This window comes from Lates calcarifer, linkage group LG10 (genome assembly GCF_001640805.2).
Source record: "Lates calcarifer isolate ASB-BC8 linkage group LG10, TLL_Latcal_v3, whole genome shotgun sequence".
Lineage (NCBI taxonomy): Eukaryota > Metazoa > Chordata > Actinopteri > Centropomidae > Lates > Lates calcarifer.
In genome coordinates this window covers 16846616-16990794 of record NC_066842.1, presented here as the reverse complement: position 1 = coordinate 16990794, position 144179 = coordinate 16846616, and the positions used below count along the sequence as shown (strand labels likewise).

At 38.5% G+C, this 144179-nt stretch overlaps 1 protein-coding gene across 1 annotated transcript; it reads left to right on the top strand.

Moving 5' to 3' along the window:
* The first annotated feature begins 56740 nt into the window (after positions 1-56740).
* On the top strand, positions 56741-107430 carry lrrc4ca (leucine rich repeat containing 4C, genome duplicate a). Its single transcript, XM_018664280.2, has 3 exons — positions 56741-58504; positions 87826-87899; positions 101824-107430. Exon 3 carries the CDS (start codon positions 101875-101877, stop codon positions 103819-103821), a length of 1947 nt encoding a protein of 648 aa, XP_018519796.1. The 5' UTR covers positions 56741-58504; positions 87826-87899; positions 101824-101874; the 3' UTR covers positions 103822-107430.
* Positions 107431-144179: the final 36749 nt, after the last annotated feature.

Here is a 144179-nt window from a genome sequence, read left to right as displayed (position 1 = left end):
GGCAAAGTGTGCTTGCTTCCAAATGGTCTCACAAACAAACTAATTTGTAATAGTTTTTTTTTTTTTTTTTTGGGGGGGGGGGGGGGGGGTGGTTCATTCCAAAAGTGACATTTTCTTTGCTGTAATTCTTAGAATTTCAGAGGCAAAACAAGTAAATGCCTGCCATTTCACATAAGCCCAATGTCTTTGCAAACACCTGGAAATGAAGCAACTCATTGCAACTATTAAGTCTAACATCCAAGTCATCTTATGCAGAGCACGTCCTTCACAGATCAGGTTGTATTTTCAAGAGCGTCCAGCTTGTGCATTGCACTTACGCTGGGCCTCGGGAGATTCACCAGAGGCAAACTGCACACAATACCTCAGTGAGGCACAGCACAGCACAGGAGTGAGAGCCATGCAATGCGATGACTTTCATTTGCATCGACATACGACTGCGGCTTTTGTTTGCCAACCCTGCTCTGTGAATTGCGATAAGCGCACATAGCTAAAAACAGCAGGATTAGATGTGTCTCTCTTCCACATGGTTATGAGGCTCCTCACCTGTTTCTGTGTTTGCTTGTTTATGCATCTTTGTCAGGGAAACGTTTTAAAACAAAGAGCAGAAAGCAGATGGGAGCCATTTTCTGTTTGAAATATTTCATGAACCACAAAAGCTCATAGCACCAAGTGTAAAACCATTTGTCCTTGAGAAGCATTGGATCATGTCTTGTATTTTTTAAGAGTTGGTAAGCTTTATTTAATTTTGTGAAAATAAGCATAAAAATCCACGATGTTTCAACAATGACCATGAATGTCACTGATAACAATTATACCTGGAGAGCCTTGCAATCCAGAGTTTCTCCCTATATCTCCAATTAAAAAGAATTATTAAGTATTAGTGATAAATAAGTGACCTGATTGATTCTGAGCTACCAGAGGGGTTTTTTTGGACATCCATCTTGGCAGTCCTCCAGTATTGATTGGCAGAGCAGGGAACAAACAACAGGCTTATACAGTCCAGTTTCACCGTAAGTGTTCAGAAAAGTCTCTGATGCATTAAACATATTAACTAATCCTTTTATTTACCTGCATCCAGTTGCAAAATAAAGACAGAGACACTCAGGCGACCCAAGAGGGAGTTCTTGAAGTGGAAAGTCCATTCAGATGTATTTGTGTAGTCCCTTAAGTTATAACTTAAGATTTCTTAACTTACCATGTTTTTTTGTTTGTTTGTTTGGTTGGTTTTTTGTTATATTTGCACAGTCAACATATAGCATTGTAAGGTCATGGGGAAGTACAGTAAGTCTTTAAGTTGAGTCGCTGAGTGATTTTTGATGCATATTTTGTTAACGATTGACAAGATTATCTGTAAACCTCATATGCAGCAGGCTATTGCAGACTTTTTTTTTTTTTTTTTTAAATGACCAGTAAAATAAATCTTTATTTTGAGATAATTAAAATGTTTGAGAGAGTTTGTGGCAGTATGAGAAAGTTATTTCCTGTAATTCCTGGTAGTTCTGGTTCACCTCTGTCTTTGAAGAATACTGAAGTGTTTTGTAGTGCTGATTTATCGTACCCTCTATGCATATGGACAAAGAGTAGAATGGACCGTGTTTTGCTATGTTGGTCTCAGTCTGTGCAGCATTATGCTATTACTAACCTCATTCATCCTTTTGCATAACTGCTCATCATAACAAATTTTGTACTATTCTCGTAGGATGTCAGGTTATGAATATGAATATGGAGTTTTTTTTTAAAAAAAGGATGGTGATAATAGGTTCCTCTGATTTTTATATATTGCATGAAGCATCCCTGATATTTCCATCACACACATTTTTTGGGTAATTGCATTCTCCTCATAACTTTTCCGCCTTCAACAAATCTGTTCTAGCCTAACATCCTTATTCTTAGAGCAAGAAAGATGTGACAGTGAAAATGTTTGCATTCATAACACCCAGTTATTAATCCTTATTCTCCTTAGCCATTTGTCTTTCAGTCAATTACTTCATTTTCTATTTTTCTTCCAGCTATTTGCATTACTCCCATTTGTGTCACTGATAATTTGTTCTTCCCTTTTCTCGTTCTCAGTCTCATCAGTGCTTTTTAGTCATCTGTTTTCTAATTACAATCTGCCTATTTTTTCAACCATTAGAGAAGAACAAGAGTAATGTGCAGAAATGAAGGCTGCATTTTCCTCCCAACAGTTACTGAAAAAAAACACAAAAAACAAAACAGATTCAGATCTGTCCTATGAGGTTGTACTTTTGAAGAAAAGAGGAAACAATCCTGTCAAACATCTTTCTTTTTTTTTTCATTTTGTTTTGTCTAAATTCTACCTTTGGTTAGGAAGACAAAGATGTTGGCAGCTAAATAGCAGTGCTTTAATTGGGCATTTCATTGTGCACCTAACAACACTACAGGGGACTCAATAAGTGAAATCTCAAGCGGAATTAGGGATCAGGCAGTACAGCATGTTTATGTTGCTCTTTCTTTGTGGTTCTCTCCTAATCTGCTTAGTGCTGCTGCTGTACACAAACACAACACAGGAAGCTTTGGAAACTGAATTTAATAGATATGCAGGCCAATGTATCTTTTCAGAAAAGCAAAGTGTTAATAATTTCCTTTCTGTTGTATGTCGTCTTGATGTAATGAACTTCTCTTGTCATTGAGAGTGAGATTTGCAAGAATAAGAACAGAGTGAAAACATTGTAAAGAAAGGAGAAACCCTTGCTTGTTCATGTCAGATTGTTTATGTTTTGTTAGAGGCAATAATCCCAGAGATTCCAACCGTCCATCACTTTTCTGCACTTAATCGTTCCTTTGTTCCTTGGGGGCTGGTGTCTATCCCAGCATGCACTGAGTGAAAGGAATGGGGGTTCACCTGGTTGCTACTCTGCCACAGAGTTCATACGCGGACAAACACATTAACACTTCTACCCGCGGCTAAATTCACACTCACACCTACCCGCAGTTCACCTGACATACAAAGACAACCTTGCTGCAAAGAAACGGATTTGGCTCAAGCTGAATCATAGTGGAATGTTGTAATTAGTCAAATTTAAAAAGCAGCATTAAAATTCAAGCACTCAGTTTCATCTGACATTTAAGGTGTTTTGTTCTCAGTGATATAGAGGGAAAATATTATTGTTTTAGCCTACTGTGACTATAATGGTTACTCTCTTTGACACCTCAGCACTCCTATGAGAGTCTCCAGTTTATCTGACCTTGCTGTAACAGAGGGCATTACACATTTACTACAGCATGTTCAGTCAGTGTCTGCCAACATCACTGAGGAATGATGATGGTCAGTCATCTAGTATATCTCAAAACTGACACACCTACAGTGTCATGGATATTTGAGCATTTGATATGTAAAATGTGTACAAAAAAACAAAAAACAAAACAACAACAACAACAACAAAAACTTTGTTTCAAAGAAGGGAATAGTTATATTTAGTCTTACAGGAAATTCCAAGCTTAATGATCTACACAAATAGGTACAAGCTTCAAAAGACAATTCAAATCTTTAAGCAACTTTACAAGTCAGGGCATTAAAAATACCTAATGAACAATGTCTGATCCCATGCTGCATACTAAAAATGAACCTTATTTGCTGCCTAGGTGATCGTGGCAATCTGCTCATACCTCAAAAAACACTGGATTTTCTTGCTTGAAAAAAGAAATGCAGTGCATGGTAAATTGTCTGGGTTATGCCCAAAAATAAATAAACGCATCACAACCTAGTCCTCCAGTACGGTGTTGAGGCCAATTCAATTACAGGCAAGCTTATCCATTGGAGCCGAGTGTAGCTCTTACCCTCTTGTCTGGAGGTGAAGTCTAGGGAGAGTTGAGCTCATTTTGGTAGGTACCCTCAGGAGAACAGGTACTGAAAAGCCTAACCCACACTGTCTATTAAAAGAAGCCCAAAAAACTTTTGCAAATAAACACTTTTCCTCCCCATAGCACTATAGTTTATTGAAGCTTTGATTTCTTCCAGACGACATACAGCCTCCAATAAAGATTTCAGAAAACACAAAATATACATGGACTGCAGTGGTTGTATTCTCTATATTGTGTTGGGTTATATTTATTGTTGAACAAGTCTGATGAACTTCAAATAACACAGATGGACAGATCAGAGGAGATAGCTTTGAAGGACTGACAATCAGAATGAGAAACAGTATTGATGTAAGAGCTGTAGAAACATGAGGGCAAATATAAAATCCTAGGGCTCTAAATCACTGCTATAGTGCCTGGACCCTCAGCAGACACTGTATGAAAGCAAAAGGTCAGGAATATGATATAAACATGCCCTCTCAATAACCTTAGACTCATTTGATTAATGCTTACTTTCAATTCAATAATTCAATAATTCCTGAGTCTGAGTCTGAGATAAATGTGGATTCTTCACAGTAGATGGTTTCTACACACTTAACTAAATGATACGTAACCTTGTTTTTCATTCCAGCCTTTGTACTGGACTGTAGGTCTTTATACAGGGTTTAATGCTGAGATTCTTGAACACAATCATCTTAGAGGCCCATATGAATGAAGAAAATTAAATTAAATTAATTAATTAATTAATTAGATTGTCATGTTTGTGTGAATGATGAGTTAAAATAGAGTATAAAATAGAACATCTAAATAAGAGTAAACTGTCAATTACAAGTAGTAAATGAGTTCTTGGTATTAGAAAGTTCTATTACTTGCTCTAACCTCATTTAAAAATGTTATTGCATTTTTATTTTATTTTATTCATTTAATTTTTTAACATTTAGAGTATTTTTAAGGAGAGGGCAATTTTGACCATTGAAAGAAAATTACACTGCATTAGAATTTTAAAACTTTATAACTAAATATGACAAAACCATTCAGATTACACATTGAGCCACATAATTACAGTCACATACTGCACCAACATCTGAACTGAACTGCATAGAAGCAAGGCTGCAGTGTTGAATTGTCTGGTATTACATAAAACTCTCATGTTTGTTGTAGATAACACATATTGTGTATGCAGTTGTGTGGCTTATTGGTAAATGTATTACATTAACAGGTATTAAAAATAAAATGTTATTTTTCATACAGCCAACAAGCAAAGTAGCAAATACAATATAGACTCAGAAGCACAAAGGTGGTTCATGGTGACACTTACGTACAACTTGACGATGTGATATACTTGAGTTGCTGTTCAAGATGTACTGTATGTATGAAAGATGCATATTTAAATCATCCCAACATATGTATTACCACCATTAGCTTGATTTCATGTTTGTATGTCGGGTCAGAGGGTGCCAAAACCACAGTAGGAACATAGAACAATAAAAACTGAGCTGTCTAATTGTGACAGTTGGAATAATCAGCATTACCATCATTAAGTCTGAGATCCTGTAATGGAGTGGCATTTTATATTTAGAATTTTTCACATTGTGATATTTGAGCATTTTTATGTTATATCATATCTCATGTTTGTAATGTCACTGTCACTTGCAGCAGTTGGAACACAGTATGTCTCTGACTTCTTACATATGTGTTTCGTTAATGTCAACTGGATACCAGCGGTGGTAAGAGAAAAAGTAGAGTTGAGCTGTTGAGCTGCGTTAAGGGTTCAGCGATGCCACATGTACAATAATTATTACATTTATCTGATAATTTTCAGTGTACATCTGTGTGTCACGGCTGTCATTATTAATCACATTCTCTTTACAAATCAGAAATTTTAGGTATTTTATGTTTAATGCAGTAACGTAAAGGCCAGTAATATTCATTATTATAGAAAAAAGTGGGAAAGCCACCCCAATCTTGTGCATATAACAATTTTCCTGAAAATATGCTAATTTTAAGCCTCTAGCATGATACTTTAACATTTCCCATCAGGCAATCCTGAACACATTGCTTCCTCCTCTCAGTTACTTTCAGTCACACATGAGCTGAGGAAAGTTTATGTCTTTATATCTTCCATACAAATTGTCCTCTTTTCAGGGCTTTTACATAAGCAGCTAAACACAATAAAAAACTGTTCAAAACAAGTCTTATTGCCAACAATAAAATGACAAAATACGATACACTCAACCATCCACAGTTACCTCTTGCCTTTTGTAGTGAAATAATAATGTCACACTGCCTTTACTACTTAGACAAAATGGCCATTATTTACACAACTGCAAGGGGCTGCATGTCAGATGTGAATGAAAGTGATTTTGCCCATTCAGAACAACCAGTGCTGCTGTTATTCTGATGAGAACAGCCTAATTTAAAATGAAACATTCAATGGTACCCTTTAACATTGAAAGCTAGTGTTGAAAGCAACATGAAATGGTGTCATAGTAAAAGGGAAATGCAGTCTTATTAACATCTGTGTTTGTGAAGCGGTGTTAAGTTTGGAAGCTCCGCTGTTTGTGTGCCTGTCCTCCTGCTGTCCAAAGACATGTCACGTGAAATTGAGACTCCAAGTAGCCCGTAGATGTGAAATGAGAGTAAATGTGTTTGTCTGTCAATATGTCAGTCCTGCAATAAACTACTAATCTGTCCATGATGATTCCCTGCCTTTTACCCAGTTTATGCTTGGGTAGTCAGTCCTCCAATGACCCTGAGTAGAAAAAGCAGTTAAAGCAGTTATAAAGCAGTAATAAATGATGGATGAATATATGCGTCTGACTCTAGGACCTTATGTCTACTGTTGTTTTAGCTGCAGTCAGTCAGTCAGACAGCAGTCTAGGAATGAGGAAAAACTGCTTATTCCATTCTTTCCAGAGGTTTTACACCTGGTCCATATTTTTACCATAATAATCCTATGTGTCATGTCCTGTAATGTGTTCAAGTGTTGACAAATCAATGGCCTCTAGCCTTTAATTACTTTCCAATCTATAAACAAATCTCTTATTGTTGATTGCAGCAATGGAATATTGGCATTTGCCTGTGTGACCCAACTGATCGCAGGGTTGCAAAATTTTGCAAAAGCTCCAATAAACCATCACACAAACATAGGTTTTATTGGAAAGATGTGACCTCTTAGTTTGATTAATGACTTCATTATGATTTGGGGCTTTGGGGATGACAATCCTGATTACAGCATCCTCTACATCATCATTTTCATAATTTGTTTTAAAGTGACTGCCATTTTATTTCTGGGGAAAGCAGTTTTACAGGGATATTTTAACTAAAGTTTGATGTATGCCACTGGCATTCTGCCAAGTGTTGTGTTTACGTGTTGTTTCAGTGATGATTTAGTGATTTACGACACCCATGCTGTTCCATAGATGCAACTAGATTAACTTCTTCCTGAGGTTTATTTAAGCGTTTCATGAAAATCTGTTTGCTGTCATTCATTTAATGCGAGCTTTAGATTAAGGAAATATACCTTTGTTGTAAAAATGTAATGTCATATATTTATGTATATCTGTCACGTCACAACTTCAGGCCGTAATTTCTGCCTATCTGTAGAATCTGTTACTGTATTTCCTTAACCTACTGTAGCGCTTGTTACACCTCAACCTGACACAGGTGCACAGAGGTGACTTTGACAGAGATATCTCAGAGGTTGGGGAGGAATTGAGGCTGCAGAGAATGAGATGCCAGCTGCAGATTTACACGCCTCCACTGGCTCACTGCACATCATTAAAGCCAGAGGCCGCTTGCAGTGGCTTCATCTCTGTCCCGGCCCACACAGGCTACATCAGGGCCCCACACGTTGATTTATCTCAGCTGTCTTTCTGAACGGCTTTTCCCGCCAAGAGAGAGATGGGGGCTGACGAGATTTACGCATGTATATGAGATGAAATTCATTTTGGGTAGAGCACATGCTTCCTCTGACAGAGAAGAGCCCTTTTTTGCTCTCCGTCTCCGTTCGCCCCACTACTGTGTTTCCCGCCATACACACCACCACCATTCCCACAGTGAGAGTTAGTGATGGATGTTCATGTGCACAATGTCTCTAAAAATACCTCACTGACACCAGCATTAACTCCCTCTTCTTTCTATTTTACCATGTTTTCTTAGCTTGTTCGTAGCATAACATATGGTATGCTTTTGGAACTAACATTATCTGCTCCAAAACTGAGTAAATGTGACAGCAAACAAACTTGCACTTGTATTTCAACATACACGCTGTAACACTAGTTCTATGAGAAAATGTGTAGCCCTCTTACAGGGTGTACAGGCTTTACCACTCCTCTAAGGTGCAGCCCACTTAATTTTGCATGTACTAACTGGGCCAGTGGTATGAGTGGTATGAGCCAACCAGGTAGCAGAGATATATACAGCCATCAGGACCCAAGTCAGCACTCGCTGGTTGAAAACTGCCAGGCTAAGATCCTGTGGGACCTGCTGATCTAGACAGATAAACAGGTAGTGGCCAACCAAGCAGACATTGCGGTAATGGAGAAGGAACAGAAAAGAATGATGATGGAAGTGGAAGTCCCAAGTGGCTTGGCAACATCAACATAAAGGATTATGAGAATATCACAGCTTGAAGGAGGAAGCCATGTACAAGTGCTCCCAGTGGTGGCAGGAGTCCTCGAAGCTGGAAACTCCAACCTCAGTTCTTTAGAACACTGTCTTTCCTCTGCATACCATTGTTTACGATAAGAAGAGTTTGAATTTTGCTTTTAATTGTCTTCAGTTCTGTGCAGATTAGGCCTATAATTACTACAGTCTTTGAGTCACAGGGCTATGGTAAGGCCTAATTTAGCCAGGAAGAATTTGTGTTGCAATGACCCTTTAAAGTCACTTTCATGAGCCCACCAGCACCCTACTAAATCAATAACACATTTGGTAGCAATTGAAAGGCAGCTACACAGGCTTCCCTAACGATAAATTATTTATTATAAATTGAATGTTTAAATAAACATTATAACAGTTTAAACTATTCAAAATATACAATAATTTATTTTTAAATCAGTGGCTTTGAGGTGGGAGTGGGAAAATTACGATGTGAGGCCATTAGATCAGGTGAATTAACAGTTGTCACAGTGTTTGCAGCAACAAGGGGACAGAGAGGAGAGCAGTGTACCATATGTTCACCCAAGTTGCTTATATGTTCTAACAAAAATAATAATAATAGAGAAGTGGAAGTTGCTATGAACTGTCTAACTCTATGATGGCTCAGGAGGGACATACGGCAGTTCAGGACGGGCATTTTCACAACTGGCTATGATGACAGGCTGAAACACACCCCAAGGCTTTTATCTCAATATAAATTACCACCATGCTGTGATGACAGCCTTCATGAGGCATTGGAACGTTTATACATGGTTTCAATATTCCCTTCCACATTTAAAAACCCAAAACCCAGTTGTTTCAGACATCTACCTCTATATATACAGCTGCTTCTGCAAAAGTACCTTAACAGGGTTCCCTGTCTCAGCACCAAATAAAACATTTTCAAGAAAAGAATTTCACAAAATGAACAACTTGGTTCATGCATCCAAATTATTTGAGTACAAAGCAAGAAGGCCTCATTTCAAAAAGGACATTGGCTCGGTTCATTTTGAGGGTCCTGCAGCACTGTTTGGCCTTTCTCAAGTACCATAGTCCAATTAGGACTTGAGGGCCAACAAACTTAATAATGTTGTGGTTAAAAAAGAAAAAAAGAAGGTTCACTGGTTCTTTTATTATGGAAATTAGGCTAAAACAGTAAATCACTTTACAAATTAATTACTTTTCACTCACATGCTCCCCTTAGGTAATGTGAGAGAACTTGCAGATCTATGGTGACGACACGCAACTACAGTATATTGCCATTGAATCTAATGACATAAATGTATAAAGCTCCCTGACCATCTGTTATCATGAACTGGCCAGACAAACTAAACCACACAATTGTTCCACATAGACTGACATGACATAGATAAAATAAAACAGCTACACTACACTTCTAAATTCTGCTGCAGCACTAATATACACAGCCAAGATTGGCGGGTTAATAATTGCGATTAAGGTTTGGTATGTAGTGATTCTGGCTCGGGTTGAGTAAGTCTCCAGAGAACGACTGAAAGTCCATATTATGTCCTGATTAGTGATAGAAACAAATTTTCGTCTATGAGTGAGTGAAATGGGAATGTGTCCGTAACTACAGTTACAGTACGATGCTGCTGATGAACTTTTGAACAGCCATCTTATTGGTATACTGACCTTATACTCTAGTTGCTTTATTTCAAGGTTAAGAAGATGAGAACTCTTAAATCAAGGTGTAATTCCAACATATCTAGCAAGTAAATCCTGTTTTCTATTGTGTGTCTACAACATTTCTGCAAGACAGCTTCTATCATTATCCACTTAATAGTAGTCATGTCAAATATTTCATCCTCTAACTGGTCTAATTGAAATTGCTATTACCAAATTTCAACTTACTGTGCTCATTTAGTGTCTGGGATGAAATGACAATAAGTAGCAGGCACTAACCAGCTGTTACTGCTTTTATAGCAAGGCTTGAACGAAAGACAGTCAAATGAGACAAACACAAGCAGTAATACCTCTGACCTTTTCATAACCTAGGAATGAATAGCATTTTTATGTAAATGTATATTAAATACGACAAAAAACATCTGTCCTTGAGGTGCAGAGTTGGGTAGCTTTATGCTCAATCTAACTTACCGAAAGAAAAACCTCTCAAGATGAATGATGCTCAGGTTCATTCTTCATCTATCAAATTGATTTTGAAGACAGTTCTATTGAGGCATAGGGTTGAGTACTGCACATCCAGATTTAGATGAATGTCTTATTCCTCCTATTTCTTATTCCTCTCCAGAAGGTAAGAACATGCTTAACATTACCCTTTCCAACATAACCACTTTGAAATGGTACATGCAGTGTCTAGTATGAGATATAGATGCTTTTACAATCTTTATGCAATAAAGATGCCAGAATCTTTGGACCATTGGTCATCAAGATCACCAGATCACCTTAGTTAAGAGGCCTCACATCTTAACACAGATTTACTCAATATCTCAATAAACCTAATTTCCTTAGTGTTAAAGCAATGCGTCGTGGTTATTTAGTGAAAAATGGGTTTCATAAGAATATATACCCTGTGGCCTGCTGCAGCTCAACATTTGTCTGTGTCTTTGGATAAGTGAAGTCAAATAATTACATTAAAATGTGACCAACTGTGAACTTGGATTCATTTACATACTATTATGTAAAGCAAATGAAATTATGATGACCTATCAGATTGTCATCTCTAACACTTACAGATGCATATTTTGTTTCCCAAGCTGCTGTGAATGTTTTAATGTTTAATCAGCACAGACTTGGACACCTCCTATCTTGCACTTGTTCAGCACGGCTAATGCAGTACTGCTGTTTCTACATTAATTACTCTCAGAGTCTTGATACAGCTGACAAATGACTTTTTTCCCTTACTGCTAGTGACATTCTGTATTCATGGTGGATAACACTACTCACAAGGAAGTGTCCCATGCAGTCTCTTCTCTCAACCCAGCCACTTTTTTCTCATCCCTCAATTTCACTTTATCAGCTCAAAGTACAAATTGGGGCTTAGTGGCTTGATGGTAAATTGAAATTCATTGAAGCATTTACATGACATTTAGCAATGGTTGTATAATGCAGGAATAATAAAACATGTGTCAAACTGAACAGATTCGCTCTCTGCCTTGTGCTATCTCATCATTAAGCCTACGCATGCACTAGCAAGAAAATATTTTTGCATACAGCGTGTTTGTGTGTGTGTTTACTTGTGCGCCTATGTTTTTGAATGCACGAGTACACTATGTGTGGGTGGAGATGTTCTGTGGAAAATGTTAGTGCTACTGCGATGCACATACATGATGATTTCAATGCAGGAATGGTTGACATTTGAGAAAGTTCAAGTTACTCTGTCATTGCACACAGCTGGTTTCTCCATGATAACTATCACTGCAGAGTCCAGTTCATTTGTATTCTATGGTGCCCATAAAGACTAGACAGCCTTAATAATGATGGCAGATCAGCAACCAGAGCTGGTAATCCCTTGGCTGGTCTCAAAGGCCTGGGACATCAATAGTCTCAACTGCATGTCTTTAAACATCCTTATTACTGCCAGTTTCCAGCCACACCAACAATAAAACTATCACTGCCTTGATTGCATCAAGGCCTAATATGGCCACAATGTGCCTAATGTCCATCAGATTTCAATTGTACGAAACCAATTTGGCTATAAGTAGTTTTTGTTGTGTTGTGCCATGTCATCTCTGTAAATGAGGTAGACATGAATGTGTGATGATGAATCAGTGCTCCACATGAAAGGATTTCATCTCACAATTGGCAACTAAAATTCAGACATAATTACAAGACTCTATACCATACAAGTATACATCAATTATCATATTCAAATTTCTATAATATTATTCTCATGTAAACTGTTGTCATTTTATTCTGTTTTGCTCAAAATTTCTATATGTGAAACCTTTGCTATTGGCTTTTAACTTATCTTTAATTAAATTTTAGATACTTACTCCATCATACATCAGTGGGTTACACATATCCCATAGGTGGTGCGTCATTACATCCGAATTTTTTTAATGTCTATATGTCACGTATGCTAATACAAGACTTTTCTTCTCCCTGTTTTTGTAGGTCCTTGAAGTGGAGGGAACTTTTAAAGGAATAGATCCCAAATGATTTGGACTATCAGTAACAACCACCATCATCTAAAATGTACTTTTTTGCACTTTGTTCAGCATCACTTATTTCTGTTCTTCTGAATTCAGTGGATCTAATTTTGTGACAGCACATTCTGATAAAGATAACTAAGTGTTTTCAAGAGGAAGATCTGCCAAATTACCAAGAATTATCAATACACACAATTGAGGTTGATCAGACAGTAAACTCAACCTACACATCATCAGGAGCAGCTTCAGTCTACATACTGTAGAGCAGCACCTTTTGATAATTTTTGCATTACAAACAATGTACAGCTTACAGTTTTTTTTCCTCATCTGCTTGCTTCAGTTTGGTATTTTGGTGAGTTGTTGCGAGTATATATGCCTGAAATACTGTAAACCACTGAATAACAAATACAGGAGTGTGAGTCAATGTGACTGTTACCAACCCCTGACAACCCTACAAAGAATCGTAATAACTCTTTCTTTATTCCACCCTGTTACAAAATGCACCCCTTGTGTAACATGTGCCCGTAGCTACTAAAAGTGCACATGGCTGTATTTTGTGCCTGCATTCACTGATTCAGTTCCCTCAGTGTTGAATAATTAAAGGGAAGGAAAACTGTTGATTTGATCAGTCATGCCTGATTCAGCCCCTAATCTCAACTCTAGTTGCTTTTCTCATGTTTGGCTACAAAATAGGCAAAATTTGCTGCCGACCATTATCTGTCTGTAGTATTTTCCCTTGAGTATATGCCACAAAATTAAAGCCAACATGTGCGATCTTTGTTTAAAGTGTGAAATTATAAAAAGACTACAAAAGAGTTGCATGTCTTACATTTTCTAGCAGCTCAACAGACATCCACAGCATTGATTGACATTTATTTTGGGAGCAGTTCTGTATGCATCATTCATGAGAGTCATTTCACCTCCCCTTCAAATGGCCTTCAGAGAATACTGAGAATTGAGTATTTGCACCTCATGAATTGTGAATTTCTCTGTTGTGGTGGTTAACCTACAGAGCCAAACAGAACAGTAGTTAGTCCCATTTCAGAAGTCAGCCATGTACGAGCACAGAGAGACAGACACACAGACACAGACAGAGAGACAGACAGACAGACACACACACACACACACACATGCACACATTCATTCAAAGACCCAAAAAGTGTATGACAAATAGAAAAATGAAAGGACAAAAGGACACATGAAAAATACACAAATTCAATGCAATTTTCACAGAGTGTTTGCAAAGCTTTTTATAGTCCTTTGTACTACAATTTACGGAAAATTACAACGCATCAGTGTGAGGGAAAAAAGACATGGAGAGGATTTGGAAAGACAGGTGAAAAACAGAGAGATTAAACCTTATATTTCAGCAGAGCAATCCAAAGCCTATATAAAGGGCTCTCTCCAAGCAGCACGCCTGCAGAGCAAGCAGGTGTTTGTGCTCTTATCAGGCTGGAGTCATGCCATATCAACCACAGCCTTTGAAATATGAGATAACATTGCACGATAAAGAACATTTGATGTTGAAATAAACTGATAGATGCATGCCGAGCGAGGCAAAGGAAGAGCCTTCAAATTTGCATGTCGCATCCTGGAGATTACGTTTAAGGCCTTCAACCATCTGTGATAATTCTGTGTTGAAGATGCTGAGGATTATTATCTCTGGAATCAGATGCTGCGACTAGATTGCTTTATAAATTATTTGGATTGGTATACTTCAATTATACATTACAGTATGTCTGCTTGACAAGTCTCCAGTGGAGTGTCAGTTTCGGATTTTCCTGTTTCCTGAATTGTATAGTTAAGACAGTAAAAGCGACGTAACCACTTGTATAATTATATTTAAGTATATGAATGAATCATACTGCTTTGAATTGTCATATGAGGACTGCAGTGTAACACTTAAAAACAGATTCTGCTTTTGATTTTTCATTTCAAATTCCATTTTTGAAAATGACATTAAAAACTACCTTTAGTTAAGCTTCTGGCTCTGGGGTTATTGGTGGAATAGGGTACTTGTGCAACACAAGTTGTACACCTTTGTTGTTTTGCTGATGACACGCACATTTTAAGCATCTTGTGAAACAGGAAGTCACAGAACGTGCTGTTGATTCGAATGTAGAAGGGCTCTCTAACTCTATTTAGCTCAGTTCTGCGCTTGTCATTCCACATCTGTTAAACTCTTTCACTCAGTGTACCTCCTCCACTCGGTCTCTGTCTCTCTTGCTGTGTGCATGTTGTGTGAGTGTGTGCTGAGTACACAGAGCTCTCAGATAGCCTGACTTGGATGAAAGATGGGGAAATTTGAGACCAATACGTAACAGAATCAACAGAATATTCTATATATATATATATAATAGTCTGCATGTATGGAACAGACTTTTGCATATATTTTAATTCTCCTGCCCCATATGTATCAGAGTCACAAAACTTTCCAAATAAAGCTTCATATTGTGTGCAACATATGCGCACACAAGAGGATCCAGGTGTTTGGTGTGTGTGCTTGCCTGTGTGCATGCCTGTGAGTGTGTGCTCTGTTCGCTGCAGCTGGCTTACTGCTGTATGCTCCTCTACACTGAGGCACTCGGACAGACCCCTTCAGCATTAATTACTGCGGCCATTAATCAGACCAGCACAGATAGCTGTGTAATCCCTCTATAATGCAGTTTTCTGGAGGGGGCCACCAGTGTTAATTGGATTTGATTGGATACTGGTATGATGCTGCACACAGAACATCTTAAGGTAATAATTAGAAGATAGATCAATTGGTCCTTTGTGGCATTGATCCTATAGTGCGGGCTGCACTGCAGTTCTAAGGGCTGTTTAAATGAAGAGCATAATTTTGCCCTCAAGTAGTACTGACTAAAATGCCACCTCTATTATACTAAAATGTAATATATTTATGTCCAATGGTCTCTATGTTATCTCACACAAATAAATCACTGAAGAGAAATATGTACTGACAGCTATGATTTTGGAGATAACACTGATGACCCATAGGAGCTCAGGGTCTTTCAGGTTAAGAAATAGAAAAATAATAGCACATCTTTAGGAATGTAGTACATCTGTTATAGGGGAATTATTAGAGTGTCTTTTTTTCTGTTGTTCCTCAATGTCCTATTCTATCCCTTTTACAGACCTGAATTTAGGGCAGACGTGACAAGCATTCCACCCACAGATAGTATGTTACCAGTGTCTGTGTTATTTGAGTCAAGCCAACCAAAAAATGTTAAGCTTCCTGCACTCACCTAGCTCTCTGCATGATGTACAGTGCAAACACATAATGTGGGGTTTTAGATTGTGATGCAAAAAAAACTAAAATAAACAATGTAGATGTAATTTTGTGAAACGTAATTTATACATTCATAAATGCCACAATTTAACACTTTGGGCACTGTAATTTATTCTTCCTTCTTATTCTTTCTGTGTTTTATCCCTCACCTCTCATCCCTGAACCAATTTTCAAATTAAGCATCAATCAGATGTCACACTCTAAAAGCCTCAAAAGCCATTTTCAAAAAAGGTGTTATGAATAAATCCACTTTAAATGCAAAAGGAAATGTACTGAACATTTTCAACCACAACCACAGACAGTCAACAGACACAACAGTTTTCTAGCTGATTTATATGAAGAGACTTCCAGACTCTTGTCTTTATCTTGCAGTGTTCTTCATCTCTCAGAAAAGACTGTCAACAAAACACAAACTTTCACAGCATCATCAACATACATAAGTTTAACCTCCTTTATGCAATGGTGACTATTTTTTTAAGTAAGCCACTGTACTAAATGGTGCACTCCTTGTGCCATATTTCTGTATGTTAGGTTTGGTATTTCTTGGGCTAAACTCCACTGAGTTTGGTCACTTCACTGGTTCTCTTGGCTGTCAAGTCAGAGCTCATATTCCCACCACACATCTCTCTCTGCCTTCTGGCAGAAAGAACAAACCAAATAAATGGCTGAGTTTTCTTTCAAGAAACCACTGCCTATACAGTAGTTTTTTGTTTGTTTGTTGGTTTTTTTCTTTAATTCTTTTTTTTATACCTTGTCGAAATGTCCTTTCAGTCAGTTTCACTTAGCAGCTGAAGCAACATGGAGAGATTGGCTAATTGTTGCTTCACCTCTGCTGGAGCCACTGCAGGTTTCCTGCAGAGGAAAAAAAGCCAAAAGACTGAGTGAGGCCAGGGAAAGGACTGGCCATCTGGACTGGGATTTGTATAAAGGCCCATGTAGTGTAGTTGTGTTGCAGACTGGCTCCATACAATATTTGTGTGAAGGGTCATAAGTTCATCACATCTCATGGGTCCCATATCTTTTTTTCTATGACTTCTACGTGCTGAGCTGACAATGATAAATTGATGAACAACTTAAGTCACCACAATAATGTAATGTTGCTTTCAATGTGCTGTCGGAAATACCAGAATTATGATATAATCATAAAAATATATCATAATTAAATCATCGTGTTTTTGACATTACTCTCACTGCCTGGGTTGCAAAGCCATTAGCAAGATTAACCAAATGTTTGAGTTGCACAATATAAACCATACAGCAGCTGCCATGTGTGAATAGTGAATTCATTTTCAGTTGATAAATGTTGGCAGAGAATATTGTTCAAGTACTCTGTCTCATAATACAAAAGTACAGATTGGGGCGTGTCTAAATCTTTGGAGGAACTTGATTTGGAGAAACCCCAAATCTAAGGCAAAACACATGAATTAAATCTTCTATAGTTAAGTTTAGCATGTTCCAAATTTTCATAAAATGCCAGCATTTATTTTTTAATTTAATGGTACAGATTGTGAATCACTTTAAGATTCAGTGTTGGTAATGAGTTTCGATTGTTTGTGTTGCAGTGCTACTAAGCTTTGTATAGCTGGAGGGAAATATACCATGATTGTTTCATTGTGCTCTACACACACACACAAACACACACACACACACACACACACACACACACACACACACTCACGTTAAGCTTCAAAGTAGCACTAAACTACTTTTCACTTGGTTGCAGTCAGACCTTACATTTTTACATTTTATTTTTAAAAACTAATATGGAAAAATCCAACATTACTATCACCAGACAGCATCTGTGGTACTCTAACAGTCACCCTCACCAGACAACTGAGAACTAAAATTGTCTTGTTTGTTGCCGCCTGAACAGCTGCCCTATAGAGCTACTCCACAAAATGTCTGCTCCATTCTACCAATGAGACGGATCCAATTTCAAAAAATGTGGATGCATTAATTTGCAAGGCCATGTACAGTCATACATTGTCCTTCAGTCCATTTTCATTGTGAATCCACATGTGTAATTTCTGCTCATTTCCACCTATACATTTGAAAATCATTGTTATTTTGGACCAGGAAAGGGATCACTGGTGGCAGAATATGCCATGCCTCTTCCACTGCCACTAAATCCCTACCAGCATCAATCAATGTGGAACGCTTTCTCCAACAAACACACTCTCATTAATGTGTATATAACCCAGTGAGTGTACTGCGTACTGAAACGGCACCAGACACAGAGCACATTAACCTGCATTTGTCTCTATCGTCCTCTCTTGCCCAAATTGATTAGTTTTGCCTGTTTCTTTTTCAATGTCATGCAAGAATGTTTGAAACATGTAAAACATGGAAACAATACTCAGAAACATGTACAACAAAGAGCACATTCTGCAGGGGGCTGGGGTGAAACTTTTTTTTTAAATTAAACTCTTGTCTTTTAAATGGAATAATATGTTTATTTACTTTTCTCACTTTTGAGAATAGTCAGAAACATAAATTACAATGTAAAGCACATTGAGTTGGCCAAAGGTGCTTTAGTCCTGCATCAGTTTTGCAGAGCTAGAGATGTGCCACCTACATTTGGGTACAACTTGCCACTTTATCTTCACCTCTGCTCCTTCTTTTCAGTCCCTTTCACTCGTTTTTCCTGCCACCTCCCCACACCAGCACACAAACACAAAGAGCAGTGCACTTGCCACAGCAGATTGATTGAACAAGTAGAGGAGTGTGTTGCATACTCTGAAGGACATGAGCCTCCTACCCCGCTGCACTATCTTTGTGTCCTCTCTCTGGAAGGTGATTGGTGTCAGTGACTGCCAGCTTTGTTGGGAAACTTCTACAAGATCTTTTATCTTACTAATGCTGAGCACAGATTGGTTTTTTTGATGTCCCACCACACATTTCCCTCACTGCTGTCTGTGTGTGCCACAATAGGCAGAGAGAACTCATCTGGGAACTTTTAAAGTTGGTGGGATCCAGGCTTAAATCAGAAGTCAGAGGAATAATGAATGAATCATCAAGGGTGTACCATTCCTATAGGTCAACGGGGTGCAACTGTTAGTGAGTTTTACCAGTCTAGTTTTACAGCCCAGAATATATTCAGTATTGTTTTTTTTTTTTTTCTTTATTGTTAGAAAAACAATAAAGGGAGCCGATAACACCAATTAGTCTTCATGTTATTCACCAGCCCACTGTGTTCTTTTTCCAATAAGTTGTGATTATGATTATGGGCTATGGCCCTTTGAAAAGGCGAGTCGTATTTAAACATACATTAAAGAGTTGAACTAAACTTTTAACATTTTTGTTTTCATTACATCACAACAATAAGATCAAATAAATCATTTTATTCCTCTTTTCTTTTTTTCTTTTTTTTAAAGCCAGCGTCTATGGAGTTGGATGACTTTGCCAGAGCACAAAATTTGGAGTCTCTTCTTTTTCCTTTAGAAAATGGTAAAGACCATGGACCTACACTTTCAGTATCTTGACTGTATCATTTGTGAGTAAAAATCCAAATTGCCAGGTGGAATGTATGGAAAGGTTACTTGTTAGCCCCATGAATGAGAAGTTAAGTAAATAACTTCTGCAACATCTGAAGGAAAAGCAATGAAAGCATTAAGAGGGGTTGCAGGCTTTATATTGCTGTTTCTTTAACACAGGGGAAACAAATGACAAGGGTAAGATCCTCTTTTATTTAAAAAGGTTTTGATGGGTTCATACCACAAACAGTGTGCTTGTATGAAATACAAAGTGTTTGCATATTTACTTCTCAAGAGCATACTGTATTTCTTATAGTGGCTCTATTAATTTGAGACTGTAAACATAAACAGGCTTACTGTGGATGCTGTGACTTCTTGAGCTCCAAAAAAATCAGAGAACTGACTTTAAAGTATGCTGTTTTTATGATGCCATGGGTTTAACTTCATGTAGGAAATAGCTAGTTGCAGTTTACAGGTATATGAAAGTTTCATCTAATATGTAATTTTACAAGTAAAATATTCTCTGTACAACAGAAGCAGTGTGTGAATAGCAGTGCTGTCAGTGGTTATGCATGACACAGAAATTCAGTAAAATAAAAACGTAAATCCACTGAAAGTCTGATGATAATCACATTTCTTAATTCCACTCTTCATCCCATCATCTAAAGTGCAGTGTTCAAAAACCTGTAAAGATATATGGAGGCTCTTTGTGCTGCTGCTCTGTCTTAGGTATGATTTACAGTCAAGCTCTGATGGGTTCTTATCTGAGCATGAAAACCTTAAATTCTTCTATGTCCTTATCCTGTGTGCAATTTATTACAATTTATTAGTATCGTATAATTTACATAATTTGATTCTGAAAACTATTCATAGCTGTACACATGGTCATCCCACACATAAACTGATCCAGTAAGTGACATCTTTTTCCTCTAGTGTATTAGTACAAGTGTCATATTAAGTCATCATTATACAATCCTGTGAACACGCTAAAACAAACAGTTACAAAATGAATATTTGTTGGTCTTACTGTAAAACCAAGATTTTCCTCACATGTGATGCTATTTATTAGGATTTTGGGGAAACCAGAGCATACTGTGCATATCAGAGCAGTGCATACACACAGTGTTAGCGATGTTGGTGATGTCAAGGGAGAAATTGCTTTTCTGGGACCCCTGCTGCACTTCAAGGGTCTTGCTCAGGGCTTATGTGATGTCTGTTTTGAGAGGATTGCCTCCTGTTTGCCTGGAATTCGGGGAAATCTTTCTATTTGTAAGAGAATTTTACTTTATGTAACTTATTTACTAAAAAACAAAAATGTGCTGCGGGCCTTTACTGTTGCCTCATGTAGGTCATATGATAAACACACCAATGCCGCTTTTAGTCTTTGAATGGACTGATTATAGCTGATTTTTTTCTGTAGTTGACAATGAGGGATAGCTCATGTGCATGTCCACTCGCCAGTTTCAAACAGTAGTGTCTCTGCTGCCCCTGGGGGAATGAGAATAAAGCAGTTTGAGAGAAGGACTGTCTTGACATTGTGACTCACCACTTCGGCATAAATGGATAACATGTCCTCTCTTCAAGTTGTCACCCTGTTTTTACAATTTGTGCCATCATGTCAGTTACATGATTATTTTAGCAACTTTTTCTGTTTGTCTGTCTCTCTCTTTCCTCTACACTCACCATGTATAACATATTTAGCTATCTAAATGTCTTCCTCTGTTCATTTTGATGCTAATCCATAATTCTGCAGAAAAAGAAAGGCTCTCTTGAGCCTGGATCAAAGGCTCGGCTGTGCTCAGCAGGGCCCAGGTGTTTAGAAGACACTGCAAAGGCAGGAAGAACACCCACATTTTTCCCCCATTAAAAAGAGCAATTATGAAAGCTCCTGCCTAGCTTATCATAGGATGAAACAGCAGTCCTTGTTGTGGTTAAACAAATGAATAATGGAGTGCTGATGTTGAACAAGAAAGACAGTTTATCAAGATTTTTCTAGGTGAATACAGGCCTTGTTGTGTTAGTCAGGCTCATGCTGTAGCTTTCTATTAGTTGCCCTTTGCAGCAGTGTTTGCATTTCAAAAAGCTGGCAGAAGAGCTATTTCAGAGTTGTCCTCATCATTCAAGTTATGCACTTTAATCCTGTTCACTTACACTAATGCATGTAGGAGCATGGTGTTTTCTTCATGTACACCCATTTATACTGCATGTCTATGACAAGTTTTGTAATAGCACAGGGTGTAGTTGTTGAGTATAGAGGTTAAAAAAAAAACACATGCAAGACGAATATTTTTTTTCCCTTATTCACACTGCTGTAATAGAATTTAAAGTTTATTGGGCTGACACATCCCCAACCCCAACTACTTAAGCTAACTCTGGAACTCCTCAGAGAATGAATTATAAATCCTAGACAAGATTTGGTTTTATAATGCAACAGAGTTATGGGTTGGGCTGGATTTGTGCCAGGGACATTTAAGCTATATTTAAGTTTCTTGTGACCAAGGTTAATTGTGTTTCTAAATCAGAAGATGAGGTATTGTTCTGATATTAGATTTACTGAATGGGATATCCTCAGTATAACTGATCTACAATGTCAGATTAATAGGCAGACTCTCAGCCCCACCACAGCAGACACACAGCAGTGTGGGAAATGTACTAATCTCTAATGTCATCAGTCACTGTCTAAAATATTCTCCTCTCAGAGGAAAAGGATTAAAATTCACACTTTGGTTATCCAGCTTAATTTTCTCAGTAGTACCAGCAGGGTTTAAATTGTTTTAAATCCACCTAATATGTGTGCAATACAAGATTTTTTATCCTTTCACTAATATCTAAAAATCAATTCTGGGGAACAGACCATCTCTTAAAAAAAAAATAAAAGAAAGAAAACATACATTTGCATATTACAAGTCTTGATTTCTAGATATTGTTTTATGAAATGATGAAATGACAGAAAAAGAGCAGCAGAGATTGTCACCCACAATCTAAGCAGTTTCACACTGTTAAGTTACCAACATCTTTGCTCAAATTGCTTGTTTGCTCAAATTACTATGGTGGCTGCAGTCTCACAGGGGTACTTATCTCTACTGGAACTGCATATCTGCGCATGATTACAGGTTTCAATCACAGTTTACAGATCCACTACCTAACATGAAAAAAGAGAAGACACAAAAAAGCAGAATAGGCAGCACATCATAGGATTGTTTTTGATGTTAACCCCTGACTGATTCTGCCTTTTGTTGTTGATTAGACATTGTTTCTCTATTTAAAACCCCATATACTGTGACTTTCTTATGTTAGCATGATTATGCCAAAAATCCAATGCCTCAGTACTTTGTTTTTTGCTGGACCATGTCTGCAAATGTCCCTGGTTATTTTTAAAAGTCTCCTGAACTGGGTTTGATTTACGGACATGATTTTGCCGTGGAATGATGGGCAAACAGATCTGATTTGAGAGACTTTAATGTTGTGGTGAGGCTAACAGTATAATAAGCAAGTAGAGGTTTGATGTAAGTAACTGCATAGGGACCTGACTGTTGAGAACTGTACAAAGGACCCTTAAAAGACGACAGACTCTATTACCATGATGTTGAGTACAGTCAATTATGCCCTTATTATTTTGCTATGCTTTTAATCATGTAGCATTAATTATCGGCACTGCATCAAAAAAACGTATAGTCAGTTGTTGTACTGATGATACCGAGACATTTATTTCAAGATAGTATAATGCATATATTAACATGCTACAAGATTAGATTAAAAGAACATGAGATGTATGCTTAATGTTGCTGAACACATCTATCATGCATAAGTCATAATGGTTCAGTTCGTTTTTTATTTCAAGCTTGTAGTGCCCTGTATTTATAGTAGTCTGGGCTGTCTGTTGATTAAGACAAACTCAGTTGGTAAGAGCAATGGGCAGTGTGTGTGTACATCCTCATTCGGTGTGATTGACTCTTCCTCTTGGTACAAATCAATAGTGATACAGACATACTCAAGCATTAAATTTTTTAAGTCCAGCTGAAATTCAATTGAAGTTTTTTTTTGTTTTGTTTTGTTTTTTCTACCACACTATAGAGATCTTCTCTGTAAATTCGATATCCTGCCTTTTCTGAGGAAAAAAATCACTATATCCAAAAGGGAGAAAATTGTGTTTTTTTGAATTGTTTGGTGTCACAATGGTGCCCTGTCTGCCCATATGACATTCCATTTATTATTTGTGTTTATATAAATGGAAAACCTGCCTGTGTCCAAAATCTATTTGCTATATAATGCACTGCAATTACTGTCCACTATTTTATTTGAGTGTCTTGTCTATATAGTGCCTCACAAATCAACAATAGAATGAAAAAGTAGTGTCCATGGCATGTACAGTACTTAGTTCTAACAATCCTGCAATGTGGTGCTCTGCATTTTATGAGTGAAAATTCCCATTGTGCATCTCAATTGCAGACATAAAATGACAATGACTGTTAAGTGTCTGAAATCTCAATTTACTGCCCACTACTGACTGCTGAATATCTATTATATAGGGAGGAGAGAATGAGTGAATGAGGGAGTGAAACAGTGACACATCCCTTCTTTGTAAATAGCTTATCAAAACATTTAATTTTAAACTGTATTTGCATAAAACAGCCGTCAACAATGTGAAACAGACTGACAGCCAGACCATCAGCCACAGAAAATATATCTGGTCAAGCTGTTTACTGCAAAAAAATTGAATTCATAGTTGTAATGTCAGCCTATTTATCCTTATTAAATACTAATAGTTATCAGGAACCCACTTGGAATGTAAAATGATCAAATGCAACAGTTGTTGCCAATATGAAACCTGATATACATACATATACATATGTATATATATATATATATATATATATATATATATATATATACATATATAATACAGTTTCTGAAAGGTGTTTATTCAAATACACACTTATATTTAGGACAATATACATATATTATGATACTGATATGCAATATAGTAGTCTACAAGGCATTCATGTTGTTGTGCCCACCCCTTGTGTATTGCAGTTTAGATGCCAAGTTCATAAGAAGGCAGGAATTGTAGCCTCTGATTAAACAGACTGGACATGAGAGTCTGGTGTCTCTTTAGAGACAAAGACTAAAGTTCATATCTGTGCATTGTATGCAGTGTGGCAGTATGTACAGTAAGTCAGTACGCTGTATCCATACTGAAAATAAGTGGCTATGTTGTGTACATTTAGACACTAATATATGTGTGAGCAGGTTAAATTATAATTTAACATATTCATAGTGAGTGATACACACACCAAAGCTGCAGCCATGGAGTACCATTTTGTGTGAAATTAAAGCCTTATGGCGCTCTTTTGCCACTTCATTTAAGAGTTTTAGGGGACATCAGATCTGGTCTACAGCATTGAAATTATCAGTATTGAGTCTAATTTAATTTATCCAATCTCCATCATCTTTCCTAAATTATCCTTCACCTCATTCAAGCTGATTGCATTAATAGATCTGAGCTTAGCCTATTCAGGGGCTGAAATGACTTCTGGTCTCTCTCAGAAGAAGTGATGAAATGTAACAACATTCCCTCTACTTCTCCCTTCACTTACAAGTCTCCTGCGCCCTCATCCTTGAAGTCATTATTAATCATCCTCGCCTCCCGTGACTTAAAGAGCTTGAATGCAGATGATCACGCAGTGCGCATTTGAACAGGGTCTCACTTTTCCATTTATCATGGGACATTTGTTGTGATGACAAATCCTAATGCAACGTAACAGAAAGTATTTGTTTCCTTTACAGCAACTTAAATTTGTATGGTCAGGCTTTCATTATGTTCAGTATGGCGGTTCTTCTTTTTCTCTTTTTTCCTCTTGGTGTATTCCCTCTGAAAGTCACAATACTATTAAGTTTTGCATCAAAAGCAGTGCAAGGGCAACATTTTAATTTGACTAAGAGAAAATGCCTCCAGGGAGATACAGTTAATGATTTTACAAATTATTCATTTGACAATGATTAGAGTAAATCTTTGTATGGTTAACTCTGATATTGGTCATTTAGGCAAGTGATTACAGTGCAGTCATGGAAAAATACTGTTAGCTAAATACACACTCAAAAAAAGACTTATTTATTTTTGGAGCTAGAATAAAATTACTTGAATACATCTGTTTCTCTTCTCCAATATTCTTTTCTGTCTGTGTGATTTTGTAAATTCACTTCAATATCAATTCACAATGTGAGATGTGTTACATGAAACAGGTCGATAAGTGCCAGGATTTGTTAGTTTGACTCGGCTCACTTAAAACATGAATGCCTGAATCCATTAATAGCAATTTACCAGGTAACATGTGTAATTTTCTCAGTTTCACTGTTTGACTCCAAAGTTGGGCTAGTTCAGGACAACATTATTCATTTCACCCTTCCTGATTGTTTGGTTCTTCAAAGTTGCTTTGTATGGGCCCCTGCTAAGTGAAACCCAAATCCAGACAGACAGAAGAGGAAATCAACACTCAGTCTGCCAATCACATGCAATTAAACCAAAATGTCTCCTGTTCCCCGAGGTGATTTCCCACATCCATCGGTGAAAGATCAACAAGGCAAAGAGAAAAACACAATGAGAAATGGTTTGGAATCCAAATACCAGCCTTGGATGGGTGCTGGATAACAAACTGGCTGCCCATTTGTTTAGCTCTGATGTCATTCCTCTATTCTGCTCCTCTGTGAATTTGTGTTGTTCCATAGTGAGGGTTATGTGCCAAGGTAGCTTATATGACATGAAAAGATGAGGGTTTCAGTCTGAAGGCAAAAAGCAAGACTCTGTGTCCTGCTCCACAATACATAGAAAAAAGCTGGAAAGGGTAGAAAAGAAGATAATAATAAACATACTTTTTATCAACTGACATGCATTGTACATGGGCTGTGGTAAGTGGTAAGAGGAAGTAGAGTGGTAATTGGAATCCACTTAAGATGAACCTAGTGAAAAGTTGTACTTGACATACGTAAAATACACGAAATACACAAACTTAACTGTAAAATGTGACTTTAAAGTAAACTAGGGTTGCCAATAAAGCATTGAGGCACATTAAATGTTATAGTATACATGTGAATGTAAGGTATGTTAAATAAAACATTAAGAAATCAGAGTGATTAAAATGAGAGGGCCTTGGAAGATGTTTACTGATATGAAAACTTAAAGTCATCGCTGAAATAAAGTTACAGTTGAGTTACAGGATCTAGAGTTGTTATAAACTCTTTTTTTTTTCTTTTTGGGGTTTGTGATTTTTATTTGATCCAGTGTGGATCTCCTTGTAGAATTCAGTTTTCCCTTTCAATAGAAAGTAAATCAGTGAGCAATGTAGAGAATTACTATTAATATAGAGCAGCTTGCTGGGTGGGTAGCATAGCTTTAATACTACCACGAACTCTAGAATTCAGCAAAAAAGGAAACTAGATATATGATGTATGAACAATGACACTACTGCGTAACTGTATGAGCACATTCTATATCATGTGGCCTTTTCCATATTTTCAGATCAGAATTTCTAACATATGGTCAGATCAAAATAAGGGAATTCTTGATTTTCAAATTTCAGACCCACTTACTGTTCTAAAGAGTGACTGTGCTACCACTACACTGCCTCCTCTGGGATGTTTTTTTTTTTTTTTTTTTTTTTTAGTTAATGTGGGTTTTGACAGTTAATAGTCTCAACCGAACTGTCCACTAACAAGACTGTTACCACCTTGAACAAGAACCAGCAAAACTGGAGGGACAGAAGACCAGAAGTGCAAAATTAAAGTGCTTTTAAGCACAAGGTGCACTTATAAAGCAATTGTAGTTATGGCAAAGTGCTCAGTAGGGACAATGAGGAATACTGCACACAGGCCATGGCTCTGCTACCGCTCACACAGGGAGTAATTATCCATGAAACTCTTCTGGTTACATTATTTCTGGAATAGGTTCACAGCCTCATCATACATCCTCCAGGTGTCCATAACAAACAATATACTTGCTAATTTGCACCTCAGCCAAATAAGCAGATTTTGTTTTCTAAAATATCTGCACATGAGAAACAACTCTTTGTTCTAGCAGATGCAAATTACCTGACAAAAATACTGTAAAAAAAAATCTCATATAGACAAGCTCCACCAAGGTCAGTTGATGCTTTTGGCCATGCTGAGATTCAAAGAGTCCCCTGTTGTGTTGTGTAGATTCACACTGTGAGTAGCTATAAATGCATATCATTACAGCTTGCAAATTAAGAATAACACAGGAGAAATGGAAGCTGAGGCAAGCCAGTTGTTCTGGCCCTGGCAAGCATTTCCGCACAAATACTATCATTTTGTAAGATCTCAACTGCCAAATGCTTTCTTATATACAAAATCACATGCTGTATATTACTGCTTGACAGGGGAAAAAAAGTGCAGCACTAACATATTTGTGTATGACGCTGACACCACCCGATTACATCTGTGCAGTGAAATTGGGCCACTTTATTTGCATTATTGTGCCATATCTATTTAAATTAAACTTGTCGTGCTCCAAATAAGGTGGCTGTCAAAATACCAGAGTGAACTAGCAATGACTTGACAAGGAAATAAATAAATTATAACTTAGCACAGGTTGTGGTCAGCAAAAGCATCAGCTACCACTCCTTCTACACCTTCCTCCAAAAAAAAGTCAAAGCTTGCATAGACTCAGCAGTGCCATGCTTAAGTTTTAGGATTAGTTTGTCAGAAACTTTTTTTTTAATTTTATATTCAGGGACAGTCATGGAAGTAGGTAATCCATGGAGCTGGCATGTAGCTTTATAGAGGTGTCAAGAGAGTACGGTATGATTAGAGCTGAGATGAGCCACTGGTGAACAACCTCTGGCTCTGGACAGCTGCAAAGTTATGGCAGTGCTAATTTCCCCTCCGGAGAGAAGATTGGTATCAGAATTGGCAGAGACTCAGGCCTGAAATACGGGAGCGAGCAAGGAAACAGAAAGCACAGAAAGAAACAAAGCTGCAGGTTTGCCCCTGACTCTCTCTACCCTCAGTGAAGCCATTACATTAAAATCTATTAGCTGTTTCACCCATTTTTTATATTTATAATATGATTGCCTGGGATTAATAAAGGGCTGATTTCTGAATTAGAGCACTTTGGGTAATTCTTACTTAATGGATTTTCAATGCCACATTTTAAATGTTTCTTCAGTTTGAATATGAATTAAACATATTTTCGACTTTCACCCCGGCTGGCGCAATTCTGCTCTCTGCCAGAGGTACAAGATGCAGAGATTTAATGCAACTTTATAATTTATGGTCCTTCTCCTGTCATCCAACACAGGATGCACTGATTGACTCATCTTTTGGAGGGAAAAGCAAGAGAGGCATTTCATAAAGCAACTTGAGGATGAAACTTTCCCATTAAAACAAACCTTTCTCAGAACATTTTATCTCAAGCCATCCACGGAGAGTAGAGATATAAAGGTTGTGAACACAAAGTACACAAACCACAGAAGTGTAGATCAGAGCCATCAAAATTATGCAATTAGGGCGGAAGCGACATCTCTCAGCTTCTCTTGACGAATTTTCTTTTTATCATAGACAAGCTAAAAGGCTGGAGATTTTCAGACATTCATGAAAAGGCAGTGATAGGCATGGTGGTTATGCTACAGCTACATGTTATCAAAGGATCTCTCATGATTCCATTTTCAAAATTTATTGGCTTTATTATTATATCAAATTTTTATTTTTATTTTTATTATGGAAAACATTGGAGGCACACTGTTATTCCCCATGCCTTACTCAGAAAATACCCCAACAGTTCTCACAGGATTAAAGGGTCTATTATAGCCTGCAGTCAGATACAGCTGTTGCCTTAAAAATAATTGCTAGAACATGTAAAATCACTTTCTGAGCTTAAAACCAGTGCAGCAGGGAGGCCAAAAAGAAAAGGAGGTTATGTAATCATATCTCCAAGTCTCCAAGTATTATTGCAGCAGAAAACAGAAAAAGGATGGTCAAAGAAAGGAGTGATTTAAAGATGACTGAATAAAAGTATATCGTACTTAGATGAGGTTCTGTATAATTACCTTCAGAAAGCTTTTTTTTAAATGTTTTTTTAAAGTCTGATCTGCTGACTTGTTTGGCCTAGATTGGTTAATATTCCAATTTAGATGTCGAAAATTATTATACGTCAGGCATTTTTTCTCAGATGCTTCTCTGATCTTTGTGTCTTTTGAGCAGAGATAGACTGTGTAACAACAATAGATACTGTATTGTGTTATGATAATTCGATTAAATGGAAAGGCCAATGCAGTGCACTGCAAGGGATTAGATGATAATGGAGACTTTCTCAGTGTTACTTAGAAAGTTCTGCTCGGTGGATCGGGACATAAACAATTTCAAGCACTCTGCCCGTCCCATCCTCCCGTGTTTTGAGGCAAAATGGCAGAGTTTATTGTATTGATTGCCACACAGGTTTGAAATGATTAAATTATTGTCCAGCAGTTGCTTATCTTAAAAGAAGACATCGGGATCAGTGCTGCCTGCAGGACTGTCTGAGAGACTGTAGAGTTTCTCTAAAATATTGTGCCTGGTCATAAAAGGTATTAGCTTTTTTTGTGATTATTTTCCTCTAAGACCGTGATAGGGAAGGGGATTAGGAGGTAGGCCTGTAGCTACTCCTTGAAATTCAAGGGACAAACACTAGATTTAATAAATGTTTGAAGCAAAAAGGTATGAGGTCAGCAAAAACCAACATAATATTTATAAAACATGCACAAATACCTTTCTTTCATAGATATCTATCTATCTATCTTGACTTGGATGAAATGCTACATGTCACCTTTGGTTGTTTATTTACACCTCAGAGTGGGCTGCTACTGAGAGAAAAAAAAAAAAGCCACTTCTCTTTTCACCTTCATAGTTGGGGGCAGAGATGGTTATGGGGCCTGCTTTTTCTCTTGCAGTCAGCACTGGTGTTTATACTTTGGCCTGCTGGCACCAAGGCTTCTATCTGACTCTTACCTGAGAGAGCCTGAGACGTGTGGCTGTTGTTGTGGCTTGTTAAGTCACAGAATGAGTCAGACTCAACCACATGGGCCATGCAAAGCCATTTACCCACTGGCAGGTCCCGGGGCATAAAGTCACATCACTTCTCTCCAGAGACTGTGGAGTATGGAGGAGAAACAAACACGGGGAACACATGTTTTTTTTTTTTTTTTTGGATGTGAGGGTAGGTGTGGGTGTGATATGGTTGGGGTTATGCTGTATGGATGACACTGTATGTCAGCCTTGGTTGCAAAATACTGAACCACTACTTGAAACCTAATTGCTTTATCACATCATATTAAAATCTGGTTCATTTTACAGCCACAGTTCCAGTTCCAGTTCATGGTGGCAAGAGACATTAATCTTCACAGACTGCAGCCTTTGTGGCCTCAGGGAATTCTCTCAAAGCTGTTGTAACTGAAGTAAGAAGGATAGATTATGATTGTCTTCTGCACACATTCTTGATTCAGAGGCATGAGATTCCTGTAGAGAAAACAAGCTGCAGCCAATCACCTTCCCTGCAGACCATCATATAGTCTGCACTTTTTCTTGGCAGCCAATCCACTGCACTCAGTCATATCTTTCTCAGTGAAGGAGCTGATACTTTCTGGACTGAAGGTCAGACTTGAGGCAAAGAGACCAGTCAGCTAAGGAAACTGTAGCAGCACATAGAGATTGCTAAGGAGCTATAGACACTTGAATGTTGTCAGTTACAGTGCACAGTTCGAATGTGTTTATTCATCCATGTGTTAACAGTGTTGAAGTGACAGTAAACCTAACCAGAAATATTGTACCCTATAGTCACATCCACCACCTACTCATGGGGGAATCCAGAGGCATTTCCAAGCCAGTCTGGCTCTGCTGGAATGCCTCCATTGAGAGTTGCCTGGAAGGCATCCTAATCAATGCCTGATTCACCCCAACTGGCTCTTTTCAATGCAAATGAGCAGAATCCCTCCTCTGCTCTATTTCAGGATGTTTGAGCTCTTCACACTACCGCTAAACATAAACTTATGCAACCTTTGCAGGAAAGAGCTTGTGTCCATTTTCTTCACCTTTCAGTTTCTACTGGAACAAGCTTATACACATTAGTAAGAGGGAAGGCATGCAGTCGATTGTGAGGTAATCATGTGAGCTTTGCCTTTATGCCCAGCTCTTTCTTTGCCTCAGTGGAGCAGCTTACATGGCTGCAGCTGCTGCACTGAACTGCCTGTTGTTGCGCTCAAACTTAACCTTACTTGTGTTACCCAGAGATAACAGTATTCCTTCACTAAGAAAAGAAAGAACGTACCTTTTCGTGACCCTTAAACTCAGAGGTGCTGCCTCTTATCCCAGCTACTTTACACATGACCATATACTGACCCAAGTGCACTACTTCGTTTACAAAAAGCAGTGATGCAAACCCGAGACTGCAAAAAACACAACAATTTCTATTCCTTGACTGATGCTTAAATTTATGTCCATGAAAGTCGCAGAGAGAATAGGTAGCCCTGGCAGTGGAAATCCAACTCCCACTGAAAGTCATGACCTACATGCCAATGATGCAGTCACAGCAAACATTCAACTATTGTAGCTTAATTGTCACTGCGAGAAACACCAGCGTAACCCGCTGTAAGGGATGCAATGAATTTGAAATAGAGGCAGTGATTGGAGCAGACAGCTGTCTTCCCATTTTGACACATCAGTCAAGGTACACAGCATGCCATTTAGCTGGCAGGTAGGGTTAGGCAGACGAAAGGGCACCATGTCCTCCTGGAAAAGCTGCACAGCTCACTCAAACACATATGCACAAATATTAGGGCTAAAAGCTAAATTTCAGGTGCAAACCACTCTTGGAGTACTAGTATAAACTGTTTGTTAAGATCCCGATAATCAGTGAAATTTTACCCCTTTATGTTTCTCAGAGTGAGGGGATACACATTGCAAGCTTTTAATGGTAATGAACTCACTGAGGATATTTTCTTGCTTTTCCAGCGATTTGCTGTTATACAAAGCAGTGCTCTCCTCTATCAACCCCCTAATGCTGTGACACATACACAAACACAAACACAACTCCATAGTTGATTATTGTGGTTGTAGTTACAGTAGAGAATCAACCTTTATATTTGTATGGAGAGTATTGCCGCTTATTGATTTTCTCTCCTAACAAAAGCCCTGTAAAAGGTGAAAGCAACATATCAGTGATTACTGATTAGGCCGACTCAGATCTGGAGCTCTTTGCTATTGAGAGGCTGTCAGTTTTCCTTCTCTGCTCCATCCTTTTATTCCTGCCTGTCGGCCAGCAGACTGGACAGAAGGTCAGAGAGTTGATCTGTGCCAAAACTCTGAGGATTTTACCCCCCTCCCCCTTTTCTCTCGTTTCCCTTTCAGATATGCAGATTCTGGACCTCCTAATGAGAATATGTTACTCCCAGATACCATCTGTTCTGCTTGCACTCTGTATGAGAAAATAAAGAACATGTGACATCATTCCAATGAGACTGATTAATCAAAGTCATGGGGTAGTTGCCCTTTGGAGAAGTGTGTCACAGTCTGTCTTCAATACGTTTCCTGTGTTCAACTGAAAAACGCATGTGGATATAGATCATGAATATGGAAAATTGAAAATCTTAGGTTCTTTTTTGTATCGTTAATAACAAGCATGGTACTGTCAGGCTTGTGTAGGGTGTCCAGACTCTTAGGAACTGTCTTTGGAAATGTCAAAAAAAAAAAACAAAAAAACGTAGAGGCACTCAAGTAACCACACTATTCAACAGAGTTAAAAGGGACTGGGGAAAAAATCTGGAATAATAACTTTATCTTCAAATAGAAGAAAGAATATTCTTTGAATAATGAAAGACTTTTATCAAGGGATCAGACTAATAATGCAGGCAGGGTTCTGTTGCTGGCCTCTGTCTTTTGAACCTGGTCATGCTATAAATATGCAAAACTCTTTCATTTCTTTCCCTCTGTTATCCAGTGATCTCACACCCCCATGCACAAACACAATATTCCCAACCATAGCTGGAACCCCTCTATTGAGGGACTACAAATTAATACAATGGAAACTACTGTAGGTTTCAGTGAAGAAATACATTTTCTAGTCTGTGTCTCAGCATATAGATCTCAGCATATTTGTATTTCTGCATACAGTCTCTTCAACAAATCTAAGTAAAAACCAGCAAACCTTGATTCTCCATGCGGCTGCCTGCTATTTCAGCTGCATCCCGAAAAAACACTCTGCAGTCACTGTCAAGATGGACATTTCTGTGTGCTCGGTGCACACCAGTGTTATTCCAATCAAATCTAGTCCTGTCTGTGGGCATGAACACCCTCTCTTTCCCAAATAAGAAATGACAGCCGAGAGTGCTGCTCTGATAGGCCAATCAAAGAACAGCTCCAGGATATTTTACAGTGATTACTGGGGCAACCTATGCTAGACCAGAAACAGGCCAAGAGCATCAGAAAGAGAAAGGTAACTTAATAACACAGAAACAGCCAACAGTCAAACCTCCTTGTGCACAGCAGATACAATTGGGATACCAATTACTGACTTACAGTTAAGTTGCTACACCCATGGCTGTTAACTGAGGAACCTGTTGAAAAATGTTTTATGGGGAAACATGACATTGCTGGTTTTTATGCCAAGGGGTACAGCAGTGGTGGATTTTGAGAAATACACTTGTTTCTCATTTTATCCACAGTCAGATGAGTAATAGTATTTATGAATTCATTAGGCATTCATTATTTCACGAATGTGCAGTGATCCGCCATTATTTGTTACATTGCTGTTACATATCCAGTCCAGGATAACTGCATGGTTGGAACATGTCACTGTCTTTAGTGAAAATAGAAAGTCATGTATATCTTTCATGAGAAATTTAGCTGTTTTTTGACAACAACAGCCATGGTCTCGTGGTTAATCTATGTATTTCTTATTGCCAACAAATCCCATGCAAAGACTAACACCAACAATAGCTAGGAGTGACAGTCACACAAGCATCTCCACTTCATACAGTGAATGGCCTAACACTGTCTCAAGCCTGTCTACAAGTCATGTTTATATACGTCTAATTTGCAGCTGCAAGCATGTTTTGAAGGAAATGCAAATGATGCCAAATTACATTTTCTATTATAGTAATGAGGAAGTTTTACATATTTACATATTTAGCAAGTTACAAATATGTTGATGGCAAACATTTAATGTAAAATGTGAACAGATTAAGTATTTGCTTTCCATCAAAATGTCCAGTGAAGGAAAAATAATTTAATACTGGTTTAATACAGAAAAAGGTTCACACTGACTTCAGATGCAATGTGTTTATTTTAACCAAAACCACAATCTTTCCCAAACTTAACCAGTGAGTTTTTGTTGCTTATACTTGACAACAGACATGACTGCAGATGCAAACCCTGGTCTCTGGTGTTATAGTCCTCAACTTCATACACTCACCATTCGCCCCAGCCACATTCTGGTGACTCCACTGCCATAGCACTTCATTCATTCAACAAAAAACCTAACCATTTTACCAGTTACCACAATGTAACTGGGAAAGCAGTTAAGTAGTATATGAATGTCATTCCTATGGGAAACAGCATGCAAGAATGAGAAAGGCAGGGTTACTATTTATCTCTTTAGTTTTCTTTTCCTTTCTTCAGACAGCTACCTCTGCATCTGCTTCCCTTGTGTACAAATGAATACAATACTATGAATGCCCAAGGTAAAATTGTACATAAGTGTGCCCCATTATCCTTATTGTTATGATTCACTGTATTTCCTATGCAGAACAGCTATAAATAATTCTGCTCTCAGATGTGGTCCAATGACATGTTGAGCATTCTTCTGCCTCTTACGTCTTTCTGACGTCCCTTCCCTGTATGCAGCACTCATTTCAAAGCCCACACTCTATGTTATGCTGCTTCTGTAACTCTATTAAAATGGCCAGAAATATATAGTTTTATTTAGTTTTTATTCCTTAACTGGAGTTATATATCAGGATTCAAAAAAGAAAATAACAGATTTTCACAAAGCAATGGTGGGACTTTGCTGTCCTAATACTTGGCCAAAGTTACCTGAGGTACTTTCCAGATCAGTTTAAAAGGGTTAAAGTGAATTTAATATGGTGTAAAATGCCAAGAGCAAGTGCTATAAAGGGCTGCAGCCACTGAAATTCATGCCATTCATTTGGACTGTCCCATTTGAATTGCCATTTGGATTTGGACTCTATCCCACATGTGGAGTAAACATCCAACAGTTCCAAACCAGCAGGCAACGTGTGTGGTGTGTTGGATGAAAACAGGCAGAAATATAGACATTCAGAAACAGGCCTGCAAAAAACAACACTGCTGCTTCACAGCACTGACTGCTTACAATTTCTTTCCTTGACTAAGTCTTTGGATCTCCTGTTTGTGGTTTTGGCAACATGTCATGTCATTTCACAAATATGGGTTGAACTTGAGTCTGGTGACACAATATTTGAACTAGAATATCTAAACACTGGTATTTACAACAGCAAACAAAGATAGAGGAAAAAGAACACCCTCCAGCAAACTCCTTCAGTTATTGTTCACTTCATTGTTTGTCTTTCATAGTTCATCTTATTTTACCTTGAAAAATATTTCTCTAATGCTTCCACATTTAAGATTTTAAATTCATTTGTGAATTCAAAGACATCTTGCAGGTATTAAAATTCCAATCTACACTTTTAACCCTTGTTTACTCAACAAGGGTGGCTGATCACAGAGACTTCATCCTCACAGACAGTCATACTTTTAAAGCATATTTCCATGTATGGCTCTCTTCCCTTTTTGTAAAGTTGGATTTCCCAAAAAAGCTGTGTGACTAGCAGAATACCACCACACCATTTTGTTATGCGAGTAAAATTCTTTGAGGAATTTAATAAGTAACACAAAGTGACAAATTGCTAATGAGGTGCTAACTTGGAGCTCAGCACCTTACAGCAAGTGTTTTTTTTTTGTTTGTTTTTTTTTTGCTTTCTTTCTCTTTTATTTGTTAGTTTTTTAAAAATTGAGTCCATCTGACATCACAAAAAAATAGAAAGAATTAAAAACTGGAAATTAAAAACATCCTTGATGCAGTATCTTTTGCAAAGGTGGTCTTTGTGTGGGTCTGCTAATGGAACAGGTTAAATACCTCTTTAGAGAAGTTTTTACTTTGACTTTGTCTTTAATCTCAGTGAGATTGGCTGGTTGAATGAAAAATACATGGCCAGAATAAAATGAATGATATTACATGTACAGGCATTGTCTTGTGAGGACTAGAAATATCTGTAAAGGGACTCAAACATAGTTGCTGCACAGATCTATTATTCCCTATAATATTCACCTGGTATCAATATCTCCTCTGTTGTCACCTTTGAAAACTATATAACATAATGCACTCCTTTCCATTAGAATGTCATACTTAGGTTACTTGTTTAAGAGGTAGTTACATGGATGCATTAAACAGTCCATTCTGTTGTGTAGAAAAAACAGTTGAAACAGTACAATATTTCCAATACAATATTTCTGTATTCAGTATTAGTACATTCTGCTTTTTTTCTACCTTAGTGTCTATCTTTTAACAATAGCTGTCCCAACAAGACTCAGCAGTAAAAGCTGGGGCACATTATAAAAGGTAAATTGTTTGTCTTTTATGCCAGGCCTGCTGCAGCAGGTTCATACTCAAGCAGTTCAAAAGAAAGAAACTGAACCTTCAGTGCACAGTGGAGTTCTGGTGTGAAGCACTTGACTCTGAGCCATGAACATTTGTAATAAAGCCCTTAACAACATGAACATGTGTGTAAGCTTTTACTGGGTTGTATTGTATTGTATTATGGCAACAGCAGTAAGAACAGGCTCTAATCAGAAACCATTCATTCTGAGCAAATCTTTAAGGTATTTTTTAAGAACTATACAGATAAAACAATAAAATTGCAAGGGAATGGGATTCAAAGAAGTGAGCCAGGATTTTTTTTTTAATCCAGTATTTAGGTAGATGTTCTGTAAAGCTAACTCTTTTGATCTAGAATATTCTGTATCTTTGGCAACATTATTCAATGAATGAAAAACCGGAACTCAGAGGAAAATTCAGCCTGTGTCATTATCAAAAAGTATTTGATGTCCATTAATTTCACAAACTAAGGCATGACCCAAACTTTGCACATACAGTCCTTACTGTTATCAAAACGGTGATATAAATCTATCCCACATCGGCTTTCAGTGTCAACCATGCCAGCTTCTTAGTTTACACACAGACTGTCTCCCATTCTTTCAGCCCACACCCATACACAACTTGATCTCACTCACAACTTGAATTTTAAAGTAATCACTGAAACAGATGGCACTACTTGGATGCAATGAGAATGCCAAGAAATTGTTTGAACATGCTGAGTTTAACAGACATCTAGTGCAAGTAGTGTTTTCAAAGATGGGGACCTGATCATCAAGCTGCACTATTTTTTTCTTTCTTTTTATTTATTTTTTCCCCAGTAATGATTTGTGCGGTCAAATCGCACAGCCACAGTCCATCCCCTGTTACTTCAGATAACACCTGGCAAAAAAATGTTTCCAACCCAAGGACATGTGCTGCATCAGATGGGTGATGTTGATCATATATCAGGCCACTCTCTGCCACCACCACAATTTGCTGTTGATCATGTGCATGTTTTTTTATTTTTCTTTTAAAAACTACATTCATGTAATAAATGTGTAGTTTAATTTAAAGTAGTAAAACTAAATATACATTAATACCAACATACTGTATGAAACTTTCATTCATTTTCATACTTCCCTGGATAGTTACAATTTAATTTCACCTTGTCCTATCATTTTTTGACACCCACATGGTGTATGATCAAAGAATAAGGGAACATTTTTGAAATACATTTTCTGTTTGTGTGCTTTTACTGTCTTTTGAAATAGCAAGAGAACTTTAGTTCTCAACAAAAATCAAGAAGTGTCCTCTATGAATGAGAATGCAGGTAATAATGAAAGAGAGAATAATCCATGCATTAGCTGGAAACCTGCTTGTCACATTTGAAACATGAAGGTCATTTACTCGAAAGGGCAATATAATAATGGGAGATGAAAGTGTTATGAATGCAAGCCCAGCTTGCTCCTCTTGTATGCTTTTGTAAAGAGAGATTTATATCCTCTCTCTGAAGCTTCCAGGAGAGTCATATTTGTTTGTTTTTTTTTCCTTTACACTGTCATTTTCATACTTTATTGACCTGTGTTTGTTTTCTGATATGAATCATTCTTCCAATCACATTTTGTCACGTCTGTATGTTCATCTATCCATGTATGTACAGTATATGCTTCAAGAGACTGTTCATTAATGCCTAACAAATAGTCTTATTGAAAACACATTGTTCCAGCTTACACACAGCATGTTATCTTACAATCCTGGAAGGCTCTCACAGGAAATAATGGAATAAAAAATAGACAATGATGCCGAGCTAATACAGGATGAGAGCACCACCAGTGCATGCACTTACGTAGTCATAGTGACGACGGCCAACCACTATTCCAGATATAGGTATATACGTATAATATGCAGCTACAGATATGCAAGATTAAGAAATGTTGTAAAATCAGACAATCTAGATAAAAGAGCATTCTGCTGAATTTAATTTCTGGTGATTGAATAATGAGTTTGTTTCTTTATGACTCATTGACTGCAACATAACTTATTGTTATTTTTATTCCAATTTGCACCAAATCTTTCCACCATTCAAGAAAGCTGGCAACAAAACAACAACCAAATGTCTTTAACAGAAACAACTTATTACAGTTCCAAAGTTATTTAAAATAATTAAGCCAGAAACAGACTGGTGGCATCTGCTCTGTTGTTTGTGGCCCAACAAAGTAACAACATATACAGCAAAAACCAAGAACTAAAGTTTAAACTCAAAGTCCAAAGGGTGATGTTTTGTTTGTTTTTCTAGTCTTTAAGTCCCAGTATGTATTTGGGTAGAATGAAAATAGAGCAAGTCCCTATGAAGGAATGTTAGCACCTCTGTGTCATACACATAAACAGTTTCAAATGTTTTCTCTATTCCCTCCTCTATTTGTCCATATTGGTCAAAGCTGTTTGGCTACTAGTTTTTCATGTTTACCTGGTGATGTGGGAAATTCACACGTGACCTGCTCTGCTCCGAGGGTGGCAGTGAAATGGGCTCACAATGTTGACCAAAAAAAAGGCGCTATTGAAAAACTGACATAAAGTCACCAGATGACATCATATAAGAATCTGAATTTACATATCAGAGCCTTCTCTACAGTCTCTGCTCTCAGTGGAGGCACAGCTACGCAGTGTATGGAAAGCACTGTGATCATCAGAAGCCCAAGATTAGACATGAAACAGAACAAATCTGCATTAGCTGTACGGATTTGTCTCCAAATGCACTTTCATCACAACATAAACCATTTCCCCCCATGGTTAAAGAAAGTCTCTGATTTGTCAATTTGGAGTAATGAAGATGCCAGGGTCTGAACAGCGACTAAATCTAGTGACAAATTTGTTAATATCTCTTGAGACCGAGTAGCATCCAGAAGAAGTCATCAGTTACTAATCAACTAGAATTAAAAGAAAGCAAATAAACCAGGCAACATTGGGAAGTATGTATATTTCACACCTTCCAGTATGTGCTATGTTTGATAATCTACTTAAAAAAAACCAGTGCAGCAAAGAGTAGTTGCATATTTTTAAAAATTTTGGGTGACCTTTTCACTTATCTTTTCAAAATGGCCCCACAAAAATGTATTTATTTGCCAATGGGTTGATGCACATCCCGCAACCAAGTAATAACCCCCAGCTGAAGAAAAGACTAAAAAGAAGCAGCAACAGATGGGAAAGAGAAAGCGTACTAGTTCCTGCTGTCAAGCACATACAATGAAATACCCAGAACACCAGGTATATCATTTTGTTGCCAAGTCATTTGAACAGGAAGGATTTCTCTGTAGTTTCAAAGGCCAGGCACTGGATGGGTAGCTGGACAATCACATAACAGTGATGTACGGGAGAGACATTTGATCACTCAGTGGCTCTCCATTGTTTCATCCATACTCCATTGCACTACAAAAATAAGGATTTAAAGATGTTATTCTTTCTGCTATTGAGTCCCAAATTATTATTTTCTTTGAGTTGGGAAAGGTAACTGCTACCTGGGGGAGATCATTTCGCCTGCTTCCAATACAAATCAACTTGTTTCAAGGATTTACTAGCTTCATGTGTCATTTCCTTTATACCTGTGGTACAATCTGCATCACTCTCTCTCCTTTTAAAGATAAACCACAGTCATTTCTAGCAGATTCTTTAAAATAAAGAATTCTTTATATTAAGAAAATCTTGTGTTAAAGCTTTAATGTTATACCTGATAATGTTGGCAATGAGCTCATTGCACTGTATATGAATGGCCCTGTGCTTTATCAGCAGATTAGCACATTCTCACCACCAAATCTCAGGTCTGCAGTGAGCGGGAGGAAAAGAAGTAAAAGTGACATAAGAGGGATAGCTGACATAAGAGATAGAAAGATTCCCTGCTAATGGTATGGCCATTGTTCCATACCCTGGGGAGTGAAACCTTTATGTGTGCCACCTTCTGTAATGGACAGGTCATTGAAGGGGTGCGTGTACATAGAAGGCTATGGCTAAGGATATTGCTGGTACTTATTTCAAAGTGCAGCTACAGATGGGGAAGCAGGTAGAGAGCACTGTAGAGTGAGGCGTGCATAGAAATCAAAGCAAAACAATCTGATAAATCAAAATCATGAAAGCACTGCTTTGTTTTTATTATAATACTGGCACACTTTCCAGCCACAGACATGTATTTACTTTGACCACAATTATACTTAAAATCAAACAGAACAAAGACAAGTTTTGTTATTTTATTTTCCTTTCACCAGCATTAACCTATTTTCCTTCCCACAACTTTGCCTCAACTCTTACTAGTTTTTTTTATTTTGGGTCTGTTTTATGTGACAAGAGACTGATAAAGTGGGGGAAGAAAAAACAAAACACGGGGTGTTGACAAGCAGTTGTCTGAATATGAATATGCCCAGTATGCCCAGAGATTCTTAATCACTTTATGTGTATAAAAGTGAAATAGAGTGTGAAATAGATGATAATATTCATTAGCATCTCATGCCACAACACCGCTGTTTGCTTGACTTTCAGTTGCTTTGTTAAGGTATATCTTGGCTCTCCTCCAGTTGCCAGTCAATCCACACTCTGGGTGAGAGATTAGCTTTGCCAGTCAATTGGAAGGCAATGGATGTTGGTGAAACATGGTAAGAGGACAGCTGAAAACACTTGTTTAATGTTGATGTGTCTGGGCTAGTAGACCTCTCTCCTTCTCTCTGTGTCTCTGTCTAATTATGTGAGATCTGCAAGCTGCCATTTGGTGGTATCGATTTGTACTACCTGTTACACACACAGGCTTCGGCCCCTCAGGATGATGTCTGTGGAGTGTTTGCCCACACCATGTAGTAATTATCGGCTCGCCAACTCTGTTGTTCAGGATATGAATAAGTGTCTACACTACAGGTAAGCCATTATCATCCATGATGTGCCTCTCTTGAGGTTCTGTGCGTGAGCAAAGGAGCAGCAGAGAGAAAGGAAGAGAAAGTAAGGAGCAGTGAGGCGCATCAGTTCTCCATCAGGATACTTTCAAAGGGTTCGTGTGTCAGGGAGAGACAGAGGCAAACGAAGAGGCAGATGCAGAGTGGGAGAAATTAAAAAGTAATGTAGCACGTAATTCAGCCATATGTTGATGTTCACCTCGGGGGGAAGGTGAGATCAGAGGAACATATGTATTTAGATTCTAAAACTGTAGGAGAAGTCTCAAAGGACGCAGTCAGTGGTGTCTCGCATCCTTCCTGTGATAAGCTTGTAATACTAAAATAACAGTAACCTGAAGTGGTCATGTAGCCTGGTATCACCAAATGGCTTATAATATAACACAAATCTTGCGAGCTTGCTGTGCATTTTTTGCTTCTCATTTCTCTACTTACCAACCCCTAACCCTCCCACTTCCCCTAACCCTAGACAAAATACTGTAATAAAAGGACATGCGAAAAGCTTAAAATGCGTTGACATGACATGCAAATGTCCTGAAAGCAGCATGCTATTTATACGCAATCCCATGAGATCATGTTGGGTCATGACATCATTATCACAAAGTCATTTAAAAAATGTTTTACTGTGCTTATGTGTCCTTTGACTTCCCAAGTCAAAGTAATGACAAATTGTTTTAGTTTATATCTCATAATTTTGACTTAGCATTAGCATTTTTTTAAATTATGACTCTTTTTTTTTTTTCCTCACAGAAATGGGCTTCCATATTAAAGCCATTGCACCCTAATCGATTTATTCACATTCGCATTTACATTGGGATGACTGATGATGTAATGATGGTGTAATGTGAGAGTCGTCATTCATACTGATGAATCCACAGAAAACTCCAGTTCACTCAGCTCAAGTCATTGTTTTGGTTTTAAAGCCCACAATTTTAGTCCTTTAGTTACATCTCATTGCTCACATATGTGTTTAAGAATGCGCCAGGCTGTTCCATTCAGAGAAAGAGGTCTGGTGACCCACCTCTACACTGCCTGACTGCAGACAGACAAAGTTATTGAGTAACTTGAGAACATACTGGAAGATTTAGCTCCTGAGGAGCCAGATATTTCCTTCAGTATTTGGTGGAAGACTGAAGAACTGCATGGAAGTTGTTTTCAGGCAAGCATGCATAGTACATATTACATATGAAATTGCTACCATCTCATGTTTATGTAAACAGCTCTGCACAATACAGCAGCCATTACATTAATATGCTGTACCGTCAAAGCTGCTATTGTAAGTCCGCAGCTTTCATTTAATCTTCAAAGACTGATAAATCACAAAGACAGAAAAAGAAGTAGAAGACATGGGGTGGCTTGAGATTGGGTTCTGAGTTACATTATGGCCAAGCTCAGCGAGATCTTGCTCAAACAATTCCACAGTACAAATGACCCATTTTCCTTCTTAAACTAAAAGTGACACATGGAAATTTATGTCAATTTGACCAGGAAACAGGAAAGCACAGTGTCTTGGCAATAGATGCACAATAAATTTGGAGGAAAACAAACAAATGGTGAATGTCCCCCTTAACGTATTTCATCAGTCTGGTCCTGGTCCCAGCCTGAAAATACATGTGGCTTAGGTTACTTGATACATGAAGAAATTTGTACAGATAATAATAATTTACATAGAGCTCTCACCGAGCATAGCATAAAAATAGGCCAAAGATTTTATCTGACATTTACAATTACCTTTACAAACACGTGAAGCTTGAGGACCCTGACAAATTTCTGTGTGTGAAAACACAATACATTAAGTTCCCTTCTATAATGTAAAAATCTCGTGCACACTCACTAAACTAAAAACAGAACACTGGCCATGCACATAGGAGATTGCTGAGGCTGTGTTTTTATGCAGGCGGCTGAATTCTGGTAAGGGAAGGGCCACGGGGCTTCTGTTGCAAAGTGATTCAGCTTGTGACTTGGCAAATCTGAGTTCATGGCTTCACTTTATATAAATGCCCTGCATGGCTGCAGCTGTGGCTGTGGAACAACAGCTAGTATTAAACAAATCTGCTTTCTTAAGTATACAACGCTTATTGAAGCATGTGGGTGTGTTTGTGTGAGTGAGTCAGTGAGCGAGAAGAAAAGAGAGAGAGAGAGAAAGAAAGAGAGAGAGGGAGAGGTTTGTTTGACTCACCTACTGTCAGCCTAGGAGACTGTATGTTTATTAATGTGCCCCTTCCATGCATTTCTGCTTGCCTTTAATGACTTTGAGTCTGGGGGGAAAAATACCACATGCTGTATGTTGGATATGGATGGAAATGCACTATACCATAACACTGCAACATTATGTAGCATAGTAATACTTTTGCACTACTATAAATAGCATTACTATCAGAATATTTTAATAAGTTTAAATAAATAATTGTGGTAATTTACTAGTGCAAAGCACTCATTAATGTAATTTCAGCTGTAATGCTTCTAAGTGATATAGTTGTTCATGCGGTTAGTTGGCAAGGTCAAAGGTAAAACACAAAAGTATTGTCCTCTAGGTAGTCCAGTCCACCCACATCAGGGGAAACATTATGCAGCGTGAGGAAGAAAATACATGGTGCAGAAAACCATTGCATAGAAAATTAACATTATGTGGATCCATCATAAGGGATGTATGTTTTTCACCTTGGTTTTCACTTCAACAGAAGACAAAGATGTATGACTCTGAACTGAAACATGAATTTGCTATACATGTGTTACACAGTGGCATAGTTTCAATGGGACCTTCAGCAGAGCACCATAAGAAGCAAACATTGTTGTTCATATTATTAATAAACAGCATAAACCAGGACAAACCAAGAAATAACAATAATCTATGCATTTTTTGGGTGACAAATTAAAGGAAGAACATAAAAAATGAGTGGAAGAACAGGATTGAAAATGACCTCATCCATAAGGCATGAGGAGTCACTGAATGGTTTGATGAGTACAAAAATGATCTGAATCACATGCTATGGCCTTTGTAGTCTTAATCAAATTGAACACCTATGGGAGATTTTGACGTCTTAGACAGCTCTCTCCACCACCATTGTCAAAACACCAAATGTGAGGGAATGTCTTTCGGAAGAATGGCGTTCCATCCCTTTAGTAGAGTTCCAGAGACTTGTAGAATCAATGCCAAGGCACATTGAAGCTGTTCTGGTGGCTCATGATGTCCCAACACTTCACTAAGACACTTTATGTTGGTTTTTCCTTTAATTTGTCACCTATGTCTATATACATTGCAAAGATTTTCAATCATTTACGCATCTCCAGCCCACTTTTTCCATGCAGATATATAACTGCCTTCAAGTTATGTCTTTACAGCTGCAGATTTGTATGTATATGTGTGTGTTCTGTGTCGAATACAACCACATGTGTACACGCTTGCATTTAAGCGTATCACTGAACATGTCACAGGATTATCAATGATTCATAGGTACAGGATATACATCTATATATTTTGGCACGACCAAAACATAAGAGATGGATGCAAACTCATAGACTTTTTTTAACCCACCATTCAACATGAGTTGTCTGAGCCTTAGGAAGCACTTAGACTAGAGATACTGACAGATTTTTCCAAATATTTCTTTAGCTTAATTCAAGATATTAGCTGGAAAATGTTCTTTTGAATTTGGTTTTCTTCTCTGGTTATTGGCACATACGTATATGCTTCACATGTAAATGGCTCTTGCCAAGGCTCTTAATTAGAGCGTGTGATGATGTTTATACAGTTGCTGCTGGGCTCTAGACATGGTGGTGGCTTTTTTATGATTCATTTTACACTTTACTGGAGTCACCCCACCCATCAGTCAGCTGAAGGAGACAAAGAAAAAGATATCAGAGAAAATGTGTTGTGACACATAGACCAAAAGGCTGTTTAAAAAGAACTTTGGGGGTTGAGCTTTATATTTTTAGTATGGTAGACCCCTCCGCATAGTAGCTCTTGCAGCGCTTGCAGAAAATATACGTTACTAACAGTTTCTTTTATTTTGAGCCTTTCAGTGTTGCACATTTGTCCCAAAGCCTCTGGTTCAGAACATAGTTAACATTCCTCATAAAACATGGACTCAGAGTTGCTGTCAGTGGTGATTAATTAAAGTTTGTGTGCATGATATGCAATCACATTCAGTGTGTTATCATGCCTGCTGAAAATTTGATTATCACCAGATAAAAGCAATACTGCAATTGTTGCAACTGTCAAATGTCAGCAGATGAAATTCTTTAATAGTTCAGATATTTTACTGTATCTAAGCTGCTTGCTCAAAGGTAGTGAAATTAATGCATGTATATCAAACTGAAATCAAGAAGTACCCCATAACCTATAAGCTATAAGCTAATTGTAATTAATTTTGCATTGCAGCATAATTCAAAAACACACTCAACTACTTTGTCTCAGACAAAACAAAACTGCCTTCTTTTCTTGTGTATGGTGAACGCCAGTCACGTTGCATTGTGGTTTACAATGTTTCTCTTAGCAAAAACCTGTTTGCTGATACTGATACTGACTGAGAGATCCCACCCATTACCACTGACTCACAGTGAGTAAAGAGCTGAGAACAGAGCTGAATTACTCAGTCTGAATCAGTCTGTCAAAGTATATACTATAAGTTGTATAAACCTTGATCTTAAACATTGATTCTTGATTTTTGCTTTCAGTCCATGCATGCATCACCGCTGTGTCCCCACTTCACTCCGGGGATAAAGCTGTGATAAATGGTAAAGCAGTATTTCTAGGCACAACGAGCAACATGTCTGCTTGTCTTTACTTGGCGTGGAAGAAATACAAAGTCACTGATGTCAAAGGCAATGAAAATAAAACACTGATTCCCTTCATCTTCCTGGCTTCAATAAGGTGTTGTTGCTGTAGGCTATTACATATTATTCAGGATGTTAATCAAATTACAAAACAAGCCATACAAACTCATCATCATGCGGAAATTAGGTTACTGTAAACCATGAAAATACTTCAAATCAGTCAAATAATAACTTTAATCTGGTTGAATGCAGTAATTGGGTTACTGTGGAAATATAAAGGTACTGATTCTAATGCCAGCCCAGTGGTGCAGTGGTTAGCACTGTCTCATAGCAAGGAGATTCTCAGTTTGAACCCTGGTTTCTTTGCATATTCTCCCTACGCCTGCATGGGTTCCCCTCGGCTTCCTCCCATAGTCCAAAGATTAGGTTAATTGGTGACTCTAAATTACCCTTAAATGTGAATCTGAGTATTAATGGGTGTTTGTTTGTCTCTATATGTCAGCCGAGCAATAGACTGGAGATCAGTCCAGGGTGTACAGAACCTCTCACCCAGTGTCAGCTGGGATTGGTTCCAGCCCCCCATGACACTCAAAGGATGGATGGATGATTGTTGTGCATGCACTGGTCATGCACTGGTATCATAAATATACACAGAAATGTTACAAGACCAGTTGTATAGACCACAGCTGCATAAAAGTCACCGGTGAATTGGAATAAATTGAAAAATTAATTAATTAATTAATTAAAATAAAAACCGATACACATGGTTACAGATGCAGTACAGCAAAAAGCTCTTAGATCTAAATCTGTGCACACAAGCTTGACTCTGTGTGATTTTATTTATTTGGGTTTGGGAAAGGTTTCATAGGGAGGTCATAATTTCCTCTTAACCCACATAGTGCCAAATAATTTTAACATCAAAGGAGAGTTACGGGAGATCCCAGAGGGACCAACAAGAAATTAGTACACTATCTTCTTCATATACATCAAGAAAATATGTTACAGCCTAGGGTAAATGTCCACAGTGCTACAGAGTAGATAAGAGCTCTAATTTTGGACTTTGACAGCATTTTGTTAGTGCTCTGCACAATTTCGGTGATTTCCATGATGAGAACGTCAGGATTTATTCGTGTCAAATACAATTAAGGCATATGGTGGAACAGCACTATCACAGGAGTTACACTTGATTCACTGGTAGCTCGGCATTTGGCTTCCAGAACATTATCAGCAGGGCACAGTTTGGAAACTTGAGTTAGGGTAGATACTCTTCTGCATGTCAGCCAATAGTGAGTCTGGGAGGGATTATGGCAAAGGGCAAGGCTTAAATTGCTGGCAGAGAGTTTGGAGAAAAAGCTTATCACTGGTGTCTGTGGGCTTTTGTACAATGCTATCCACACAGGGTCAGTCTGAGCTCCTCCACTTAGATTAAATATAGAGCAGAAACTAGCCTCTAGTATTTGGTTTTGTAGTTTATTATAGAATCCCCAGCCTTGGTAATTAAGCAAAACTCAGGGAAAAGAGAAAAGGATCATTTGTTTGTCTGTGATTTTTATTGTGTCTGTCTGATCCTGTCTCTATCTGTCTTTTTCTTTCTTGCTTTGTAGTTGCATTCCTTTTTAATTGTCTCACTAACTCACCACATTAGGTACACATAGTCACATTCAGTTCAATCCAATATATCAGCCTCATAATATATCCTATCATAATGAAATTTAATTACATTCAGTTTTATTGCAACTGTTTCAGAGAGGTGTTGATTCGCTGTAGCACTGTTGGAGTCTATGTGTTGAAGTGCTAAATAACAGTAAGACTTTTGTAATTTAAATGCATATGAATTTTGAATAGCTTGTGAATGAAAGTTAGCTTTGATGCAAAGATCACAAAACAGTAGACCACAATTTAGCCTGACAGAAAGTTGACAGCCATTCAGAGCAGCTCAAGTTTTACTTTGCACTTCTGACTTTGTTTGGTCTTTCCTCGCCTCCAACTTGTGAATAATGTTTTTGGCATGGGGATATGTTTACCCAGCCCAGTTTATTCCTCTTCCAAACAGAAATACAATATTTTAATATTATTTTTTATTCATACTGCAAGTGGCAGAGATCAAGTGTTTTGGTTTTTTTTGTGTTTTTTTGCCAGTAGCTTTTCCTGGAGCAGGGGAGCAGCTTGTGAGCTGAAGCTAACAGAGCCATGCCTGAAAGCAATCTTTACATTTCACCATACAACACCACCTGATTTCTGGTCACACCCTTTATACACAGTTTCCAGTTCATCAAGTTGATTGTCCATTTCCAGAGGTAATGTATACCCAGACTGAAAGGCACACTCATCTGGAATACTGGATTGCATGTGTGTTTGGAATAAGTGTGGACATGTATTGCAGGAAGCTTTGAATATATTCGACTGTGGAAAGGATATCACTAAAATATATTTTCCTTGCACCTGTCTAGCCTGAGATGAAAAATTGTTTTGATGACAGAACAATAACAGATCAGCGCAATTGAATTTTGTTGTAATGTGTGGAGAAGATTGATTGTACAGTGGGTGTTGTGTGTGCATCTGGATGCGCGTGTGTGTGAATGACATGCACCAAGTACAATGCTTTAAGTTTTGGTCAAATTGAAAAACTAATAATGCAACAAAACATTTTTTCCATTAAAGTGTATTGATATCGGTTACTCATATACTGCAACTCATTCTAAGGCACATAAACTGTGTCTAAAAAAATGCAAATTAAAGAGGTAATAAAGCATATTTACTCAGTATCTTAGAGGGGTAGTCAGAATTTTAAGTATCATGTGTAATGGCCCTTGGAAGCAGATAGTGGGTTTCTTTAAATAAAATACTCTAATTTTTGCTGCAACCCACAACATGCAACATAAAAGGTTGAAATCACAAAAACCTGAATTAGATGAAACAGCCATGTGTTGTGCAATTTCCAAACCAAATATATTGCTGCTGCATATTGACTGGAATTACTTGGTAGGTACCATCCAATTTTTCAGCTTTATTAGAACGGTTAAAAAGGTTAAAAAGTAATCATGAAGTGACCATTTAGAAACTATGGCAAGAGCAGAGGTGGTGAGTTATCATCCACTGTGTTTAATTGTCACAGTTTTTCATGCTATGTCACACCTGGCTCCATATTCTATTCCTCATCTTGCTAATCTCTTTAAAATAGTGTTAGCTTGCCCATTAGACATTACCACAAGCAGCTCTTATGAATGCCATCATTTACCAGTCATTGATTCTTATTGTCCGTAGTTAACCAGACTGTAAAATGACCTTTCTAGAAGAGAGACGCTTAAGGTAATCAGGAGTGAACTTCATGGTGTTCAATTATTTCCAACCTTTCAAGGTGATACCTTGCAGTAGCCAAATAAAGCTCCGACTGTCTCTTTAAACCCCCTTAATGTTGCATTTTGCTTCTCCAAGAAGATTAGGGAATTTGATAGTCACTGACAGCTGTTTCTTTCAGACCTGATGCCATTTAAGGACATAAAGCGTGATCAGTGCTGTTTCAGTATCTCAAGGAGTGCATGTATGTGAAGCCACTACGAAATTCCTATGCTCTTTTCTGTCCATAACTCATCAACTCTCATAGTCCCACGCATTTAACTTTTTTTGTGAAACCAGCCTGAAGAGACTCTTAATTTTACGAGCTCATCAACCTCCATCCCACTAAAAGCAAGCAGTATATTTTTGCCAGCTAATAAAATGCAAACGCAACCGATGAAATGTGAAGTTCCTTGTGATGTTTCTTACTGATTATGTGGCCATTTACTCTGTTTTCCTCTGTTTATCTGCCCTATGGCAGGCAGGATGTGAATGGATGGCCTACTCGATCCCCTATGTGTCTGAGCAGAAAGACAACCACATGGAGGATTAGAGAGAGAGAGAGGATCGGCCGTCACATCCAGATGCTGCAAATCTGCTCCCTGCCTCACATGTGAATAGGTATGCCATTGTTTGGAGCACTGCTTGTTTTGCATGATCAGAGACACAGCCAAGGAGATAAACAAGCTGAAACTGAGGTTACACCAAGTCTAAATCTGCTATGATACAGGATTACAAGGTTTATGTCATGCTTAAAGCTTTATCCTCTGATTGTCAGTCAAGATTTTCCCAGTAGCAAACTTAGTAAGCCTTTAATGGTTGTGCATTAATAGACAATTCTAGCTGGAATATGGGAGTTGTTCAAACTTGTACAGCATACTGATGAAAAGAGATACTGAACCACAGTATATGTGGTTGCATGACTGCAGCTCAGAATGGGCTCTTTGTGCCATATTTCATGACTTACCAGCAGTGCATATTGTATTTTATTCAACATGAAACCTAAATTGCACCAACTGATGGCTTGCTTATTATATACTATCTTGATAACAAATGTAACAATGCACACTCAACACACGTTAGGTACTCACGCAAAACTGTCACATCAAAGACCTGCATCCATGTACCCTCTGTGGTTTGTCACGCATGGCATCATTCTGCAGTCCTCTGTTCACCTGCGGAGAAAACAGCCGGTCATGCTTGACTTGAAACATCTGACTTTATTGTGGCAAAGCATTTCTACAGAGAATACACTATTGAGGTTAGATTATTTCTAAAAATATTTCTGTCCCTATGATAAAAGAGAGATATCCATTAGTAAGCTCAGCGTGTTTAAGGCATCAACTTCTCTGTCAGTTATCCATTTCTACAATTGTCTTGATGTGATATTTCACACTGTAATAGATGGATGAACAGCAGATAAAAAAAAAAAAAAAAAAACAATATATGATTGTGCAGGAAGCCCTCCACATTTTCACATGAGGGCATTAAAAATATTCATTGGGGGATATAAAAAGTGTAATGAATGATTGAGGAAACCGCTAATGACTAATAAATTCAAGCTTAATTCCTGAAATAAAAGCGTTGGGGATAGCTCTGGCTTCAGCATGATAATCTCTCAAGTGCTCAATACTTATTTCATTTACAGTAAATAGCATGGGAGGATGTTTCAATGAGGGATGCATTTCATTATGGTGAGTGATATAGAGCTGCTGGCACATGTTCACATCTTTCATCTTTGGGTTTGTGGCCAAAGGACTGAACTCTTTTCTTGTGTTTTTATGAATTGATCTAACTCTCCTTTTAAAATGACCTGTACCTCAGAAACTGTAAATCCTATGAATATCAGATTCAGTGGCAAGGGTTCACATGTCTCTTAGGGCCCTATAACCCACTGATCAAAAGCTGTACCAACTGATAAAATTGCAGTAGTACTGGGCTTTTATACAAAGGATTTGAAAAACAAATGCTCAAATGTTGGTGCACAGGTAAAGTAAGACAAAACTTCCGAGCTTGCTAAATCAATAAACCTTCAGATGCATGTTTTGGATAGACGTTAAATTGTACTAAACCACATTTCATCATCATGCTCTGTAGCATCAATATAATTTTTTTTCCCCCATCGTCTCCCTCTCCATCAAATTTTACACAGCACATTTCAACTGCCTACATCATCTTTGCATCACAAAATTTTGATTCTTAGTCATGACCCACAAAAGAAGTTGCACACAGCCTGAAAGGAATACATAATTTCTTATTGCCCACGCATTTCAGCAACCAAACCTCACATAAATATGTGCAGATGTCTGGAAGTTTGTCAAACCATATTTGGTTGGGCTGTACTTTGCCATATGGCCAAATGGAGGCAAAGTTTCAAAATGGCAATGTGTCTGGCAACAATTCATCTTTAGTCACACAATTTCCCCAGAAATGTTTTCTCTCTGTGAAATCATGAATACATTACTTCAAATTAAACCAGTAGACAACTTCAATTTCCTTTTTGCCTGAAAATTTGACTGAAACTTATCAAAAATTTGATTTTAACCAAGCACTCAGCCGTGATCATTTACAGCTTCACTGACACATTTTAATCTGGGATTTGTTTATATCCAGTGATTTGAGAGATGTAGTATATGGTGTTTTACAAAAGATAAGGCATTTCAAAGGATAGTGTGTTGGTTTTTACGTTTCCAAGTATTTACTATTCTATGTTTAGTTTGAGATATGATACGAGTTGACATTTGTTTAGTGAAATATCTATCCTGTCTTTTGTATTTAACCGGGTTTTGTTGCACTTGTAAATACACTTCTCAAAATCACTGACACATCGAGAGGCCTCTCTGTGCAAATGTGTACCTTCCTTATTGGAAGTATGCTTGAGGCCATTAGTAACACTTACTACATAATTTAAAATACTTTTGTTACGACTGGCTCAGAGACCAAACATAATAACAGGCACAACACCAGGGCAGAAGTTTGCATGAAATTTTATGGACGTAGATGAATAAATTAATGAAAAGCATACATTAAGCACCACGAAGGAGCCTGCTGCAGCAGGGTGGAGAGAGAGAAATAAGAGCTGAACAAAGGGCGTGGCTATAGAGGCTCAGGCCCTGCTTGTCAATGAGTTGATAAAGCTATAACTTGAAACAGAAAAAGTCAAAACAGGATGTAACACTTTAGAAAAAAGAAGAAAAAAAATTAAATAGGCAGGGCAGAAGAGATGAGCATCCAGTTGGAAATGATACCATTTGTGTACTCAGATTTTGAGTGTTCATGCATTTCTAATGCTAATTTGTGTTTACATGTTAAAGTACACCACTGACAGATGATGATGCTCCATGATAAGATGAGTAATATACTGATTATATAACGATCATCAACTGATTCATCCTTCAGTGGGTGTGGGCCTTTTCTCATCTCTTGATACCGCTTTGAGCCGCAGCCAATATCAAATAACTAAGCCAGTCATCCAGTCTCCTTCACCATTATATTATGCAGTTGAAGCGGCTTAGAGAGTGTTATTAGGGTGAAGCATGCTTTGAATTATTTTAATTTAGCCCAGATACAGGGGTGAATTGAGAACCCGAGCCAAAAGTGGCCTAGAATTGAAACTACAAATTCATTCTTCAGTCATAAGGAAGTCTTGGATAAGAAGTACAGTTAGAGATTAGTGTGGATCAAAGTGGAGATTAAATAGGATGGCAAACACATTGATGCACCTAATTATCAAGCCCGTGAAATTTGATGAATTGCTTTGAAATCTCAGAGACATTGTCGCTGAGGTGTTTGTGGAATTTGTCTCATTGACTCAGTGAGCCAAACTAATTCTGCGGCTGGAATACGCGGCTGTAGAGAGAGTACAGCGGAAACAGGGGAAAACATGAGAAGGGACATCAAATATTAGACAGAGAAAGACAAGCTTCCTACGCTACACAACCTGAGGTGGCACTAAGACTGATGGAGCCAAGTGGAAATGAGTGACGAGCGACACATTCGCGGGCCCACGGACTTGCTTCTCCGTCTTACCCCTCACACACCTCAACTACATTATTTCATCGCCTCTGAGCCCTGCAGGATATCAGTAGTGATGTCTCATACCCTCCAAAACAACATCATGAATAATGAATGCCAGATCTCAAAATAAATAACACACATTATTAATGTATTCAGGGCCTCCTTTAAAAAGGGGGCTGCTGTAGGTGCCACACTACCCCTTCTCACTCAGTCTCTGAACAAGCAGATTTGTGAAGAACATCAGACAGAGGGAAGAGTATTATAATGTGCGTGGTTTTTTTTTTCTCAAAATAACAATACAAGTCTAAAAATAGCAAACCCCAACTGTTTGAAGTACAAATTTTAAAGTGTGAGAAAAATTACTCAAAAATTCACTTTGACATTTGAAGAGTAGATATCCAATGTACATTTCACGTAACATTGCATCACTAACATCACTATGATAAAAGTTGCATTACATGTTGCTTTGTGCTTATGTTCTCATCTCCTTATGTTTGGGTAAACCTATGTTATGAGTAAATATCTCCTCATGTTCTTATCTCAGCTAAAACTGAATCTTGGCAGAGCAGCCTGGACTCAAGTGTGGTACGTACTGTATATTCCTTTTGATGACTGGATGAGACCTACATGGCATACCCAACATGATTATTACATTATCTAATTGCATCCCAACACATGTATTTTTCAGGCCCTGACAACATAATACTCTCAGGGAAAGAAAGAGATCTGTGTACCTTAAGCTGCCTCTGAATGGCACTTTACTGTATTTTCCACTCTTGTGTCAAAACATCAGCTTTTAGGGGTGGTCTGTGTCAAGTGATTATAAGGAGCATAGTGTGATAAAGGAAGAAACATACTCATTTTAAAGCCTACACCACTGCATGTGTAATTCACTTTGTTCATGTTAAGCAATCTTTATTTTTATGAGGATGCTGAAAGCATAACCAATAATCTATACTGGAGTGTTTCCTTAAGTAAGGTTTTTTTTTGTTTGTTTTTTTTTACTTGCCCTTGCCACTCCGGGAATAACTGGCCCCATGAGTCTTGTATGTGTCTTGCCCTTTCAAGGAACAAGGTCACATTGTTTACAATGGCAGCACACCTCTTGAACACCCTCCAAGGACAGAGTGATCTATACTATGATATTTCAGTAGTGTTCACGACATGTGCTCCCGTCTGGAAGACGTAAATTCATGTGCCACGTCAGCTGAAAAGACGATGAATAATGCATTTTTACAATTAACACATTAACATTGCCATGCTGTGTTTAAGGTAATGGATTCTGGTAACAATATCTTGACTGTCCCAAAGCTTCACTTTAAAGAAGCAAGTGATTCAACAAACCAAGACTCTGTGGTCTCAGAAGCAACATAAATCAAGATAAAGGGTTTGGGCTCCAATGATGTCCCACACAGCAAATAAGATCTTAAGTAGTAAGGAGTGGTCACCAGAGATCCACAGACTCCCACCTGATGGAGAGATAGAAGCTTTAAATCAAAACCATTAGGCAAGGCTGTCATAGAGTAACATGACACAAATTATGGAAAAAAGCACTCAGAAATGACCTCTGCAATTACATGTGAACAACATGGAAATGCTGCAGATTTGAAAGGATTTATACAAGAACACTACCCTACAATCTTGAGGAGCAAAGCAGGTTTGCATGTTAATAGGTCTCATTCACCCACTTGGCCTGGAGAGGAAGAAAATGTGAGACAAGAAGAACAGAGTGGAGGAAAAAAAGGGGGAGTTATTTAATGATGTCTCCTTCGACTGGAAAGCAAGAGGGCGGTGCTCCTTACTACCATATGCCAGACACACAGACAGGCAGGTCGACAGTTATGAAGACAGATGAATGATGCAACGCCTTCAGCACTGAGGGAAATGAGATCAGATGTTGACAGCGCGATGGACAGATCCCTGGCCTGGCATTCAAATGTTTTCTCACAACTGCTATCACATGGTCTGTGAATGCACACGCTCCCCAGATAAGACATGCTCTCACTTGCCTATTTGCAATTTATTTTTTATTTTTTTTAGCTCCATTATACTTGTAATATGTCTGAGTTTAGCATAATATGTGCAGTACAGCAAGTTGCCTGATATAAATGCCTCACAAGCAATAATCTGTCTGAAGACCTGAATTTTCCTGTGTCAGCCACCATGCTAAAAATCTGCAACGTGTAATTCATAATTCATAACACAGAGGCAGTGTTAAAAAATGGGGTCTAAAGTGCTGAAGCCTGAGAGATATTATAACTGTTTAAGTCAAACTTGTCACAGGAGACTTCTCCCCTCACATGCTCACATTTATTCCATTCTGTGACTGCTTGGTTTCTGCTCTCTTCACCATATACTACTGTGTAGGCCTGTGTCATATACTGTGCCCTGCAGCCTTTCAAAAATACAAGTGTATATATATATATATATATATATATATATATATATATATATATATATATATATGTATATATAAAAACAAAACCTAGTCTGTCATGGGAGAGCAATCCTATGCGACAATCAGCCCGAGGCCACTATCACACTATCATACAGGAAGCAGGGGCTGGGAGTCGGTAGGTGGCAGTCGTGTCCCATTCGCAAGAGACACATGGGAGGAATCTCTCGCTCTTTCTCCCTCTCGCTCATGCACACGCGCGCACGCACACACACACACATAGGTGCACGCTTAAACAGTAATTTGCATTTGCTTCCCCTTTTAAAACTGACCAATGGATGAGAAGGACGGAGGTAAAGAATCAATTAATTAATGCCATGTCTTCTGAGGTGAGATTTGGCGCACGGGCTCCCCGCAGTGGGGTGAACATTGTGAATATTTTTGTTTTGTTTTTTTGGAGCCAAAGAAGTTCAAACAAAGCGACATGAAGACTGAAAGAGAGGGGAAAACAATATATCCTGCCCTCACCGCTTCAGTCCTGCGGTTGACGGCAGCGCCAATCCACCAGCAGTGACTGGGAAGAGGAGGGGTGGGGGTGGGGGGGTAGAGCAGCAGCCTCACTTGGAGAGCGCAGCCTGTCAGTGGGAGGTAACCTACATGATGCCCCCCTCGTGCACTTATCAATTCAGTGTCCGTCCGTTATCCGTGTATTTGAGTACGTAAACGCTGAGCGCGCCGAGGCACTGTAAAGCGCACCGATGGATGCAGCCTGCGTGCGCGCATTGGAACGGGGTAATTTGTGATCACATTTGAAAAAAAGAAACACACACCGCGGTCGAGAGAGGAAAAGAAGATATAGGGCTTGGACGACCGACACTTTGTGGATAAAAAAAAAACCTTACCCCCCGTGCGTGTGTGTCACATCAATGGATAGGCGAGGCTTGAATTGCCGAAATGCCTAACGTAGAAGGAGCGAGGGCGCAGAAGTGATGACTGCCTTTGGTGAACTATAACACCCATCCAGACAGGGTGAGATCAAGGCTCGGCGTGGAAAACATGTAAGAATAGAGCTTTTTGGGTGAAGGCTCCTCACACTTGAAGCCGCTGCCTGCGATTGCTGCTGAGGTTTCAAAGGCTTCTTAAGGATACCTGCTGGATTTTTTTAGTATTTCCTTTCGATGTTGCATCCCAAGTAAGCCCATTATTTTTTCCTCTCAAAAATGGAGCATGGAGCAACCTGAGGAGAGAGAGAGCATCTTTAATCTCGGCAACTTTACCAAGCCTCCAATTTATAGGATACCTATTCAGTCACTAAACTGCGGGACTTTTTTTCATCGACATAACCAGGGGGGAAAATAGAAATAAGCATCTTGAAATCCGCACTGGGCTGTGAGGTGAAATCTAATCAGATTCAGCGGGGTTGTTGACTAAGAAGTAAAAGGGACTTGAAGAAAAGTTACATCTGACGACAGCTTGCGAGACGTTAAAATAACCCCACATCTGCTATACAGTGTAATGGCTGGGCTTTTCAGGATGTATGTACCTGGAACCTGACCACACGACGTTCTCCTTGCATGCTGTGGAAAGGCTACTTTTAAACATTTGATTTAGATCCGAGAAAAAAAAAAAAAAAAAAAGAACTACTGAGCTAACTCATCATTTGGAGAGAAAAAAACGGGACCACACTGGGTATCGCTTTGCAATCGGGAGAGTATAGTTTCAGCACTGGCACTTGTGGGTGCCTCCGTGTTATGTGCGTAAGGAAAAAGAAGAAATATCGGATGCATTATCATCATTATCATCATCATCATCACTGTGAGAGTTCATAGCATGGCATCCAGACTGATGTGTGGATTACATACCACGTCCGTTTTGAGAGTGGGAACGCAATGTGTCTGACAAGAAAGTATCATCACGGATTCTGCAAAATCGCCTGAGAATTGCGGATGTTTTTTCGATGCAGCTTTTGGGGAGGGAGCAGAAGAGGGACCGTTCTCCGTCTATAAAGCAGAGATCCTGCAGACCTCGGCGTCTTCGAGAACAAGTAAGTTAGTGTTTGGTGGCGTAAAGAAAATGTTGGTCCCTGTAACATAGCTGCCAACCCCCCCCCCAAGCCTGTTCTTCCTGTTGGATGTCCAAATATGGTAGTTTCTTCTCTTTTGATGACTGCAGTGGCATAAACTAAATCAGGGCACATTATTCCCGAGGCTTTACCCTCACTGATACTGCGGCCTCTGACTAAAAGATCTCTAATCATGCGCTGATTTTAGAAGATAAGGAAATGTTGCGCGCTCGCGTGCAGCCTGCTCGCGTTTCAACGCGCGTCCTTGGATTAAGCGCGCGAGCATCAAGCTAAAAAATGTCATGAACAGTGAAAAAGAGAGAGTTGAGTTTTTCTACAGAGCAGAGCAAGAAGATATTTGTAAAACGAAGTGTAATTCATGAGATTGGCTCGGCTTTTCACACTGTAAAATGATTCATGCGGTCAAGGCAACTGCGGTCCATCCACCTATCCATCCATCCATCCAGTCTACACCTGCATGCATTCAACCTCATTCAAATGTGAAAACCTGCCATATTTACGTATATCTGTATGATGTATTGACCCTTGAGAAATAATTTATGAAATGTATAAAATACTAATTATTAGAATTTAAAATTCAAGGATCATATCTCTGTCATTTCTGACAGAGATGCCTAAGTCTCAGACATTGGTCTGTTTTCTCCTTCTTTCCGTGTTCTTCTTCGCATGGGTTACACAGAAGTCGCCTGTTCACTGCCTCTGTTGTAGCCTAGGAGGGAGCTGTCCTTCTTACGTGGTGCTGAAATTAAAATCTGCCGTTTTAGCTCTGCCTCCGCTCAGTTAGAGGAGGCATGGATGTTGTAGTTCATGGCTCAAAAATCTCAGCCACTAAACTGCTGAATATAATCCTTCCCCAGTATGCCACGAAGCAACAGATGATACATTTGACGGTGCACGTCTGTGATATACAAGAAGTTATAAAGCAAATTGCACTTGTACCCAGTTGCACTGCAAAACAGCATTTTTGAAGTTAAGCAAAAAGCTTTATCTATCTATCCTCCCTTCACCTGCTTCTCTCAATCAAAGATAAAGAATATTCTAGGACAAGCTTTCCCCAGAACAAAGGTTACTACAAACATTTGTTAAATTTTTCATATCAGTGACTTTGAACTGTAGCAGGTGAGTTTAAAAATAGACATCTGTCATGTCTGTGATAAACCAGTGTTGGTGGTAAAAGCATAAATAGAGGTGGTTGTCACTCTTCAGAGAGAAAAAAAAGAATGCATTGCATCTCTCACCTGTGAAAGTGAGAAACATGGCGAACATCATTCACCCGCTGAAAGAAAAGCCCTCCATATGATGGAGTGATATCACCTTGGGGAGACAAATTAGACTGCTGATTTTATGTTTTTTGTCCTGCCAGAGCCTTTAGCATGATAGATCTTCCCTACATATTCCCAAGATTGCAGTTGTTTGTTGGCAACTGGCGCAGAGTGATTCATAGTAATAAGGAGAGAGACTATTCCTCCTCCCCATTTAACACTCCTCAAATCCTCTCATCCCTGTGGAGATTTTCTTGGAGATGGATGTGGGCTGTGGGTTTGGGATGTCATGGGCTATATAAAAATCCAGCCAACATAAGGTGCAAATGGCTTTAAAAACTGACTGATTCACTGGGAAACTCTGGATCAGTGTGTGTTTATTTCACTATGCTGGAGTGACAACAGCTGTATCCCCAGTGTGTCCCTATTAGGCCTCCTAAGCAGTGGGAAATAGCCTTAGAGCAGGTGCAGCAGAGGGACCAAGAGGGACTTCCTGCTGCTCGCACAAAGCCAGTTCTCAGCTGATAATGTTGCTACCATAGACATCTGTTTTATGTCCAATTTCTCCAGCCATTGTTGTCTGACTTATCTATTGAAAATCATTCCAAGCAGCCGTGTCAGAAAATTAATGAACTTGTCAGCTGGAAAAGGGCACTACTGCAATGAGGTGCCAGGGTCTTGCAAAGCGACAGACTGTATACCCATGTTCCCTTCCCACACTCCCTTTGTCATTTTTCCCTCCTCAGCCTGTGACTCAGTTCAGATCAGGGCCAGCACTTTGTGCCATATAATAAAATGTTCATTTCTCAAATCGGATTAATCTCTGTAAAGCCCAGCTTAGGACACCATTAGCATTCATTACTTTCACTGTCGGGGACTTGTATCAATAATGGAGCTACCCCTACATTTTTCATCTTCTCTGGGTATAAAATCTCTCAGGGGGTTTCATTCAACGAGAAAGGGAACAGTTACAGTGATCCGTTATCTACTCCCTAGCCTTTTGTATTGGGGACCAGTAGTGCGATGCAGGGGGTCTGAAGTGGAAGGACTGATAGCAGCTGGAAGCCATAATGCTAGAGGTAAAAAACACTCTTATATGAAGATGGGGTTGACAGTCTTCAAATAATGGATTACAGATAGAGAATATCAATATATATTGGCATTAATCATGATAAGTATTGTAAATTTGTTCATGAATCCACATTTGTGTGTTGCATATAACTTCCTATAGCCTGCAGAGCATATTTTTACAGGAATTAGCAAAGGTTAATTGGACACTTATTACTAGGATATTTCCAACCCTATGTGTGAATATTTGCAATCACACAAGGTTTTAGCTATGTGGAAAATGTTTTAGATCTACTTAAGCAATGACGTTCATTGAGGTTTTGCAAAAAAGGTCAGTATATGAATATTATGTATAATGCCCCCAGTTTACGACAAGCCACATACTTATTTCAGTGGAGGTTTTGAATATGAAAAGATATGGATTTTGAGGTCAAGGCAAGAGCAGTGGTGATGAGAGTTGAAGCTTTTGTGCAAAATGCATCATGGCTGATGATTGCTGCTTTTATACACGAGGTCGGTCACGTGGTGATTACTCATGCATAGTTGCAGAGATAGGCAGGAGGAGAGTCACCTTACAGGAATTGATGTTTGGAAGATGCTTTCATAAGCCAACGGTGAGTAAGCTCTAACATGACGGCCGCTGACATGGTGTTGTGAGTCTGCATCACAGACAGCCATTGTGAGTGTGATAAAAACCGACCTCACATTCTTTTAAACCTGTGCTGCTGGTGGATGACGCATGTGATGCTTTGAAGAGACTGTTGTGGTCAGATTGGTGGGCTGTAAAAATGTAGCAATTTGTCACTGCAAGCTCCCTGTCACAATAGCATCCTCATATAGTCTTTATTGAGGGAAAGGGAGTTGTTTCCAGTCATCTACTTTACTGTGGATGATCATCTGAACCTGAGACTGTATGTTGTTCATGCTTGTATAATATAATCTACTCTATCAACCAGACACAAGCAAGCATTCTGGGCACAGCACACATGCATGGACAGACAGGATGAACGGTATCTGCAGTAGCCCCACTCATTAGTCATCCTCTCCAGCGTGTCTGTCTGAATGTTCTGTCCAGGGAAAGAACAGCTGAGCAGGGGGACGGCCGCAGCACATTCCACCAGTCGATGGATTAATCAATTGGTGTTCCAGCTCAGCCCATCCATCTCAGGGAATAATCTGGGAGACATCATAAAAGTGCCATTCTGTCATTCTAGAGGCCAGGGAGCATTGCTCCTTTTTTCTGTCCCTCCCCCTCTCTCCACTGCCACTCTTATCATGGGAATAGGAGTGGATTAAATCGAATATAGATAAGACTGTTCAGCGTGGCAACATTGCAAGGTGTTTGCTAGTGTTTTTGCCATTTTGAAACAACACAGCTTGAAGTATTTTTGCTGCTGTGACTCAGGGCTAAAAAGGAATTCTTCCAACTCCATCACCATCACCCTGTTTCCTTGCTTCCTAAAAAATTTCAGCTAGGAGCACTGACCTGAATTCAGAATGCATCATTACTCACCACTTGCCTTACATCACCCACCTTGCCAGTCGTGATGATGATGTCTTTTCCACTTAGTAATCCTCACCTTCCTCTCTGCTGCCAGTCTCTCTTTCCTTGACCTCACTGGAATGTCACATGTTGCTAAAATGACAGTGACAGCACCCGAGGTAGGACTAATGCGATGGCTTCCGTTAATAACAGCTTGCATGAGTACAAAGCAAATACAAACATTCTCTCTCGTGCACAGACACACAAACACGTTAACAGAAATTATAGATACACACCGCAGAGGAGTCATTCTTCCTGCCTTCGGGGCACCTGGGTAACGTCTGTTTAAAGTGATACTGGCCCTGGCCACCACATTAATTCCTGCTGCTAAATTAAAAGGTTAAATGGGCTGGGAAAGGGAAGCGGGCTATCTCTTCCTGCCTCCCTGTATTTTTTTTTCCACATTGTGCCAGGTAAGATATCTTAAGTCCACCTTAGGAAAAAAGCAAAGGACAATAAAAAAGAAAATTGAAGGCCCTGGTAGGAAAGGAGACCTTCCTCTCAAGTGCTGTCTTCTCAATCTTTTGTTGTTGACAGTGGAATTTAGAGTGAGCTGAGCGTGCACGGTGCTCTAAACACTCAAAGTTAAAAACATTTGAACTGAAAGGATGCCCTTCAAACAGGTTTATAGTGGTCGCATAGCAACAGAGCCATGACTAGCACATCCCCTGGCAGCTTATGAGCTGCTAGCTAAAATATAGGTTGTCAATGGACACCAGCCTTCAGTGACAAAACCAGTAAGAATCTGAATTTAATACCCCCAGCTATTTTAAAGCATACAGACTGTGAGTCTGATAGGTGGATCTTATCTGGGCTTATTAATGTGAGTTTTCTTATGCAGCCTGTGTCCTGTCAACTAAATTAGCCACTATCTCTGTCTGAGAGCAGTTATCTATGACAAAGAAAATCTGTCTTATAGTAGACACAAGCAAGTGCATGTGTATGCGAGATGATGTGCTGCTTACATTTTAACTTGTAGTGTTGTTTTTGGGATTTAAAAAATGCCCTGTAGCTATAATGGACACTTGACCTGTTAAGAGTTGATGGGCTTCTCCCTGTGGAGAAGAAGCATGTCTTTCAGACAGTGTTCTGTCCATTACAAATTACAAGTTTTATCTGCAGGGGGTAGTCGCTGTCCAACAAAGCAAGAATAGCATTTCATGCGGATCAACTTAATTTTCAGTTCAGTTTCCTCAGGTGAAAACATCAAAATACAGAAAACCTGAGAGTAGGATGAACTACAGGGCAAAAAAAAAATAAAAATCTGTTGCAACCTTGCAACTGTGGCAATGTGCATGAATCAAACTGAGGAAAAAAAGAGAAAAAAAAAAGAAAATTCACCTCCCCTTTGAGAACACAAAGCTCTAATATTGAAAAAGCTATGCAATTCAATGGCCTTCATCACAGTTTGACCATGAGCTAGACTGCACTAACACCAGCAAGAGTAGACTAGTCATCATGCTGTGACTACTGAACAGACGGCTGCTCATTCATTGGTTGAGGAAAAAAAAACAAAAAACAAACAAACCAAAAAATCAGTTCTACCCAGATCAATTTATTCATTATTTTTCAGATTTGGCCTCTATGATTCTCTGTGTGAATTCACCTGTGATTATCACAGTGCACACATTGCACTTATGTGTTCTTGAGAGCCAAGTGTACATGCAGTGTTCCATTATGAAAAACTAAGTAGTGTTGTCTGGCAGAGTCAGGAACACAAGACTACAACTTTCAAAAACAGAAAGCTCAAAATGATGAGCTATTTTTTTCTGTCAATTTTTGCCACAGTAGTGTGTGTGTGTGTGTGTGCATGTATGTTTGAAAGCATATGCGTGTGCCCTCCTAAACCGGTGCCTTCTGCAGACCCAGGGGTGCAGAATGAGTGTCTGGGATCTGGACATCTGGGTCGAGCGCTGCCGTCTGTCTCCAAGATCTGCTTTTTAACTCATAAACCCAATCAGGCTGGCAATCAGATGGTAGCTTAGCTCAGCTTCGCAGCAGGAGTCTGGTCATAAGTCAAAGCCCCACAATACAACACAGCATGCTCACACCCCAGCTAGCAGTCACACATTGTCTGACTGTTGAGCTGTACAGACGTTGCATCTTTGAACATTCTGAGGGAAAAAAAAAGCCCCCTGTGTCCATGACCACAGATTCTCACACCTATAAAGACACACCAGTATGCTAAATCACAAGGAAACACACCTACTGTTAAATATGACTCGCACAAAAACCTCACAGAAACACAAAAGAATGAACCAATCTTCCAGGGCAGACGTCATCCTCTGTGTTCTGTGCTTACAGTTATTTATCTGTTTTCACTCATGAGCGCCTGCACATGCATGTGTACGTGATGCGTGGGTTTATATGAGCATGTATGTGTGTGAGTATCAGTGTCTTTGTGTATTGCACTCGCTACCTACTCATTCACTCGCCCTGTTAGTCTCTGACCTTAATGTGTCACTCATCCTGGCACCTGCATGTAGGCAAGGCTGCCCTACTATGATAGTTTTGATCTGACAAGGATAGACTTACACTTGATTTAATCCAAGTTGTCTCTATGGAGTCTGCTGAGGTACCAGTCTGTTTCACTGCTCAGGTCAAGGCCTTGTGACAGGGGCTGTCAGTCCACTCCACTACTGCATGTGTGAGAGAGAAAAGAAATGCTTTGAGCTTTGAAACACTTTGCTTCGAGCTGTGTTAAGGCCCAGATGACTTGCAAGAGCCCAGGCATGCCTGGTTAATGGGTAATCTCCCTCATACCCAACAAGAATTAATCCTGAACAGATGCCACCTCATGCAATGAAACCATTGCACTTGTTTCCAACAACAGGCAGCTTGTCAAGAGGAGTTGAGGAAAAAAGTAGTGGGGACAGTAGTGGTAGTAATATATATATATATTTTTTTTTACATCAGCGGGTGGAAGTTCTCACTCATTGATAAATGTTAATCTGTATGTCAGCAGGTAATATTTCTCATGAATGAAAATACAAAATTAAATTGATGGATATAAGTAGTCAAGAGAGGCAGTAAAGAGGTAGCCAATCATGCTTGATGGGAAAAGGGAAGAGTGTGTATGTGTGCGTGATGTGTTTGTGCATACAGCCCAATGGCTAGGCTCCTGCAGCCTGTGCCAGACTCCTCAGCATTTGGCTGCAGCCCGTCTGTCACAGAGGAGAGAAAATAGTCAAACGACATTCCAGGCCTTGTCATATTTCATTTCCTTTTAGTGAAAAAAATTACATAATTTAACCATTCACAGATACAGTATGTTTTAATGGAAAAGTATTGTTCGTAGGTATATTGTGTCAGATCAAACATATGCACTGCAAAGACTGTGTAAACAAGCAAGATAATGTTGCAGTGTATTAAGATTGAAAATCCAAGTGTACTTGTTTTGAGCATAAAAAGATAATCTAATGCTGACTAAGCACGAATATCTGACTGAATTCTAATAAATTACTCCTCCTTGTCTTGATTGGAATCTTTCTTTGAGTTGTTTTTGCAGAGGACATGTTGACATGTTTGCAGAGGAAGATTGGTCAAATAGTTTCCAATATAAATCAACATTTTTCAAGAATTTTCTAGATATGAGACAGATTAATCAGGAAACACCTGACTGTACAAAATTCTTGAAATCAGCTGTTTCATATTAAAAGATAGTGGCTTATGTGTTAGAGAATGCTTTAAGAATTCATGATGGACAAGTCAAACGGGCTAAATGCTCTTTCACATGACATAGACAAAGCCAGTGATGAATATTAAACTTATAAATAGTTATATCTCTATATAAACTTTTCAGATCTGTCTTTGTACTCTTAAGCTAATGGCTTTTATAAGTTAGATAGTGTTTTATTGTGGCAAGACTTAAATATATGGATGATGATGATTTTCAATTAATCTTATCCAGTCATTTTTTGACATACATTTTTGCTTGATAGTATTATTATTTTGCTTGTTTACTGTAGTTAATATGTTTATAGTAATATTTTATGCAGTGTGGAAGTCAGGTGCTCAGGTATATTGTTCCTTAATGTTGTTGAGTGGATATTCTCAAGCAGCCATGTCCTCCTCATCTAGTCAATCTTGCTTTGGAAGAGTTCTTGATATTTCTTGTATGTGATTGTGTGGTTTGATCCTTCCCTGCTCTGGAGTCTGTCGCAGTGATATAGTGATTATGTATAGTAACAGGGGAACATTCCAGGCTCTGTGTTGACTGCTAATTGGGCTCCAGTGTAACGACTGTGTCATATTAATGACCCAGATCCAGCTCATTGTAATATTCATGAGGTGTGAGAATTGCCTTTTCTCCCTGGGACTGCACGGTAGAGAGGTTTATGAGTGTGTATGCGTGTGTATGAGAACGATATAGTTTGTATGTTGATGTGGATGTACGCATGGGTGTAAGGAACAAAGGTTGATCACGGTGTACAGCTCCTGGCCAGTTTACCCTTTTGTGTTCCTGAAAAGCGGTTATGGCACTTGCAGCCTTGTTTCTATGATGTGGGCTTCCCCCTTTGCCAATGTCATTGATATGAAAAGGTGTGTGTTGATTTAAATCTGCATCTGATCTGCAGACGAGTGTTGTAGGGTAATCGGCTCTCTTTGTGTCACGTTTCACTGAAAGAGAGACACGGAAAAACAGACTTGAAACCAGGTGGTCTATGCTAAATCATCCATTTCAAAAGCAAATCCAGAATAAGCTGTTTTTGCAGAGGATGACAAAGCCCTTTGGGAGACGTGTGTGTGTGTGTTTTTAGGGCAGTGTGGACAGGTTAAAAGGGTCTTCTGTGCCTCATGAAACAGGTGGGACCCCTACAGTCACTGGCGTGCGATCCTTCCTCTTTCTCCCCCCACCGGTGTGCTCTGCATTTACATAACACTAATCGGAGCATAAAAGAGAGTCAAATTCCTTCTGTATTCATTAGCTTCATCTCTAGGTGTTTCTTTATTCTATAAAGGCCCTATCATGTCCTGGCCATCATATCACATATTTCTCTGCTCTAAGGCACAATTCTGCTGTGCTATTTCTTTTTGCGGTACTTGAATTGGAATGTGGCGTTTTGTAGTTAAAAGAGGTCATATGAATGTGAGGTGTCCCTTACGGCTAAGTCGGCTAAACCTTTTCAGAAAGGAAGTGGAACAGAAACAAGTTCTTCCTATTGTAGGCTGGACAAGATCACAATGGACACGCCTGGTTGACTCATAAGACAGGACAAGGTCTTTTGAAGGACAAATGAGTCCTGATTGTGGGATATATAAGTCATGAACTGCTGCCTCACCATTTCCTTATCATAGTGAGTATTGAGGACAATCAACCACAAACTTCGCCCTGCTCTGCACTTTCTATGTGACTCTAGTAGGAATTCTTCTTTTTGTTTCATTTCAGTGTTCACTTATGAAAGATGAACCTTAATGGCAAATTGTGTTTCCTTGTACAGAGTAAAATGATGCATACAAAAACAAGGGGTGTTACACTGGCTTCTGTCTTCCGAAGACAAATTAGATTTTAATGAAGAATGAAAGTGGCTCTGTGGAGTCTCTGGCATAATGTCAAATCCAGCACACAACTTTTGTGCAGTGATGAGGCATTCATTATAGCCAGTTAAGAATGGCAGCTATCAATCTGTAAATGAGCTGTATAAGTCATATAAATTATACCACAAGTGAAGGAAGCACACCCATAAATGTCAAAAATGCAAATAGACTTCAGTGGATGGCTGGGCAAACAGAGGAAGTGTAAAGGAGTTTTTTTTTTTTTTTTAAACCCCAAAAGCTAGGATCCTCCAACCTCTCATTTAACGTGACAATGGAGGATTTCATCATTGTGAGGGAAAAGAGATTCACTTACTTTGGGGAGATCTAGTGTTCTCTGTGGTGAAATACGGAGAACAAATCTTCATAAGACTGTTCTGCCATTTTTGTTCTCATTTGTTCCAACATCAAAGGATCGGCTGCATTGTGATTGCAGCCTCTGTGAAGTGGACCCTAATCCAAATTAATTGATGGAGCAATGCTGGAACATGCTAACAAGAACTGTATTGTTTTGTATGCTTCAATCAGAAAATTCAGCATGAATTTTTGAAGCAGAATGAAATATTTCATACACTGTTTTCAGTTGCCTTTTCATCTGTCTGTCAACAGGATTTGTTGATTTTGTTTTAGTTTTTAAAAATCAACACTTTCCTGGGGGGACATTTTAACCTTGTGCCATTTAAAAGAAGTCTTCCATCTTAAACGACCATATAGGTCACTTGTCCCTACCCATAGGTACTGGACCTTTGTCTTTATGATAACAGTAATAAACAGGTTAGATTTAAGAAGAGATTGCATTTGGATTGAAATAAGTGCTTCCTCAAGTTTAACGGACCTTCATCATTATGGTTACAGTAATGAACAAGTGGTCGTGATTGTGGAACAGTCACTGATAAAAGGACTTCGTCATATATGTGAAACCAACAGTGTGAAAGTCTTGATTACTGTCAACCCATCCATTCACTCCAACCTCCACCTAAGTGGACTTTGTTGCTCTATATACTATGTCACCTAACTTCTGTCTTTGCTGTCATCATAATTACTACAGCAGCTAGAGGTCACCTGTCAATAAAATGATACTATGGGTCAGGATAAGCTGCTTGCATGCATGACCTGTTGACTTGTTCTTTATAGGAGGACAGTCTCAAATTTTGGCTCAGGATGCATTAATCTCTGCAAATTATCACCTTTGCACACAGATGTATAGGATGTATTGACAAATATTTTCAACTACAAAGACATGTGTTGACCATCAATAGCAACATGGTTACTATGCTTTTGCTATACACATTGCTGGTAAAAACCCAGCACATTTAACTTTACTGGCTAGTAATGTTAAATTAAAAGCAGAATATTTGCAAGTTAAGTTTCCTACATATATGAATGTCTATACATTTATATTCCAGTGCTATATTTTTACCTACAGTTAAGAAAATTGCTGATTTAATTACATATATTTCAAACACGTTTAGTATAATAATCTAATTTAATATAATAGTTGACATTAAAACAGGAGGTTATAACTTTTGCTGAACTGTGACCAGAAGTGTCAAATACTATGCAATGGTAGAGATCTAAGGCACAGAGTAACATTAGCACATGTAGAAAAGAGCCATAGAAGCAGTGGACTGAGCTATCAGTTACATAATTACGTACCAGCTAAAGTTTATTGACATTAGCTGCCATGGCTGTAACAGCTCATAAAACCCCTGAGAGTACTGAATTGAACAAGGGTGTTTTTATTGACAATGTGACTTAATTTTAACATAACTTGAAAAAAGAGATGTTTTATTTCTCTCAAAGATACATACTTTTGCTTTAAAAATTGTAGTTCAGACGTCAAATATTACATTAGTGGTATACCCTGGTCTCTGGCTGACCAGTAAGTCATCCAACAGTTGGCTAAATTTGTTGGGCATATTATCATTCAGGCCAATTTGAAATTAGCTTTGAAACAGAAGAGTGTATTTTGTGATATAAATATTATTTCAGTGGTAAATACCATTCCAAGCACTATAAAATTAATCAAGCAGAATTAAACCAAAGAAATTGGACTGCATTCAGGGCATTGTGAGCAGGGGGGGGTAGACACATGAAAAGAACGGCCTAAGAAGGCACATCATTATCTATTTTATTTGATTGTGAAATGTATCACCCATTTAGTTTAATGCCTCCCTCACCTTGAAAATGGGTAACAGGCCAAGAAGTGTGCGCTGCATGCTCCAAACGCCTGGTGTGCTGATCGTGGTTGCTGTGGTTTTTTGGTGTGTCAGACCTGCTGGTGAACTCAGACAGCAAGTTAATGTCCACTTGCCAGATGCCTACTAACCTGCTGCCATGTGTGACATTGCAGTCCCACGTTCTCTAACTGTGTCTTTGGCTGTCATTCAGCTCAGCAAGATTGGGAAATCTTTCCCTCTCTCAACCTAATCAAGAAAGTGTCTGGCATAATGATGCTTCTGTCTCTGGACTTTGCAGTAAACTAGCATTTTGAATGACAGTTTGGCTACTGTTTCTAGAACGCCAGATGAAATTTGTAGAAGCTTTTTTTGAACAACCTCAAGGTGGAAGGAAGAGAAAAATACAGACAGACAAATAAAGAAAGCTAGAGGGAGTGTGTTAAAATGGAGGATTATGCTTTGACATACCGTGGGGGGAGCCCTCCCCTTTTCAGAGCAGCTGAGGTCCAATGTAATTTGCCATGTTTTAAGCTCAATGCCCAGGGGCTGTTACAGGATTTAAAGACCTTACAAAATGTGCTAGACCACATATGCTTATAAATATGGGGGGAAAAAAACAGTTTGTAAGAGTATAGGACTAAGAAAAAGATAAAAAGAGAGTTCATATCCAAGCTAACATACAATGGAGTATCATTAATACATGTACATATATTATCCTATTAATTAATGTAAACCAGGATGTGTATTGGAAAAGCATTTAACTGCAGATTACCAAGAGAGAAAGAAAACTACCTCTACCATCAATTAAAGCTGTAATTTGTTTATTTATTATTATATGAGTAATAAGACACTGTGCATAGTACCTTATCTAATAAAATGCACATTATAGCCCAATCCTACCAACTCAAGAGATTATGTGGTGGCTTTATTTACTGTAAACTGTAGTGATCAGTATCCTATGATAGAAGGAACCACAGTCTGGTGAAACTCAATTCAAACTAATCAGCTTCTTTTAGAAAATTTCACTGTGAAATAAACAATATCTGCTGAATGACGTCTACTGACAATGTTACTCAAGTGGAGCAGCTTAGTGGTAAATAGTAGACGGCTGCAGTGCTGGGTATGAATAAGCGGAGCTATATACTGTACATACAGTAAAACAGAGTATGGATGAAAAAGGCATGAATGCTCAGCTGTCTCTCAGCAGAGGTAAATGATTAAAGTTGAGTTGCAGCTCTTGCATTGTATAATTCAAATCTGAAAACATCAATTTAAAAAAAAAAATCCAAGTTTGTATTGCTTTTCTGCTGATTTGCATTATTTTATGTTCGTATTATTTTGCCCAGCCTCTGAGATCTTTTCACACTCTCTCTGTCCCTCTCCAAACTCTCATCCTCTCCACTCTGTTAAATACTGAGTGCTGTATCTTCCTTCTCTATCTCCTCTATCCTGCTTCACATTTTTCTCTTTCACTAATCTCAGTGTGCTTTATGCAAAGTAATTGGTTTAGAGAACTGTTTATCCACATTCTCCACATTTTCCACCTCATGTGATGCTGAATCCGGTAACCTGTGTGCCTTCAATCACACAGCTATTCCAGGGGACCAACAATACCCTGGCTGATTTCAGCTCTACTGTTCCCTCGGTAATGGGGAAAGCTAAAGACGGCTGGCTGCTGGGGCATCGCACAAACAAGGCAGGCTTGGGGGAAGCAAAGCTCCTCCAGAAAGCGAGCACATCAGCACTATTGTTAGCACATAGCGGGAGATTAGCGCTGATGGCTGTATGTGAGCTAGCAGGCTTGGCTGGTGTTCTGTGTCGGATGCTAACCCAGCCCACCCCTGCTGCCACAGCCACCATGTCACAATTAGCCGGAATAGCTGCAGACATGATTGCTCGCCCTGGTGGCAACGCAGTCAATCCGTCTCCAATCACTGTGATACCACCACTCTGGAGATCATGATCAGCATAATGAATACTGTACCCGTTTTCACCTAATAGATTATATATTTTGCCAGAGTCAGGAAATACACTATCTATTGCTCATTGCTCTGATTTCTGAGGCTAACAAGCTCACAATGGACACAGTTATCTAGGAGTGAGTCATAAACACCAGATAGTTCATAGGTGTTGAAATAGAAAACAACACAATTAAGCATCAAGTGAAATCTGTGCTGCATTTTTCAGAGCATGGGGGTGCAAGAGTATACTTAAACCTAGCTGCACACCGTAAATGTCAGTGTCTGATTGCCTGAACATTGTAGCCACACACAGGAACGCTGCAACAACAAATAACATGCAGTCTGCCTCTTTCATTCCTAGTGTGTACCTGTTTCCCAACACACACAATGTACCCACAGTCACAAACACACACACAAACACACACACAGAGTTTTCCAGTGCCTCTGACTGATTACAGTGCATGATTAATTAGCAGACAGATTGCTAAACGGTGGTGAACATGGTTTGATGTGCAGAGGTAAAGAGTAGACTCTCCACGGAATACAATAATGTCCTCTATGCCCTCCTCTCTCTCTCTCTCCCTCTCTCTCTCTTTTACTCTCATCCTTCTCTCCCATCTATTTCTTTCTCTCTTTCTATATTAAGCTCTTCTGGGTTAATCATTCCTAGAGGACGACAGCACCACAGTGCCACAAAAAGTGACACACAGCTGTGTGCAGTCGGGTTCTTGTGCACCCACTTCCAGTGATTACAGGCCCTTTAAAGGATAACCACAGATCTTACAGCCACACTGTCTTCAGCACCATACACTTCAAAAGAGGTGAAGAGTTTTAACACAGTGTCTCGACCTCGACTCATTCTCACAGAGCCAATTCACTTGACCTTATTCCTCATTTATCTTTATATTTGCCTGTCCTTTCACTTTGGCGCCACAAGAGGGTTTTCTAATCTTCATCTTATTATATGGCATTCCTTCACCTCTCCTAACATCCTTGCACCCTGTTTTGCTCTGCTGTGTTGTGGGCCCCCGGTGGGAGGTGAGTGCTCTAATTCATTTGTTTGCATATGGGGGATATGTCCAGCTCTGATGGATGGCATTGGCTCTTGCAGTCCCTCAGTAGCTCTGGGTTTACAATAGAATTTGCTTTGAGTCTCTCAAAGGACCACATCCTCAAATAGAGAGAAATAAATAAAACACCCCCACACACATACAGTACATACAACATACTGACGTGCAGTTCCCCTGCTATAACCACACAGGGACATGCGCGCGCGCGTGTGCGCACGCACACGCACACACACACACACACACACACACACACACGTAAAAGAACTAATAACAGATGTCTACATACAAATAATCACACATGCATACTGTATGCATTATTCACAAGTGCTAACACATTTAGGATGAGGATAAAATGAATAAAAGGTGCATAGGAAGAAGGAGAAAAAATGAGAATAGTGATGTCACTTAAGTCTTCTGATGTCCTCATATGAAAACAGTGGTTGCCAGTAATTGTTTAGTCTGCTCCATGTCCAAATTAGTCTGCATGGTGACTCTCTTAATCAATGTGGTTGCAAACTGTGATGTGATGTGACTGCTAACATGGAGTCTTTCTCTGTCTCTCTCCATCTCTTTCACACACACATACACTCCCGGGGTCTCCAGCTAAAGTTAAATGTCTGCCAGCTGAGTGTGTCCCTCAGTCAGGCTTTTGTTCATCTCCAGCTGAAGCTCTGTAATTTGTCTGCAGTTAATTTGTCAGGAGTGAATATATATATATATATATATATATATATATATATATGTCACTTGTGTACATTTTGCAGCATTTCGATTTTTGGAAGAAGATCAAAAATGTGTGAGACTGAGCATATCTTTGCAGAGATCTAATAGCACACTAGAATCTATATTGCCTCTCTGTCCATTTCTGAATCAGTCACATAGTTACACTGTGTGTGTGGTTGTGCAGTTGTGTCTGTCGGGCCCCTTCACATGTAAAAATTCATTACTGACTGAAGTCACGGTGTCTGACAATGTTTTGGTGCAGACACAGCTCCGAGTGCTGTGTACAGCTTGTAGCACTGAGTGCTCTGGCATCATCTGTAATGGGATATGTGTTCAAGTTCAAACTGAAACAGCACCCTGTCTTGTGAGCAAATCTGAAACAAAGCTGCGTACTCTGCTGTTTTGATCCATTCTTTTTGATGCCAAATTAAATGCACAAGCATTTGAGACATTTCTGCATCTGTAAAACCGCAGAGGCCACGGCGCCTGTGACTCTGCAGGGTGAACGGCAGGCATGTGGCAGGGGAGATGTACTTCTTCGGTTCATTTCATCTCTCCACTCTCTCCCTCTCTCTCTCTCTCTCTCTATGGCTCTCTGCCTGACTCATTCTCAAAATAGAGCTTCAAACCTGAGTACCCTTTCTTGGACAGGGAGCACCAGTAGTACTGTGGGAGAGCATTCGCGCACTTGTTCTATTATTAAATCCCAGTTATGTAAACCACCAGGAGACAACACCAACGAATAATGATTCACCGTAATTCAATTGTATAACAGGCCTATTTCGACAAGGAAATCAGAGGTGGTGCATGTGATTGAGAATGTGTAAGGGGAGGGCTGCATTGGTTGATTCATTTCCTGTTCATTGAAATAGCTTTTTTGGTGGCTGTGAGCACCAGTGGTAACGTGCTTTGTAACGTGATCCAAGCATCTCGAAGGGGTATTTTTTCGCTAAAAACTGGTATGGTATAGCTCTACTTCTTACACAATCACAGTATGTCTTCTAAGATCCAGTCAAAATCTGATTTCAAGCTATAAAATAGTTGATGGTTTATAACAGGACTGAGGGATGAACAAGAAAACTCATCAACACATACTTTATCTTACTAATGAAATGTACACAATAAAATGAACACTCCATCTGTCAGTCTGTGTGGTTTGGTATGACCAGTGGCTTATGGTTGTTAATTGTATCTAATGTTATTGTGTGTGTAACTGACCTTACAGAGTCTGCCACTGGCTTTTTCACTTCTCCATTTTTGTGCTACTGCTGCACTATATTCTAGCATTTGCCATTGACCCCATCCTAGACAGCTGGGCTACTGTTTTAAAAAAGTTGCTGTATATAAGCTTACTTTAAGTATTAGATTAAAGTCACCAAGGGTAGTCATGTTTCTTAGCAGGGAACCCCACCTGGATTGTTTCAATTTTTGTGACCAATCTAAACTATATGGATATAATCAGTTATTGGTCACTATTCAACTGAGAGGGGTAAATAAATGGATAGATGAAATAATTAGAATAATAAACTAGAACAAGTCCTAAAAGACAAACTGAACTAAAACAATGTATCTAGAGAACTCAAAATAATATTACCATATGACTTCTTCTCTGTTAAGCTTATGTTTGAAGTTTAGGGGAACTTGCCCTCATGGCTCAGGGAAACTAACAATGACATTTGGTAGGAGATGGGGCATCTGCAGTATTGAAATCAAAGTGCCTTGTACACCCCACTACTACCCCCAGCTTCCACAAAAGTATCACACTGCTTCCTGCTTCAGCACTGAATGTATTAGCTGATTGTATTTCAAGCTGTTTGAATAAATGGCCATTAGTGTTATTCAGGTATCAAGGGAGGAAAAGTGGGTGTTCATTTTACCCTAATGCAATATATATATATATATATATATATATATTTATTTATATATATATATATATTTTTTTTTTTTTTTTTTTTTTTTGTCTGAATTTGGGGCAGTAACATCAATCAAATAAAATGACAAGCTGGCCAGTATACTATCATACATAGTTATGAGAAAAAGACTTGGTTGATACAATATCTGGTTTAGAAAAGGACATCTGAGTGACTTGCATAGCTCTACCTGAGTAAGCTTGTCCTCATGTCCTTCAGATGTGACCAAACAATTACATGTAACCATTCAGTCACATTCATTCTGTTGTAAACATGAATCTTACAGAACCAACCCTTATTGACCTTTGGAAAAAATAAAAATGAAATAAAAATCAACAAAACGCAGTCCAACCCCTTACAAATTCTATAAAATAGAGACGAATGTCATGAAACTTTTATTATTCTTTGCATGGCTGTATTAGAGGTGTCAAATCCCTAAATCTAACTGTATTTTATTATATGGTGTTACTGTGTATTCCTACCAACAACCTTCATCTGTAATTTAACATTAAAATTTGGTGTATTAATCTCAATTTGAAAATAAATATATTCAATATCCACACTTAAAGAAATATATAAACAAGGACATTTCAGCAAGTTTATCTATTACCTGTAACATTAGAGTGATGGCCTATTTTATCCTCTCATCTCACTACCTCTTTAATTCTCTTGCTCTTATTTAGCTTGATGTCCTTGATATCCCCAAGTGCTCCACACTGATGAGGCCAAATAACTTTAATCATGGAGTATCTAGAATTCTGCATCACTGCATGCACCTTGATAATCTGTGTACAATCTTGTGATATCAGAGCAGCTTTACACAACAAAATAAATGGAGCAAAATCACAGATTTGCACAATAATCCTTGAAGTCCTCATATTTAGTGGAACTGTGCTGTTATGAAACATCATGCCTTGTGAAAGACATCATGAAAATCTAATAACCTTAGTTTTTTATTGTGACTTGTTAAGTAACACAATGCCTTTTTTAGTCATGAGATGCGATAGGCCATTTTATTTCTTCAAGTCTTTATTGACAATTTACTGTAGCGGGGAAGACGAGTGGATTTAAACGGAAAGCTTGCTGCTGGCATTCCATCCACATCTTCCACATATTTTTCAGTCCAGGTCAGAATTTACACTGCACTCTTAAAATAGAAAGATAAAACACTGGCAAATGGTAGTAACATTTTACACAGGTCACGTCGTGCCACGCCATCTGACCTGGCAGCCCTCCCAAAAAAGAAATAGAGGGGAATCACAGCTGCTGTCTAGTTCTTTCTCTCCCCTCTCTGTGTCTTGCTCGCTTGCAGACACACATGTTATACCCTATCTATCTAATCCACATGGGGGGGAAGTATAGTCTTAGTTATCATGTTTAATTTGTTTCCCACTAGTGTTCTCAGCTGAATTATCAAAGCAGTTTGATCTCTTCTGTTACATACAGTGCATATTCTAACCAAGTCGGAAAAAGAACATAAGAGGAGGATGAGAGAAGAAACAATAAAATGACTTCTAACAAGTGTGACCAGCTTTTTGTTTTCTCAAACAATTCCTTTGAACATGCTAGTACCTTTAAGCATATCACTTAAAATATCACTTATCAAATGGGTGTGATCTCTTCCATGTATGTTGTGAATAAAGAGGCTGCTGGAAGCAATGTGAATAAATATAGACTCTTACTGTGCATACAGGTGTTATGAGGTCTGATCATTAAACGTAAGACTGATATTGCCGATATTGAGCAATGACTCATGCTGAGGTTCTGCTTTGATAATTTACGTTCATTGCTTTTCCATTGCACTTTTTATTTATTTATTTATTTACAATGTAATTTAATTTGGCATGGTGGGGACAAAAAAAAAATAAATAAATAAAGTGCACTTTAGAGTCTAATTGATGCTGGTTTCTCCTTAGTCCTGCATCCTCAGCATTCTTCCTCTCCAACCAATGAAGTTAACTAGGCGGGGGATGGAGTGCAGAGGAAGAGAGAGGGGAGGGAGAAAGGCGAAGGGAGGGACAGGCAAAGGGAAGAGGAAGAAAATAAGGAGGTTATCGCGTGGGGGTTGCAAATTTGATTTCTCCTACATCCATTGTTAGCTTGTGGCTTTGAGAGGCAGTGAAAGCAGAGTCCATTTTCTCATTACTGTTGTGACTGAGATTAGTAGAGGCTAGGCTTGTTTCTATTTGAGGAATAATGACGAGTGTGTCTCTATACAAACCCTACTCTATTCTTGCAGCAGGTCCTCCATTAGTTCCCCACTCCTCTCAGACCTTTTCTCTCTCCCTCCACAGAGATGTAAAAGCATGCGATGGTTCATCCTTCCTGTTTTTATCCAGCTTATAAAATTAGACAGCAGAGAAGATTTGCACTATGGCACAGCATTCAGAATGCAGGAAAAAGTCATACGGAAATGGCAAACTTTTGGGATGCCCCGCTCTCGCCAGGTGAGGATTCTTGCACAGGAACTCTGCAGCCAAGGAATACTTTACTGTGGCAACAATGTCATATTAATTATGTGCTTGCTGAAAACCTGCACTGATACGAGGCCTGGATCCCTCCCCGGATGGTACAGAGGGGAAGGGATTGCCTCACATCGGTCTGAAAGTATGAGCTCCCTTGCATACTTTCTGCAGCAGTCTTATTTTTAGTATCTTGACTTTTTGCAGCTATGGAAAACCTCCCAAATGACCTGAATGTAAGGATGCATTTGACACCTTTGTTCATTAAGAGAAATAGAGAGCAGAAAGGCAGCCTTTCATGGGCTCCCATGACAACAGCAGAATGCCTGGAACATACCACAGAGAGGCAGCTTTACAAAGCTTATGTAGCACCACTTCTCTGCCTCCCAATAATTCACTCTGGTCCTGGTGGACTAAAGGTGTCAGCCAAGACATTCACACCGCTAGTTCATCTGAACAGAGAAATGGAATGATGAAAGGAAAACACCAGAGGGGATGGGGGAGGACAAGTGGCTCTTTTAATGACTCTGTAGTGTGATGGGAATGCTGTTAATGAGGAGGGCTGGGATAAGAAGCTATGCTTCCCACGTAGAGACAGACAAGCCTGAGAGGAGTCTGAGGAGGAACTCGGCTCAGCTTGCGTGGTGCAGATATAGTTGAGCAAAGCCAAGCAGAGCTCTGCAGACCACAGGAGTGTGGGATGAATAGAGTTTGACTGTGAGGCAGGCAAAGATGGCATTGAGAATGAGCAGCTCCTCTTTTTCTTCTCCTCTTCCCCCTTCTCCCAGAGAGACAGTGGCAGCTCTCTGGTGAAGATCAGAAAGGTGGGAGATGGAAAGTGAGCGGGAGTGGGAGAGAGAGGGAGCAAAGAGAGACAGTAGCCCCAGGAGGGTACATCTCCAGTCAGTAATTCCACTGGGGCTCTCCCCACTGCTCTTAAGTTTCCATCTCCAGATGAAAAATAAATAACCTCTTCAGACGGCCTCCCTCTCCTCTGAGAGAAAAAGAGAGCTTTCCCAAGAGCAGCGTTCAGTTTCCATGTAGTTATCTCTCTGTCTCCCCTCTTTAACTCAATCTTTTTTTCACACACTGTCACATGTACACTCTGTCCATATGTACTATATATGTAGATGACCAGTGTTTCCATGTTGCAGAAGGAAAGATGAAACAGTATTTAAAATATTAATTCACGACACATATATGGATGTGTGCCCACAGTAAGTACGGTGCTGTGAACATGGCCCATAGGTATGATTTCATCTGTGGTATGTATATTAGAAATGATTTACAGTATGTAAGTCTGTTCATCAACCCAAAAGTAGCTTTTTGTTTTGCCAACAAATGCAGTAACCAAAATTCAGGAGAAGACTTATCACTTACCCTGCATCATATTTTTTGTCTTCATTGTTCCCCACTTAAACACCTCCAGCTTCATGATGACTCACATACTGAAGTATCATATGCATCTTTCCACTTCCACCCTCTGAGTCCTGTCTGCTACAAGCCTGTGTTATCAGCTTTTGTCAAGGTACATAGTACGATGCTCCTTTTGTACATGGAATAAAAAACATTTACTTATCTCTTCCGCAATGGAGCATTCGCTCCCTGTGCAAGCACGACTGGCAGAGCGTAGCAGCTGGTGCTGCCAGGCACTGAAGCTAAAGGCTAGTCTGGCGCGAGATTGTTCTGGAAAGCACTATAAGGCTGATGGCCTCGTCAAGAGAGAGACTCATGGCCGATTGTGCATGACGAGTGCTCCCTGCTATCTGATTCTTCTCCCTGAGCTTTCATGCAAAAAGCCGAGCGGAAGAAAGGATGTCTCTCATGTGCATGTGCTGTGTTTGATTGTCCACTTTGCAGTTGTCAACACAATTACTTCATTATATATTCAGCATCATTATTTTTTTAGTAATAATCTCCGTGGGCCTGCTGGCACGAAACAGCTAATGTCACGCTCTGATAATTCCTGTTAATATTATAGACCGTGAGAGCATCGAATACAAACGTTTCCTCTTCCAAATGTCTTGCATAGTCATCACAAGAGTTTTGTAACTTGGCTCTGGACAGACACACAATAAGACATTAAATATACAGATGCTCACTTTCTCTCTTCCCACTCTTTTTCTCTACCTTCCCCTGCCTGCATTTAGCAAGATAATGTTCAGCATTATTATCTGGCCTTCATATTACCACCTTTCTCTGGTTACATGTCAGCATTTCCTTTCTTAACTCCACTATCAACTTCAACTCCTGATACCTGTAATGAACGCTCTGCTTAGTGCTGATATCGCACTGTAAATCCGCTTAGGATCCCCCAGCGTTGAGCCCAACAGGGAATGTGGTAGCTACACTCCTATATGCTCACTCCTTTGCATGGTTCATAACTGTAGCCTGCATGACAAGTCTTTTGTGTGATTTTGCACATCCCAGTGAAATGTGCCTGCATGAATTTTCAGAGAGCTGGGTGAGGAATTGCCCCTGTGTGTGGAAACAGACATGCATGCACTAAGAGGTTGTTATACTAGCTTGTGTACTAACTTCTCCCATGTGAGACTGAGACAGAGTGTATGCTTTGATTTTTTTTTTTCTGTACTACAGAAAAACACAAAACTTTGTTCATTTATAAACATGTATCCATACACTACATACTGTGTAGACAATAGTGTAGGCACAAATGAACACACACATTCACATGTAAAACAAACACAGAAGTCTTGAGCCCTGCAGCTGTCTCTAGGGATTGTAATGTTTGCTACACCATATTCTGAAGTATTCAAAGAAGAAAATGTATACTGTAAAGTTTATACTGAGCATAGCACTGACAGAAAAGGTCATGGGAACATTAAAAATCAATTTCTTCTATTTATATATTTAGCACATGGCAGAAGGCTTTGGGGAGCACAGATATGTAAAGTAATCATTGTTGCAGTTTGCCCATTAGGATTTTATATTGCCTGTGTACAAGTGGAAACACTTTCCTGATAGCAGCAGGAAAGGAGAGTCAGTTACGCTTTATTTATTCAGGAAGTCACAGTAAGATCAGAATACAAAAGAGACTTGAGAGCAAGACTCATGCTCTGGGGATCACAGATATCCAAAGCAGATTACATTGGAATAAGCCAAGTCATTTTAATATCTTGCCTCTCATGTTGACAACTTGACTGAATTGTAGCACCAGAAAAAATAATTGAGAAATTGAAAGGGTTCATCCTCTGGTGTGTGGACAATCTTATCATGTTGACACCAGAGGAAAGGTCACAGGGTCACCAGAAACATTAGGATTGATCCTCTGTGCAATATGAATATCCATAGCTAATTCTGACCTAACAGCAGTGCCATACAAAAGGTCAAGAGGGGCCAACAAAAATCAACCTTTATCATTCACTGGAGACCATGAACAAAGATCCATATTAAATATCACAGCAATCCAGCCAGTGGTTGTCAAGATACTGGACCAAAGGATCCACCAACTGTTGTCAATGTCAACAGCAGAGCAAAAAAATCAAACTGAACTGACTACTTTTGTGCTGACACAACAAACTACTAAATATTTTAGACAGTTTTGTCTGCTCGCTCTTACTGCCTAAACACTTAATAATCCAGATTTCCAGTATTTTTTTTCATAGCATAGTTAGATTCAGGCATGTCATCATAAAACAGCTTAATGTGACTGCACCAAGAAGTCAGTTCCTGCATCAAATGGAACATCAGTCGCACCCTACTATTTAATTCAAGAAGAAAAATCCAAATGAGTAACTTCTGAAGAAAGAACAGAAGGAGGAAATGAGAGAATATCTCTCTAATTTGTCAGTTTGCCCTGTTCCTTTGACGTTGCTGCTCACTAAACCACTTCAGCTACTGCTCTCATCTCCTCCTGGAGACTGACACACCCAGTGAATCACCATGATGTCCATCTCAGTAGGAAATGAAATGAATTATAATCAAAAAGAATCCACTGCCCTACTCACTCCTCTTCCATCCCCGCCATCCATGGGTCTCTCACCTTCTTTGCTCACATATCACATTCATTTGCCCAAAGATTTCTATGTATGACTTTACCTTTTCTTCTTAATTTGTATTCTCCTTCCCTCCCAGTCCAAGGTTTTCATTTCTCGGCTTACATTTTATTCTTTGCCCTCTCCTCTTACCTCATTACATTTCTTTCATTCTCAGTTTTTTAAGAGTGACCACGTGTCCTTACTAATTAACAAGAATTGTAAGCAGAGTCGCTTTTAGTTAGCCTCCTATTGTACAATCTCAATTGATTTGCATTACACATGCAGATTGGCATAGTGTGTTATTCTTCCCATATCACCCTGCATTAGCATGGCATCCATTCTCATGCATTTTTTCTTCAGGGGCTTTTGCCAGCCTTTCATATGAGAGCCAGACATTTCGAGGGAAAGATTTCATATTGGTAATTTACTATCCCTCTCTCTCTCTTCCTCTCTCTCGGGGGCTAACCACGTAGTCTATGTCTTTCATCTTCCCTGCTTCTCCTCAAACTACCTTTTTGCCTGACTTTTCCTTCTGCCTTTCGACTGTTGGTGTTGTGTCCTTATTTGCCTCCCTCTGACTATCTCCCTCTTTGTATCATCCTTAATGTCTTCTCCTCCAAGTATAAGCATCTCCATGTAACTCTCTCATCCCTAATGACAGGTTCTTCAGGAAAACAGATCGCATTGTCTTCAAGGACTCTAACATTTTTGATGGGGCCAAACCAATTACCTCTCACACGATGAACGACTGACAGCTGGTGTGTATACTAGTGAAAACCTAAGACAGGAAGGTGACTATGAATCCATTTCACAGGCAGATGAGTGGAAGGAACATTTCCTTGTCAAAAATAATTAATCAAAGAGACAAGACTGGTCTGAGTGAAACCAAGAGCCAAAGGAAATGTTCTATAAAACTCTTCAAATCACAGGCATTCTACCTTTTCTCCCCCTTCTTGTCTTTGTTACTCTATTTTCCTCTATAGCCCAATCTGTCAGCCTTTCTTCCTCTCCGCAGAACATATCTCATCCCTCCCCTCCTGCTTGAAATCTCTTTGGACTCCAAATGCTAATTCAGTCAGGCACTTAATCAGACATATTAATTCCATATCTCCCCTGATTGCACTAATTCCACTCTGCAATGAGCTTCTCTGCGGCATCCCTTTGGTGCAGCAGAATTTTAAACTGTGGTGCTAAACCGATGTCTGTAAAAGCATTTCTTTTAAACAAACAATACCATGTGTTGACAACAAATGTATGGCAAGGATAATATGTTGGGCAAGGCACTCTGTGTTCTATCATGTTTTGCTGTCATCCTTCAGCCCTACAGCCATTTCAATTCCATTGGACTTGTAGACAGCCATGTTTTGTGTCATCCCAAATACATGAAGCCATCCTATTAAAATAAACAGATCTCATCTTGTGCCAGTTTGCCCATTCCAAAAAAAGGAAATCTGGCAAACATGTATCAGTGCATCTGAATCACTTTGGCTAAGCTGCATATAATGGCAGCATATCCATCCATATTTCACGAAAGTCTTGTTGTCAGTGGCAGTGATTATTGACAGCTAATTCATTATACAGTGCAGGCACAAGCATTCCTATTAAAACACACACACACACACACACACACACACACTCTTACACATACACGCACATACAGAGATAAACAGAATATGCCAGAAAAGCATGTAAGCCCTCATATTGTGTGCTGACAAATGTTGTAGCCGAGACGTGTATTAATTAAAATCATATTAAAGTACTGATTTAGCCGCATTCTAATTTAATTAAGTCACAGATCATGTAATTGAGAGAATTACAAAATTGCATTCTTTGTTCCAGATAATTGTATTCCATCTTAATGCCTACTTTTAAGTCTGTTAATTTGTTTTATCTCATCACCATCGTCTTCCTTAGACTTGTTTTCAATAGAAAATACGGCTTAGAATCCCTTGTGCCTCTGCATCATGTCAGAGCAAACCATAGAGATTTCATGGATCTTTTTAAACTTCTTGATATGATCTCTGTGCCTGTACCAGCAACATCAGACAGAATAGATCCATGGTATACTCATTTAATAACACAAGTCTATCTATCTATCTATCTATCTATCTATCTATCAATTCTTCTTTTCCTTGTTCCTCACTGTCTGGTCAGTTAGTGATTTGGCCTGGCAAGGGCCCTCTACACAGATGGATTTACCATTAGATAATGACAAATGGCAGGCGCAGCTGAGCTGATTTCAGCACTTACTGCTCCTGTGGGAGCCTGTACTCACCACACTGCAAACCACACTGACCACCCCCGCCCAGGATCTTAATTGAACGAACGGCTGTGCAGCCAATTGATTCAACCTGACATGCATTTCTGGTCATTTCCAGTTGGTGATGTAGTGTGACCTGCGGGTCAAAATATGCTGCAATCTGGAGCAGAAGGCACTGACATTAGTCTTGATTTGTTGGACCACTACTCTTTCAGAGGGGGACTTTATCTCTGTGAGTTCGTGGGAGATAAAGACAGAGGGAAAAAATGGCAGAGTAGATCTTTGGTGTCCTGCAGATCCCTAAAGATACGACTAGACGTTTATTGGACTGACTGATGTTGAAGATGTGATGAGATTATAAATTATTGACTTGAGGTCCATGCAAAATAGGTGGCTATGATATGTTTCTTGAAATGTAGTTGCTGTGACGTAGGTGTGAATATTGATGCTTTTTTATTCTTTCTATTCATTTTAACAGCTTAATGTTTGTGATTCAAGTTTGTGTCTCAAGTAAGTCACAAATATGACCCACACAGGGGGTAGTAGGGACCAAATTGCTGTCTATCTGCACTGGGTGTGACTTTTCAGAATCGGTGACAGTGGCAGTGACATACTCATGAAAGTCATATCTTGGTTGAACTGATGCAATCTGGTGATATTTGCTGTGACAGTATTACATTGCTTTTTTTTCCCCTTCCTAAATCTAGAGGTAAATGGGGGGGCTACACAAGAGCTAAAAAGACATGACATTTTTAAGAAAGACCGGTATTTAATTTTTAGAATAAATTGCAGTGCTTGCAGTTTGCTCTACAGTACCTGATCAGAGCTGTGGGTGCTGTACTCTCATCTTGTAGTTAAAATGACAAAATACTGCATATGTACATTAGAAAGACTAGCAAATTACACTTTGTTTCATCTCTTTTCTCATCCTGGAAAGACTCAACCGCCTCTCTAGTAGCAGATGTCTCTGACAGACCAGACTGTCGGCATGTTTAAGGTTGAGTGTGGTTCTTTCTCCTTAATTAGAAAGAACATACATCTTTTTGACACATTTTGAAACACTGACTTGAGAGATGCTTTGAAAAATGTAATGATACAGTGTTTTGTCAAAGGAGGAAAGCCAGGCGGTGTTTTGTGAGTGTGTGTGTGTGTGTGTGTTGGGTGGGGGCGCAATATTGATGTTGTTGATAATAACAACAATGATAATGATTACAACGGCAAAGCCCATATCCATCATCACTATCATCTACTTTGCGGGCATAATTTGTCATTCTTAGTGAAGTTTCAGCCAGAGAACATTAGATAGTTCTTCAACTTACTGAGCTGCACTTCATGTTGCCTTACAGTATATTCCAGTTATTTGCATTACCAGGTCAAGTGTACAGCTTTACCTGCACTGCTTTTGAATAATTACAGAAACAATTTATTGTCGTAACAGCATATGCTCATGTACTGTATGTTCACCATAGGAGCAGAATTTAGCGATGAGAATTTAGAGACTTAGGACTGAGATTGAAGTCAGACTTAAAGGATAAGTCTGGTGATATTCTATATTTTTCTTACTGTCACCAAATCCCTTGAAAAGACCAAGACAAACAGTGAATTGATCCCTCTAACAAATGTTGTGTGTGTATCCACAGCCTGATGTAGCAGTTTATTCCTCTGTGCCACAGAGCTCCATTGTTGTCATCATCAGTGAGCCACACTGTTGCACTGGGTGACATGTTCCCTCATTTAGATGAACATGGGCACTGGAGTTTATTATGAGTGAAACCCACACACTCTGTCCTGCTGCTTTAAATCTCACTAGAGCACCAATTCTGCTCCTGAAAATAGTGCCCAACCAATTCACCATTAACTCTCCTATTTATCTATTATTATTATTTACTACAGTGCTCAACTGTTATAGAGCATTATTTAAGCTTTTTATTAAGGTAAAAAATATATAAATATTAGCGACCTATTTTTAAAGATTTAAATCCTCAATAGGAACAAATGGGATACAGGCTTTGTGCAAAAACACACTAGGAGTAGTAGAAAATAAGGAAATACAGATTAATGCATTGCTGACTCTTTTTTCATGGGATTTGCTGACAGTAATAAAATATAGGCTATCGCCAGCCTTGTCCTTCAGGTCACTGAAGTGAGACTTGACATGGACTTGAAACACGACCCTGTAAAGACTTGATCAGATTTCGAAGCAAAAACACTTAAGCATCAAGTTTTCTGTCCTGCAACACTAAAAACAATAATAAATAAAAAGACAGTGCCAGGTTTGCATAACCATATTTTCAATTATCAGGCCTGTGCATCGAGAGGTCTCAGTTAAAAGAAAAAGAAAAAGAAAAAAACAGAAAGACTTGCACTTAGCTTATGAGTGCTTCTGACTTGACTTGTACTTTTATCGACTGACTTGAGAATTGTCTTGTTCTTTCAACCCAACTGACTGGCTCAAGGGCAACTGTCATTAATTTTAAGCCTGTTCTATTCTGTTCTCTTCTATTCTACTCTATTTGTTATCAGATGCACATTGGATAGGCAGAGATATGTTTGCAGTGTTTTACGGCCATTAGCTGCTGGTCATCTGGATGTAATGCAGCTGCAGTGTGGAAACAGCGCTCACTGACAAAGCTGCATAAATGAGACAGAGAAAACCCTTATCTTAAAACAAAGTCTGGGGTCACGATAGGCCCACACAATGATGTTCCAGTGGATCAAACACACACTTATTTGCACTCACAGTTCCTGCACTGCACTAATGGATGGAGAGGCGAGATGGTGAGCGTTATCTGTGTTTGCTTTTGTCCCCCATAATTTATTCAGCAGGGTCTGTCCTCTGCGTTGTGTGTACATGTCTTTGTATGTGCAGGCTATGCATGTGTGTGTGTGTGTGTGTGTGTGTTTGTGAGGCTTTATGGCTTTGATTGTCCCCTTGTCCCTGGGGAATGAGCTCTTCCGACTTACAGTAGCATACTGTAAAGTCCCTCTTGTTAGATAGAGGTTCTCAAAGGGCCCTAAAATATCAGCATCAGCAGAGAGTGCTGAGGAAGTGGTTGAAAGGAAAACTAACAAGATGACTCAATGATTATTTAGAAACAGTAAAGAGAATTTTGAATTAGATGTACTCTGTCCTGGGGGTTTAAAAAATTGCATTTTTGGTAGCTGAGTAGATACATCATAATCTTTCCAAAACAGTGCATTATTCATACGCTGTATTCCACGGAGCCCATGAAATGGAGTGGCCACAAGCTGCATCACTGTAAATGTGTTATCTATTTTAAAGTATTCTTACAGCCTCTTGTCTTCACAGGGCCAGAGTTTTGGTGGATTGGAAGTTAACATGAGGACGACCAGAACCCAATGGAACTGTGACTGAATTGGCAGGTAAGAACTGAATTAAAGAGAAGCAGAATCCTAAGTTTGATCACCTTCTCTCCTTTTCAGAGAAAAAGGAAGATAAAGACAAAAAAGACACTTTTTGTGCTTGTCATGTCAGAATTTTGTGTGACTAATCTAACCTACTTCACCCAAATCATATTCAGCCATTTTAGAAAGAATATTAAGAGCTACAGGGAGAGAAAGTAACTTCTTGAGTGTGGATACACCAGCTTTTTTCATTCGGTGTACTTGAAAATGGACCTTTTCAGCCAAAATAAATCATCCTTATTATCTCGCCAAACTACAGCCAGTACACTTGTGAGAAGTACAAGTGTGAGAACACAGCACAGTCCAAAGGTGTCTAATTCTGGTGGATTGGAAACTATAAATCACCAGTGCATCTCTCTGTCATCTGCCCCACATATGCTGGGATTACCTTCCAGACCCCTGTGATCATCAAAAGGATTTAGTGGGGAGAGTAAATGAATGGCTGAATGAATGAACTTTGAACTATGCTTATTTACTTTTGTATTTTTCAATTTATTCTACCTATTTTATGACCGGAAAATTGAATACTTTCTAAGTTATGTTAGGTACCTTTTAAATAATCAGTGCTGTCAGATTTAATGTGATATTCATAGAGCAGACAAATAAAAGCATCACCTCGCAAAGTAAGGAAGGGCAGCTATTGTCTCTTAAATTTTTAGATCTGAAATCTCATCGCAGAAGTCCAGGGATGTTGTTAATAAGTAATTTGGCTATACTCTAGGATGAGGAAAGCCCCCAACTCTGTATTATTGAACATCTCTGTTCAGTACACAAAGACCTAATGATTTGTACATGTGTTTGGACCACACTTGAATTTGTTTAGCAGCTTGTCTGGGGAATAATCGTTTTGGAAAATGGGAACATTATGAGGGAACAATATTTGCACCACAGGGTGCACTGGGTCCTTTGAAATAGCCTCACTTTGGGTGTTTTTTTATGATCACGCAGAGTAATTATTGAACATAATGACTCCCACAAGATGGCTAACCATAGCATTACACATCCACAACCATGATTAACAGGTGAAAATGGCATTGTGGGTATACTGTGGGCATTTTTTGACTTATCCTCAGACGTAAACACAGCTAGCTGAAAGAACAACAACTATCTATCAACAACTGTTGATAGATAGTTGATAAACTATTTTAGGCTTTTTTATTGCTCTTTATGTGTCTTTGTCCATTAGCCTTGGATAGATGCTGTTTGGGAGTGACACAGCTGCTGTACTGACTGACACTGTTTTAATCCAAGGCCATAATACTGACAGGTACTGTGTGGGGTAATTTGGTAGCTTTTAACATATCTCATGTTGGTTTATTGGTCAGGCCATAGATTTGCATATATGTATCATTTTAGCGATAATTTGAACTTTTATTACTGCTACTGTATGAGTCAGATACATACACCAAATGTGGTATAGATTCATACATAGAGTTCATAAACCTCCACCTATAGTTTTATAAATGCTGAGCATAACGGTCTTTAAAAATAAGGCACATATTTCACAAAAATACAAATGAATATCAGCTCTGTCACTCAGGGATTAGGTGTTTAGAATTTAGTTGATTGATAGAAACGGACAGAGAGAGGTTCAGTGTTATAGACTTTACCCAATCAAAGCACAACACTGAATGAGAAATGACATGCGGCTACTTTAATGCATGACTAAGTCTGTGGAGAAAATGGAAAGAAAAAAATGATATAAAGTTACCGAAGTGGAAAAATAAGAAGAACTTTATGACTCTCAGCAGTGTTTCTCTTTGCTGGTACCTCTGCTCACATTGTATGAAGTCTATTTTCACAAGACATTTCACCTTTGTGTCAGGCTGTTTTTTTTTTTTTTTTTTTTTTTCTTTTTTCACACAGAGAAACGCCTCTGGTGTGAACAGCCCTGCTGCAACTCATGCATGTAACTTCCACTACATGTCTGCTCTACTTTTGGTGTGAACCACTGTCGCAGTGTCAGGGAGCTTTTATTTGCAACCACTGCTCCTCTAGGCTGATGATATTGTTTGTCTGTGTTGGCCATATGTTGTCATAAATTTTTCGTCTATTATCCCTGTCACAGTAAATCATTCTGGAATTTTTTACAGTCGATGCAGAAGCAAAATCTGGCACTGACTCTCTGGCCTCTGAAACTCAGTTACTTCAATCGTGTTGGTTTGAAAACTCACATATAAAAAGTGGTGATTGTCAGACCTCTTTAAAGGCTAAATGGCATTCAACTTATTTGATATGACTTGCATGAATAGTTGCTTTTGTGATTCACTTACTTCAAAGCTCCTTTTCATGTGGTGTTTCTCTTATTTTATCCACCTTTTATATCCATCCCAGTGGGGCAGGAGATTGGGTTTCTCCATATAAATGAAATTGAATTTGTGCAATGGAATGAATTCACATGTTTTTATTTCCCTTAAAATGTAGCCTTCTCTTTTGGTGAGAAATTTCAGAAAGTGACGTACAGTACATGTTCCCAAGTGTGTGTAGTGACATGCTGTGATGTGTTATTGAACGAAAAACATCACAATTTCTCTTACTTTACCAAAGGACAACTACAACTTTACAATACGCCTACTCACAGAAGCCCTTTGTGTTTTCTGAATCTGAGCTTCACTGTTCTGCACTTTAATTTTGGCAGCAGTTAATTAGAAAACAATATGATGGTCTGAAACAAAACAAGGCTAGAACAGTCTAAGATAGTTTTGTAGTTTAATATCCTGTGTTCCTGTACAGTGGCAGAAAGTAATAATGTAATTTAAGATCACTTATCTCTCAACTCAACTCTCACCATTACTTCTGAAAATTTGCTTGATATGAAACAGTGAAAACACTAGTCCAAATTAGTCCATATTTTCATTTAAGGTGCTACATGTGCATTTTTGCTATTGCTACATAGCCAATGTTAGCATTAACAGCTGGTTACTTACCAAGGGCTACAGCCATTGCTGTGTTTACAAGACAGGAGGTTAGAATACACCCACTGGGCAATGTTACTTCTTCATCCTCCCATGATGGACAGAGGGCAGGTTTGATGCTATAGTGCAGGGGTGTCAAACTCAATCATCCAGGGCACTTCAGCATTATGGTTGACCTCAAAGGGAGAGTTGTAACTGTAAGACTATGTAAATGTATCTACTCTCTCATATTACATGATTGCCTCTGCAATCAATTATTATTAGTTTTAATCATAACTTGATAACTTAATGATAACTAGTTTTGAAAAGGTAAGTTATCAGGGGTGTGGGACAGTTGCTTTTTTCTCTTTCACCAGTCCAACCAAGCCAGTTCTCTCACCACAATGTCTAAACGCACTGTGTCAGTATTATCAGTGCTTTCGTCAACAGCTAATTAAAAAGCCGGAGAACTGTGACTTCTTCAGTCAGATTTTCCACTGGTTTCTGGGCTCTGTTTGTCTCTGGTCAGGGCACACCTGCTCACATACATTCAGCATACACTGCTTTAAAAATGCACTTTCTGAAAAACACATTGAAGCTCGGGCGATTTCTTCAGCCACAATAAAGCTGGCTTTCACTGCTGCACAATTTTTTGCTGTAACTTTTCCAAACGTATTCTGCTGAGAATGCATGTTGCTTTTTAATTCTTGGACCTTCTGTTGCTTTTCTTGGTGGCAAAGGTTACCATACTACACGTGTTTGGTGTCTAAGTGTCGTCGTAAATTGTATTCCTTGGACACTGCCACTGTCTCGTAACAAAGAAAACATACAGGCTTGTCTCCATTAACTATAAACACGTATTTGCTTTCCCATCTCTTATTAAATTTCCTTCCTTCTGCTTCAACTTTTCTCTTCTTGGACATTCTGGGACTATTTACATTTTTTCCAACCTCATCACTGACTGAAAAACCGATATAGAAAATAGCTGTTATTGAGACACTGGGCTAGATGCTTTCATTGCACAGGTAACAAAATCGAGATGCATTCACTGTACTTATGTAAAGCAACATAGGATCATATTTTATGATAATCATAGTCTTTGAAAGCTCTCGCGGGTCACATAAAGTGAGGTGGCAGGCCAGATTTGGCCTGCAGGCCTTGAGTTTGATATGTCTGCTATAGTGTATCACTACTGCATGGTGGTATTACGAGACAGGATGCCCTGGGGGTAGCTGGTTAGCGTGCTAATGTCAGTAGAAGAAAAGAAGTGACATGTATGAAAGTATAAATGATTTTAATACAATTACAGGTGACATAAAGAGGCCATAAAATATACATCTAATCTGTAAGAGACAGAAAATTGTTGCTGTTGTGATTAAAAGTGGGCTCTAATCTTTCACTGTTAGAAGCAGTTTTTAAACAAATCCCACAATCAAAAAAAAAAAAAAAAAAAAAAAAAAAAAACTGCAACTAGTAAAAGTAAAACTTCCCTCCAAGTAAAACACATACCACAGAACTCCAGGCCTAAAATTACAAAGCTGAGCATCTATTTTTATTTATCTGTGATCTTGATTTGAATTATTCAAAAACTTTCAAATAATAATTTCCCCTTCAAGCATACCTTTATATTAAGGTAAATTAAGATGAATTATGAAATTCTTTATTGTAATATCTTGTTTCCAAACCACCAGAGGTCCCCCTCCACCCTCATTGTTACCATTATAAGATACATCTAACACACATTCGGCTCCACTTATTGCTTTTCTTACTGTCAATAGCTAACGTTCTCTCAGAGCTGACCTTCACTTCAGTGGATGTTATACTGGTATACTGACGCATCAATCAAGGAGACATTACAAGCATGTGTCCCTGAACATGTCAACACTGAACAGATCTTAAAATCAGTCATATGCTCAGAGACGGAAAACAGAGGTGTTGTGTTTGGCTAGACATCCAGTCCTGCTCTTTTAACTCAATGACTCACTGCAGTGATGCAATTCTGCTCTTACCGTAAAACCACAACAGCTATTGATTTTCTAAATCAGTCATTAGTATCCTGCTAGATTGTGTCAGTCAAAAGGGATTATAAGTGTACAGGAATTAAACTGAAGACCAATGAATTAATTTGCTCATTCAGTCTTAATAGACGTTTAATTTTAGTGTATTTCCTGCCTTTGGTTTTGTCTCTGGTTTGTAGATATCATCAGTGCGATCTCTATTTCCCTCTCTTATCTCACATGTTCTCTCGAGCTCAAACTCAATCACAGGGAGAGCATGCTGCCTGGACATCCGGGTTCACAGCCTCAGAATGACCTCTACGTGGCTCAGTCAGACTCAGAGTGATGCATGCTAACCCTGACCTCAACCAGACACCACAGACTGACAGAAACATTATGTACAGACTCCTCCATCCTACATCCTTGAAGAGTAGTTAGCAGCCATTTTCTGCCCACAGCCTCTACGAAGTGTTTGCAGGGTGAAGAATGATTTCATCAATACCTCTTGTCACCCACAAGCCCCCACCACCAACACGCTGCTCACTGTAAAACAAGAGGGCTGTCACGTACACAGCTTGTGAAAATTTGCACATCCTAAAAGCACACGCCACTGACACACTCTCACATAGATACACACTTTCTGTTGAAAATCTATGCCACTAGTGTATATATATATTTTTTTTTTTCATCAGGTATAACAGAGGAATTAAAACTTTGTGCAGAAAGGACTAAAGCAGCAAAGATCAGTTTATTTTAATCAGAACTGATGTTTCTAATGACTCCAATGGAGACACACACATATGTATGTATGTATATATATATATATATATATATATATAGATAGATAGATAGATATGTGTATATGTGTGTGTGTGTGTGTGTATACTATATGGACACTTCTGTGGATACCTCTCTTTTACTGTACAGTGTGTGTGTGAAAAATATACATGCCCATATTTTAGTGTGCATGTGTACCAACTCATTCATGTGTGTGTATCCTTGCATGTGTTCTCACTGGGCACTTCAGTCCAAAGAGGCCAATTGAAATTACTGCAGCTCATTTATCAGGAAAATGCGTCACTCTGGGGGTCATCCTCTGACTGAGGGGGAGGCCAATTGCTCTGTCTCTGTGTAGGACTGGCCCGCACCTGAATAGCAAGTGTGATGCCCTGCAGTAATGAAACACCATCCTCATCATGCTCTGGTGACACACCACTCTCTCTAGCAGATACACCACAATGTTGACTCACAAGTAAAGCATTGTCAATGACAATGACCTCATTCAAAAATAGAGAAAGATGTGTCAGAGTAGACAGCAAGATACTGCTCGCATAAATAAGCACTGAGGGAGCTTGTAGAAATATAAACTGACAGGTAATTCTTTACTTATGAGGTGACGAAAAGTTGCTTTTCACAAACTAAACTTAACCCAGAATGCAAAAAATAGAGCACTTCAAGTTCTGTTATTATTTCAGTGACTCATATATATATATATATATATATGTATATATATATATATATATATATATATATATATATATATATATATATATATGTGTGTGTGTGTGTGTGTGTGTGCGTTTGTGTGTGTGTGTGTGTTATGGAAATTTCCATGAACGTAATTTTAAGAGTTCTTTATGGGATAATTGAACTTTTTATTTTTACTATGGGACCCTCGTCACTGTTGTAATACTGGTAGTTGCATAATGAATTGTAAAACATCATGCAAGCATAAATGTTCTCAGGTTAAGAACTACTGTATGCAAAGCTGTTGTTACTGAGTTACAAATGGATCATGCCACTCATTTGTATCCAAGTGATTTATATTTTGTTTTTGTTTTTTTGCTAACAACTGTTAAAATCCAAATCAGTTCATATCATGTTTTTAAATGAACACAGTCCAATAAACAGCTGGATAAACACACCAGTCAGTTTACTGTCCAATGAGTACAGTGATCATTAATTAAAAGTAAGATTGCAGCATTCCTGGTTGTACTCTAACTGAAGACCTTTGTTGTGTGTTATACCCTTATCCTACCCAAACATTTCCAATAAGGCAAAGTTCTGTTGTTACATGATCATATCAGATTATTTTGGTAGATAGCTGCAAACAACTAAAATGTCTGTTTCTGAATGCAAGTTGATGTGTTTTTACAGTAAGAAGGGGACTGTGAGGTGATAGTGTTAAATGTGTGTGGTAGCTTGCTACACATAAATTCATTTACAGGCAGCCCAGCTGACACAGAGCGCTTACTTGTAGCTGACTTTGTAGCTGGCTCATTAGATGTGCTTGCGTCTCGCTTGCCTTTTTTCGCCCTTCATTGCATACCTTTCCAAGGAGTGCTATGTTGCTATTAATGAGCTGGGGGAAAAATCCCTTTTCTGCTCCTTCCTATGTCACAAAGAAGTCAAAGTTTGCATGAGAAGGATGACATAAATAAAAGGAAACACAGCACCTGAATCACAGAAACTCAGATACGCTGAAGTGTGTGGATTGAATTTTATTTTATGGGTGGACCAATGAGTTTCCAAGAAACAAGAGAAAATCACACACTTATGGGATCAAAACTGTTGATTAATATGGGTTCAACTGAAATCACCCAATCTACCAGAGAGAAATAATTTGTTACCAAACTTCTAAATATTTCTTTGACTGGATGTAACTTGTGCTTTTTCCTTTTCTTTAAATATTACATTATTGAGTAGCATGGATTTTGTTGATTGATGTTGATTTTTTTGTTTACATGCATTCTGTCACTGAATATGTTTGAGCAACTGATTTATAAAGATGATAAAACAAAAAAGTATAGGCCTCTAATAAGGGCTGTTTCATTTCTACACTAACTTCCTAATAAATTTTCATGTAACAATTACTTGTTAAATCAGTGTTTGTTAGATGAATCAGATTCATTTCACCATCTTGTTATGGATGAGACAGACAAGCTGTGAGTGGAAGGATGTCAGGCTGTGGGCAGGGGAGCAGCTGTCAGTTTGTCACACTTGGCTAGTTAGCACCAATTGAAAGTACTCAGCTTGTCTGTTTCACTTGGCTGCTTAAAACAAAAGACACTGAAAAAGAGCTACAGTATGGCCATGTAGATTTTTTAAATTTATCTCAACATTTCTGAACACTTTATTACACAGTGGCTTAAAATCAGGGCACTGATCTGTTAAACTGTAGAAAAAAAGTATACACTCCAGAATTCAGACACAGGATTTGATAGTGTCCCTTTACAAACAGTACTGAACATTGTACTTATGTGTACATGTAACTGTGTAATTTGCACATGCAAAATAAATAGATACACATATGATGTACATGTGTGCTAGACTTAAAACATACATGGCTATCAAATGACTTTGAAGCCAACACTGATACTTGTAGTTAGGTTTTGAATTGCGTGATAGTAGCTAACATAAAATCCATGTTATACTGCGACAACAATGTTATTTCCATTGATTCATATGTGAAACTCCACTGAGAGTCAGGTAATAGTCAGATACAAACTGGCTAACACAAAAACAGAGGATGAAAAGAGGAAGTATCATAACTATAAGCCAATTCATAAACAGCTCATTCACATTTTCCAGTGGTCAAACAGCTTGCACATGCAGGGAATGATGATCATGAATGGCCCTGTTAATGATACTGAAATTCTAATTTGAAAGCAGCACCTTATAAGACAAGAATATCTCCTTTGTGACTCGCACTTAGTTTGATGCCAGTATCAAATTGAACAGAGTGGCTGTATGATTGCTGTATGGTTAGAAACCCCACTCAGAGTTGACCAAAATAACAGTTGCAGTAGTCTGGCTAATTAGAGTGTATTCAGTGATCATCTGCAGATCATTATACAGTGCTAAGTACACTGCTAAGCAAGTTCGCTGGTGTGTTTCTATATGTAAACCATAGGAGGTCATTTCATTATTTGACACTGGCTCAAGGGGAGTATGCTGTGTCCCATCATTACCCCAGTGAATGACTAAAATACTGCTTAGGTTTAACAGTGATGAAACACTATATGCAAAATATGACAACATGACAATAAATAAATCAAAAAACTGCAATACAGAGGCCTACCTTCATCTAATCTATTCATGCATTCTGCATGTTTATGCTATGAGGCTAAAGACAAGAGAAGGAGGGCTTGTGATACATGTGGTGGGTATCCCTCCCACACTGGAATCCATAAAGGATTCTGGTTTATATTTGGAGCTGTTGCAAGATTGCTGGCATTATCAAGAAGTGACCTGATTTGATTTATATCTCATTAATCTCTCTCTCTCTCTCTCTCTCTCTCTCAAGAATAGCATACAGTCCGACCTTCCTCTGTCACACACATCTCTCACGCTGCAATCTCTCATCTTCCTTCTCCCTCCATGTGGTGTGAAAGCCAAAGCCTCTGTCAGTCACTCCTCACTAAAAAACTTCATAATCAGCAGGCACTCAAGCATTAACTGAGTGAAGAAAGCTTCAGGCGACTCCTCTCTCACTATCCTCACCTTTCAAATGAAGCTCTGAATGTGTTTGTGAAGGCTGAAGATGGGATATGTTTGTTGACCATTGAAAGAGAGCAGAAGAAAATAACTTCTCTCCGAGCAGCAGCGACACCAGACCTATTTTAGGGGACTTTAGCCCCACTAGAATTTCCTGTAGCCTTGCTAAATAATTCATTCTGCCTTTTCGAGCTGATTTATAATGCAAAAATACGATACAGGCTCGAGAGTCACAGTACTCATAAAAAGGGCTGAGACTAGGACCCAGTGGAAACTGCTGTGCAGCACACTGTGTGCGCTGGTAAAACCAGCTACAGACTTGCAGCTGTGCATCCAGCCATAGAAAATAAAAGAATGGTGTGATGAAACATGGGACTTATACAAGTATTATCTATCTAATATACACCACTTAAGAAGTTATGGTTCTTCTCAATGCAGATACCATAGTCATACACATAACACCACCTGCTTTTGGACTCAAAAACATCTTGAAATAGCATCGGCTGTATTGCCCCCAGTTATCTATAGATGGTTAGGCTACATGCATAGAAGTGCCAAGTAACAGTCTATATGGTTATTTTTTACACGATTGCTAAACTGGAATCAGTTTTCTGTTTGACAGTTTCATTTTCATCAGCTGTCTATGAGAAAAAATCCACCATTATTTTTTATTGATTCATTTTCTAAACCTTAAGTATTAAATTTACACATGATGCTGAGAAATATTAACACAGATGATTTACAGAATATTTAAAACTAACAGCATTGTTCTTCAGGTTGAAATTGAAACCTTTGTATGTGTGTTATTTGTTATTTGGTAGATGCAGCTGTATAAGGACTGAAAAATGCAGTTATTCTTCTGCGTGTGTACATACTCCAAATGACAGAACTGAGCAATATTAGTGAGATAGCTTCTGTATTTATGCAGAATAAGTATTGATTAGTTGCATTATGCAAAAAGACAAGCCTCCTGTTTCTGTGGCTGCCAGAGTTAATTCCTATTAGTTACCTTTAAGTGGTCTGATGGTAGATCCTCAGGGAGGGTTTGAGGGAAAAGGAGTGAAGAGCTGGTTGATGTAACCACACTGATGTGAGGAGTAATGTGGCACATACAATTCTTTATAGGTACATTTGTCAGTGCCTCCTTTAGTTAAGTAATACTAGGCCTATGCAGTAGCTATATTATTCAGCTCTGTTACTGCATTGTAAAACTGCACAGTGTTGTCAACACTGACAAAGATTTGAAATAGTAAATTATGAGCATGTGCAGCTGTTGCTTAGCTGCATTGCAACTGCACACTTAGTTTACTTTATTTTTCATTTGGGCTGATCAGACATATATATGTTGTAATAACTTTACACTCCATTATAAGTGGATTTATAGAGTTATAGAGTTAAATTGAGAAAATTACATTGTGAATGAATCTATGTATCTCCACTTTATGCTCACATTTAGCAACAAATTATTTAACATATATATACTATTCCTATAATTTATTATGCTGATGACACTGAGTTATACATAACTGGACTTTGGAAACTAAGCCTACAATAATGACAAGCCAAAGTTTCTTCTGGGAAACTCTTGGGATCTTTTGACAAGATGTGTTTATGATGTTATGCTTTTTGTCATCTAAGGTTGTTTGCTGCTAAACAGCTGTACATTGTTGTACTGTATGAGGCCATGTACCGTGCTTCTCTGTATGGCTGGCTTCAGTGGGAATTATTTCCACTTCTTAAACCAGACATTAATTCAGAAATGTTGCAGATCTTGCTCTTCAATTGTCTGCATTCCTGGTAATCTGGGTCATGCTTTAGTTCTGTCTACCAGACAAAGAGACAGCTGGCAGTTGATAATCTGTTAGGACAAAAGTTTAAAAATGCATTCTTTTCTTAATCTCATTTTCCTTATCTCTTTTCATCTAATGCCTTCACTGCAACACGTAAATCCAATTTTGCTGCTCTCATTGTCAGTAAGAGGACGTATTGTTTTGCTTTGTAAATCAACTTCATCTTTTCTGCTGCCACAATTTGGATTCTGTTCTGCTGATTCATTGTTTATGTCTTTTCAAGGTTTGATCTGTTGAAAAGGAGGATGAGTAAATAGTGGAATAAGATACAGGGATTCCTTATCTGAAGGACTGTTATTCACAAATCCTGTGTGACAGTGCAGGATATTTTCTAGTTGGTCATGTTACTGACAGAACTTCACCTTGAAAAAGCATTGTAGAATAACTCTGCAACATAAATATTCCTGAAAAAATTCTGCTTCATTATTTAAACTTATTTGACAGGGTCCATAGCCATAGAACATGAGAGCAGAAAACTCAAACTGGATTTACCAAAGTTAATTGTTTTGTGCAAAGGTTTTAATTCTTACCAAATTAAAACTGCCATGATGGAATCTGATTTGCAGCCTGGTGTGTGATCCCGCTCACATTTGCCTGGTCCCCTTGCATGAAAATACATTCCTTCTCCACCCTCAGGCTTTGGCTGCTTGGAATTTGAATTTTGTAATTGAAGAATTAATGGAGTCAGTAATCAAGCAATTAATCAGTAGTTACAGTAATAGCCCAGCATTCTTAAGTGAGGAGCTTTCTGTTGCAGATTAGTCTGTGTGTTGGATATACTGTATAGATGTTGAAAATATGGTAATCCTACAACAGCATCCATGCAGCTGATTTATTCTGTTCTGCTCAAATCAGTTGCCATGTTAATGCTGTTACACTGCAAAAATATTTCTAAGTAAGGCGAAGTAATTAAGCAATGTAAGTAATGTTTTCCCCTTTGAGCTGTCTAATGCTCATGGATGTCTTCATGTGTAGTATTTTCTAGATCAACATCAAAAAGAAAACATATTTTGATCTATTTACAGAAACCTTTACCCTTTTAAAAGTCATACACCATTTTACAATTTCAGAATTTTGTTAATCTGTGTTTAAACACAGTGTCAGTGATAACTGACCCAAAGACAATGGATGACAATGTTTATTTTAGATAATCTTATGACAGCTGTTTCATTTTATTCATCAAACACATCCTAAAAGAACCCTTGTCTCTTAGATCTCATATGATCACTCTGTTTATAGATTAAATCTTGTGTGACAGCCATAGTTTTCTTCATCACAAATTTACTGAGTTACTGTAGCTATTTGTAGCTTAACAACACATACGGCTCAGTAGATCAGTGCTCATCACTGTCATTTCACTACAGGTTGTAAATCAAGCACTTGGTGTGCAAAGTTTACATTTTTCCCTCATCTTCACATTGATTTTCTGAACATGTTCCAGTTTCCTCCTACATTCAAAAACATTCAGGTCAGGGAGATTAGAGGCTCTATAAATGTTTCTCTTTATCTGCGCTAGCTCTGTGACTCACTTCCGACCTGCCCAGAGTGTTTCCCTGCCTTTCACCTAGACAGGAAAGAAAAAAATACAGCTTTCTCTGACAGTGATGAAACATAATATGTAAGAATGGATTCTGACAACCATAAGATAAACAAAGCAATGTTGAGACTGTAATTTCTCTATTCAAATAGTGATGATATGCTCATCTCAGCTGTATTGACATACCTCAATAACTACAGTATATGTGTTAGTCAGTGAACATCACAGCTGTAATCTGTCATACCCTAACACTAGTAAGGTCAGTAGCACATTGGTGGTGTAACATGTCATCTTTTCACAAATCTGTATTTTCACAGGAGGGCTGGTTTTTGATATTTAATGCTTAAAATGCTTTTTTTTAAATACTGTATAATTGGCACCTTCTTTAACCATTAATCACTGTGTAACTATGAAAACATGAAAAACATGAGGAATACTAGTGTTATTGAGTAGAAAAGAAGATAATGTACACTATATAAATTTAATGTTTGTATTTTCCAGTGTGATTCATAAAGAGTTGCACAAACAAAATTCCTGCTGCCATTTTGGTTCATTTGACATTCCAGTCGCATATGTGCCTTTGAGGAACTGTGAGTTGTAATCAGACGTTTCCGGATATCTCGACTCGATCGAAGGACTGGGTGGGTGGCGGGCTTCCTTATTATTTATGTCCCCCCAGTCTCAAATATAAATCACACGACACAGCAGTCATAGCTGCTTTTCTTCCCTCCCTTCCTCCTCCTGCAGAGATACAGCACAGAAGTTGGCGGCTTCATTGTGATTTTGTTTTATGTGACTGAGATTGAGAGTGCGAGGACAGTGCACCCAGAAACAGAACAGGATATAAGGCACTCCATCAAGGTTGCGAGTCTGTGTGTGTGGGTGTATATGTGTGTGATTATTAGAGGCTGCAACAGATACACAAACCTTAACAATATTATTTGGCAAAAACCTTTGGAATTATAATTTGCTATGTTTTCATTGTTTTATTTACCATTGAGTATTTCAGTGGTAATGTTTCGATTCTTATGCACTAGACGCAGACATCCAATTATCTAATATATCTCTTCTCTCCTCTTCTCTCCTCTGTCTCTCATTTAATTTCAGTGGGCCCAAATCCTCTTTCCATAGAGTGGAAGACCAGTCAACGAATTATGAATGTTAAACAAGATGACCTCCTCTCAGCAGCAGCAGATGATGCGAGGTCCTAGGTGGAACCGGGCCTTGTCCGACCCTTTGTTTGTGCTGCTTCTGGCCCTCCAGCTGCTGGTGGTGGCAGGGCTGGTACGAGCTCAGACGTGCCCCTCTGTCTGCTCCTGTAGTAACCAGTTCAGCAAGGTCATCTGCACTCGCCGAGGCCTGCGGGATGTCCCCGATGGCATCTCTACCAACACACGCTACCTGAATCTGCAAGAAAATCTCATTCAGGTCATAAAGGTGGACAGCTTCAAGCACCTAAGACATCTGGAGATCCTGCAGCTGAGCAAAAACCACATACGCAAAATTGAACTGGGGGCCTTCAATGGGCTGGCCAGCCTCAATACCTTGGAGCTTTTTGATAATCGCCTCACCACCATCCCAAACGGGGCTTTTGAGTACCTGTCCAAACTTAAGGAGCTTTGGTTGAGGAATAACCCCATAGAGAGTATTCCCTCCTATGCTTTCAACAGAGTGCCCTCATTACGGCGGTTGGACCTTGGGGAGCTCAAACGGCTCTCCTACATATCTGAGGGGGCCTTTGAAGGGCTGAGCAATCTGCGCTACTTAAATCTGGGAATGTGCAATCTGAAGGAAATTCCCAACCTTATTCCCCTGGTGAAGCTGGATGAACTGGAGATGTCGGGGAACCAACTATCTGTCATCCGGCCTGGCTCTTTTAAAGGGCTCATCCATTTGCAAAAGCTATGGATGATGCATGCCCAGATCCAGACCATAGAAAGGAACTCTTTTGATGACCTGCAGTCACTAGTGGAGCTCAATCTAGCCCACAACAACCTTACCCTCTTGCCCCATGATCTCTTTACTCCTTTACATCACCTGGAGAGGGTGCACTTGCACCACAACCCCTGGAATTGTAACTGTGACATTCTCTGGCTAAGCTGGTGGCTTAAGGAGATGGTACCAGCAAACACCAGCTGCTGTGCCCGCTGCAGCTCACCTCCCCACCATAAAGGACGGTACATTGGCGAGCTGGATCAGAACTACTTTCACTGTTATGCTCCTGTTATTGTGGAGCCTCCCGCAGACCTAAATGTGACAGAGGGAAGCGCTGCGGAGTTGAAATGCAGAGCCAGCTCTTTGACCTCAGTAAGCTGGATTACACCCAATGGTTCCATCATGACACACGGTGCGTACAAGGTCAGAATCTCAGTGCTGAATGACGGCACTCTGAACTTCACTAATGTTACCATGCAGGACACAGGGACATATACATGTATGGTCAGTAATTCCGCAGGTAACACAACAGCATCTGCCACACTCAATGTGTCCTCTACAGAGAACAGCAGTTTCAGCTACTTCACCACAGTGACAGTGGAGACCATAGAAACGCCACATAATGAAGGATTCACCACTACTGTGCAACAGAAGGTGGGCCCCACCCCATCTGCCGGTACATGGGAGTCTGTTTCACCCACCTCTACAACTACCACCACATTTCGGACCCCACTCTCCACCCGTGCCACAGAGAAGACTTATACAATCCCAGTCACAGAGCTGGGTGGGGAGGGCTCACTAAACGGCTTAGATGAGGTGATGAAGACGACCAAGATCATCATTGGTTGCTTTGTTGCAATAACACTCATGGCAGCTGTCATGCTGATTATCTTCTACAAGATGCGTAAACAGCACCACCAGCAGAACCACCACGCACCCACACGCACTATTGAGATCATTAACGTGGACGAGGACTGTGTAACAGGAGGCCCAGGCATGGAGGGCCACCTGACTCTGCCTCCTCTTGAGCATGAGCACCTCAACCACTATAACACCTATAAGACTGCATACAACCATGCCTCCACTATCAACTCCATACACAGCTCAGCGCACGAACCTTTGTTAATCCGGGCCAGCTCAAAAGACAATGTACAAGAGACCCAAATCTAATACCTTTTTTTTTTTTCAAAACTAATGGAATTACATGAAGACATTACTGACAGACATTACTGATGACTGGTTGTGAGGACTATGGCTCAAACATGGAGAAATAGACTCAAGTGTTTGGCAAATCAGAGGCTGGTGATGTTTATTCAATGACTTTGGGAATTAGGGTATGTCAACTGTTTCAAAAAGTGTCTTTACAAAACAGAAGTTATTTATTTAAGAAAAAACTATTGTGGTTAAATCAAGAAAAACTGTATTCTGCAATTATTTTTTCAGCACTTGATTCATGTTTTTTTCTTCTTCTCATTTCATAGGATTGGTTTACTAATATGCTTTCAAACTCTGTTTGAAGACATCCATCAAAGAAACTCTTGAAGCAAATTATTGTTCCTTTTTGTTTCTTTTTTGGTAAAGTGCAAACTTTGGATCAGATGAGATAGTAACCTCATTCTCCCCATGTATCAAACGAACCTAGAGCACATTAGTGATTTTCTCCAGCTGTGGATTAAGTGATGAAATCTTTGTGACCATCTGTAACTGGGATGAATTAAACACTTGTTCATTATTTTACAGTGATTGACAGAACTGTCAGTGATGAAATTTGATCATAACTCACTGTTTAATTATATCTGTCAGATAGGCACTCTGCTCTGTCATCAATAGACTGAGGATCCTAAACGAGCAAAATACGTCCTGCGTTCTGCTATTGTAAAAGTCAAGGCTGACAATTAGAAGTACATTTTAGTTAAATTAAATTCTATAGATAAACTATGAAAGAAACATACCTTTGTCTTTGTGTTCCTAATGCATATACAAAAAATATCTTTTTCCTTGATATCCACTTGTTTTGACTCAAATCCCAAACTTCTCAGAGACATGATTATTATAGAGAAAAAGCCATTAATTGCATCAACACCAGTTCTGATCTCTGAAGGTCATGATACAGGAGCAGCATTAATGGGCACTTCAAAATTAACATAATTGTGATTGAAAATATAGGAAAAGACATAAAGATCAAAGGTTGCGTGAAAAATACAGATGGTACTCAATTCTGGTAAAGGTCCACTGCCTCCAAATGTTTCCAAAGTATAATGGCCTCCCCTTTACCTTACAGTGCTTTGTACTGCTGCATATGAAGATTGCTTTGAAGCCACCTTTTTCATGCTGGGACCCCTTACCTCATCTGCTGTACTGCAGGATAGAGCGCTATCAGAAGCCGACTGATGAGCTGAAGAAAGAGCGTAAACCCTTTATACAGCTGTCTGAGCACACTGCCTGTCATCTGTTTGCCATATTTCCACATGGGCAGTGCCTGGCAGTTCCAGATTCACACCCTGCCCCTGCCAACCATAGGACTTGGCCCTGAGCAGGAGGGCTTATGCTGCAAGAGGCTTTAGGGGTGAATGTGTGGGAATCGGGCATCAACCAGATGTTTGGGTTGCACCTGTCTCTCTTTCCCGTCCCTTAGCAACAACACAATTTCCATTTTAATTGATGTGCCCATGGGGTTTGGATGGACACAGCTCTGCGGGCGCCCATACCCTGGAAACCATTTCAAAGTCCCCACTGTGAAAACTGGGGCCAGGCACCAGAAATGCAGAGGTTAGGCAGGCATTTGTCAAATGCTCCAGGTTTATTTTTAGTAAATAAGTGCAGCTTTTCCTCCCGGTAAATGGTAAAATATATAATAAGGCTGGGCTACTCCCGCACCTCATTCAGTTTTATCTTTTCAAAACATTAAGATGTCACAGTTAGGAATTACAAAGAGGAGAAACTACTGTTGCAGATAGTGGCATGTACTTTCTCTGGAGTCACCGTGGATACCACAATCATGAAAACTGGAATTGGTAGTCCACTCAAAATTATTGTTGTGCATTTCAAACATTCATCATCTATAGGCTTGAAATGTGTCTGTGAAAAGTATATGTAAAGATCCAATGCTGTGATCAGCTTGGATTAATGGTGGTTACAGTTTAATTATAGCGGTGGCAATCTAGGTTTTCACAACAGAAATAAAGTATCAACACATCCATATAAACTTTGCTAACTACTCTTGCTGCATAGTCAACATGACTGCTGTCCATTTGTATGCTCAGTCTCACACTTTCACCAAAATATGGTTAAAACAATGCTTCCATCTCAATACTTATGCACAACACTGTCAAGCTTTAGGAGCTGTGATGTTCATAGGTTCGCAAATATTACAGTGCCCTCCTCCCTCCTGACCAGTCATTCTCTGACCTTCTGCTACAGCTAAGTTTGACAGTCACACATTGGAAAATAAACACAAATTAACAGAAAATGTCATCAGGTGGACATAAACATTTTACAGCCACCTTTTAAAGCCTACACGAGGTGAGTGCTCTCTACTACAAAAGACTTTAACCTAAAAGATGAATAGGCTACTTGTCATAGTTTACTGCTTCAGAAGGATATGATAGGAGAGTGAAATTAAACAACACGATAATAATCTAAAGCCCTATTCCCACAGGACTAGTATCACCTGGGGTCCTCTTGTGATGTGTAATACAATAATTGCATAGATTATATATGTTAATAATCCATGTCTGTAATCTATTAAGTAAAAACTCTGCAGCAAACTACTCTCAGTATTTTGCCTAACACAGAGGTTTTCTGATAATATTAGTCCTGTGTGAAACAGCATTATTTTATTTTGTGTTTTTTTCTGTCAATTTTCCTTCATCTTCCAGGTTAAGAATTGGGGAGGCTGTAGTGGATACTATCAGTGGGAGCTTTCGTCCAAATTGGAGTGCTACTGTATCTTATCTGTATGGAAATTGAATGTTTCAAAGTAATTTGATAATCAAACCAATTCTGGAGTTGGATTTGTTCAGTAAAATTAAATGTAACTTTAGAGACTTTATTTATTCACGTTTAACATACAGCACACAACACGGATGTGGGAGGAGGTAAATGAGGGTTGAGGATGAGGTCCCCAAGTGATTTTAGTCCAGACCCAATGAAATTCTAATTACCCCATATCATTTTTTGTTTGTTTTGTTTTTTTTTGCCACCAGGACACTATCTCATACTTGCACTTCTGTGGAGTCTGGCACATTTGTAAACCATAGAATGACCTGGATGTATGTCATTTAGTCTGTGTTTGAGTTCTTAGTGGTGGGATGTGGATCACAGTTCTACTCAGTTGACATAGGAGAGTGTAACCATCTTCCCCTTTTGCCTTTAGTTGGAGGTAAATCGTCTGAAAATTTAAATGGTAAATTTGTTGCATTTTAGTCGAGCTGTCTCATGTATGTAAGATATCTAAATATTTTTGGTCAATATTCTTTTTTTCCACATTCTTTTCTTTTTTCTGAGAGGGAATGCTGTTATAGTGGTAGATTTATATAAAAATAAATTTTGAGAATAAAACAAAACAAAAACAAAAAATTTTTAAATTTTGATTTTACATGTGCCAACAACCTGTTCTAAAAGTGAAAAAGAGAAACATGCTGTAAAAGAATAAGAGATTGATTTTCATGTAAGCATTCTTTCATGACCTTTAAAAGATATGGAGATCGATTATAGAGACCAGAGTTTGTAGTTCATACACAAAATATGGCTAAAATAAACTATTGTTGTTTTTCTGTATTGTCTGATTCTTGCTTTCATCTTCCTGCCACAACTGTAAGAAATATAACAGTGTAACACTGGAAGGCTCATATTTAAGAGCCAAAGCCTTTGTACAGTGTATTCTTTTCACCAACATTCAAACACTTCCTCCGCTGTTAATCATCTACAAAACCAATATTTTATTACTTTCATTCATACATGTAAAGTGACTAATAATTTGTAAATTTGATTAAATTATAATGATAAATTCATGACTGTTGCTATTATATAATATATGTTTATAATAACTTTATATATCTATTATTTAACAGTATCCAAGAAAATGTAGATTCATCATAACAATATTCTTTACTTATTAACCAATAACTTAAAAATGACCGTGACTGCCTTACAACTTTCCAACTGAAGTGATAATGACAGTACTTAGTATCATACTTTGAGTATGCATGTTGTGGCCATATAATTTAAATTTTCTTCATTTTACACTGAAACAGTTATTTAGTGAGAATGTAACCTCATTCATTTTAATCATATGTAGAGAAAAACCAGGAAGAAGTACTGATGTGACATAAATAACACTGATAATTAAGTGCAACAATTACAACTTTCTAAACCTGTTCTAAATCTTTTTTGATCATTTTAATGGTCAATTATGTTGCTAATTACATCTAAGATGAACCACTTTTTCAGTTTACCCTTTGTAACAACAATTAAACAAAGATACTGTTTAAGTATTTTTGATATATAGTTTACGGCAACAATCAAGAGTACTGGTATCTTAGTGTGTCTGATGCCTTTAATCAATTTATAACTGACTCAAGAACTCAAAGTACACTTATTTACTTACTTGACTGTTTACATAACTGCACATCCCTGCGTGATGCTTATTATCAAGTAAAATCCAGCCATTATACTATTTTGTCAGCTTATGGACCGCTAATAAAACTGCATTAGTAAAACACCATGTATTTAAAATCTTATCCTGAGCAGATTTCAAAACAAGTTAAACAAGATTAGGGCACTGTCTCCATCAGTATTTATAAGCAATTGTTCCACTTGGTAATTAGCCAAATAAAATAAGATTGTGATCATCATGTGATCAAGTACACAAGAACACAAAGCACAAGCCAACAGTAAACATTTGGACCCGAGAGTAATTACATCCTCCTTGGGCCAAGTAGCAAGTAAACAATGGTTGTACAGTGCTGCCACACTTGAGATTAGGGATCTTAATCACAGAAACTGAAAGATATCTTACATTCAAACAAGAGTGAATCCATAGTGTGAATCCATAGTGTTGGGAGGCAATAAAACATCAAATTTGTATCAGCAGATCTTGCATTTTTACACCAAAGGCATTAAGACAACTCTCTCTCTCCCCTTCATGCTACAGAGAACAGACTAATACTATCAGAATCACATTACATTGTAAACATCTACAGCTTTGCTACCACAGGAAACCATGTAGCAGATCTTCTCTTAATGGTTGCTGATTATTCTAATTATTCCAGAACTATAGTAGCTTCCACTGAGACATTGCACTGCACATCACCTGGAGTGATGGACTATTTACCTTCTGCTCTTGTGCTTGCAGTCAACATTCTTTTAAAAAAATAATAAGATAAAATAAAAAATCCAAGTCCACATGTGTAGTACCCACACATCCATTCAGTCACGCCCATGCTAATGACCACAGTTTCTGAAGTGAGGAGCAAAAAGAATGTATGAATCTGAGATGGTCATTCATAGTGACAAATCTAGTGAGAATTATCGCCCAATCATCACTATACAACGTAATCATATCAACCACATATAAAGAACTACAATACAGGTGTAAGGCACAATAACTCTCAGGTAACTCATTAATTAATAGATTGATTAATCAACCAGTTAATCAATCATATCATAGATGTGCTGTCATTCAAGTCCTTACTCAGCATCATCCACATTGTCACAATTCCTTTGTTTATTTGTCAGAGTTAGTGTGTGAGTCAGAGAAAAGAGACTGAAGCAAATTAAGTTTTGCTTTTGCTGTCACAACAGGAGGCTTTGATTAGCTGCATCTACCAGGGGTAAAGCTGCTGCACTGGCAGCATCAGTCAAACCACAAAAGTCTAAATAAAAAAAGGGGCTGTGCAATGTGGGAACGCAAAGCTGTTAACATCAATACAATAACTGAAGTGAAGAGGGAAAAAAAGTTCAAATGAATTTGCTTGGAAATACATCTGTAATCAGATATATTAACTGGCAGCTTCTAATTGAAAACACCGCAAAACATGCTGTCACCTCACACTGAAAATAAATGAGGTTGTTGCATAATGCTGAGAATGACAAATGATATTTTTTCTGCTGTATCATAACGTACCTCTTATGTGGGAGGAAGCTATAATGCTGTATGGATGCTACATTACATGGTTAAAAAAAATCCTGCCTGTTAAGCTAATGAAAAAGTTTACCCTGTAAATAACTATTTCCACCAAAGGATGAGCCTAATTTCTTCACCTCTGTTGCATGTTCGTGTCAGCCGATTGTAAAGAAGCTAAAGCAAGCAGTCTACTCCTTGAGGAAATATTGCATCACAACATATAACGCCAAGTGGTCTGCTCTTTCAAGTGTGTGACAGGTTGGTTTTCATAATAGTTGCCTATTCAAAACACAGCCCAGGGCATGTTCCACTGGCTCCTCACTAATGTACCATTAAACTCCTCATTTTCTTATTTATTCTGCTCCCGAGGCTCGGGTAAATTAATGGGTGCTTAATGGTAGAGCACTGTTTGGTATGCTAGTGTTTCACTTATGTGTATAATATTATATTCGATAGAAAACTATGTAGGAATAGTATGTCGCTGACAGAAGATGTTGAGGAGTAGTTAGGGGTAGCAAAAAAAGAAAAAATATCATATGAAAATGCATTTTAGTAAAGTTACAGATCATGTAGTAATGATGCATTTATATGGCTCTGTTAATTCCAAGAGCCTCTGCATAAATATTAAAGTGATGCTTTGTGCTCCATTCTTTTAGCTTGCAGTCACAATAAGGCAGTTATCACGGACAGAGGACAAAACTGAGGGGAGACCAGAATGTTGTTTGCATTTTTTGGTATGCTTTTTACATCCAGGCGAGTTCTAGATTCATAAACATCAAACCAGCGCAAAAGTGATATTTTTATGTGTTTAATTTATTTGATGGAGTGCCCTTATTCACAGCCTCCTCTGCCCTGGGACCACCAATTGCCAGATGTCCAGAGATGACAGTGTCTCTTTTGAGGTCAATAGCTTCCCTTTTCCTTCAGATACTGCATCATGACAGACAGGCTTAAAATAAGATCAAAGAAAAGTGTATTCTGTATCAGAACATGCATCAGAATATGACTCTATGATGATATCCTATCCTATATCTCTATGAACATACTGCAGACAGATTATTTCAGGAAAACCAAAGCAAACTGATGTTAATAATAATCATAATATTGATACAGCAAATGAGCAGGGAAGGGATTTAACAGACATATGAAGGAGAATCTGATCTGAAATTAAATACACTCTGTTTTGTAGGCTATGCCATTTAATGGCAACCAAGTTTTACCCCATACTATAGAAGAAGAGCCCCCTATTGCCTATTTCCAGGTTACATCATCAGATATGGGCTGAGAGAGATGCAAACTGCAGTAGAAGCTGGAAGCTGGGTGCCGGCAGCAAGCTCTATTTCCTGGCAGTGAGGGATCCAGCACTGCAGTGAGACCTGGACAGGAGGGGTGGCATCACATCAAAGAAGACGAGCCGAGGCTATCATTGAGAGCAGGTAATCACCTCATTTGTCATGTTGCTCTTTAAGTCACTTGAAGAAAGTGAATGTCGGGTTATGGTATGATGGCTATTTATACAGTCAGTGCCACATAAGGTTGATGGGTTCATCCTGACTGAACTAGTACATGCAAATTTCAGTGCTCACTGCTTCACAGAGGTGAGTGAACACGTCTGCAGAGCCAGTTAGTGCCTGAAGCCTGTGTGATATGAAAAGTGTAGGATAGATAGATAGATAGATATTTCTAAGGGTTTTCACTACCATATTTATTCACACAGTAATAAGCATTCTAAGGATTCAAATGGGGAGCACTCTCCTGGATCTGAAATGGTCATTAACTCAACGAATCTTTCAGTAACACAGTGGACTAACATTCAAATCTTTATTCAAATTAGAATTTAACACATTTCAAGGACAATGCTGTCATGGCTTTAGACTTTGAGAGTTTGCAATGAATTTCCTTACGTAAGGAGATCCACTAAGAATAATTAAAATGTATTACTTGTACTAGTGAAGAAGATGAAATCTCAGGGATGCAGTAAGTGCACTTGTGGGAATATTCTGAATGGATTTTGCAGAATAATCTTTACTAGCAGGAACTAAACACCAGGGAGGAATGCAAAATCATCATGTAGAAAAAAATGAATAATCCACTGTTGTAGGGTGTTACAACATTTGACCTTGGATACAAATTTGTCCAAAGACCAAAGCACTATATAGTTTTCTTATCAGTATGATAATGCATTTACGGTTATATAATTTTTAAAAAAAGGACTTTGTGAACCCTAAAATGGCTTATATTTCTAGCTCATTCAGTGTTGCTGAGGGAAAATCTCATCTCTTGGGTGAATCACTCGCCCCATGCAAACCCCCACATTACTATGCCACAGGGCAGTCGACAGGTGTAATTACAGCCATAGTGTTATCTAAGTTCAACAGTATATAGCTTGAATGCTAAGATGTTTGTGCATGGCATAACAGCATAGCAGGCAAAACTTAGGTCCACACAGCAAGTTTTTTGTAGCTTAAGACATTGAGGCCAGTACAGGCAATGGATATTTCTGACAGAAGCTTCTGTCCTATAACCAGGACGCATCTGTTAGAGGATAATGGAGTAGAGCAGAGTCACAGCGAAGCTACTGTCATCCTCCTGCTCTCCGGGAATGTTCAAACTCTGAGCACGCAGGATCTAAAAAACCCATTCTCCATCATAAAGCTTACCCTCCCTATGAGGAGAATTACTTCCTAAGGGCGTGTTCACCATGTTTGAACTTACCAGCAATGCAGCAAAGCAAGCACCACCCAGCTGCATATACAGCAGACGTGGGTAACCAGCCATATAAACACAGACACTCACTCCCTCTGTTTCTCTCTGGGTTCTCTTATAAGCACGCATTTGCACACATATACACAAAACGCTGTAATAATGGCCAGGCTTTGTTCTGTGTGGGCGATCACTGGAGGCAGCGTCGGCTGCTGCAGTGCTCCGTGTCTGTGTTCCCGTGGAAACTGTGATAGTGGGATGCACTGACTGACCATGTTTAACATGCCAAAAAAATGGTCATGGACAGAGCCCCTTCCTTTAAAATTTGCACCTCTGACAACCTTATACTCCAACAGTACTCCAACTACATATTCTAGACTTTTTTCATTTAATTTAATCAACTTTTATATTCAGAGAACCTTTCAGGCAAAATTGCTGTAATGTAAAACATGCATATGTAAAATAATAAATTACAAACAGGTAGGAAAAGGAAAATCAATCAAAAGCAAGAGAATTAAAAAACCCAAATATGGTACTTAGAATTGATTTATTCCAAATATAATAAATCCTAAATTAAAATTGAAAATATGTTCCTTATTGTCTTGTTTGTAACTGTACAGATTGTGATCCCCTCAGGTTCGACAGCAGTGTCTGAGCCAGGGAACAGCTATGCAGTTCCTAAGTCTGCTGGAAGTTTTTCAGAAGCGGTGCAGCTTCAAGCAACTTGCCACATTTTGTGTTGTTTTGTTAATTTTTTGTTGGTATTGAGGCATCAGCATTTGTTACAGAAATGTGTGTTTGTCTCTCTCTTTCTGTCTCATTTCCACTGTGAACTGCATAAAACACTCACTGGTTTCTTTTATACTGAGAACAATATTATAAAACTATAAATTTTCATTTGAAGTAGGTCTGTTACAGATACAGATTTGTAAGGGCAAAGCCTTTGATTCTCATGTGCATGAAAACCACAATTAGCTACCTTTACAGATCAGATGACCAGAAAAATGAAATGTGTGGTTTTGGATAAACTGCTGTTAATCCTATATGAGTTGTTTTTGCTCACTTACAGTAATTGTCTGTGTTGGTGGTGAATGTTGAAGCCATTCAAAGGTCTTTAGTAATAAAACTGGAGGTATTTTTAATGTGTACATCCAAACACATCATTATCATGAGAAAAGTTGTTATAATCATTATCACAATCTACACCAAGGCTCCAAGCTTTGGTTCTAAATTTTGTTGACAGCATCTTTTTCTGGACTTCACGGCAATGAAAATAATCTTTGTGTTACCGCTGTGTCTGTGCTGGCAGATTTTCTGTGACATTCACAAGTTGATGTGATCAATACAGTGAACCACTTATGGCTGACATCTTTGTGTGGTATTGAAATGCACAGCTGCATGTCATCTGTATAGCAGTGAAAATCAATTCTATGGTCCCAGTAAGGGAGCTCTGAGACACTTCTGTCACTAATCAGGTTATTAGAAATTTGCAGTTGGTATCTTTACACTGTCACATACTGTGCATATAAAATAAATATTGGGGTAACTACATTGTGAATAATGTTATAACACAAGCAAATTGATGAAATAGTGTTTATCTTGTCTTGCAGTGTACCAAGAAAAAACATCTCTTGCATACCTGAACCATTCCTGGCCATTTCCTGCAGAAGTGTATCCAAGAATCGGTTACATTGTATGTGTGTTAAACCACAGGCCCTTCACAAAAAGACTTGTTCTGTCTTGGACAAAAAATGACAATTTTTGCGTATACTGCCATGTCAGCTTTCAAAGATGTTATGGAATGGATGTTATCTATTTTCAGTCAAAATAATTAAACATTATGTAAAATTTAGTTTACATAGTCAATGATGCAGATGTGCTAACTGTGTGCAGAGCTTAGAAGAGTGAACTGTGTTTGGGTTGGAAAAAAGTTGAAAACACAGTCAACTGATACTCATTTATTGTAAATGGGTCATTGCAGGAAAAGGGATGATCAATAAAATGAAATGGAAATCATTTGTTTCTGTTAGTTGGATATTAACTGAAATAAAACAAAATCAAATTATGATTTTTGGAATTTTTTGACTCTAGCATACCCTTGAACACAACACTATTTTGCAGTCCAGGCACCACTGGATGCTGGGGAGCATTGATCAAAGCCAGACTTTGAGGAGGAAACCCCTGTAGCACATTGCTGTTAAAACTTAACTTTTGCCTAAAAATGACAATAATTTGGATGTGATATTAAGGAACAAAATATTCGGATTAATATAATTCTCACATTATACACTATTATAACTGAAGTAATATTTTTCCATAAGAAAATGATGGCTCAATGTGTGCCACATTAGTAAAGCTATAAGAGGTTCCAGCAAAGTCATAAATACCACCCATTTAATGCCCTCCCTCCCTGGATAAGTGTGTAATATACTGTGTGTGCCCAGGGCTGGAATGGCACTCATCCTCATCCTGGGAGACCCGTGAAGACTAAGCCATTTATTCTTCATCATTGCTTGCAAATGTAAATGTGCATTCAAAATGTAACTTAAATGGGTGGTTGATGTTTGAGCATGAAACTTAAGAAATAAAGAAAAGAAAATGTGGGTTGCACCCCTGTTCCAGTCCACATGGTGGTGGTAACGCACCCAAAGGTGTTTTGTAAAATCCCCCTTAAAAAAAGGGAATTGTGATTTAGTTAAACATACAGGTAACACAAACATGTGGTTGACTTGCATGGATGGACCATAAGGGAGGCAAAGCATGGCTGGCCATCATTCTGTAGGCACTACTCTCTCACCCATGCTGATGATCCAGATAAATGCTACAACAGGCTGTTATGTCTGCTGTATGACTGCAAGTGTGTTTTTTTTCTTTCTATTCACTTTAAAGTGACTCATAAACTTGAGTAAGACACTGTTTTATTGGACAGTCATAAAGTTCCCTGATAACATGTAGAGCCGTGTTTAGCATTATGTCCTCTGTCTATTGTGGCAGAAAATATGCCAAACAGTATCTAGTATATCCCGCTAATGTGACTGAAAAATATGAATTCATAAGTCATTGAAGTCTATTGAGTAATGTACACCAACAATAATGACCATTTTAGAGTGATGAATTATTCAAGTGTAATAAATTCAACTTAAATGGTTCCTCAATATGTGTGCATAATACTCCTGCATAATGATACACACTGAGTGATTTGATACTGTTGGAGCTTATTGCCAATGCAAGGCTAAGGTGGGATACCAGCAGAGAGACTGTGCTGATTTTATGGCCCATGATGATGACTGGCAAATGAGATGCTTAAAAATTTCCAAGAGCCATTGTCCCATATCTCTGCAAATTGGGTTCAGTGATTAAATATCAGGTACAAAGGGATGACAAGCTCTCTCACATTTAAGGAGTCTTACAAATATGTTTTCTGGCAGGTGGGACAGTCAAAAGAAAAAGTGGATTTTCTTAATTACCTAATGTCATTCCAGGCCCTAATCTTAAATGCATAACTTCCCTGGTGTTTTGCCTTTATTAGATCGCTGGTAGAAGTTGAGAGGAGAAATGGGGAATGACAGAGAAAGGTTGTCCTAAGATAAAAAACTTGTTTCAGTTAAACACATGGGAGAACTTTCTTGATACTGCTGGACAACTAGTCAGTATATTTTAACTATAAAACTGCAGGAATTAGACTACTTACAGTGGACATTTTAAGGATATCACATTGGGAAATAGTTTATGGTTGGATGGACAGTCACAAGATGCTGAAAATGGATGTATGTAGACATTAACATAACAATGGACCTCTTTTATCAGGAACTTAATAATTTAGTTGACAAAAATCAAAAGTGTTCATCAGCTTTGGGTCATTTACATGAGTGAGAGCAAAAAAGAATGGTCAAAAGATAAAATAAGATATTCTGACCTTCAGTCCCTAGAATGAGTTGAGTTCAGAAAATACTAAATCCGAAATTTCCCATAATGCACCTTGAAAATATCTTTTGTTAGACCCTCAAACCCCACAGCTCGGGTTTGTAACACAGGCTGTCACTGTCAGACTTCAGATAGACGACTGAAACCTTTACTCCCGCTAACCATCTCCCTTCCCCTCACTCCACCTGAATCCTTCTCCTTCCTCTGCTGAGTCTTCATCATCATAATCTCATAATTCACTCACTTAATTATTACAGCAACATTATTAATACTGTGATATAGTAACTTTGTACAATATAGTACAATATCAAATACATATTACATAATGAGAATCTAAATCTGTCATGTAAAAAGAGTGCAGTCTGTGGATATTACATTAAAACTCAGTCATATACATTACATCAGGCACTTGAACTGTAAATCAGCTAAGTTAATCACTGACTGATCTACTTATGAAGGTATAAATTATATTTGTTTAGCTCTAGAACAAAGCTCCTTTACATTCTGCATATCATCATATAACAGTGAGCTTGCTGCAACTTGCGAGCACACATTTGAAGGTCAGGTCTTAAGAGGGAAAAATCCTCCTAACGGTTCCAATTCATTAATCTAAGGCTCAATGCAGGAACAAAATGTATGTGCATGATGAATGTCCAGATCAAAGACTTTTGCAACCCTAAAGGCATGAAATTAAACTGAAGTAAACCTCTAACTCGTATATATCTATCTATCTAATAATATAGGAATTTAGGAATAATATCCATTTGAATGAAACCTGGCAGAGTCAGTTTGCAATTGAATGACTCCACTACCTACAGACTTGTCAGATGGTCTTTCAGCACTGCATTTACTGCCCACAATGTGTTCTATCTCTGTTGGGTACTGTAATACGAGGAGAAAGCTATGCAAAGCAGGCCTTATTTCGAAAAGCATGCCTTCAACTAACACAAAAAGCTGATTTAAAAAAAAAAAACACAAGAGATAAGAGCAGTTTTCCAGCTTTAAAACACCCAAGAAAGATGTCATGCACTTTTGTAAGAATTGACAGACGTCACTTATCAACCTCACTTAAAATACAATACCAGCAAATTAAGAAAATTCATCAAATTTAAAATTGATTGTCCTATTCAAAGTCACCATGGCAACAGAGTGACTGAACCAGCTCTAAATGTGCTTTTCCTGCAACTTTCTCCAACTCTACACTGTGCTTCCCTATTTGGCAAAGAAATGCTATCTCTCCAGAATGAAATGCAGATATGAGAACGGCATCTCTACTATTTATGGATAGTATAACTCTGGGTCAGACCTAAAGCCCTGAAAGAAAATTAAAGGAAAAATCTGAACAAATGAGTTAAGGAACAAATACAGATACTTCCATACATCACTGAATGCTTTGATAAGTATGAAAATGACCTGAATTATAGGCAGATTACAACCAAACTCAGCACTTTTAGGAGTTTTCTGATGGCCCAGTGTCTTAGTATTTCTCTTTAATTTGTTCCTTTCATTTGTTTCCCATCTGTTGCTACCTTCTGACTGATCACAGATACTCAGTTTTACAAAATTGTAACAATTTAATTATAGACAGCAACCCTTAAACAGTATAGACCTTTGTTCATGTCTGAGGGTGTAATGAAAATTGCATTTCAGTAAACATTTTAGTTATCAATGCACATTTCTGGTTATAAAGTAATATCTCCTCTATGAATCTAAAATGCAAAACCTAATTAGATAGATGCAGTCTACATTGCTGCCCTTTTTGCTTAAACACAAATCATTACATATTATTAAATAAAACTGTGCTTTGTTGGCTCTCACCATACACTACTTCTTCCAACATGGGGAATTAGCCTAATTCTGAACTGCAATATAGATAAGCCTGGGTCATACTGTAATGTGGTTGTAAAATGTATTTTTGTTTTTTTTCCTACAGTGAAAAGTGCATGAATCAGTAATGAAGCACAACACTGCCTGTGTGCCCAAACCCATTAACACAATGTCTGCCTCCTACATAAACTAGAAATAATCATTCATTATTTTAATGTATTTCCAGCTCCACTTCCATATTCAACTTGAGAAGAGTTAAGAAGGCTCTGCTTATCTGTATCTGCTTTCACAAACTGAGTAGATTGAAAATAGCCTAAAATGCATCACACTATGTACTGGTGATCAAAAGAAAAACAAAAAATTATGTCTTTATAAGCACTAAAGTAACATCTCTTAAGCATTATAGTCTGACTTTAATATTCTGTTTCATTGTTCTGATTTTAATTGGTGGTGAAACTGTCAAATGAGGCTTGATTAAAAAGCTTGTTTTGGCTTTTCAGTGTGGAAAGGATAGGTCATATTCCACAGCAGTGATGATAATGACAGAATGTGATACATCTATTCCTACGCCTGTACTTTCTCAGAAAACATTACATTGTTCCCACAGTGCCTCAGACTGCTCACATAACCCACTAGCTGCAAATTGTGGTCATGAGCACTATGTGTGGTGTACGAATGAAAATAAATTCACATTGGTTTAACAATTATTACTTTTTGGAAATATGGTATGTAACTCTTCTTTTCCTCTCAATTATTTTGTCACAACTGAAGTTTAAATTTAAGCACCGAAAGGAAGATCCCTGGATATGCGGAAAATCCCACAGATTTAATTTTTTCTCAGGAAGATAGAGAAGAGAAGAAATCCTTGTTAGCTACAGCAGGTTTACATTTCCATAACACAACCCACAGAGATAGACAGTACAAAATTGCAATAGCATACCTTATCAGACAATAAACACCACAAAAATCAAAACACACACAGGCAGAAGAAGCTCAACAGTGAGTGCATTCACTCATGGCACACTACCTCCCCTGTGCTTGCGAATTACCAATACTCTATGCTGAAACTGAGATATATCATGGATGTGCTGAAACAGAGTTCTTTGTCCTTAGTCTCACTCCCAGAAAGACATGTTGCCTATCACAAACTGAATAAAAACATCACATGGATTCAGGCAGGAACATGGCCTCATTAGCATCACTCACATCAGCTGATTATTAACTGACCACCCAACTGTAATGAGCTAAGCAGCAATATTTGGCCAGTGGCCACTGCTACAATGCAAGCTGATTAATGAAGTTTTACTACGTCACTATACATTTTGATGATATTCTGGATATTTAAATATACATTTCATCGTCTAGTGTGTTGTGTATGTGTGTAGTATATTGCCTTTCTCGCTGCTATAAACTGAGTCATTACATCAAGGTTAATTATATTTGCCATGATAGTAAACTATGAGGAGAATGTTTCTTTCTGAAATAACAGTTTTGCACAGGACTACTATCCTCAGGTAATTCCATCTGGGCAAGGTTGTAGACCTATTTCAAAATCAGGTTTGATACTGCTGTGAGGGCATTCTTTTATGAAGTGCCCTTCAAGTGGCAAACACTGTCTTTTAGCCACTAAAATGAAAGGTCTTCAGCAATTTGCCAAAACTTTCTCCCAACACTATGTGTTCATTTACAAGAGAAGCAAACCCACAGATGGGTGACTGTATTTTATGGATAATATTTGCTATACAGGTTTGTATAGTCGATCATACATTGTTAATCAAAACACAAATGGATTGGGATTCTGCCAGCAACACTGAGTTGGCAATCGTGACACAGGCCAGATGCTCAGGTACTGGGTGGAGCAGGGATAATAAAACACAATACTATATGATATATGTTAAAGTGGCATGTAGCAGAAAGACTTTCAGTGACGTATTTGACCACAGTTTATAAGTACAGCTGCTTGATATGGATGCTCCCTCACAGGGGAAAAATTCTGGTCTTTATGCGTAAAAGATGGAATCTTGCACTGATAGCTACCAGTAGTGTCCATAGCATTGTCCAAGGAAAACTAATTAACTGATGCATTCCATTTCATCAGGGTCTGGGGAACCATCCATCACACTAAGGGGGACAAACAAAATACAGTACTCATGTAAATTAAAGTCCCAGAGAGCCTCTGGCTCAGGCTAGATCATTTTCATTCATTTATTAATTTATTTCTTTCACAACTCTTTATCGGTGAGCCGACAGCTCGACCACAATGAGCTCAAGGGGAAATGTTGAGACAATGTCTGTGAATAAAGTAGCAGAGAAAGGTTTCTCCTTATATCCTCACTGAAATCAAGGGAGAGTGTAACAAATGAATGAATGATATTTAAATCTGTGGAGGCTGTTGTGTATTGATGATGATCCCCATTAATTATCTTTATAAAGGACACTTGTTACAGACAGAAGTCACTTTATCCTGTACTTTTAAAAATTATAAAAAATATTCTGTGTTTACAAGATCCTCACTTTACCTGGTTATTTCTTCAGTCAAAAACAGGATTTGCATGTTTTAGGAAGCAGAGATGAAAAATCTGGATTATACTGAGTTAAGCCTATTAATGTTGAAAGCTATAGATTTGTAATAAGATGGATGGGCTAAGCTTTACCTTCAGTCTGTTTCTGTGAGATTGTAAAGGTAATCTAAACAAGTCACTTCAGGTGATTAGGAGCATAAACTCAGCATCTATTCATACAGAACACCTCGCAACCATAGAAAATCCTGCAGTAGGCCCCTGGCTTGTAAAATGTAAATATGATGATCTCACAGGGTGGTTTAGATTCACTCATCATATTGGTTCAAGGTTTTAAATATTTAGATTTCTTAATATTTGGATTGTATAAGAGTATTTGAATATCATGAGGGGTTTGAGACTCAGGACACTTTACTGAGACTTTTGATTAAGGACATTTTGAAATGAAAATGGACATAATAACACAATTGGGTTGTCTTTGCAAGCTTGACTTATAACAGCTATTTTATCAGTCAAGGCAGTTCTTATATACACACATAGATGTGTGACTTTTTTTGCTCTCCTGGACCTTCTGCTTGACCTGTGGATAGTCTGACTCACTGGATGTAGACTGTGGGGATAAGCCTGTCATTGGCTGCATATTTCAAATGGCATTCTGCCCCTCCGCTATCTGTGTGGTATGATTTTCAAAATCCCCTTCTGTACGGAAAACTACTACAACAACAACTTCTGAGATAACACCCACATACTGAAAGCTTTGAGGAGGAATTGTGCAATCAGGCAGACCTGCTTGGTTCTTTTGCTGGGAATTAGTTACTTTTAATGACAATGTTCACAGTGATCCTGGGCTTGGCACTGCCCAGGATGAATGTGATTGGTTTAGAGAAATACAAACAAGACAGGGTTATAATGATAATGCAGAACGAGCAGCCAGACCACTATCCAGTGCTGAGACACTGTTTAGTGATAGGCAACACCATCCTCTAACCCTGACCTTATGTACCTTTACACTACCTTCAGATTCTACTTTCACCTAAGCTAAGAGCAGATACTTCATGGTTTGACCTGGACTTTCATCTATATTGTATCCCCATACATATCACTAGATGTGTTGCATGCTGCTAAACCCACTAAGCCAAACCAAAAAACAATTATCCTAAGCTACCTCATCTTATCAAGCAAGGAAGATGAATGTAAGAGCAAAATATTACAGGAAAAAATGTGGAGGCAGAGGCAGAGAAACACTTTCAGTGGATTTATACAACTAATGGAGAAAATATCCATGTTAAAAAAATAGAAAAGACAATCATTTATGTTCAGTTAGAATAGAGACTCTAACTATCAGAGTGGTGTTTTGATGAAGCCATGTAGTTTGGTATGGTACGTGCTATCACTGAGACAGCCATAATACATGATAGACAAAGAAGATGCTGCAAAAGTATTGTTCCTCTCCCATCTATGCTACAGGAAAAGTACCATTCTGCTGGATTATGAGCAGGGGATTGACACAGGAAGAGTCAGAAATCCAGCAACAGATGCCATCAAAGAAGTCAGATGCTTCCTGGCAGAACCTCCCTTCTCCAGACATGCAGACTTCTTGGTGAAAATCACAGCAGATGGTATATATGAAGCTTACAGGAAACCAGATTGTGTATAAGAGCGATGCCTGTAGCTGTTTCAGGGTGTATATTTAGAAAAGTAAATGAAAATGTATTGCAAAAAAACAGGAATACAATTTGTTCAAGAGAATTTTTAAAGCAAAGCCAAAGCCACTGTGCTGTTTAGACAACAAAAATACAGCTCCTAACTAGATTGAGCACTGAGAGTATCTTTAAATTGTATCTCTGTGTTTTTGTTTTTGTTTGCTCACTTTTTATTTTATTTATTTTTTTTCTTTTTCTTGAACATTACTCTAATGAAGTCCAGATGTCATGCTGCACATCTGGACCGGAGTCTTCTTTTCAGCAGACAATAGGCAGACCAAAACTACATGCAGGCATCTGTCTACAGACTCACATTCATTCACAGAAGCTATAAAATGCATATGGCGACAAAAGAAGCAAACACACAGTAAAAGGCCCAAACTGAAACCCTAGGCTATGGTTCAGCTTGATACTGTTTGAATAGAGAAGAAAAAACAGTCTGTGTTTGTCAGAAGTTTCCAGGCCACCACTATTGTTGCTGAGGTGCTATTTTAACTGCTTTATCCATAATGCAACAAAAGAAATGAAAAATAAAAAAGTATTATTGTAAGCTGTGTTCTGATCTTTTAGTTTTTATTTTGCATTCTGATTTCAATTCCATTTAAATGTGACTAGATATTACTCTTCATAATGACAGGATAAATTGTACCTAAGTGAAGAGAGAGGATGCATGATACCAGAGAATAATAGCTCTTTCAAGGCCACAACTTTTAAAATATCAAAAACATAGTGGAAAACATTTTAGACAATGCTCTACCGTAATCAATGTTATTCACCATGGTTCATTACATGCACTGTATTCTTTGCTAATGGAATGAGTTGCCATGTTAGTCCACCAAATGAATACCAGAGCTGTCACTCAATGCACTGCCTTGGGCTGAGAAATACATTCAAATAGAGGTATTAATCTAGCAGCAGGTTTCTTCAGCTGTCTGATATGACTAAATATCCCTGTATTTTTCCATATGAAGTGAGAAAGTGTGCATGTGTGTGCGCGTGTGTGTGTGTGAAAGCACACAGAAAACCGTAGGCTTGTGACATGCTAAAAAACTGGCAATTATTCACACAGTATACATAGCCACCCACACATTCAATGTATGGTAGCCTTTCTGGGTCAACACATTTTGTTTGAGTACAAATGAATGAAAGGTGTTATAAAGTAGTGTGTCTACATTCCACTTGAAGTTTCTAATTACCAGCTTTAGCAGTTGTCTATGTAGGTAGTACATTAGATAGGTCAGTGCTCACTGTACTTCTTTGTTTAAATCTTTGCTTTACAAAAGGCACTGCATGTTCCTATAAAAGGTACAAGGCACTGTTGTAAGAAAGAACGTCAGTATGTTTTGCATGAACTTTCACCATTTATTTTATTGCAGTTTTTTCTTAGTCATTTAGAAGGCACACTTACAGCACAAGTGTGTTCATTTTATTATTTCTATGTGCCACTGCAAGATTTTAAATGAAATCCACAGTGATGGGCTTGAACATGATATGTTATCACAGCTGTTGCAGGAATGCGGTAAAAGGGCTTTTCCAGGCATCATGCATGCAGGGTTTGACTGCACCAACACCAGTGGCCTTTATCTCTACACTTTTCACAGATCTATGCATTTAAAAGGATTTTGTCTAGTGCAATTATTACTGGTAGAGGCAAATGCTAGGAGGAGAGATGAAGTGGAACAGAAACTTGAGACAACATTGCCCAGAAGGGGTAAGCTGGAGGGGGAGATTTGACTGCAGAGAAAAGCATAGAGAGGGAACGAAAGAGAGTTTTTAGCTGAGACCAGCAGCCAGTATAAGTCACTCTGTCATTTGGTCAGGGGGTCCTGAGAATTTTGAAGCACTTTATTGAACACGGCATTATTGGACACAGCTCCAAGACTCTATAAGCCTTGTGGTTGTCTCGTTTTATGTTTACTTCGCCAGGGTGGACACAACAACACAACTGCAAAGGTGCCATAACCACCTGGTAAAGAGGAGTCCACACCTCACCAATTTCCAAGTGAGATGGAGAGTAAATCCTGCAGGTTTTTAAAGCCCAGTTGGGCAACAGAGAATCTGAGCATTAAAAAAAAAGAAGAAGAAGAAGGAAAAAAAATACTTCACGGATAAGTCTAACAAAGCTGAGTTAAGGGGGTGGGTCAAAATATGCTAAACAAAGTAGCACATTTCAAATACAGTGCACCTCCAAAAATCAGGCCATAAACATCCAGCAAACTATTGCACTGCCAAATTCACTGTTCATCAACACAGCACACCAGCAGACGTGGCATGACTGAGCTGTGAAAGGCAGGGACAAGGATCACACTAATTGGTAAGGCTGGTTTACATTTTCCTTATTAGTAGCCTACATCGCAACACGGTTGAATGAGTAATTGAGATGGGGAATCCTGCACATATAATCAGCTCACAACTCTATTATTAATATGAACAAGGACAACGTACAGTGACAGAGTAAATATCACCGCATAAACTGAAAGTAAATTACATGTGCATGAACAAACACCACTGGCACACCAGTCGTCTTTATCTTTGTAAATTGACACAAATAGAAAAGGCTGCTGACTGCCGTCCGACAGCATTAAAGGAGACTTAGAGTAAATTACAAAAAGCCACACACTTGCAGTAGAACATTATACTGTGAACAATATACTACTGAGTGATGCCACATATCAGTTGAAATTTGTGATCTGGTGTGTGTATTGTTATTACCATATTACAGTTCTATTTTGATGATAATATGTAAAACTTACATGTAGCATGGCATTGGTGTTCTCTTTTCTATCAAATTTATCCCTATGACCTCCAACAGAGGAAGAAAATGAATATGGTGGAGAGGAGCTGGGGAATATAATGAAACTGAGACACTTATAAGACACCTTTTTTGTTTGAAGTATTTACATGAATAAAAAAACACTCTATATCTACATGACAGTTACTCATCCAGAAGCATTTCACAGTTCAGAAATCTGTGATATGAGCAGCACAGTATGTCTTGGAATATGTTGTAATGTTTTGAACTGAGTGACAGTCACTTGCCACTTCATGTTTTCTTATTTGTCCTGCTTGGAGGTGTGCTCAAAGTCACTGAGGACATCATAATGAAACCTTTTCATTGTGCCACCAAGCAGGAGACACCCACCTATTGCTGTTATTTTTGCTTGGGTGAAAACTGTAACTGTGAAAGTAGTCTCACCTGCTGCTATGGAGAACTTTTGCCGCGTCTGCCCATTGAGAACGTACTCCAAATTTGTGCTGTGTTGACTCCTGGAGACACCTGGCCAGCGATCTCAGACCTGGTCAACACAGATACGGAGAGAAGATAAGAGAAACTCTGACTGAGAGAAGTAAAGCACTCCACTTCTTTCCCTTCTGTTAAAGCACACAGCTTTGAGACTGTGGTGAACCTGCCCTTCGGCTATTGCCTAGCAACCAACTCAAAGACTCTCAGCGATATGGTCAGTGCTGCCTTTGTGTGGATCTCCAAAGTACTTCAAACCAAACAGGGCAATGTGGCCCATATTAACTAAGTACTGACCACCAAAAGAATAACAAGTCCTCACCAGGAAGGGTTAGGGTTAGGGTATCTTGTCCTGAGTGCAGTTCCTTCTATACAGCTCACTGAGGGATCTGTAGGACCATCTCTGACTGACTGCAGCCCACGCTCTGCTGTCAAAATCACTGCACTACCATCAGCCAAACAGGTGGATCCCACATGGACACATGGCAGACCACAGATTTTGCCATGCTGTTACCACAAGCTCAACAGGTACAGTACCATCTATATTTACATGTACTCATTGGGTATTTAAAGCATTTAGTCTGTATCTTTTCCCCCTTAGAAATCCTTTTCAGACATTCCTCCTGATAAATCAATGTTCACTCAGTCTCTGGTGACATCATTTGTCAGTATTATTAATTATTCACTGTCAAACACTGTCAATACTCGGGATTATTGCTGTTGCTAATTTTCAATTATTGCATAAAAATCCTGAGAAAATTTTGAAAAAATCTCTAAATGCTGCAAAACAGTTTTCATGCTTGGCTGAGGTAGAAAAGCTTGCACTGAAAAGACAGAAAATAGCAGCATATGAAAATATTAGATCTATGTGGAGCGATGAAGAAACCGTAAATTTCATTATTAAAATAATTAAATTTAAAAAAAATTATAACCTGATAATATATAAAGGTGTCATGTCTATTGTCAAAACATTTCAAGTTATTATACCTGCAATTTATACTGCTGATGTACTTTTCCTTGCTTCTTGCAGCTGTATATTCCACAATAAATCAATTTACATGTAACATTCATAACGGATCGCATGTTGTCCTTAGTCTCTAAAATACCAGCATTATTTTTATGTTACAGGGCATGAAATGTGAAATGTATTGGCTGTAAGCATCCTATTTGTTGCTATGAAACCAGTTCAGAAAAACAAACTACATGAGGCTTTGTTGGTGGTTGGACATTGATCAGCCTTTGTAGCCATTAATTATAATTCCTCTTCACTAATAACTGCAGAGAATTCTAGGTAGATATTATATTATTGCCTGCATAGAGGAGTATTTGACTTCAGCTGACTGACAGTTACCACATGTTTTACACCCTCACATATTTGTACTCCATTAATTTCCAGATTATCAGTGTCTATGTGTGTATGCACATATCTGTCTATCCATCTTGATGTGATGTTTTGTATGGCTATAAGAAAAGACAATTAAGTCATCAAGAGCTTCCTCCTACAGTGTCAATCTTACATGTGTTTACATGAATTTGATGAGTGGTGGTTAGAGGATGTTTCAAGTCCTTCATCTGAAGATTTGGAGAGGCAGGATTACTCAACATCCTTCAAGTGTGTGGGCCCTGCTTGTTTATCATTTGTCTCTGTTTTTTTTTTTGTTTTTTTTCCCTTACATCAGTCCTTTCTACCAGTAATGCAAGGTTGGGAGGCCATTTAATTACTACTTGTCACTGGTTTCCTCCTGTCTCCTTCCGTCACTGTCCCCTCATATTTGGTGAATACCCTCCCTTCTCATTACTGTCATCACAGCAGTGTCATTGTTCAAAGAAGACAAGACTGTGGGTGAGAACAAGTGACAACAACTATCAGTTTCATTTACCATTTAGAAAACTTAAATAAATCAATCCAGTTTTCAAATTCAAATTCAGACTTGGTAAGTGACACAGATCAACTAGGCCCAATAAACCCTTGAATTTTGTTTTTGCTTGTTTGTTTGTTTGCTCAATGAATTTAACTAATTTTATAATTATAGTCTTGACATGATTATTGTTGGATATAAATAAACAAACAAATAAATAAATTATGCAATTAAGAGATGTAAACAAAAGACAGCCAAGTCTCTCCCACTAAAGGTATAATATATTGAATAGTAGTGTGGCTTTTGTATATAAAATTTGACTAGATATGAATGCATTTATGAAAAAAAAAAATATATTTTTGGTTCCTTTAAAACAGGCTAACAGCTCACATTCAATGCCCTACACCGATAGATCATAGACCAGCAGAAATTATTTTAAAAAGAACAGCTGAGTCCTCTGAGTCCTGCATAACAAGCAACTCCTATAATTTGCTGTAGTGTTTGTTTATGAGAAAGAAAGATCTTAAGAAAGATTATTGGCTTGAAAATGGATTTTAGGATGATAAAGATGAACTAGCATTGCTGGTTGGCAGACAGAATCAGTGCGTTGTCACTACACGCTGTCCTGTTCCACTATAAAAGCCCAGTCAGATGGTGATCTGTCTCTGGGTATTTTTGTCCAACTTGATAAACCTGAGAGGGTTTGTTTGGTAGCAGTTCAGTCACTGTCTGAGGCAGCAGTAAAGATAACTACCAAGCTTGGCTTATTGAAGTTGTGGGGGGATCAGATATACTGTAGCTGGAGACATGTTACTGCTCCTGGGACAAAGAAAAAATCTAATTAGTAACTTCTCAGCCTTGGTGGGTTCTGGGTTCCTTTTTTGCCACTAACAACTGTACAAGTATGACCACAGTATAACTGTGAACAAATATAATATACAAATATAATATTTGTCTTAAAAAAGGCTTTCATGTTTTGTTTGCTAATGTTGTGTGCTCATGGCTCTAGAAAACTATGTTTTAAGTTATCATAGACATTTGCTGAATATATAAACACAGCATGGATATATTCCCATATGTCTGTCAGCCGGAGAACCTAAGTCTCAGCAGGCAAATGTCCATCACAGCTCTTGTCAGAATATGTGCAGTGGCTGCCCTTTCTCAATCCCCCACAGGTGTCCTGTGATTCAATGGCCTTCTCTGAAAGCTGTGCAGCATATTGGCAGACCTGATACGCATAGTGTACTCACAGTGACAGCGCACCACTAGCAATGACCTTAATCTGTATGCATTGAAGCATCCTACTGTAGTTCTTTGCAGACAAATGCCAGTTGTCGGAAGGAGTCTGTTTATGGCATCTGGCTTTGAGAAACAGACACAGAGGCAGCAGGAAGGACTAGTTAAAGGAATGCGTTGGTGTCTTTAATGTGGATGCTAGAGCTACCTGGATTTCTATCTGTATTTATGTGAGAAAAAACATGTTTTAATGCCTCAAAGAAATTACTGTTTTCTGCTTCTACCACAAGGAAATACTGGACAGGCCTTTCAGGCTTTGCCGTTGAATGTACTGAAGTACATACAATACTGTATTTGCACATTAGTTGGGCTTACAGACACACAAACATATACTTAACTTCTAGCAGTAACTGGTGGCTCCATTTCCTGTTTACTGGTAATGGGATTAATACTGGGCAGTTGGGAAGGGGCTGATTTGAAATGATCCTTTAGGGACTCTTCATCTCTGCATAAAGTACCGACTCTAGCTGATGACTAATGTCAAAGGCTCCATAACACTAACAACACTGACACCCATCAGACACCACTTGAACCCTTTGGCTAGATTTCATTAAGCATCACATTTCATAGGCAGATAAAGGAAATAACTGAGTTTAGAGTTTTCTAGGTTTGTTCCTTCTCAGTGACAGGAGAGATGTCATGATGGTAGTAAAATGTTTTCAAAGTAAAAATCATTGTATTGAAAGGAATAATGCAGGTAATCCACTAACGTAACGATTAGCGAGTCACCCGGGACTCTACAAGGTCAAACCTTGAACAATGTATTTACTTAAGCATTTGATTACCTGGCAGTTAGATTAATGACTTCTTAACTCATGTTTGAAACATTCAACCTTGATATAATTAAAATACATACAATCTATGTGCAATACATCTAAGTCTGTATTGAGACATCTTACAGTTACAGTTAGGCATATCTTAAAAACAAACTGTACGTGAGTAATGACATATAATCATTGGCATCTTATGGTTTCTATACTGTCCAGAGGAAACCCCCACCCAAAAAAAACATCCTGTTCAAATAATGGAACCCCAATTCCCATGTTGCATGCAGCCTGTAATGTAAAATGGCAACCATGGCCTCATATTTCATATAATCAGCTCTCTCTCATGTGTCTCTTAACTGTTATGAGCCTGTGGCCTGTTGCCACCCGCTCAATATGGCTGACCGTCTGAGTGATTGGCCCATTTATTCCCCCGATGTGCATCGATTTTGTCCTGACATAGCTGCAAGCTCTCGTCTTGGAGCCCTACTTTGGACATACCCTGTTATAGTGCTCTTCTATGTCACATTTCTGAATGGATGGGATCCATAATAGTAAGATGTCTATGCTACTTATGTTAACAGACACCCACTCTGATATCCATATATATACTATATATATATATATATATATAGTTATGTATTATGAAGGAAAATCCAGTAGTAATAGCAGCTCTGGCAACCACTGCAAAACAACAACAATTACAACAGCAGAGCATGAACATGTAGTTTTATGGCTTGAAGCATATTGGAATAAATGTAGAAACTGTCTTGATTTCCATTGATTATTTATAAAACCAAAATAATAACAACATAATTATCTACAAAAACATTAAGTTTCATGTTAGTTCAAAACACTTGGCTGAAAGTGAGGGACACAAGGCATTTCCACGTGCCTTACTTCAGGACAGAGATAAGCGTGAGAGGGGCGAGCCACAGGTAATGAAGCCAACTCAATATCCTGCGACTTTGTTTTATTTTCTGATAATCACTCTCATAATCAATCTGTGAAACAAGTGATATTGTTTCCACCTGGGGTTTCATGTTGATTAAACCTGACATCAACCATCCATCAGTCCTACCAAAACCCACAAAGCATAAAAACTGGAATTACTCCGGGCCTTGCAAATTAACTTCTTTGTCTCAAGATCTGCTCATAAAAATGAGGAGGTCAGCGAAGAATCACGAAGATGCCTGTGAGATAATGCTCAAGCAGTGAAAATGACAACTATTTACCAAGGAGATTTACAGAGAAAACTCAAAATAAATAGCTTGAAATAGGTGTGTTACATCCTCACAAGGCAACCCTGGATTCTACCTCAGTAAGCTAAGAGAAAAAGAAAAACTGAGACTGTTGTGGCTTCTTCTTCAAAATAACGGAGCTTATGGCTGCATAATGTATTGCATTGATGTAAACAGCATGTATCCATAGAGATGTCCTGCCTACTGACAACGGGCTGGTGGTTTAATGGTGTTTGGAAAATGTTAGGTCTTTTAGTGCCTATTGAAAGATAATTTGTACATGAGAATGAACCTAATAATTGCTGATGACACAGTGTACAATGCTTGAAAGTACAAAGATGGTTACGGGTACATTAAAGTTACTCAGATGTAGATCTGAGACTGCAAATTCCCAGATCTGACTGTCTGAGAACCTCATCACAATGATGTAAAACTGGGCTTTTACAACTTTATTTGCAGTATGTGTGAGTCTTTTCCATTAGCATAGACCAACATCCCTGTGGAACATTTCTTGTAATTTAGTCTCAAAGTCTATGCAACAAAGTGACTATTTCAAGTTTGCTTTCTGCCTTTTGACTGAGACAAAATAATGCATTAAGTGTACAGTGTGTACAGAATCTATTACATTTAGACCTCACTAAAATTCAAGTCGCCAAGGACAGTTCTTAGTAGAAATAATGAAGCTGAGTCTGGAAACGAACAGAATATAAAATGGTACTGCCTTTTATCATTGTCATCAGAGCCAACTCTGGATTCCCTGGGGCCCTAAACAAACTCCTGCTATCTGTCACGGTCTTGACAAAATTTGAAATGCCACTTTGACATGGCCCTTGGGTAGTGTGAGAAACCGATGCAACTAGCGTGGTGTACACACACAAGACATCAATGAAATGAGCATGCATGATCAGAGCATTTGATGCCAGGTGGGCTTCAGAGGAGACTGAGCACACCAGTCTGCTGGAAATGGATGAGGATCCATGTCCTCAAACACTTCAGCCACTTGGCAAAAATGTGTTGGGGAAGACGGACAACCAGCCAGTGACAGCGTACTCTAATAAGTGTGACTCAGTGTTAGCCAGGTTAGGATTTGACAGCCACGAGGAGCAAAGGGTGGCACGGGCACCTGTGGATTACTAAATGGACCTTCTGGGCACAGGCCTGGGACCCCTGGACCAGAACCTCTCACTTTCTTCCTGTTACAGAAAGTCAAACATCCACAAGGAAAATAGAGAGATGCAAAAAGACTACAAAGTGGCACAAAAAGACCACATAGAGATGCTTAATGCATTTTTACTAATTTTACAGATACATCCTCCCTCTTCTGCCTCAGTCTGAGCCCCATTCAGATGTTTCTAAACCTGCCCTTGACTCCATAGAAGTGAGTCAGCAAGCGTGTGGAGCCAGTTAGAGTACTCTGCCTCTGCTCATAGAAGTAGGGCTAACATGCATAGCCTTGGCTATTCACACAAACTAAGCTCAGTACAGTGTTCTGTTTAATAAAGGGGTCTGAAAATATACTAGTACTCTTCACAGGCACCTACACAGTGTATTTTAGGCAAGAAATATAAATGATCTAGAAAATCTTCTCTCTCGCATGGTGAATGAAAGTAATTAAAAACTCTGTGGATCTACTTCACTCATATGTGAAACTGATTTACACTACAAAAAAAGTATATTTAACTATTTCACAGGTTCTTTGTTACAAGAAATACTTGTAACAAAGCACAGGTGGTGTTTGGTGGAAAAACAACCCGCTTTGCATGAGAACAACACACTTGTGGGCAATAAGAGCACGAACACCTGCACAGTATACAGTAATGTAGTCTAATCCAACAGCAAACAACTTGCAATATAGTGCCTTGCAAACTCCAGCCTCAAGAGTGATCATTATTATTATTTATCAGTAAATTATTATATGTTTCACAAAGGAAGTAAAGGCTACTGAATTGGATGACTGTTGTTAACCCCCATATTTATTACAATACACATACTTACTCACAAACTGAGAGGTGACTATTGCCTTTAAAGCTATTGCACGGCCGTGCCAAAACACCTACTTAAATCTGTGAGAAATGTTTAATAAAAAATATTGTATTATTATTGTGTGCCGCTCAAATCTAGCACATAAAGTAGGGACACCAGCTGGACAGAGACAAATAAGTAAATCTCTTTTGCTGATTGAATCATGTTATAAACTGAAATCTAGGCTTTGGAAATCAAATGACAAGAATGTACGTGTTGGTCAGCAGTGTTTTAATCCTTTAAACAAAGACACTTGATTACAAAATAGTGCCACAATATTAATAACAATGATGTTTTATCATTAGTTTTTTTTTGTTTGTTTGTTTGTTTTTTTTGTTGTTGTTGTTGTTTTGGTTTTTTCTCCTTTACACTGTTTGGCAGTAAGCTCACATTGGAGCATCTGAGATGACAAGAGGCCAAGCTGACAGCCAAACAGGCACATCAGTGTCAGGGTTATGAGAGCTCTGCCTTGTTACAGTCAGCCGACAGCCTTTCTATGATCTGTCTGTCGGGAGTTTCAAAGGTATGCACACCAAGTAGCCAAAATGAGCTTTATTCACAAATGAAGAGCTGCTGACTGTGCTCTTTTTCAAGTTAATTGCAAAGCACAGATTGAGCATGTGTTCCATCTGATGGGTTGTGTAACTCCTTGAAGGTTTGAGAGTTTTCTCAACTTTTCTATTATGTGAGAATCAGATCATTAAGTGAACCTATATTTTTTTACTTTGTTAAATTTGCTTCCTTTTGTTTGTAGTCACAATAGCAGTATGGAAATGGCAATGTTGATTGTTTGGTCTGTCAGGGGTTCAGTCAGTTGGTCTTGATTTAAATATCTTTAATAGATGGATTGGCACACATTTTGGTAAAGATATCTAATGACCTAAGAAGACAAAACCTACTGACTTTGGCAGTCCTCTGACTTTACCTCTAAAGTCCACGAGATTGACATTTTTGTTTTTTGGTGGAATATTTCTCAAGTTGCACTGGCAAAAATGTGGCTTCAATCAAAAAAGTTTGCATCAGGATTCATCCTTTTGACTTTCATGAGCTTATGTTTCTCCATCTAGTACTCATTGACTAGGTCAAAATTTCCATTTGTCCAGTACTTAAATTCATGACCAAATGCATTTTGTTTTCTAATTTCCATTGGGGAAATTATATAATTCTGCCACTCACACTGCATAACACTTTCACACTACCAACATGATACAGGCTGCCAAAGATCTTTATTCTGACATCATCCTCTGGCTATTTACAACATCAACTTCACTATGACTGCTAAAGATCATAAAATAATTTTGAACAGTTTGATTTTCTTTTAAACTGACATTACAACCTCACAGCTGCTAGCCATAGTCTTGTTTGTTTTTTATTACTATTACTTTATATATCTATTTACTTAGTCTTTTGATTGAAGGGTAAAAGCACCACGCTTATTTGTTGAACCATCCATGACCAGAAGTTCCCTTCCCTTAAATGATAAGTAGTAAATTGTAATATATTATTGACAAATAATGTGATTGACAGCATTTTTTAAATAATGAATAGCAGCTCTTCAGTATCAGAGTAGAAGAAACAATCTAATGAATGATCTATGACTTCCTCAGATGGTCTGTAGTGAGTTCCTTATTAGAACTGTTTGCTAAGAGCATTGTGTTATTAATTTTTCATACTGTATTGAAGACCTATGAGGAAGTGACTGAACACACAGAGGGGTGGTCACAGTTAGGCTGGAAAATCTCACTGGGATAAGAACTATTAATATTAGACTGCCAGCAAGCACTTAATATTGATTCAATTAGAATATTTAAAACCTATTTTAATAGTATAGCATATTATATTTTTTGACACATTCATACTTGGTCTGTTGTAGAATATAGGAATGTACATTTGTCAGATTTTGTATTGAAAGTAGATGAAAGACAGTACATCAAATCACTGAGGGAAAATTGGTGCAAAGGAGGTTCACCTGAGGTGATGGTAACATGGCCTCATACATCCTGCCTTTACCAGTATGAACCACTTAGCTACCACAAAAATGTTTTAGATCCATTTTATTTAAATAACAAACACTGTATTTCTACACTTTTCCGTATAAGCCGAGATGTAATCCTAGCTGCTAAGCCTCTCTCCTCAGCATCCCCTACTCAATACTTCGATTCAACCAGTGGAATGCATGATGGGTGGCTACAGAAAACTGCCAGGGGTCTGGGTGTCAGGGCTTAATTGGTATTAATATTACAATGTGGCCCAGCTTGACTATTGACCCTCTCATCTGTGGAAAGAAAGTGTCCGGGCTCTACACATAGTACTTATAGTCCCTCATATGATCAGTTTATTTCAATATACTTTTAAGTATTGTAGAGTTCAGGATATTTCCTGTGTTGTAGTATTTATTTCAACTTCAGATTGTTGGCTATTTTATTTTTTAAACAGACTTTTCACTTGTTGTACAGACACTGGGGACTGTTTTTGGCATATTTCTGCATCTCGGACAGATGCTGTTTTCTACTGCTGACTTACTGCATGCGGGGGTGGAGGCAGGAAAGAGAGAGGAAGGTGACTCAGAGCAAAGAATTCTGCTTTTTTTTAAAAAAAAAGAAAAGAAAAAAACCTGAAAAGACTCAGACAGGGACTCTCTCTGAATTTGCGAAGCTCTCATGGTGGTCTGAGTAAATCTATCGCTGTTGTTCCCACTAATTAATCAAGTAATCATCAACAGAGCAGTTGGATTGAGATTAGGGCAAAGGTTAAATCAGTACTAAAGTCTGTGGGAGAAGATGTGTTATTGTTTTTCTTTCACTAATCCACTATGTGACCCTCTGCCCATGCATCATTCCACCTACATCCCTTACTTCTTTCTCTGTGCTCTGAAGAGCAGCAGCTCTCCTCTAACATTTACCAGAAAAAAAGATTTCTCTGCCTTGTCCTGATGATGTAGTCGTGTCTGTACCCTGAGTGTGGATGGAATTTTAATGTGCCCCTTTTTGCACATATCAGGTTAGTGTGACATACTGTGTAGAGTTAGGAGCATCTGCTATCAAGTGGAACATTTGAAGATAAAATTGGCAGCATTAACCCTGACCACTATAGTATCTTATCTAGGCTGTGGCCGAAATCATTCCTTATTCATCATATAATGTACTACATTTACCCTTCATCATTTTATTTGAGTGTCCAAATTCTGAATATGTAAAATTATCCACTATATAGTGTCCTCAGAACTTCCACAATGGAATGTGACTTAAAGCTGTCAGCAATGCATGTGTGAAATGCCAATTAGTTTAAGTATAAATTAGTATAAGTGCATGTCAAATATAAATAACATAGAAAAGAGAATACATATCAACAAATTATCAATTATAATACATCTTATATAACTTGTTTAAGCCAACACAATTAAAAGTTTCATTTAGAAGTTAAAGGAATATGTCAGTATTTCGAGAAATACACTTATTTGCATTCTTGTTGAGTTATTTGATATGTTGAAATGACAAATTGTGTTTTCTGGAAATGTAATGGTTGCATGCTGGAACTATTTCTTGTTTGGGCAAGTGACTCCCCTGAGTCGCTGCCGTTTACATGGCAAACTTATGGTGACAGTAAGATTCCAAGAGACCACTGAGCCTGGAGAGAAATAGTTCCAGCACTCCCTGTTAAAACCATGCCCCCCCCCCCTTTTTAAAAAAAACATTTTGGTTTCTGCATAGTCCACTTTCTTCTAGTCTTTACGCTACACTGAGCTGGCCATAACTTCATACTTAATGAACATGAACTTTTAGCAAGGAAGCAAATGTAAGATTTCCCAAAAACTTCTAACTAGCTATTTACTATATTCTTCTGTCATATTCAGAGCTTTATAGTTCACAAATGACCATCACTCAGCCATATCACTTCTCCTATACTTTTTAAACAGGTTTTGTTTTTTTCTCCTTTACACTGTTTGGCAGTAAGCTCACGTTGGAGCATCTGAGATGACAAGAGGCCAAGCTGACAGCCAAACAGGCACATCAGTGTCAGGGTTATGAGAGCTCTGCCTTGTTACAGTCAGCCGACAGCCTTTCTATGATCTGTCTGTCAGGAGTTTCAAAGGTATGCACACCAAGTAGCCAAAATGAGCTTTATTCACAAATGAAGAGCTGCTGACTGTGCTCTTTTTCAAGTTAATTGCAAAGCACAGATTGAGCATGTGTTCCATCTGATGGGTTGTGTAACTCCTTGAAGGTTTGAGAGTTTTCTCAACTTTTCTATTATGTGAGAATCAGATCATTAAGTGAACCTATATTTTGTTACTTTGTTAAATTTGCTTCCTTTTGTTTGTAGTCACAGTAGCAGTATGGAAATGGCAATGTTGATTGTTTGGTCTGTCAGGGGTTCAGTCAGTTGGTCTTGATTTAAATATCTTTAATAGATGGATTGGCACACATTTTGGTAAAGATATCTAATGACCTAAGAAGACAAAACCTACTGACTTTGGCAATCCTCTGACTTTACCTCTAAAGTCCACAAGATTGACATTTTTGTTTTTTGGTGGAATATTTCTCAAGTTGCACTGGCAAAAATGTGGCTTCAGTCAAAAAGGTTTGCAACAGGATTCATCCTTTTGACTTTCATGAGCTTATGATTCTCCATCTAGTAGTCGTTGACTAGGTCAAAATTTCCATTTGTCCAGTACTTAAATTCATGACCAAATGCATTTTGTTTTCTAATTTCCATTGGGGAAATTATATAATTCTGCCACTCACACTGCATAACACTTTCACACTACCAACATGATACAGGCTGCCAAAGATCTTTATTCTGACATCATCCTCTGGCTATTTACAACATCAACTTCACTATGACTGCTAAAGATCATAAAATAATTTTGAACAGTTTGATTTTCTTTTAAACTGACATTACAACCTCACAGCTGCTAGCCATAGTCTTGTTTGTTTTTTATTACTCTTACTTTATATATCTATTTACTTAGTCTTTTGATTGAAGGGTAAAAGCACCACGCTTATTTGTTGAACCATCCATGACCAGAAGTTCCCTTCCCTTAAATGATAAGTAGTAAATTGTAATATATTATTGACAAATAATGTGATTGACAGCATTTTTTTAAATAATGAATAGCAGCTCTTCAGTATCAGAGTAGAAGAAACAATCTAATGAATGATCTATGACTTCCTCAGATGGTCTGTAGTGAGTTCCTTATTAGAACTGTTTGCTAAGAGCATTGTGTTATTAATTTTTCATACTGTATTGAAGACCTATGAGGAAGTGACTGAACACACAGAGGGGTGGTCACAGTTAGGCTGGAAAATCTCACTGGGATAAGAACTATTAATATTAGACTGCCAGCAAGCACTTAATATTGATTCAATTAGAATATTTAAAACCTATTTTAATAGTATAGCATATTATATTTTTGACGCATTCATACTTGGTCTGTTGTAGAATATAGGAATGTACATTTGTCAGATTTTGTATTGAAAGTAGATGAAAGACAGTACATCAAATCACTGAGGGAAAATTGGTGCAAAGGAGGTTCACCTGAGGTGATGGTAACATGGCCTCATACATCCTGCCTTTACCAGTATGAACCACTTAGCTACCACAAAAATGTTTTAGATCCATTTTATTTAAATAACAAACACTGTATTTCTACACTTTTCCGTATAAGCCGAGATGTAATCCTAGCTGCTAAGCCTCTCTCCTCAGCATCCCCTACTCAATACTTCCGATTCAACCAGTGGAATGCATGATGGGTGGCTACAGAAAACTGCCAGGGGTCTGGGTGTCAGGGCTTAATTGGTATTAATATTACAATGTGGCCCAGCTTGACTATTGACCCTCTCATCTGTGGAAAGAAAGTGTCCGGGCTCTACACATAGTACTTATAGTCCCTCATGTGATCAGTTTATTTCAATATACTTTTAAGTATTGTAGAATTCAGGATATTTCCTGTGTTGTAGTATTTATTTCAACTTCAGATTGTTGGCTATTTTATTTTTTAAACAGACTTTTCACTTGTTGTACAGACACTAGCTAACTAGCTATTTACTATATTCTTCTGTCATATTCAGTGCTTTATAGTTCACAAATGCTCACAAATCACTCAGCCATATCACTTCTCCTATACTTTTTAAACAGCTGCCCATGGGGAAAATGGCTCAGTAAATGGAGAGAAGTGTCTGCATGCTGGCTTTTTTAAGTAAGAAAATCATGTCACAGATATTCATGGCAAGGCACAAATATACAACACAACATATTCTCAACGAAATGCAGCCTTTAACTACATACATTATCTGTTGTCAGTTGTAATTGAAGTACTCATGTCTGACACCTTTTCCAAGGCGTTACTTACCAGATGACACACAAAAAGCCTTAGCTCTCTTCAGTCCAAATGAATTACTGCCCTATTATGTTTTTGCATTCCTTAATGTTTCAAAGTCATTATCAGTCATTATCTGCTCAGAGATCATTTTGCTGTAAGACAGTGATTATCACAAATTACTTGTTCATATTGATTTGTGTATTCATTTTTAATGTGACAGCAGTTCTGGTAATGTGATAAATATGGAATGTGCATATTATAGGCACTCCCGCAAAAGATGCAGCTCTCCATTAAAGCACGCACATGTACGTGCATGCAAACACACACACAAATACACACACAAGACAAATGAGGATATCCAAACACAACATTCATCACCATTGCATCCTTTACGCCCTGTCACTGTTTCAGCGCACAAATTTTAATCAATACTTTGCTCATGCCATAAAGTCTTGTACCAAATATATCAACAGAAAAAAAGCACAACAGAGACAGATATTGTGTGTGGGAGTCATGAGTTTTGTGAGTTCTACGAACAAGTCACAGTCCACTAGCAGACCATTCTTTAATAATTATTCTGAACCAGGCGTCCTACTCTCTGTCCCCATGCCATTTCTATGCAACCACAAGCTACCCCTCAATTTCAGTTTTTATTTGACAATGGAATGATACATTTCCTCGCTTTTTGTTTCCTCCCAGCACCCACAATGAGGTAATTTCCTTTCAGTCTGAGCTACTGACACAAGACAAGCTTTGTGAAAACAAAACCTGTGGCAGGGTGCGATTACAAACTGAAAGCACCCCTCTCTGTCACCCAAGTGACACCTTGGGGGAAGGTTGTTGAGATGAAGAGGAGGCAGCCCCTTGCGTCTCATAGTGACAGCACCCATGACCCATGACTGTCTGTGACATTTAGGTCTCTGGTTCCCCTAGGTAGATCATTTCCAGCCAGCCTGAGGTCAGCCTCAGGGCACATTTGTCTAGCTCCACCGGCCAGTTGCTTCAACAAGCACTTGGCTTTCGAGCAAAGCAATGAATTTGGTGTTTCAGTTCCCTTTAGAGCCTATCTGTCTTTGGCATTTTTCACATTTCACACTCAAGGATACCAAATTGAATAAGTTACAACTCGTTGTAAAAAGAAATTGTAGATATTCTAGAGTCATAGAAGATTATTACACACCTTAGCCTCAGACACTGACCGTAATTTTAATACAGATTTTAAGCATTAAAGACTTGCAGATTGTTGTAAAGCCCTGAACATTCTCACCCAGGCAAATTCCTTCTGCAATTAGATGAGTTTTAACATCTAGTGATATATTTTCAAGGATCCAGTTAGTTGATGCATGTACTTAGCTATTCTTTATTTCACATGCTTTTTGCACTTGTCTAGTCAAGCAAGAAAAAAAATTAAAATTCATGTGTAATTTGAACTTACTCAGCACTATCAAACACTTTTAAGTACTTTTAGAAAACGATCATCATCTCATTTCAGTTTGAACACCTGAAATGGGAAATCTCTAAGGACATCTCCTTTTTTAAAAAATCAGTTCTCTTTAGAAGCGGCTCAGCTCATAAGATGATGATGGAACACCTTCACAGTCTCCTGCTGAGAAACAAATAGCAATTGTCACCATTTATGCCCTGTCAGCGTGTCTGTTAAATAAGACACATGTGCCTGGGGGGGTCAAACCTCTTTGTCTTTACTAATGTGAGCAAGCACTCAGTGGGACTGTTTGGATTGAAGACAGCGATGAAGGTTTTGTTGCAAACAAAAAGCTGCTCTGAACCTGTTTTGGAGCATCTAGGTATAAATCAGTGAGATACAGACAATAACAACATGTGAAATTCAATCATTTAAGACTACATCTGCAAGGCTGGCTGAGTGACGTAATGCTCTGCACTGAAACAGCATCTTAATAAGTTTATTCCTGTTTGTATATTGACACATAAAGGCGTTTTCAGTTTCATTTAAGTGGTGTCAAGTGTCAGCCATGTGTTGTTTAATGTAGAACAGTTTCATATTGCTTATTATTGATATCATGATTCAAGTCATATAAAGGCATAAAACAAGACTACACACGAACACAAAAAACACATTGCTCTGCTGGAGTATTTTGACTCTAGAAAGTCTATTAAATGTTATTCATTTGTTATGCTGCTGTTAAGGGTGTTGCATTACAAAACACGAAACTGTTGAGTGCTGATAAGCAATAACAGATGAGACAATAAAATTACCCAAAAAAAACAACAACAAAAGTGATTGATCTCAAATGCTGCACTTTTTTTTCTTTTTCTTTTTAATGAGAGCATAAAATATCTTGTTACATGATGATCCCAGAGCTACAGGGTCTTTATTCACCAATAATATCTTGGGCTTGTTGGGCCTCTGCTTCAGTGCCTCCCTCCTCAGGGGAATTTCACACTGGCTGAAGCCATGGCTGTAATGAGGTGGTAGCAGTATCTGCAGAGGAGAAATAACCATGAACCTGCAGAGTCTGGTCTAACAAAATACCCTAAATGATCTTGGCCTGGGTAAACAGGGGCAGGCTGTTAACTGCTTGACTGACCCACACACGCTGTAATATTTGATGGATATACTCCAACAGGAAGACATGGAAAAAATATTGATAACTTGTCTAGTCTAGTGTTTTCTTAACTCACCCCTCTTGCTCTCTCATTTCATGCTATCACTGCCCTAAAAGTGTGTGTCAGCAGGGCTGATGCCAACAGTCATTTGCCAGAAAAAAAACACAGGTTATTTGAATTTATGGCTTGTTTATCCCCTGTCAGTCAACATCAGTTTGTCACTGTCACTGCAGAATTGTGTAAGATATAAACTGAATCTTGTTCAGAGTTAATAATAGCAATAAGAAGCGAATATTTAAGTTATGTGGGATTTATGGAGTTTGGCATAAAATTAAACTAGCAGCAAGGAGTAAAATGTTGCTGTTGTACTGCAGATTTTTCTTTGATGCCGCATGTTTCAAATGTTGTTAGATACCCATGGTGTCATATTACCTTTATTTCCTCTGTCTGCTCCACAGAATGTGCACTAGTTAGTGCTTTCGCTGGCTTCAGTGCAGAGGAGGGTTTGTTTGTTTTTAGCTCTGCCTAGCGCGAGTGGGTGGTGGGTTGATGGCTCCACAGTGCTTATGTGAGGATAGCATGATCCACTGAAGGACGACTACAGGAATTTTCAAAAGAAAAAGGGCAAGGAAGAGTATTACCGCTTGTAAACTGTATGTGTAAACACCCCAGTGGAACTAACAATACTATTTTTTGAGGTGTGTAAACACAATACATGCATTTCTTGACCAGCCATAGTTTTCCACAATTCAGTCACCAGTATTAAGTTTTTTTTTTGTTTTGTTTTTTTTTTTTCTTAGCTCATAAGTATGCTAATACTTGCTACTGGCCTCCTCCTCACTCAACAGCATAACCATCCAAGGGCAGCAATACATTTAAATGAGTGATGAGCTGTGTCTGCAGTTTCCACCAGACACAGCCCTTTGCATGGCAGAGTTCAGTGTTTGTTTGCTGAGACACAGGGATGGTTTATCTCTTTTTATGCCTCTTTACAGACTCTTTTATAAACACTTACACATGCTTTTTGATGAACTCCAAAAAGGAGTTCATCCCTCTGGTCACTGTTGTTGGTTGGTTCTCTTAAGCCTTAAATAATTTTCTATACTATGGTCTCATTATTTTGCACCCATTATACTGTTTTATGATATACAATTTGAGAATTACATTTGAATTAAAAGATTAAGCTTTTACAGATGACTGACTTTGTACTTTTTGTACTTTTGTAGACTACTTTTGTAGTCATCTGCAAAAATGACTAATCAGTACAGCACAGTGTAATATTATATGATATAGTTGAGTGCAGAATACAAAGTCACTATTTTCATGCAGTGTGCATGTGCATTTATTTAGTGCATTATCCTTTTTTTTCAACCTGCCATTGGCCCTTTGGCCTGACTTCAGTATCACTAAGATAAGACCTTCCTGTTTGTACTACATCTTCTACAAAAATCAATACTGAAAATGAAAGGAAAATGCCTCCAGCAGAGCCTCCTATTGACATGTCTTTTCATGTTGTCACATATGGTGAAGCAGAAAACAGATCTGTTGTAGGGAGAAAAAAAGAATTGTACATCATTGAATGTACTTATAATTGCACCCCCCACCCCACCCCTCTCAGGAGGACAGAAGACAGACCACAGGCGGTGAAGTTGCTTGCTTTAGTTCTGTAGATTCCTAAGGGAGCCTGTGTCTTTATAATAGACCATCAGCCACAGCTTTAGGGCATAGGCTATCAGCAATCAGCCCTGCTGAATCACATTTGAGCTAAAGAAAATGGGACTTATCGACGTACTGTATGCTGCTGAGAAAGCAAATGTACTTAAACTGTCAATAACTAGTAGAAGTCTTGATTAGAGGAGTGTGTGCCTTGCAACAAAGGCTGCAACATTGTGATTGTAATGAAAGCAGCAACTGGCTGTACAGATATTTTAAAACAAGTGGCTATTTTTGTGAACCCAAAGGATTGCTATGGAAATACCTCACCAACGTTTATCGGTTGCACAAGGTAGATCTGGATCTTGATAATGACAGTGGGCAGTATCCAGTAACTGTTACAGTTAAGGCCAAAACACAGTAAGAGTGACAGAGGCTGTTAGGCCTAAAGGAATACATTCAGAAGAGTTCTGAATATTGCTGCCCTGATAGACCTGCCTAAAGGTTCCATATTGTAGAAATGAGCTTCCCATTTCTTTTTTTTTTTTAATTGTAAAGCAGATCTTTATAAATACTTTTAAGTATTAAAACACTCAACAAACAAACAAGAAATGCACACAGCCTGTACTCAGAAATCATGCCTGTAAACAAGCTGCCAGGACTTCCATAACTTTGTGATGTCAAAACTATACAGTCTCTGTCCTCATCTATGCCCCCAGCACGGCCCAGCAAGACCTACCAT

Coding starts and splice junctions, on each gene's coding strand:
- lrrc4ca (XM_018664280.2), top strand. CDS start 101,875: ATGTTAAACAAGATGACCTCCTCTCAGCAGCAGCAGATGATGCGAGGT.